Source organism: Anopheles merus, chromosome 3R, assembly GCF_017562075.2.
Source record: "Anopheles merus strain MAF chromosome 3R, AmerM5.1, whole genome shotgun sequence".
Taxonomy (NCBI): Eukaryota; Metazoa; Arthropoda; class Insecta; order Diptera; family Culicidae; genus Anopheles; species Anopheles merus.
In genome coordinates, this window is record NC_054084.1 from 49,578,221 (window position 1) to 49,700,116 (window position 121,896).

General features: G+C 37.5%; 10 protein-coding genes and 1 long non-coding RNA gene across 37 annotated transcripts; 8 read left to right on the forward strand and 3 right to left on the reverse strand.

The window, feature by feature from the left end:
• Positions 1–1,312: 1,312 nt before the first annotated feature.
• Positions 1,313–10,585, reverse strand: LOC121597385 (MAGUK p55 subfamily member 7-like). 8 transcript variants are annotated; one of them, XM_041923113.1, is made up of 12 exons: positions 10,530–10,585; positions 7,610–7,788; positions 6,839–7,020; positions 6,666–6,761; positions 5,818–5,949; positions 4,280–4,312; positions 3,606–3,773; positions 3,320–3,502; positions 3,094–3,229; positions 2,588–2,866; positions 2,156–2,499; positions 1,313–2,080 (listed from the first exon to the last, which is right to left on the reverse strand). In XM_041923113.1, the coding sequence occupies exons 2-12, from the start codon at positions 7,650–7,652 to the stop codon at positions 1,904–1,906; spliced, it is 1,773 nt and encodes a 590-aa protein (XP_041779047.1). In that variant the 5' UTR covers positions 7,653–7,788; positions 10,530–10,585; the 3' UTR covers positions 1,313–1,903. The 8 variants fall into 8 exon arrangements, with proteins under 8 accessions (XP_041779047.1, XP_041779048.1, XP_041779044.1 ...); XM_041923114.1 differs by lacking the exon at positions 10,530–10,585 and adding an exon at positions 10,487–10,506; XM_041923110.1 differs by lacking the exon at positions 10,530–10,585 and adding an exon at positions 10,390–10,480.
• Positions 10,586–12,021: 1,436 nt separating this feature from the next.
• On the forward strand, positions 12,022–13,364 carry LOC121596814. Of its 2 annotated transcripts, none has more exons than XM_041922085.1 (4): positions 12,022–12,401; positions 12,483–12,578; positions 12,648–12,991; positions 13,067–13,364. In XM_041922085.1, the coding sequence occupies exons 1-4, from the start codon at positions 12,294–12,296 to the stop codon at positions 13,245–13,247; spliced, it is 729 nt and encodes a 242-aa protein (XP_041778019.1). In that variant the 5' UTR covers positions 12,022–12,293; the 3' UTR covers positions 13,248–13,364. The 2 variants fall into 2 exon arrangements, with proteins under 2 accessions (XP_041778019.1, XP_041778021.1); XM_041922087.1 differs by having other exon boundaries at positions 12,483–12,560.
• Positions 13,365–14,553: 1,189 nt separating this feature from the next.
• LOC121597203 (estradiol 17-beta-dehydrogenase 11) lies at positions 14,554–24,943 on the forward strand. 6 transcript variants are annotated; one of them, XM_041922794.1, is made up of 9 exons: positions 14,554–14,767; positions 17,365–17,778; positions 19,733–19,886; positions 22,101–22,225; positions 22,644–22,754; positions 23,083–23,208; positions 23,302–23,423; positions 24,098–24,214; positions 24,277–24,943. In XM_041922794.1, exons 2-9 carry the CDS (start codon positions 17,644–17,646, stop codon positions 24,467–24,469), a joined length of 1,083 nt encoding a protein of 360 aa, XP_041778728.1. In that variant the 5' UTR covers positions 14,554–14,767; positions 17,365–17,643; the 3' UTR covers positions 24,470–24,943. The 6 variants fall into 6 exon arrangements, with proteins under 6 accessions (XP_041778728.1, XP_041778731.1, XP_041778727.1 ...); XM_041922797.1 differs by having other exon boundaries at positions 17,390–17,778; XM_041922793.1 differs by lacking the exon at positions 14,554–14,767 and adding an exon at positions 15,931–16,447.
• Positions 24,944–31,430: 6,487 nt separating this feature from the next.
• On the forward strand, positions 31,431–35,558 carry LOC121597199 (integrin beta-nu). The gene is made up of 8 exons (XM_041922789.1): positions 31,431–31,868; positions 31,997–32,091; positions 32,231–32,429; positions 32,503–33,458; positions 33,523–33,695; positions 34,062–34,259; positions 34,358–34,728; positions 34,808–35,558. The coding sequence occupies exons 1-8, from the start codon at positions 31,799–31,801 to the stop codon at positions 35,155–35,157; spliced, it is 2,412 nt and encodes an 803-aa protein (XP_041778723.1). The 5' UTR covers positions 31,431–31,798; the 3' UTR covers positions 35,158–35,558.
• Positions 35,559–39,502: 3,944 nt separating this feature from the next.
• LOC121597020 (microsomal triglyceride transfer protein large subunit) lies at positions 39,503–43,485 on the forward strand. The gene is made up of 5 exons (XM_041922480.1): positions 39,503–39,813; positions 40,337–40,357; positions 40,479–40,648; positions 40,743–42,820; positions 42,915–43,485. Exons 1-5 carry the CDS (start codon positions 39,759–39,761, stop codon positions 43,225–43,227), a joined length of 2,637 nt encoding a protein of 878 aa, XP_041778414.1. The 5' UTR covers positions 39,503–39,758; the 3' UTR covers positions 43,228–43,485.
• Positions 43,486–44,092: 607 nt separating this feature from the next.
• On the forward strand, positions 44,093–63,058 carry LOC121595944 (GTPase-activating protein skywalker). Of its 9 annotated transcripts, none has more exons than XM_041920431.1 (12): positions 44,093–44,269; positions 44,935–45,464; positions 47,958–48,994; positions 55,417–55,619; positions 55,725–55,929; positions 57,524–57,648; positions 57,710–58,041; positions 58,109–58,277; positions 59,317–59,403; positions 60,067–60,225; positions 60,297–60,517; positions 60,577–63,058. In XM_041920431.1, exons 3-12 carry the CDS (start codon positions 48,871–48,873, stop codon positions 60,716–60,718), a joined length of 1,767 nt encoding a protein of 588 aa, XP_041776365.1. In that variant the 5' UTR covers positions 44,093–44,269; positions 44,935–45,464; positions 47,958–48,870; the 3' UTR covers positions 60,719–63,058. The 9 variants fall into 9 exon arrangements, with proteins under 9 accessions (XP_041776365.1, XP_041776368.1, XP_041776366.1 ...); XM_041920432.1 differs by lacking the exon at positions 44,093–44,269 and adding an exon at positions 44,466–44,811; XM_041920433.1 differs by lacking the exon at positions 44,093–44,269 and adding an exon at positions 44,466–44,671.
• Positions 63,059–65,198: 2,140 nt separating this feature from the next.
• On the forward strand, positions 65,199–67,030 carry LOC121597685 (PITH domain-containing protein GA19395-like). 2 transcript variants are annotated; one of them, XM_041923660.1, is made up of 4 exons: positions 65,199–65,498; positions 65,571–65,797; positions 65,925–66,136; positions 66,195–67,030. In XM_041923660.1, the coding sequence occupies exons 1-3, from the start codon at positions 65,304–65,306 to the stop codon at positions 66,133–66,135; spliced, it is 633 nt and encodes a 210-aa protein (XP_041779594.1). In that variant the 5' UTR covers positions 65,199–65,303; the 3' UTR covers position 66,136; positions 66,195–67,030. The 2 variants fall into 2 exon arrangements, with proteins under 2 accessions (XP_041779594.1, XP_041779593.1); XM_041923659.1 differs by lacking the exon at positions 66,195–67,030 and having other exon boundaries at positions 65,925–66,188.
• A 53-nt stretch (positions 67,031–67,083) lies between these two features.
• Positions 67,084–68,386, forward strand: LOC121596826. The gene is made up of 2 exons (XR_006005327.1): positions 67,084–67,195; positions 67,287–68,386. It is a non-coding gene; the product is annotated as an uncharacterized LOC121596826 (long non-coding RNA).
• Positions 68,179–75,705, reverse strand: LOC121596825. 5 transcript variants are annotated; one of them, XM_041922102.1, is made up of 6 exons: positions 75,617–75,705; positions 72,120–72,499; positions 70,760–71,108; positions 70,300–70,694; positions 70,108–70,229; positions 68,179–69,943 (listed from the first exon to the last, which is right to left on the reverse strand). In XM_041922102.1, the coding sequence occupies exons 2-6, from the start codon at positions 72,403–72,405 to the stop codon at positions 69,170–69,172; spliced, it is 1,926 nt and encodes a 641-aa protein (XP_041778036.1). In that variant the 5' UTR covers positions 72,406–72,499; positions 75,617–75,705; the 3' UTR covers positions 68,179–69,169. The 5 variants fall into 5 exon arrangements, with proteins under 5 accessions (XP_041778036.1, XP_041778038.1, XP_041778039.1 ...); XM_041922104.1 differs by lacking the exon at positions 75,617–75,705 and adding an exon at positions 75,499–75,520; XM_041922105.1 differs by lacking the exon at positions 75,617–75,705 and adding an exon at positions 75,099–75,183.
• Positions 75,706–91,941: 16,236 nt separating this feature from the next.
• On the forward strand, positions 91,942–107,318 carry LOC121596764 (dnaJ protein homolog 1-like). The gene is made up of 6 exons (XM_041921977.1): positions 91,942–92,124; positions 92,687–92,910; positions 105,068–105,440; positions 105,513–105,735; positions 105,836–106,193; positions 106,428–107,318. The coding sequence occupies exons 3-6, from the start codon at positions 105,218–105,220 to the stop codon at positions 106,662–106,664; spliced, it is 1,041 nt and encodes a 346-aa protein (XP_041777911.1). The 5' UTR covers positions 91,942–92,124; positions 92,687–92,910; positions 105,068–105,217; the 3' UTR covers positions 106,665–107,318.
• Positions 107,319–109,870: 2,552 nt separating this feature from the next.
• LOC121597473 (brachyurin-like) lies at positions 109,871–110,931 on the reverse strand. Its single transcript, XM_041923252.1, has 2 exons — positions 110,821–110,931; positions 109,871–110,754 (listed from the first exon to the last, which is right to left on the reverse strand). Exons 1-2 carry the CDS (start codon positions 110,866–110,868, stop codon positions 109,996–109,998), a joined length of 807 nt encoding a protein of 268 aa, XP_041779186.1. The 5' UTR covers positions 110,869–110,931; the 3' UTR covers positions 109,871–109,995.
• Positions 110,932–121,896: the final 10,965 nt, after the last annotated feature.

Below are 121,896 nucleotides of genomic sequence, written 5' to 3' on the forward strand. Positions count from 1 at the left end.
CTGTGGTACGGTTCGCATGATTTCATTTGATTTGTTTTATTTCGTGTTTGCTGTACAATACTGGGTGGATAGGTATCCTTATGTGAATGATTACTTCGACACTAGGGAAAGACTGGTTTGGTTACTGGCTTGAAAATGGTTTGTTCCTTGCTTCCATGCCCCGCCGTAGTTGTTCAAAAGTAGTTTGAATTTGTTGAATAAGCTTCTTTTGTTTTGCTGGCAATAATAAGGGTTAGCCTATGAAGGTAAACTGCAATTTCTATCAATTACAATATTTTGTACAACTGTTAGTTATAAAATGTGTCGGAAAATACGGGCTTTTATATTGAAATTCGTTAAATGCTTCTTTAAATATATGGGCAACTGTAAACTTTAGAACGTTTAGCGGCTCAAATCGTCTGTTTTATCTGTTAAGAAGATGCATCTGCAAAGATGTTGGCTCGAATGTAGGCCATTTGGGGGATAATTTTTTTGCATAAGGTATTTAATTTTTGTATTGGGCTGAGTTTTAGCATTTTTGTAGGTACAAGAGTTGTTTTGGGGTACAAATATGTTTTAGTAAAAAAAGCTGAACCTACCGAGAGAACCTGCAGAAGGTAGTAAGTAACATAAATGATTAACTTTATGATGGGTATGTTGTGCTTTGGTTATTTTGTGGTATGTTTAATTCATTTAAGCATGCACTATGTCCGGAAGTATGTGCAATGAATCAAACAAACCCCTTTTAAACAACTGGTAGAACTAAAATTCATAATACACCAAAAATTACAATGACTAATAAAAAGATTCCATCATCTAGCTAATCTTTTTGCTTGCTGTTTTATATGATCATCTACTAATCGGTTGGCTACACAAATTACACAACGATTATAAAACACTTGGGACTTTATGCTACTGCTTGACGCATGCCTCGGCCTTTACATGTAGGCAGTGATTGGCTTCAATTAAATTACTACAACGTGCAAAAACGTATTATTAATCAAATAGATTAAATAAGCTCTTTCACGCCCTTTATCTATGGCGATTTCTATTGTGCTCGGGTCTACTTCTTTTTCGTTTCTGCCCACTTTCATGTTAGCTTACTTAAACAAACTAATTCAAATCGAACATAGAGAAACAAACAGCACCATCTGTGCCGCACCGCAAAACTTGTAGCAAACAATTCATATCCTCTAACACACTCACACACACACACACACACACACACACACACACACACACACACACACACACACACACACACACACACACACACACACACACACACACACACACACACACACACACACACACACACACACACACACACACACACACACACACACACACACACACACACACACACACACACACACACACACACAATACAACACAATTCCTGGCTTTTTATCATTACGTCTTGTTTTTTTTTTGTTAAATAGTATTACTTTTTAATAAGCCAATTTATAAACCTCCGTCAAGTAATAATAGGATAGTGCTGTTTCTTTCCCCCACACTTTGTTGTTTGGCGTTTGTACAACTATCCCATAGTAAAGCACCTCAGAATAACATTTTAACATCCTATTTCAAATTGTTCGCCCTTTCAACGTGCCGAAATCAAAGGTAAACAAAAAAAATCAAACTAATGTCTGCACAAAGTGTTCACAATCAATCGTTTATTATGTGTAAACAATATTATAACAAAAATCATAATGCTGATAACAAAATGGATATAATTTCAAACTTGATAAGGCAAAATTAATGATCAATCAATGCTGTTAAATGGACAATGAACTTTAGATACAAAACAAAATTTTGCGAGCAATGAACTTAACAAAACTAAATTAGATAAAACTGGTATGAACCAGGATGAACAATTTCCAACAATTTAAGTTTAATCATACCGATGTGAGCCAACGCTTTCCTACTGCACCCAACTGGCGGGTGCCCAGAGGGGCTCGGTTTCGCATTTGTTGGCAAAATTTACCAACTTTTCGAACGCCTCAGAAAGATCATCGTTCACGATCTCCTCGTCACAGAAGTGGCCGTAATGAAAATTGATGCGCTCATCCGATTTGATCATTTCCATAAATTCTTCGTCCTGTAAAAAACAACCACATTGCGCTAAATCGTTCATGTCCCCATTCGCTCAAGCGTTGTAATTATAGCTGCTTACCGTAAAACCTCGTGAATTGTTTTCATCGAACGTGGAGCGTGCCCGAGCTTTCGTACGAGATTTTTTCAACTCCTCAAACGCCGGTGGTCTAATATGTACAATGTATGGCTTTAGTTGAGCTGTCCGTAATGATTTCAGCGCTTGATAGTGCGGTCCAAGGACACAGACGCAGCTAGCATTTACGATGCTTTTCACACTATCGGCCGCCGTACCGTACAGATGTCCTTTGTACTCGCCATGTTCAATAAACTTGCTGGCCGCAATATCCGCTTCCATTTTTTCCCTTGTCACGAACAGATACTCCCTTCCGGCAACCTCTCCGGGGCGCATAGGCCGCGTGGTGTCTGCAAGAGAGTGGATTAAAACATTTACACCATAAATTAGTGCTAGTACCTACTTTGAAGCGTAGTTAACTGGTATAATAACACTCACATGGAACTGGACTTTTGTATTTTTCTGGATCTCGGGCCACCAGTCGACGCTTCAGCTCGTTTCGACCCACGCCGGGTGCACCGATTAAGACGATGGGTCGAAAGACACCGGGACACGGGTACAGCTTTGCTACCTCCTCGTAAGTGGCGATCATTTCTCGATCAAAATCATCGTTCTCAGCTGTATCATACATAATCTTTTTAGTCTTTGGTCCACCACAAGGATGGTTTGGATTTGGTGAACCGGGTGGAGTAGAGCAGATGGAGGCACATGAACCTTCTACGCGTAACACAGAGGCGTTGGAGCAGTTAGTTGTAGCAATGCGGGCGATGAAGGCACAAAGGAGCAAAAATGGATGATATGGCAACAACACGATGAGGGGTAAACAAGAGCGAAATGACATGTTTGAGTACATAATGGGTGTTATGGTCAAGTGTGATACACAGAATAGTGTCGTGCATGCACTTGGGTTACTTTTTCAAACGCTTATACTACTGTTTGCTCACTTTTTGCATCGCCGTTCGGTTCCTTTTGAGTTCGTTCATGCAGGATGCGACGCTCCTGCAGTGCTCGACTTGGTATCAATCCGGCGCGTGTTGTCTTTTCACCTTCCTTGCGCGCTTGCCACCAGTAGGAATCATCCTGCCACGTGAAAAGCATGTCACCGATACAAATCATGGTTTAACCCATTTTTCTTTATTTTTTTTCGAAATACTCGGTGCCAATACTCACCTGAGATACAATATGCAGGATATCACCGCGCTGGAATCCTAGGCCAGCTTCTTTGCAAGGGATGTAGGGATCGTTTTCAGGTTCGTAGTCAAAGTACGCCTTCACCCGCACTTTACTTTCACGTTGGTCCAGCTTACCATCCGATGGTACAAGCTTGAATGTGATCGTACCTTCCGAGTTTTGCTGTTCGAACATTTAAAGCACGGCCAGATACCGTTGGTATATAGATACATTAAAGTGTGACTAATCATCTGGATGTTCCCGATTACGTTTTCTTCCCACTTACCAGAATTGATAGAACATCGCTTGGTGTTTTACCCTCGACGTTAATGTTATTCACTTCAATCACCTCATCGCCAACGTGAATAAGGCCCGAACGATCTGCCGCTCCACCGTGCATGATCCTTGCGATAATGATTTTGCCCGTCTCCTCGTCTGTTTTAATAGTAGCGCCCTGAAATGTAGAGCAGAAACAGCATGTATTTAGTGACCCCGTTACTGAAGTGGTCAGCATAACTAAAATGTTTTGTTTGTTTTAATTTCATTTATTTAACTGGATTTAATGAATGTCCAGCTAGGTTGCTGAACGCGTTGATGATAGAAATATTATAGAATATAAGAAAACGAATGTAAAAAGCTAAACAATGTAAGTAAACTAGCTGATCAATTAGCGTACATAATTAAAGTGACCTCTGAGCAACGATATAGTGATAATCGAGATAGTACTTTATCGTTTACCTCCATCGCAAATTATCTGTAATAAACAGTCAAGTTTCGCTACTTAAGATGCATCGAGTACAAAAGTATCGAAACCGCTAAGAAACAATAACATTCATAAATAATAAAATGGCCGTTTAAAAAAAATCCATTCCCGCCGATGGATTCCCACTTGATAGGTTTCGTCAAAGCATGTTCATAATTGAGAAAACAAATTACTTAAATTTAACAACAAATACTTACAACGATTGGTTCCGCACTTTGTGCTCCAGCACACTGAATGCAGTAAAAAATGAGTGTCGAATATATTGTGTGTAAAAATTTTGTGTAATTCTTTTTTTTTTAAATTATTTTATCGCAATTTATCACTACTGTGTGAAATGCTGTTCTAATAGAATTGAAAATGTATAAGACGGCGTAAAGAATAAGTCTATAGAAATGATCATACAACCGCAACAGAGATGCGGACAACGACCTGATGCCGTATACGATTGTTGCTCGTATAATGGAAGCCGCAGGTCGCGATATTTAATCGATCGCGATGTTAATAAATTATCGAGTTTTGTTTTTTACTGATATTGTGCAAACGCAGGGTAGTGAAACATACCGATTACACAACAATAATGAAGTATGGTGTGCTACAAAGCAAACTGAATAGTTTAATTTATAATATCATTGAGAATAATGCAAAAATAAATTGAAAAACCCATGTACAGGCTCGATGGAGGTATGATAAATGTATGGACTTTTATATTGTGTTATAGTGAATGTGCTCCGATTTATTAAGGATCTATCATGCAACATGCATGTTTGATGCATGTAAACAAGGGTAACGTATAGCGGCATGCAGTAACTTAACATGGCAAAACATTGTTTTAAACAACATAAATTATGGGGTTGGATCTATTGATGGCTATAGCAGTACATTTAGTAGCTCTTAGGCACAGGGACACGTAAAATGTATGTACTCATAGTAAAATAGTGGTGAGGTATTTCTATTACAATCTCTTTTATGACTGTTTCTCGAGTTCCATTTATTTAACATATGTTGAAAACTCCGGAAACAAAAATACTTTAACAACTGATTGGAGTTGCTAGTACCAAGTTGTGTGCCATACTGCATACATTCATAAAGTGCACAACACTTCACTCAACACACAAAAGGGAACTGATTCTAAGTCTTTTGTTGCAACATGCAAATGTACATAATCGTGAGAAAACTCGAGTCAAGTAAAAGGGCAAACATCATTTGACTAAGTGTCAATGCGCTAAGACAGCTACTATTTAACGAATTGGAATAAGGATGGTACGGTAAAGAATGCTTATTTTACATGGCATGAATGTTGTCTCATTTAGTGCCCTAGCATAAGAGCAGACGATGATGGTATTTCTTGTTGTTGAATACAACTTGGAAAATAAAAATGACATGTCAATGGGAAAATCAAACAATATGAAATGTACTATGCCAAACCAGTGATAATTAGGAACAAACGTATAACGTCGCTTTGCTAAACAACTAAGTTACTTAAGTATGAAACCGACGAAACACTAGCACCATAACTGTATAAGTATAATAACCAACAAAGTATTAAATGTAAATGTTATGTCCAATCTAAAAAAAGCAGCTTGCAATTACAACAAAACCTTTACTTTGGAATACTCGTTATAAAACATTACTACAAATTGACTGCTAATTTTCTTGCTGAGTGTAGATAAATGCAACATTCTATATAATTTGTAATAAACGGGAAAACAAGGTACACTGTAATTAGAAAACTTACCAGAGGTTCATTACTTTTCACAAGTTGTACGATTTTGATAGTTTCTTCGTCTTCGTCAACTTCCACAGGGATATCCGGAAGATGTGGATAGAAATCTTTTTGCGCGATCGCATCATGAGCGAAAAGAATACTCTTTGGAAATAAATTAAAATAAGATAGAACATTAGAAAGCAATTGCTTTTATGCACATGGTAAGTGTAATTTGCAGTCTTCATTGTGTCAAAATTGGAATGTCATATCCCTTAAATCCATATTTAATGTCATATGCTCAATTTTACGATACTTTCAACTATATTGCTTTCGAAATAAGTTTTTTTTTTGCAAAGTGACAATTCATGTAGAAGTGTTGGGTCAATAATTGCGCGATATCCTTTTTCAACTGTTAGATCAAGTAAATTGAAGCAGAAGACTTTCTCCACAAATCTATCAATTGCTATTTATCATGGAGAGAGCTTTCGTAGTTTTGAGAATGTCAGAAATTCGCAATGATGGAAAAAATGACAAAATTTCTCTTTGTTCGAATGTTGAGCGTGGTAGATTTTCATCTCTGTTAAAAAGGTGTATTTTTTCAATTTTATAAGTAAATAAATAAACAAATAAATAAATGGATGTACAAGTAATTCAATGTAAATAATGTTTATCTCTGATGACGAATCATCAAAATTACAAACCTCTGATTAGTATTTTTGGCATAGATTTTAAAAGTTCAGGGTAAAACATGGTTACAGCTTTCAAACGCTATGTTACAGTTCCTCGTTTTCTGCATTATTATTATATGTCTTGCATGTGTATTTATGTACAGAACTAGGATTAAAAACAAGAAGCTTTTAATGCTGCAAATTACTTACCTGCAAATGCGGTGTTTGAAGTAGATGGAATACCTCTTTGCAAAGTGGAGAAATATGGCATCTCGGAGCCAGCAGCTCCAGTACTTCCATCAGAATCTATGGTTGATGATAGAATACATAATTCAGGTAATAGCAGTAACTCTAACATAAAATCCAACAGTTCGCCTACAAACCTGCACGGACGCAGAGAGCAACGGTGCTATTCTGTCATCCTTGTTAATTTTGGCCACCTTGCTATGTACGTTAACAAGTGCATTGAGTTCCTTCGACTGCAGCAAATTTTGCAAGAACCCAAGATCCTTCTCATCTGACAAGCTTTCTGCTTCTTTGAGCGATGTAATCAACTTAGAAATTACTGTAAAGTATATGAAAATACAATGAAAACTATGAATAAAATTCGTAGCTTTTATTATTATTTTTTTCTATAAGAACTTGTTTTTTATGTGTAAGGTAAATTAAAAGATGCTTGGAATCAGTACTTTGTATAGTTTTCAGTTTTAAAAAAATCAATAGTACATAAACATCTCATTTCTTGTAGCAAAGGGATCCGAAAGGAAGCAATGATAAGGACAAAACATTCAACAAGATTGTTCTTGCTGATTCCTGTCGAGCTGCTATGTGCATCGAACAGATCAAATGCTATGGTCATTGACGTCATTTATCAAATGACACACACATGAAGGCATCATAGGTGCGTGTATAAACTGCAAGCGGCCTATTTTATGTTTTTTTAAAGTTCCTAATTTACAAATATACAAATGTAGAACAATTTGACCAAGGGTGCGAAAGTATAAGCAAATTGCTTCACATAAAAAATCTATGTTATATCTATTGTAAGGAATAATCGGCGTACAATTCAATTGAACTGTAATCAGGTTTTATGAATCAATCTTTAATAATTGTTATTTTTATACAATGATTTTCTTATTGATCACAATTCTTACCTGGATCATAGCTTCCGTCCGACGCCATGACAACTGCGGTCATTATGTACAGAAACTACTCTATAGATGTTAAGTATGTACACGAAAACACGACACAATAAAATTAATCACTGTATTTACTGTTGATTATTTAATAACTCATACACTTTTTGCTCATGATGTTTGTTTATTTTACATATCTATATAAAAAAAGTAATATGTAGTTATTACGCTTATTAATTTAAACAAATTAGCATCACATTAGCACAAATTCGGTGCTTGTAAAAAATCCAAAATGTCTTGTTGTTTATCACTTTTTATGAAAACTATATAACTGCACCGAACGATGTGGCTTCGCCAATGGTTGAATTTTTTTGTTTGCTTAAGCTTTACCCATGAGAACAAATAAATAACATGTTACCAAAAATTAGTTTCAATAGTTATTAAAAATGCATTGGGATATTGTTCGAAATTAGGGATAAGTATCATTAAATTTCAAAGGTTGATAATATGTTGGCGAGTACATTGCGAAAGGAAATCACGTATGAAAGAACACCTTTTATTTTTATACTATAAACATGAAGCTACTCTAAATATAGCACCTCATCAGTGTCTTGACCACTGATCACTGTGTTTGCGCGTTCTGCGAAGGTAGGAAATGTTTTGCTAGACTGTTTGTTTCAAAAGAAAGAGTCAACTGAATTTGTCCATCTTGGTGACCTCGGGTCTGTAAGTGAGACGATGGACCGGGCGAGATTTAATAGACAGGGATTTATTTCATATGTATGCCTTTCTTGATCACCAATCAGAATATATTCAGTTTAAAAAATTTTCGATTTAAAAAAAAAGTTTAACTTGGTTTGAAAATAGCGTGGCGTTGAATAAATTATTGTTGTCAAATTTTGAAACAAACAAGTTCTTCACTAATCAAGAGAGAATCTTGTAGTACTTGTGGTTGTCTATAAAAAAACAAAAACCTGATAGAAGAATGGGTAAGATGTGTACGATAGTAACCGGCATCAAAATTTCATATAAAAAGCAGACATATCAAGGTATTATGAACAGCGACTATTCATAAGGTCATTCTACATACGTCGAAGAAAAATGTGATGTGAAATAAATTATTTCAGAAGGAGCCATAGAAATGAACTCACTGTGGTTTTGCTGGGAAGAGCTTTCCGCATTATAAATAGCTAAAATGTTGGAGCTCCCGTTCAAAAACTGTTCATTAACAGCTATCAGAATCTGGTGGCTAAAAATGATACAGCATCACGTAACATAATCGTGAAGAGATAGATCTTTCAACAAATAATTACTGCAAGTTAGTCAGTAATTAAAATATTGCAAAATTAATGAGATAATTTGGCGATTAGCTTCAATACAAAAAGCATTTTGTGCTTTTTTCCTTTAACATGGTAAAAAATAATCCATATAGAGGCAGACAATTGCTTTAGTTAAAAATAACAAATTAATGAAATTTTGACTGTTGCATAAGTTGGCCATTATTACTAAATCACAAATAAAACAAAAACTTCTCTTTCTCAAGCAAATATATATTTATAAAAAACACCCTCAATACTACATAAACATACATTTCGAGAAGAGTTAGGAACACCGTTAACTCGTTCTTTTACGCATATGCCCTTTTAACCGCATAAATCGAACCCTCGGACATTCTTTACGCAAATATATTGATATTTCTGCATCAGAACGCAGAACACAAATGTGTACGTGTCCCAACATTTCCTGTAATATGGGTGAAATGAGGACATGTAGAAAGCAGACACCCCCAAACACATAAGTCGATGGCGGCATTTAGGTTTGAAAATAAATCACCAACACACAGAAACTGTTGGAAAATATACCCTTGATCTGAAGTTTCCCTTTGTGTGTGTGTGTGTGTGTGTGTGTGTGTGTGTGTGTGTGTGTGTGTGTGTGTGTGTGTGTGTGTGTGTGTGTGTGAGTGCTGTGTTTTTCTTTTCAGTCTTCTCTACTGTCAGACAGTGCGATATTGATGAATTTTCTTCCACTTTTCGTTCGTCCGTCCCGTCTGCCATTAAACATGAACATGTTTCTTTTTTTCATTAATTCGTACTGCAAATTCATGGGGTTGGTTTCCGTTACCACTTGTGTAACAGGGACAGATGGAAGTGGTTTTTAAAGTTGGATCATTGACACATTAGCTTTATCTCACTAGAACACATTATAATACCATTTTCACTATAAACCACATAAAAAAAAATCTTATCATTTGATTCGTACACTTAATTATGATCATAGCTAATTTTGTTTTCTTTATCACAATCGAATGGTCTCTCAAAGCACAGCTACTCAATAGACCAGCACAAAGAACTAGAAACAAAAATCAATTCGGTGTCATCCGTTTTACGAATCGATATTCATGTGGCAAGTAGCTTGCACAATGACTTTGCCAGATGTGAAATACATTCTGGTACTTTTGATAACAATTCAGTTTCATGAATGCAAGAACGAACAGAGTAATACGATGCATCACTTATCACGACGGGGTTTCACAGAGTAATCACACCATTGCTCACAAATAATTGAAATATTTTGATTAATAAAATTTAAATTCCTGCGGTCGTCGATTTGCAAGTGTTGTATTTTGCCTTATTTAGTTTATTTTCTATTAATTGCAAATTGTCACGCTTCAAAATGCATCGCCAACCGCGTGGTTGAAGTGAACTTATTTACACACGTCGATAAAAAACACATTTTGCAAATTTCAATATTTATATATACACTTTATTTTACGCGTTTTCATAAGACTTCTGAGGTACCTAGATAAAAAGCCACCGTGTCACAGTCGTCACACATTCGCACCCCAACATTAATGAAACGCTTCTAATATGCTACGACACACATGTCACTATGTACCCCCGTCGCGAACGAAATTTTACAGAACCCTCTCGTGTCGTACGTTTTCGTTTTTGTTGAGAGATGGTGAGAATGCATCGAATTTGCTTAGTGGACTAAAAAAGGTGGACGGGAGGGGTATTCAAGAACGCCGCATCCATAATATGAAAACAACGCGTTGCCGCGATATCTGCGCCTGCGCGAGGGTGGCACGAAGAAGGAACAATGGTACAGGACTGCAGGAGTTAATATTTGAATTTTGACAAGGTTACTGAAATGGTCTAAAAATGGAAAAGTATTAATTTTACAGATAACAGTAATCTCCGTAAAACAATAATAAAGGTTCATTTGATTTCAAATATTAATTTACCTCCAACAGTTATTCTATCTTTTTCGAAATGGTCTGAAAAAGTAAAATTGCAAACGTTATTCTATAGACTATTGCAAACGTTATTACTAATTGCAAACGTTATTACTATTGTTGAATACTATCAATATTAAGACTTTTTAACTTCAAAAACGATTCTCCATAAAGTGCTTACTGAGCATTATTAAGTTTGTTTTAGCAATAATTTAAATATTTCAAAAGTAATCATTGAAAATCCTCCTGACCCTCCGAAAAGCTCCAGAGAAACCGATCTAAAATTTAATAGAAGAAAGAATTCATAAGATTGGAATCGTTTTTTAAAATATTATTTGTCTTTTTGTATCTTTTTGTTAATTACAATTCCGAGACAATTTCACTCTCCAATTTTGTTAATTTATTCAATAAGATTCTTTTCTACATATTACATTTTTGAAACAAGGGAACATTCAATTTGTTTTGAATAATTCAGCTGACTCAAGAAATGTATACACCAAAGATTTTTAATTTGATATATACATTCATTTTCAAGCATCAGGCCTTATAACCGATGTTTTGGTACAAAGACTCCGCTCAAAGTCTTAACTGCCTAAGATGTTGAATCAGCATTCCTGGTCAAACGGTGTTTCTGCATCCGGAATAACGCTCGTTCGTATATTCTCTGTTGCCAAGAGGTGTTTACATCTTTCCTTTTACAGCCCCACATTATGAAGGATTTTGAAGATCTACTTTGTAGCTTTTTTTAATTTCTCATACACTACATTCCGGGTCAGTTGCCTATGTTATTCCATGCTTGCCAAAAGTTTTAAAAACAGCACGCATATATAACAGCTGTTGACAAACCTTTCGTATGCGTTGAATAATGCTGTCAATATTGGAAATCGAAAACAGTATAAGAACGATTTGGCAGTATATTTTAATGTTCGGCAGGTCATGGTTGTACATTATTGACCTCTGATCAGAAGAATTGTTTGCAAAAATATAACAAAATTGTAAGTTTGCACTAGTCGATTCCAAAAATGTTGAAAATTCATTATTAACCGATTTATGAGATAGGCACTCACGAGTGCTTTTGTTTTGTAAGTGAAACTGTTACGATGGTTATTCATGAATGTAGCTACGCACGGGGCTACGCATCAAAGCAGGCGTGTCAAACTATAATTTGTTGGTTAAATAATTTTGATTTCTTTAACTAAGACACAAGTAACAACAATCAAGCAGAAAATCAAAATGATTATCATTTAATTCTCAATGGAAATATTATTTTATCCATGAGTTGCAAGCAAATTTTTCAAATTTTAATTTTTTTTTCGAAAAATATCCTGAATTCTAATTGATTTTTTTCCAAAAGTCTTTTTACAATTAAAATGCGAATATGCTTAGGCAAACATCCATTTGTGGGTTTAATGCAAGTAATAAACATTTGTCAATTAAATTAAGGAAAATGAAACATTGTCCACGAAAATGTTCAACAACATACCAAAATATACATTATTTTCCCTTTACCTAACCGTTTCACTTTTGCCAAAGTGCATTGTAATCTACTTCGAGGACAGAATCTTTAAAAGACAGGTAAAACCAGTTCTCTAATGACATTTCTACTGATCACTCTTCTTTTCAATATTTCCTACCTTTCTCTTTCACTTCTAACAGAAAAGGAAAATTAACAACCTTCGCCAACTTCAGTTGTGTTCTGATCGCGAAAGTATCAACAAGATAGTGGATATTTCAGTGAGCATTGTGAAGATGGTACTTATACGTGATTTTATTCCGAAACTATAAACAGAATATATTAATATCGAACCGTGTTTATTTTAGCATTATAACATGATTATTGGTGCTAGCGCTGTGTTGCTGCTATTAGGCATGCCTTGTGCCAACGGACTCCCATTGTGGGATTATTTAACCGGAATAAACACTAGCGAAGATAGTTCGGCAACGACAGGGCTGATCGAACCCCGGGAGGATAATGCAAAATCTTTGGTACGGTACGACACTATGGTTCCCGTTCTACAGGTCATACTGACACCTATCGGCCGGATGGTGTGGCCCCGCGTTGAGCAATGGTTCTCTGGACTGTTCGGGGCGTATCTGGATAGTGCAAATAGAGCCATCGACACACTCTCGCAGTACGCAACGGAAAATATATCCTTCCAGACAGGGTAAGCACATATTTTACTCCGATTAATTGTTGAACGGAATTATATGCTAACTGTGTAATCGTTTATCTTTACCAGCGATGTGTATTACACTAAGAATGATATGATTGATGGACACGGACACCAGTCTTTGATTATTACTCTACCATCAGGAAGAACCATAACTGTGCTGACTTTCAAATCCAAAAGTAAATTCAATATATTGGATGAGTTTCCACAGCTATCCGAGGCACAAAACGAGGTTAGAGAGTTGAACTGAAGCATATGGCAAAAGATGCGCATAGATAGTATCAAACAGTAAAAGCTATTTATTTCTATAGTAACCACATAATATTTATTCACTAATTTAAAAATAAAATGATATGATTTTGAGCTAGAGCTCACATATTTCTCGATTATTTTTGTATAACAAAGTATGTTTATAAATAAATTCGTATTTTAAATATATTATGAAGCAAAAAAGGACGAGCGATTTTCTATCGTTTGAAAATTTTTTCGGAGAATTTTTTCTTATTTGGTTCTGCATAAAGTAAGTAAACCAGTAATTAAAGCATAAAATTCACACAGGGAAATATTTGTGCCTCAGATTTACTTAGCAATATGTGCGATTAACAAAGTTTGTTTCAATACGTGTACCTCAGCGAGTCCGAAACATATGGTAAGAAAGAAGGTTACCGCATTTGGCAACTGCAATTATGATTCGTAATGATTAGTCGGGCAATTTAGATGTATCTTCACGTCGCTTGTTTCGGCCACTCCTCGTTTGAATACAGCCGTATCGTCGCCAGCGTGAGCATTTGAAGACGTCTCACGAACACAGTACCACGCATCCAATCGCACAAACCTGTTGGCATCGCACCGTAGTCATAATGAAATTGACCTCCTTTCCCTAATGGCGATTCTCGTGCAGGTGCGTTTCTGCATGTGCCTGTGCGGTCGGTGCCCGTCGGTGTGGTGGTAAGAAAGCCGTATGTGATCAGCGGCCGTTTGGCGTGTTTTGAAAGATTACTTGAGTAAAGAGTGGAATTTGAATGACGAGTGAGACCACAGCCCGAAGCCTCGGAGAAGGTTATGTACTCAGACCTTTGGTTGTAATGAAAGGCATCGTAGTCACAACCACGAACGAGTGATTGCAGTTTTCTACTGTTTTTTTTTATTATTATTACTGTCTGTTGGGTATAGGGTATAGGGTATAGGTATAGGTTGGGTAGCCACCTTAGAGTGCTTGTTGTTTGCGGTACGCATCGGTTCAGGGACTTTCAATGTCATATTTTACCGCAGATCAATGTCATTAGAATTTACTGTCCAAATATGGGTGGTTGATTTTTAGTGCTTTTTCGCTTTTATTTGAGAGCATAACAATTGTACTTGCTGCACTATCAACAAATAACGGTTACCTTCCGCTTCAAATTTGATCAGGGCTAACAACTTGACCATCAATGTGAGAAAGCAACACATAACAGCAAGCAACCTTCGTAAAACGCATCAATGCCATCAAGGTGTTTGACAGACAGAGCATCCTTTTTTGCCGGACAACACTGCAATCATGCGCAGTACGATTCGAACAGTCAAACCGAGAGTTTGTGTGTGTTTTGATATTCGTCTACTGCTAGTCATGGCACGCTAACGGTACCGTGCCGGCACCGTTCACACTGTCGCAAAACGGCTGTGACGAACGTTTCAGCCCGTAGATTGTGAGAAAGTGTTTGCTTTCGTTTTCATTTCATGGCATTTTTGTGCTACCTTTACCAACGGGATCATAGGTACCCGATGAGGCAGGTATGTAATGCGGTTCTACAGTTCGATCGTGATAAAAGGCAAAGCTCCGGCTTCACACAATGGTCGTACAATGACGGGCACAGCATTTTTCGACAAGAATTCAACAAACATTAGCATCAAACGATAGAAAATAAACCACGATTCGGGACTGAGTGGTGTGCAAATATTTGAAAGTTTTTTTTTCTTCTTCAGAATGTTGGCGTATTTTGCATACAGTGATGTTGTGTACAAATTGTTTATCGTGATAAATATTTGCCTCAGGTTAGCTTGATCGCATCCGGGACGGCACAGCAGCTTAACATAGTTTTGCTCAACAAGCATACAATCGAACATAGCATTGTGATGTTGCGTGAAACGCTATGACTACCACAGCGTAGTATGAAATAAAGGCAGAAAACGCAGCGCAATACGCCCCTTTCGCGTATATGACGAGAGGTATTAAATAACATCAAGAAATCAAAACACCTTAATTTGATAATCAAACGTGAAACACCCGTTGAAGCCATCCATCAATTCTTATCTGACGACTGCATATTGCACTACAACGTCTTATGCAATGCGAAAATGTATATCCGGCATAATGAAATTAGTACCATTGTATACAGAACTAGAGACGACTTGCATTAGATAACATAGAAGAACCATTTATATTCTTTCTTTTTTCAAGAATATTTGGAAAGAGATTGTTGTTGGAAATTAACATTCTCGATCTTATCGATATCTTAAAAAAGTGTTGAAAATGACCAACTACAGAGTTTTAATGATTAGATGAATGTGATAACATTTTGCAGAATGAAGGTATATTTTTACAAACTTGCATTGTGACATACAAAGGCTAAAAGCAACCAAAACAGAACGGTTAGATGCAAAGCATCTACGTCCTTGTACGCACTCTACTGGGTACGTAAACTATCGCGAATGCTCAATAACAGTCTCATGGCTCTCCAATACAGGGTTTCTCGAGGGTTTTCATAACTTAAGGATACTTTCTTGGCTCTTTCTTACGAGAAGTGATTATTAGGTGAATCCAATAGGAATTTCCGAAATGATAGTTCAAAAAAGGTGCCGTAAAGTCCAATTCTCATAAAGTTCACATAAAGTTCACTTCCCTCATGAAAGAGCCTAAAAAATGTTCCAAAATTATGAGAATCCCTCAAAACCCCTGCAAAGCAGCATAAAAAGAGAGATACAGCTCCGACATCAGCTGAGCATAACATACATTATAAAGATGGGAGTAAAGAAGCGAATGAAGAAGCACTTGCATGGAAAACCAACGAAACAGAAAGCAACAGCAAAGGAGCGACAGGGATATGCAGCACAAAGTGGGATAGCAGAGCTGTTTGTGCCGCGGCGAACGAAACAGGCTGGTTGAGTTGAAATGAACGCAACTATAATCCAAGCCTGGTGTATCGTTGTAGCCCAGACACGGAACAGTTCGCTCGACTGTGGCTCAGGGCAGGAGTATCACGAAAAGCTTGCACCTCAAGTACGCTAGGCACGGCAACGGTAACAGTTATTACAAACTTCAATTACCGCCGTCGTCCTCGGGGCCAGATGCTTGCCAGTCGGATGGGGCACGATAGATGCTTGCCAACCGTGGTGTAGAGTGGTGGTGTACGTTTGATCGTCCGTTGATCGCGACCCTAGCGAGCGCGCGTTTTGGCAAGGCGAATGTGATAGGTGAGCTTCGTTCACGTTGCGTTGTGTGGTTTATTCTGGATGCGTGAAAAGTGCGCAAGTTCGTTGCTTGTCGCCTTACAACTTTTTTGTTTCATGCGCCGTTCCATGCTGTAGAGTGTAGAGTGATCGTTATGAAGCGGGTGTCTAAAGTGATGAGTGTTTAAATAATTATTACGATGGCGTGTGTTTGACTGCGGGCTACATTTAAGTTGAAACGCGTGTATTTTTTTGTGTATCATGTTTTTTTAAATTATATAGCATATGTGAATTATACGATTAGGACACCGTAAGTAAAACATCAATAATCTTTGGATCGAGTAAATTTAAACGTTTTTGTAACATTACACATTGCTGCGAAGCAACAACAAATACATCAACCACACGAAAGCTATTGCAACCTCAAATTGTCTATGCATTTTTGGCCTGAATTTGAGAAGAAGAGTAACTGCTAGAAAGTGAATCGTATAAAGTGCCTTCATTTGAGTACGACCACGTTTGCTTGTTAGATTACATTATTATATCACACCAGCTGAGCAGCATGTCTCGGTAGATTCAGCGTACTTGGTAACTATGCACCTACGGTAACGCATAACATACAATGTAGGTGCTGTGTCAGGCATTGAATCATACTGTTAATTGGGGTACAAAGAAGACGAAAAAACGACTGCTATAAGACACCGGTGAAGCATATAATATCTTAAGTGAGGTATTTAATCTTTCTATCAAGATCCTTAGATTTTGCTTTTATTGATATTCGGTGCTGTGTTTACTGCTGTTTGCATGGTCTATGGTTAAGTGAATGATAAAAAGCAACTTAAAAACAATTGTGCTGCACTGTTACAAGACCGGTAATATAGTATCGTGCAAAAATTTATGTTATATATATACATATAGCTCACACTAATCTTCATCTACAGCTCACCCATGCGAATGTGATTTCAGTTATGCCTGTGTTGAAATAGTAGTCGTTTAGGCCCTGCAGTACTCGCCGAAAAGATTACACACGTGAGAAAACAGAAGGAAGTAAAAGTGATTGAGTGAAATTGTTCGTGTACCAGTGTAGTGTGAAACGAGTTTCCCCTCTTGGGCTGCGTTACGTTCCTTCCGTTTGTCTGGAGGAAGTTGAAAGTGAAAAATTGTGGCTTGCAGACCAGCAAGCATTTGAAGAACTTGACACGCATACGGTAAAATACAAAATGTTAGCATCCAAAGGAAAACCTTTCTCGTTCGACCAAACCGAGCTTAATCCATCTCGGAATAAGCCGTCTATTCGACGAACAATAATGGATGTGATAGTGTTTCTGCTAACATCGCTAGGATATATATTACAGGTGAGTAGTTGGAATTAATTCTTGTTTAAAGTGGTTTCGAAACAACATTTGAGTTGGAGTACAATGAACAAAATACAGTATTTTCAATTACTATACTGGATGGAATGATGAAAATTTTGATTTTTGTATTTAATGTATCATTTACACATTCTGATTGATTTTTTGTTGTAACAATCGTACATTCGAGAACCCAAAGATTCATTCAACCCGAAGACCGGTTACCTCAATCAAGCTGCATAGTGCAGCTAGTTCATGTACCTAGCATTGCACCGCCGCATTTCCTACAGTTACGTAACCCTTCACAGCTCAAAGCTAGCTACCCGATGGAGCGACTGCGGTGCAAAAGCTCTGCCAACATTTTTTTCCTCCCAGAGCCATTGCATTTTACAGACTATCTAAGGTATTGGGTATGGCAAAGGCGATATTGTGCAAACATGCTCTTGCTTATGCTTTGGGTGCACATACTGATATCATGGCAGCTCCGATCGAAATGCTGTGCGCGGTTATACCTATTGTAGCACAATATTGCATGGCTTGTAAATCAGTTAATTCTTCAAATTCAAATAGGTTCAGACAGAAATATAATTTTAGAATATATTTGTTAAAAAAAGGTCAGGGCCAGTAAAAATAGTCATAATAGTCGATCATACGATTGATCTTTTAAATGCAGATCTAGCCGTTTTGGTGAATTGGTTATCATAATATGGATCATTTGTATGTGACTTGTTTCCTGCATATTACAAGACGGACTCTCATATTTGAAAGACTAAGTTTAATACGTCAACAGAAGTATGTTAGAAGATGTTATTAAACACTACCAAAACCACCTAACGAGAAACGAATTAAAACGAACGAGAAACGAATTAATACTGAAGAAAAGCATTGGACTATTGTGATTAAATGCAATCAAATTTATTGACAAGCTTGAAGCCTGCATACAATGAAAATATATTCCGAGTACTGAATGCATAACACAGTTTTGAAAATATTGTAAATCTTTTTTCTGAGCTTCAGCAGATCGTAGCTTTTAGTGGATGCGACCACATGTAAATCAAATTAAATCAGCTTCACAAACAACAGGTGGTATTTTTTCCCACATCCTCCGAAGATTGCTAGTCACCGGCATAGCAAGGCAACATTCACGATAATGATATTATGCGAGATTCGTAGCAATTAACATGTGTATTGCGTTGCGGTGTGTGCGATGATGAAAAAACTTTTCGAGATGATTTTCAAGCAGTAATTATTAAAACGAACTTCTCTCTATAAATTGAGAGAAGTACCCGAGTATACTTACTCAACAACACGAACCTCAACACACCCCACCATCATGGGCGGGGGAACTAAATCGAGGTGCCGATATATGAATGGGTACCGACTCACATTTGCCTTTAATGTCTGCCATTTCCTCGCAAATGACGCTTGAAGTTCCTGTTGAATATATTGCCAGAAAGCTAAATCCCTAGCCAATGCGATTAGCCTTGGACAAAATTAACAAATTTGAAAATTGTGTAAGTTTGTTTTGTCTTGCACGAGCGTTTTGCTTGTTGTTCAATACACTCACAATCTCAAAAACGCAAACAGGCAGGTAAAATTAATACAGTGCCAAAGGGAGAAATGTTTGCAGTTTCAATCTGTGTTGAATGAAAACTGGGGAATTTGGAGGTTGTTGCTAGCACGTATGTCAATTCAAACAACGCAACCGCCTGTGCTGTAGGTAGGTAGTAATTGGAAAGCAAATAATGTCATGACCATGGTCACTGCTAACCAATAAAGTTATGCATCTTTACAATCATTTTACTTTCAGTCATTGTGTGCTTTTCTTAGCGGTAACAATTGACCGTGAATATCGAGGGAATGGTTTTTATTTGTTTTGATTTTTCTTTTTTCTTTCGTGTACCAGTAGCGTGTTTCAAGCTTACAATATATTAGGGTTTTCGTTCCTTTGTTTCAGGCATTTTACTATCAAATATTTGGCGTGCCAAAGAAAGACTTGAATGGAGAGATAGCATTAGTAACCGGCGGTGGAGGTGGCCTTGGAAGGTTGCTAGCCCTTCGACTCATTAAGCTTGGCGCCAAAGTTGTGCTGTGGGACATAAATCAAGAAGGTATGTATACGACAAAATCAATTTAAGAAGCAGAAGTGCATTTAAAAGCTATGCTTAGTTACGCTTGTCTGTTGCTGTGAGTATGATGCCATTCCAAAAGGACGGAATGTCATGTATGAGGTTTTTTTGCTTTTAAAAGAACGCGAAAAGTGCCTTAGCTTCATAATGAATCATTAAAAATGGAAGACTTGTTGTGCAAAACATGGCATTCTCGTAAATGGTTGTTTGGCACAAAAAAGGAAAAATCAAGATTTCAACATCGTGCTTGTTAGTTCATCTGGCAGACGTATTTTCCTAACACAGTGAGATGACACAATGCAGTATGTTTAAAATCAAGCAATCTTGCAATGACTGGTCTGCTTATCGTGCAAGTGTAATGTGTCGAAAATAAAAACCTTCGACAGTGTTTATGGCCATTGACACGAGAGACGTGAAGAGTCTGTGTATTAAACCGGTTACTTTTGACCATGACTGGTTCAACAGTACTCAATATCGTTGCAGCAAAAGGTGATTTTTTCATCGCAGATTTGTACAGAAGGAGTGAGCAGTACTTGTCCGTAGATTATATTGGATATATACCCAACGCCCTACGGAAAATAAAGATGTAATTTGGCATCGCGTTTCTAATGGTACACCTAACTTTATTGAAGGTCAAACGAACTTGCTTTGCAGTACAATGGATGACTAGCGGCTGAAAGCTCTCAATAATCCATTGATTCGATTACCTACGATGCGGCTTCACAATGAGTTACACACTTGACGATGTGTGCACATACGTCTACTCTTGATTGAAGGTTAAAAAGTCATTGTCTTGAGTCTTGAGTTGAATATGTTTAAGCTGTTTGAATATGATGAAACCGTGTGTATATAATTGTATTCCTTAAATTAGACAATTTTTGATATATACAACTTTACATAACACATACGGATGGGTCAGCATAAATTTTAATAATTAACTGCTAGCTGATTATTTGATGTCTTGAACAATTTAAAAAAGCTTATAAATAAATAAATACAAAATTGGCTTTTAATCTTTACTTTGTATTTCTTTGCAATTTTTGTTTCGATTTATAAATTATTAATTCATATTAAGGGTTTGTTTATCGCACCTAAAAGTACCAAGATCATTTCTGCAAAGCAACAATAAGCAAAAAGCTAAGATTAAAAGTAGAAGATTTTCTATGTATACGAGCTGAAGAAGATAATACGAATATCTTTACGCTTAATACGTTGACATTGACAAAACACGGAGAACATATGATGCTGTCTCAGCGATGTAAAAGCACAAGTGACTGCAAGATATTCAAGGTCGGCGATGTACAGACAGACATGCTACCTTATATGTTTACTCTTACTTTTTCCGTTTTCCACTTTTGTTTTAACACCAGTTGTTTTGCCAGCAGGTAATATATGTGGATGCTGCTACGATAAAACTGATGATTATGTCTTTTGGCAACTGTTGACCGAGGACGTTGAGCGAAGCAAATAAAATGATAAAGTGTATGGAACTGGTTTGAGCGCAGAAGACGCAAGCAAAGATGCAAAATACCGAAAGAAAATTTAAAAAAAACAGACCAAGGTCGTCGAGCCAGTGCACGCGGAGATGCTTGATCAGCATAAGAAGCGGGATATTATTATATTACTAGGTCAAGATCATCGGGATCAATAAAAATACAGCATAACCCATTGAAACCGAATTATATAGTCTGACATATTGTTTGACATACAAACCGATTCCCATTTTCACTTATTCTTCATCTCCAATATTAGCAAAAACCGATTTGATATCCAATTAAAAGTTTCTTTCTTTCTACCTTATTGCACGTTTCACACTGCGGCGATTAGATATGGTCACCTACAAGTTATGATAAGCAAAATTGCGCTAGAACACACATAGGAACACAACACACACCCCATTCTTATTATTTATTTCTCGTTTGCCTTGCATCCTTAACCTTGCTTTATGGCTACGCTTTGAGAATGTGAGGTTTGCCCTTTGACTCAAAGTTTTTATCTACTGGCCACGAAAGAGCAGTATTCAATGAAACAGGTAATTTATTCACTAAAGGCATGCTCTAGGTGTTCATTTAACAATGAACCCGGTCTATACTACAGCAATTAAAGACAATGCATTGAGTCATTACAGAAGTTTTTGTTTGTATTAAAACTAAATCTATTGTTTATATTAAAATGCTACATTCTACCTCGGTACAGGGCTGGATGACTCCGTAAAGCTGATCCAATCTCTAGGAGGCCTCTGCAAAGGTTACAAAGTGGACATCTCTAACAAGGAAGAGGTGTACAAATATGCGAAAATTATACAGGAAGAGATTGGCGATGTAAGTATGTTCGCATCGAAGTTGATTAACAAATTGTTGGCATTGTTTGTTACATATGAAGTAGAGCACACACTTGATTCAGTTAAGTAATGAGACTGTCGCAATCGCTTGTCTGAGTATTATACAGTTTTACGAACAGATTCATTTGATGATAACTCCTCGAAATTAAAAAAAAACACTAGATGCAAAAATGCAACCAAGAACTTGTTGTTGTATTAAGTTTGTTCTAAGGATTTAAACATGGTAGATTAACTATTAGGGGCGATCCTGTGGTACAGTCGTCAGCTCATACAACATGCCCGTCGAGGGTTCCCCTACGAGTAAAATGAGACTATTCCTCCATAGCAAGGACTGAGTATCTAGAAAAAGTCTATAAAGATTATAGTTGCTGTAATAACTATTGTACAATTTTTTATAGGTAACTTTGTTATTTAACAATGCCGGAGTCGTTTCTGGACGTGCCCTTTTAGATACACCCGATCATTTGATAGAGCGATCCTTTAGCGTCAATGTACTGGCACATTTCTGGGTAAGTAAATGGTTTATGAGTTTGAGCTTTGTTGGTTGGTCGATACTTTGAACGCAATATTTGGAAGAACAACCTTTACAATTCTGCTACTAACTAATGCGAACCGGCATTCAAGAAGTCATGACAAACTGTGCAGTGAATGACTTGAATTTCAATGATTCTTTGTATGGGACATCATTGTGTGGGTTTTAGCTTCTTAACTGAGTGACCAAAAAGCTTCCTTGGACAACAACCCAGGAACACAATATGCAAGAATGAAATTGAAATCGAAATAACTGTTTTATTCTCTACTTTATTCTACGTGTATTACTTCCGACACCCACTATAGACGACAAAAGCATTCCTACCAGCAATGCTGAAAAACGATCATGGACATATCATAACGATTGCCTCTCTTGCCGGCCATGTTGGAATATCAAAGTTGGTAGATTACTGTTCCAGTAAATTTGCAGCGGTAAGTATTAGCAGAGTAGCGCTCAGTATTATGTATTTTGTAATTGTGTACTTAAGCGGATTACTTTTTTCATTTTACGGTTGAATCGTACAGGTTGGTTTTGATGAAGCGTTACGATTGGAACTTGAGCATCTCCGAGCGCAGGGTGTGTTTACGACAGTCATTTGTCCGTATTTCATACAGTCTACTGGAATGTTTGACGATGTCAACTCAAGGTATGTTTTCTTTTATAGTTAAGAATACATTGTTTCGCGAAAGTATTTCGGTATTTCTAGAGAATTATAAAAAAAATTATGCTTATTTTCATATTCATATATGAGACATAATTAAATGAGGATTCTATTTGTTTTCATAGAATATGTTCTAGATTTGTTCAAATATTTCTCCAACATGTAAACGTGAGAAAACAGCTATAAGTTATAAAAAAGTATAAATATTGCTTTTAACGACCATTGCAAGCATTTACTACATTTTAGTTTAAACACGTGATGTTAGAATAACAGGTTGTAGTACTTTTGTCCGAAATGCAAGCACAACATCTATCCGGAGAACTAAATTTCAATAAAAATAAGGCTTTATGCTCCGAGAAAAAATTAAAATTTCATTATTTTCAACCTGTTACAAGAGGTTGTTAATAGTATAATGTCACTTTGAAATTCTTCATAAAAAGAACACAATCACTTGGTAAGTTGATTTGATCGATAATTCAATACTTTACAAGTGATGTATACTTTTCCAAAGAAATGAATAAGATAAAAGTCCTTGTAATAGGATCGAATTGATAATACATTACCATATTCTTACGTGAAAAAAGATTACCAAATAAGTTATTTAAAATGACCTTCAAATTATAACATTTTCATTCGTCGTCTGTTTTCAATTTCCATAGGTGGGTCCCTACACTAGATTCAAATGATGTGGCCGATAAAATCATCGAAGGTGTCCAGAAAAATGAAAAATATGTTATTATACCTGGTTATTTACGCTTAATGTTGGCCATCAAATGGTAAGCGAGTAATGCAATAATGCGCGGAAATGTAAACCTAATCGGTATTTTTTATTTTACAGGATGTTTCCTTGGGGATGTAATTCTGGATTCTTGCGACGGTTGGTGCCGGATGCTGCTCCGCAACATACTATAACACCGTTAAATAATTCAGAATGCGATAATACAAAAGATATTTCCAGTGATAACAATAATACCACTAAATCGACGCCTCTTTTGGTCCACCGGCAATGCACTGGTGAACGTGTGCTATAATCATGTAAAAACAACGCGAATGCGTTACGATAACATGTAGCTAGATTAAAAGAAAACAGTGTACTTTAACGCTCAAATCTAGAGCGAGATGTATGTATGTGTTAGCCATTATAGAATTGATTCAATTAATTAGTTAACGATACCAGGCCCTTCTGGACAACGTCCGTAGAAAAGAAAAGAAAAAGGATGTAAAACATTGGTTTGATTAGGAAAACAAATATGGTAATACTACTGTTTAATTGGTGACAAGTATACGCCGGATAAAGATACAAGATTTGTATAATTACAAATGGGCAAAAGGAATTTCAGTTAAGTACGGGTATGCATCGTTCTTGCCCTGTTGTTAATGTTAGAACTGTTTTAGCAGCGTCTAGCTTAGCCGGTCTTGTTCGATTTAGTAATACAGTTTACAGAATGGTTGCCTCGTACATTCAGTTCAGCTATTGCAATAAACATGGGTGAATTAAAACATGATCACATTAGATGATAATGCTCTGTCAATAAAGGAAGAACAAAAAAGTTATTGTATCCGTTGTGTTTATTTCATAAATCCTATGATTATGAATGCTAACTTCGTATAGAGATAAAAATTTATTCCATTAGAGAACTTTAATGTACAGTTCATCATCAAACTACCGTATTTTATTAGTGAGTCAGTTGCCGTACACTTACCTAGTCGTGAACGTTACTGATACTGCGGAACCGTCGTCTTCCATACAGCAAAAAGAGTATTTCAATAAGTGATTTACAAATATTCCTTAAGTATGGTATAAATTACTTAAGCATAATCAGGGAATTATAACACCAGAACCAACCGAATGATTATGTCGTGTTGAGAAATGTCATAGAATGTCATAATAATGTCAAAAATAAAGAGATGCTTGTTCATTGTGCGAATAGTTTGTGAAATGCAAACTAGAGTAGTGCAGAAATGCAGTGCAAAAATATAGTCAGGGTGTGTGACCCTATGGAGAAACTGAGAATGGTAGATATGGAGTAGAATGTTACATGTATCTTCTCCCTACCTCTTTTTCATTGAACTGCTCACAAGAAAGCTCGTTGCCAGTGCACGTCACCGTGATATGACCCGTTCAACAATTCACCCGATTCTCTCCCGTTCTCCCTGCCCTTCCTCCCGTTCATGTAAACACACGTTCTCGGACAAGTTTTGCTTCACCTCACCCAACCATCGAACTCGCTGTGTTCCCCTGTGCCTCGTGCCGAACTGTGGGTCGATATTGAACAACTTCTTGGTACGGCATGAGTCCGGCATCCAGTGGCGCGTTAAACGGTGGGCGGACTGGGCGGCCGCCAGGGGCCCCGGCGATCTAGGGGGCCCCGTCATTGTGGATGTTCGACTTCGTATCGATTTTACCCCCCCTCTGAATGGGACTTTTACCATCTATTTCAAAAAGACTAATTTTTCCCATCGCTTCACTCACTGTATTTTGTCGAGGGCCCCGAACCGGAATACCGGGGCCCCATACTACTCAAAGCAGCACATTAAATGTTCTAAGAAATCTGCCAATACTTGCATCAAAGTCGCAAGCGAAGAACGCTGCGACACGCGCGCACAGCTCAAATCAATACCTCATCATCGTTGTCGCAAAGTATTGGGCAGAGCGAGAAACCGTCAATTTTTACTGGTGTGGGTGGCCTGTGCACGAGACACCCAAACCCAAAACCACGCAGAGCAACTTGCTGCTAAAATGGAATGCACAGAACGCTGCGCTTAACTACCACCGAAAACCCGTTACACAACACAAGCATACAACACACCCAAACAAAATTTTAAAGGCCCCTACACAAAATTTCAATACACCGGCTCGTAGCCGGAGAAATTAGCAGGAAAAATTGACACCAAGCTCGCGTCGCTTTAAAAAGCCTACGAAGGTCGTTTGGTCTACAGTGCTTCAGTGGGTTGAGGTTTCTTTCGAGAAATGGTTAAATCGATGTCATTGTGTGCGCTCTTGGCTGGGATGAACTGCCCTGTTGTTGTATACGGGGCCCCTGCTACCGCTTTGCGATTGTGTGCCGAAAGCAGACAGCTGTTTCACACGAAAAATGGTATTCACATTCCTGGCCTGGGATAGTGGATTGTGTGTGTCTTTTAATGCAAAAACTAAAATTTTCATTCTTGATCCTAATCGAACACATCAAGTTTGTGGACCGAAGAGAAGCGGAAATGGGAAAGGTTTCAGTTAGAAAGAAGGGGGGAAGGGTATAAAAATACTCAAGGAACCTATGGACCATGTTCATTTATACAGGCGGTCCCCGAGATACACGGTACCTCTTATACGCGGATTCAGAGATACGCGATTTCCTAAATTTGACAGTTCTTTGAGCAAATTGTACTGATTTGACACATCTATTGTAAAATGCCAAATAATTTCTGTTTTGATCGGATGTTAAAAACTATTTCAAAAGGTTTGAAACTGTTATTTCATTCAGAATCATATCAAATAATTGATTAAGTGGCTAAAACCACCCCCTAGTTGCAAATTAACACGAAAATTGATATTTTGGCTAGAAATCACGAGATTCGACTTACGCGGAAATTCCAGATACGCGGTTTTTTGCGGCCGTTTTCGATCCCCATTAACCGTGTATCTCGGGGACCGCCTGTATATGGTTTTTATCGACTATTTCAATTTTTGCGAATACAACAAGACCAAAAACCGTTACAGCTGCATCTATATACAGCCATATACAGCCATAATATGAAGAACAATCTCCATTGCCTCGGCCATTTGGGGGCCCCGTTGATGATCCCGTCGATTGAGGGGCCCCTTCCATTTGGTGTTGTCAACCCAATATACCCCGATTTTCCCTCCGGATGTTATGTTTACAATCAGATTTACTATTACTACCAGACCTATCAGAAGCATATTTATTTTATTAATCAGAAGCATTTTACTATCAGAAGCAGAAAACATTTGCCTTTTTAACATGTGCAATGTTTTTACCTTAGTTAGAGCAGAACGTTGCGTACATGCCCACAGCTCAAAACAATATCATCATTTCATCATCGTTGGCCCAAAGCGTTGGATCGAATGCATTGAACGCTACGCACGAATTGGGTAAAGCGAAAATCCGTTACAACAGCTGCCTCACGCAAACTACATGCACATACGACATTAAAAGGCTCCGAAACCGATCTCAACACAACGGTTCGTAGCCGTAGAAATTAGCAAGAAAAATTGACACCAAGCACGCTCTTTTTATCTGTTGATGTTTCATTCATGAATCGATTCCGATGTCGATGTGTGCGCTTTTTAATTTGGCTTGTGTCTATGTTATCTCGCAAAAACTAAGAACTCGTGCCCCGGCTAACCTTTGGGGCCTTAGTCAAAATTGTGGACTGGACGAAGTGATGGTAGAAAGGCAAGCTGTTGAAGGGTTTGGGTCAAAATTGGAAGGGTCGACGGAAAGGAAATATCGATATGAATGATCGCGTAAAATTTGAACTAATTAAGCTGTCGGCAGCGGTCGGCAAAGTTCGGCCCGCCACAATATGCAGTCAGGTCCGGTCAGAAAATATTGGCGCGATTTTGAAAGATAGGAAGATCCTATTCATTAAAAATTAACTGAACATATTTTAATATGACAATTCATATCGTTGAACTCTTCCAAATTTGATCACCATAACATGGATTGTCGGACGAATCAATATGGTCAAATTTGAGGAGAAATTAGAAAATAGAAACGAATAATTCCATAAAAACCTGACTGTTGATTTTACGAGAACAATGATTACACACTATTGCTTTTTAAGGATGCAACGATTTTCTAGGAGTATTTTGTAAGGAAATGCGCTATCATTTTGTCTGACCTGGCTGAAGAATCTTTACAATCAATTTTAGTAATTGTAAGTTAATAAAACGAATTTGAAAATTGCTTGGATGATATAATAATTTAAGAAAAACAACAATATAACCAATCGCATTGTTTAATATCATAAACCAGTTATTTTGTGTATTAACTGTAATAATATAATAAAGTATGTGTAAAAAAATGCATTCTCCTGGCCCTCAACGCTCGATCATTTAGAAAGCAGCTTATCTAAAGCAGTGTCCTCCAACCTGAGGTCCGCGGATCAATTTAGACAAACATACTGCAATACAGGGTATTTCCAGTTACTTTCGAATGAAAATATTGTTTTCCCGCGTGCAAGAAGTTATCGCTCTGACCGATTGAAAATGAAGTGGCCGTAATTCGAAGCAAGACGGTACTTCAGTATTCATTGTAAAGGTAAACACCAACGTAAAAGCAAAATGTTGTTTTCATGTTATGCTCACGATCACCATTTTAAATCAAATCGTCTGTACTATGAAACACGAGCTGGAAACTGTAAAGTAGGAAAGAAAATATCGTTTAGAACCATCGTTCTTGTCAATAAAAGACAGACAGATAAAAGACGTTAGCGAAAACGATAACTTTCCGACCTTTAACTTCTTTTGAGTATAAATAAAACCAACTCCGATCATGGCAGGTCAGATTTGTTCGGATTGTCAGGATAGGACTAAGCCCATCCATCATCTATCGACTTCTCATTTAAGGAGTTTACTTATGTCCTCCTACCCAAGGTAAGCCCTCTAAACTCCAACGTCCTAAAGGTTTATATGATCGCCTAGACGATCAAGTGTCGAAAGTCCGCTTCGAAACAGTATCCACAGTACCCAAAATTTGAACATACCACAAAGCCTTTCTGATATTACTGATTGTTTAGTCATTGATATCGATTAAAAATTGGCGAAAAAAAGTATAGAAATTGGGGTTTTTATTGATGCGCAGGATGGCAGTCCATTCTGCTCATATTCATTTCTGTTTCATAAAGTTTTATACAGATGTGAACTGTATTTTGTCGAAACAAGTTTGTTGATTTGGTATGCACTCACGGTAATCATGAAATTTCAGCGAGAACAGCAAAGTGGTGTGAAGATTTTTCTCAACCAAAACGTTAATTCCGCAAGCCGAATATGCACCTAAAATTTTATCGGGGTGTCTGTAAGTAACCGCTTACCCAAATCAAATTTTTGTTCATCACGAGCAAGCGGGCATCGCATTATATTTTCTTTTGAGGCTCAAACTGACTTACATGTCGTTTTGACAGAATAAATAAATGCATTTTCAGTAATTTGTTTTACAAATATTCAGTGAAACGACAAAACCATGTATTACTCAATAACTTTCAGTAAAAAATGTTACTGCAGCAAACTTAGAAAATTTGCAGTGCATGATTCGTACACCATTTAACAACCCCCCCCCCCACCCCCCCTCGATGGATTTGGTAAAGGGGCCCGTCTACCATAACGCCTAGGGCCTCGGAGAGGCTAGACCCGCCACTGCCGGCATCCTCATAGTGTCCGGCATTCATCGTAGTGTCTTCACCGCCGTCAGGATGTCCGGTTTGCCGTACAGCTCAGCAAGCACCTCGTAGTTGATGCTTCTCTACCAAACTCCATGATCGAACACACCACCAAAGATAGGCTCATACACGCCCAGAGCGTTTTCTTCCTCCGTCCGTATGGTATACGACTCGTATTCATAGAGGACCACCGGCCAAATCAATATGCAATATATCTCACATTTCGTGCGGTCTCGAAGTCTTCTGGATCTCAGCAGTTGGTGAAGCCCATAGTATGCACGATTCCACAATGCGTTTCCGGATTTCGCTGCTGATGTCGTTTTTCGAAGTGACGACCGTCCCAAGATAGCAGAACTTCTCTACCACCTGGAGCTTATCGCTGTCAACTAATACACTCATTCCCAGTTGGTCTCTAGCATGGGCTGGTAATCGGATAAGCAGGTATTCCATCTTCGTCGACTTTAAGTCTATTTTAATTTACTATTTTGTAAATGAGTTGTGAAACGTACGTTTGAGTCAGATGTACGTTTCACACACCTTCGCAGTCATCTTACCAATGATATGCCGGCACACCAATGATATGCCGGCATATTCATTTATAAAATCTAGATCCATATTCGAGTGCATTCGGATTTGCAATCGGTTTTGAGCAAATACACCCCGGCCTTTGAGCAACGAAATGATACCTTCTGCATGAACAGTTAGTTTGATATAAGATATTAGAAAGTTCAAATGAAATCGAATGGCATGTTAACATAAATAAAAACCACCATGTTATTCATAGAAGCGAACCATTTTAACATATTCTCATCTTTGCAAGTACTTTTTTACTTTTTTTTTTCATTTATGTTGATATAAAGTATAGTAATTCGTGTAATAACATAAATTAATAGCAAACGTAGGCAAAAGAAACCTAAATTTGTTTGAAAAATGCACATTTGCAACAAATTTCTCTTCGTGAGATTCCGGATGTTTCATGTTTTGACGTTTAAGTGTTCGTTAACTGAGAATCACTCCAGTTAGCGAACCTCCAGTTAAAAAGCACTCCAGTTAAAACACATCCAGTTAGCGGTCACCTACTGTAATACTTGAATGTGCTACCGCTGACTCCAGCAAACATATTTCCACAGCATGAGTCATCCGATATCATTGCGAACCGCAGTGCCTATGCCAATTAAAATTACCTTTTTTACATTATTTGGATGGAACGGCATTACCATAAATGCTATAAATAAACCACATCTATAAACACTATGCAAACCGTTGTTTGAACACTGTACAAAATCCAGTAATATTGTGATATAATATAAAATCCATAGTACCGAAACAATATAAGTAGATGTATAGTATTACTTTAGTTCGTAACTAAATTGCAATATTATTTTTGGCTGATACTGTATACCATGGCTCTGTAACACTGGGATAGATTGTAAGATTGTACCACGCCTACACGTTACTCACGTGTTTGGCCAATGTTACCAATACACAGGTAAAATAGATGCCTTGCTGTTCATCCCACAGCTGTAGCTACATTCTCTGCGTCACTCTATCGCTTCACAGTAAATAAATTCACTGGTAATAGAATCCGCGCCTGTGCCATTTCTAAGCGGAAAGCGCTCGTTCAAACAAATGCTAACATAAGCATAAGAACGTTGCCTCTTTAAGCAACTAGCGGCTCTGCGACAGTTAAGAGAGCGCTCGATCCCCTCGCGTTTCTCTGTTTGTTTGGGATCCGGTTATCTTATCAGGGCTTTCAGTGTCGATAAATAAGGCATGTCGCCGGTGTGGTTACATATCGTGCAGTTTTACAATCGTTCTAAGAGGTTAACTGAGCGGCAGCGAGCGCTTAGCTGTCCGATATTAAATTCGTTCAATAATTTATTAAGAAGTATGCAGAGTTCTTGCAAACCATCGTTCGGGCACGTATAGTTTAAATCGCAATTGCAAAGTTCCTTGCTACCATGACCGCATTCAAGATATCTGTAACTCTATTGGTGACTACGTATCTGCTTAGTTTGGCATTTGGACAGTGTAAGATTAGTTTTGTTATGAAACAAACAACGATGCTTTGAAGCTTTGTACGATGTATAATGCTCGTTGGCAGTGATTTGATCACAGTTGATAAAATAATAAGATTTGTGGTTTTGTGGCCATTTCAGCGTCCCGTGTAGTTACTCAATCCAAGTGTTTCTTTCAAAAAAATTGCATCGAATGTCTCGACGCTGATAAAGACTGTGCATGGTGCACAGATGAGGTGAGTCATTCATCGCTATCTACATGGCTAATGGTCAACAAATTCTGTAGAATGTGTGCAACACGTATTGCCGCGATATTAAGAAATGATTTTATATGCATCACATGATTTCGATTAATTGTTCTGTTTATTGTTGCAGTTGTATGACATGCGAAAATCCCGATGCATGACTAAACATGAACTGTTAGAATCTAAATGCAGCGCGTTCAAAATCGAGACAAACGACGATTATTCATTTCTTCAAATCGAGAAAAATGAGCCGCATCGGGATTTCGATTCGCAGCAGTTGGAAGCTGTACAAATAATCCCACAAAAAATGAATTTACGTCTAGGAAAGTGTGAGTAGCGGTCATCGGATACAATCAAAAGGAATTGCTGTACGAATTTTTATGTCATATTTTCCAACTCCAGTGGGCTCCAGAACCATCTCGTTCAAGTACAAACCGGCGAAAAACTATCCTTTGGATATGTACTACCTGATGGATCTTACCTGGTCGATGCGTGACGACAAAGCAACGCTCGAGAGCATGGGTAGTCAGTTAGCACTAGCATTAGCTAACTTAACCGCCAACTATCAGTTGGGTTTTGGTAGTTTTGCTGACAAGCCCGCCTTTCCGTTCGTACAATCCGAACCACATCGACTCCAGAATCCATGCTATTCAGAAAACGACCAATGTGAACCGACCTACGGCTTTAGACACCGGTTGAAAATTACACGCGACATCGATAGCTTTATTGCGCAGGTCAAAGAAAGCAATGTCACTGGAAATGTGGACAATCTAGAAGCGGGACTAGATGCCCTAATGCAGGTGCTGGTATGCGAGAAACAGATCGGATGGGGCTCAAATACCCGTAAAATTGTGATCGTAGCCACAGATGGATGGCTGCATATGGCTGGCGATGGGCTGCTGGCGGGTATCGTGGAAGAAAACGATAAACAGTGTCATTTGGATAGTGACGGAAACTTTGTGGATGCTTTAAAGTACGATTATCCGTCTTTGGAACAAATTTGGCGCGTACTGTTGCGAAGCAAAACGGCTGTGATATTTGCGGTCACCGAGGCGCAGCAAGCATACTACCGGCGCTTAAGCGATCTGATGCCTGAGTTTACCAGTGTTGGCCGACTGCAGGATGATTCGTCCAACATTATCCAATTGGTAGATGAGGGATATAGAGAGTTTGTTAAGAGGGTGGAGTTTATAGACAATTCACCAGACTACATGCAACTACGCTACACCACTGATTGTGCAGGACTGTACCGTGAACTGCAACCGATCAACAGATGTGAAAATATTGAAATTGGAAAAGAGTATAAATTTAACGTTGAAATACATCTACTGGAATATCCTAAAGATCCGGCAATAAAGGTAAGGAAACAGTTAAAGCGTATATAACATTCCACAACCAGTTAATTTTATTCACTAATTACAGAATATTACTGTTCGAATAGAAGAGAAACTGATCAGTAATGAAGCCGTGGAACTGGACATAGATTTGCGCACTAGTTGTAACTGTGAAAAAAATAAGAAACCGATGGAGCTGAGCGAGCTGTGCAACTTCAACGGAGATTACGTGTGCGGGCAATGCCAATGCTATGTCGGATGGTATGACTTATTAGTTTAATTTAATTTATTCATTTATATTACCCTACGGATGCAACAAGATCCAAGATGACATTGCCCGCATTTCCTATAGCATTAAAATACATATGCAACCTAGTCCTAATTGAAACAAAAACTATTATTTAAAACTGTCCACACTATGATAAACATTGATGGACTAGTAATGTATATTAAAGCTTCTACTCATACTAGCAATTGGACCATGGTTGGCATAGTATGATCTGAATCGCGAAAGTCTAATGAATGTACCAGAGCGAACAGTACATAGGTTACATAGTTTACATATAGATAAGTTTTGCAGTCAACTTCGTTTGGAAAACTTGTTAAAGTATTATTTTCATTTCATAGGATTGGCAAAACGTGCGAATGCAATTTACAAAACTCTCAAAATCGACGCGAATTGTTCGAGCAGTGTGTGGCGCCCAGTGCAGGTGACGAGCTACGTACTGGTCCTATTTGTTCCGATCGAGGCGAATGCATATGCGGACAATGCTATTGTAATCCCGGATTTGAGGGAGAACATTGCGAATGCAATGAGTGTGCCACGTACGTACAAACCAATAATAATTGGGAGTAAGGAATGAAGCTATGAACATGATAATGTAGTTACTAACTATGTACATATATACCTTTAACTCCCATAGCATTGATGGAAGCATTTGTGGAGGTCCAGATCATGGCATTTGCACGTGTGGCACATGCAGCTGCTTTGACTCGTGGTCTGGTGACAATTGTGAATGTACTACAGACACAACTGGTTGTAAGGCACCATCCAATGATGCTGTTTGCTCTGGACACGGGCAATGCAACTGCGGACGATGTTCTTGTGGCGAATCTTTCTTCGGACCATTCTGCGAAACGAAGGATGGGGAACAACCGGCATTATGCTCGTCGTACGAGGATTGTATTCGATGTGCAGTACATGAGATAAACAATATACCATGCCAAGATTTAGATAACAAGTGTCGTGAAAAAATTGGACTGTATAAAGTGCAGCTCGTTGATGCCACTGATGGTAAGCTCACTAATATAGTTAATACGTGTTACCGTGACTTCATCAAAACTTAATACGAACATAAATCATTTATTTCCAGATTCGTTAAACTGCACTTTTCGATTCAGTGATGAGAAGAATGTATGTGACTACAAGTTTTCGTACGAACTTGCGAACAATAGAGAAACATTGCTAAAGGTACAGAATTTACAATGCAAAGAGATAAACTTGATTGCCGCTGGGTTCACTATCGCTGCTTCCATCATTATCGGTGGACTGCTGATGCTATTTTGCTACCGATGCAAAATTATGTATGACGATAGAAAAATGTTTGCAAAGTTCGAAAAGGAAAGGGAACAAGAGACGAAGTATCAAATGGAGAGTCCATTGTATAAATCACCCATATCTAACTTCAAAGTTCCTGCTGAGATGGAGACAAGTGTTTTGTAAATGATTTACGAACTGTATCCCCGAAGAAAACAAAAATAAAACTAACAATAGTGTGATTTTAGTTTACGTTAGTGTAATAGTTTATTTATTTTTACTATTTAAATTCTAAAGCACATCTTCACATCTCATCTTCAAACTGTTGTAATATTTCGCATTGAAGTTATACGTTGCTAGAAATTGTTCGGTACAATATATTTAAATAGTAAACTCTTATGCACGAATATCGATATAGAAGCAAGATTGAGACCCAAGTGCACTCGCGAGACTCAAAGCCTCGATACAAAACAACCAACCTGCTATAAAAGCAAGGCTTAAAATTTATATTGGCGCTCTAGTACTAATCGAACACGACATCGAACATGAAAAATGTATGGGATTTGACATGTTTGTCTTGTTTGTTTGTTTGTGTCTGACAGTGCACCTCCATATGATTATATGGGTTTGTTCGAGTCGGATGTCGTGTTCGATTGGTGGCAGAGCGCAGCCTTAGTGACATCTCGGGAATCCAATAAAAAATGGTCTACCCACGAGGTAGCCAAATACGTATTACCTACCCGTGTTGGTGGGTATAGAAGTAAGGGGTAAAAGTTGATTTTATTTTTTAAAGTACTTTTAAAAAAATGTTTTTTTTTAGGTTTTATCACTGTTTAAAGACATGTTTTTCTAGGCATTCTTTCAAGGCAATCTAAAATAAAAAGTTATTATAAAAAGAATGAGCGAAAAATAACCGGATCAGTGGTTATAGAAATAAAGGTTAACAACTTTGAAATTTGTGTTGGACAAAACATACACACTTTAAAATATTTCACGACCTCGGTTAAAAAAACTGCCGAATTCCGTCGGCTCTGATATGTTTTATTGATATGTCAGTTGAAAATTTGCCATTTCCGATAATCAATACCATTTAAAGCTGAAATATCAGTTAAACAAATATTTCAACCGAAACTCGGCAACACAACATGCCGATTACGTACGTTAACACTGCTGTCACCGAGGTCATCCGTCAAAATAACCGAAATTAGGCTATACTATTTGAGTTAGCCGAGGCTCGGTTTTCATTCTGTCATTCATCATTTTGTGGATACAGAAACCTTTCGGAGTGATTTTGTGTTATAAAATTAATAGTGTCAAAAGTAAATGAAAATATGACACCCAGCGTGAAGAAACCGATCATCAGTAGCGTACAATCGGGCACGGGTGGGCTAGGAACCCAAATAGCCAGCTCGTACTTTATAGCTGATTTAGGGCTGATTAACGAAAAATCGTTCCGATGTCGTACTTTGGGGCTGATTAAGAGATGAAGCGGTACTTTGCCGAACTATGGAGCTTTTTAACAGGCACATGGTACTCTTTGCAACTTTGCGGCTGATTAGCACTATGTGTAGGGTTCATGGTGGAACTTGAAGGCTTGTTAAGAAAGGGTACCGAACTTGGTGGAACTTTATAGCTTTTTAATGCATGACATCGGTACAAGGTGGCTCTTGTCAAAGTGTCAAAGACGTACGCCGCCAATAATCTCATTGCTGCTGCACAAGTTAGATACGTTAATTGAAGAATGAATATTGAGTGAAGTGATTGTGAATTATCAGTATATTGTGTAAAATTTTGTGTAATTCATCAATACAAAGGATTTAAAAATATACATATGTGTTTAAACGAAACAAATCTTGTTGTTTATTTCATCGATGACGCTTGCTTGAAAATAAAACACAAAGAAAAATAATACCTGGCATCGTGGCATAAGGAAGCTGCTTAGGCGCTGTTTGAAAGACCCACATAGAACTTTGATGCTGTTTATCTACTGCAAAAGGCGAATTAGAGCAGCGATCTTTAGCGTGCCAAAATGAGCTGCTTAAGCAATTCTGGCTATTTGGGAAGCTCTGTCAACGCACGTAGCCAGTGCACATAAGATCGTCGCTCGAAGCAGTCCTTATCCAAGGATTACCGGATGCTATTCCGATTGGACCAACCTTTGCCGGCCCGTTCGGACTTCGGGTTTCATTTCCAGTCACCTTCACGAGGCAAGTATCCAAATACTCGACCATGTGACTTCTAATCAGGGTTCACTCAGGTTTGTTTCACTCTGCCCGCTTTACAGAACCGTGTCTGTACCGGTGCCCGCTCCATGCCCGGCCCATCTTCCTGCACCTTTACTACATCCAGACGCTGTACACCATCTGGTGTTGTACCGGCGCTCGTCTCTGCGCTTCCCAATACACCGCAACTCTCATTATGGGGGGGGGGGGGGGGGGGGTGACTTCCCAAATAGCCAGCTCGTACTTTATAGCTGTTTTGGCGCTGTTTAACGAAAAATCGTTCCGATGTCGTACTTTGTGGCTGATTAAGAAATAGACGGTACTTTGCGAAACTATGGAGCTTTTTAACAGGCACATGGTACTACCCAAATAGCCAGAATTGCTTAAGCAGCTCATTTTGGAACGCTAAAGATCGCTGCTCTAATTCGCCTTTTGCAGTAGATAAACAGCATCAAAGTTCTATGTCGGTCTTTCAAACAGCGCCTAAGCAGCTTCCTTATGCCACGATGCCAGGGATTATTTTTCTTTGTGTTTTATTTTCAAGCAAGCGTCATCGATGAAATAAACAACAAGATTTGTTTCGTTTAAACACATGTGTATATTTTTAAATCCTTTGTATTGATGAATTTCACAAAATTTTACACAATTTACTGATAATTCACAATCACTTCACTCAATATTCATTCTTCAATTAACGAATCTAACTTGTGCAGCAGCAATGAGATTATTGCTGGTGTCCGTCTTTGACACTTTGACAAGAGCCACCTTGAACCAAGGATAATGTATTTAGAAGGTTGATTTTTATCGCTTTTGCTGGGCGACATTGTGGGGGACATCTGTCACTCTCTGCATATAAATTTCATTACCCCGCACCAGCCCTCCCCGATTTTAATACCGGAGCCCCCGGAAGAGATATGTCAAGTCGAGAAATGTCATTTTGCTCTGAACAACTTCACCTTGTCATTTATAACACCTTGCCTTGAACCGATGTCATGCATTAAAAAGCTATAAAGTTCCTCCAAGCTCGGTGCGCTTTCTTAACAAGCCTTCAAGTTCCATCATGAACCCTACACATAGTGCTAATCAGCCGCAAAGTTTCAAAGAGTACCATGTGCCTGTTAAAAAGCTCCATAGTTCCGCAAAGTACCGTCTATCTCTTAATCAGCCACAAAGTACGACATCGGAACGATTTTTCGTTAAACAGCCCTAAATCAGCTATAAAGTACGAGCTGGCTATTTGGGTATTTGGAACTTTGCGGCTGATTAGCACTATGTGTAGGGTTCATGATGGAACTTGAAGGCTTGTTAAGAAAGGGTACTGAACTTGGTGGAACTTTATAGCGTTTTAATGCATGACATCGGTACAAGGTTGCTCTTGTCAAAGTGTCAAAGACGGACGCCGGCAATAATCTCATTGCTGCTGCACAAGTTAGATTCGTTAATTGAAGAATGAATATTGAGTGAAGTGATTGTGAATTATCAGTAAATTGTGTAAAATTTTGTGAAATTCATCAATACAAAGGATTTAAAAATATACACATGTGTTTAAACGAAACAAATCTTGTTGTTTATTTCATCGATGACGCTTGCTTGAAAATAAAACACAAAGAAAAATAATCCCTGGCATCGTGGCATAAGGAAGCTGCTTAGGCGCTGTTTGAAAGACCCACATAGAACTTTGATGCTGTTTATCTACTGCAAAAGGCGAATTAGAGCAGCGATCTTTAGCGTCCCAAAATGAGCTGCTTAAGCAATTCTGGCTATTTGGGTTCCTGCCGTCCAACTACAGATACGATGGTGGCATCATGCTGCAGAAAATGTACATCGGCAATCAGCATGGGCTTAGGCTGCTATGGCTATGGCTCAATAAATAATTGTGTTTGTTTTTATAACTCAAACTAACTTTTTAGCAAATAAAACCACGAAAATTAAAAAAAAAGATTGTTTTTATAATTAGCTAAAATCTCGGATTGCACTAACCGAAAATCTCGGTTAAACGTAAACGACAAAACAAAATGTCAATTGCATTTTTAATCGAGATATCGGTAACAGAAATTTTACCGAGATCTTTGTCGAGATCTCAGTTGTGCAGATCTTGGTAAAAATTAACCGAGATACGGCAAAAATTTTGAAGTGTGTACATCAACCCTTTACTCGTGTTATTTATAAATACTTTAAACGTATTTTATAAACGCGTTTTCGTTGATAAACGACATTTCACTGTTCTTTGATTTTGCTATTTGGGAATGCTGCTAATGAGTGAAGCAACTGTCAAAATGCGACAACATTGGCCTGTCAAAAAAAAAGTGGCACATGTGTCAACCTTGTTCTGGTGTAGGATGAGAAGATTTACGCTGGGAGCAACGGTTTAAACTAATCGTCGATCATTCACACACGAAATCACCGAAACAGAGAGTGGAACATGATCGTGAGGTCACAAATTTAAGCGCTGTAAGTGGCACAGTGAATACATTGCTAGTGTAAGTGGTTCTTATAAATTCTTCGAGTGATCGCGATTGCGTGCGTGCGGTGTTGTTGTGTTCTGATCCGCTTCGAAAGAGTTGAATGACCAGAACGATGAAGTTGTATTTGCATCTAACAATCCTGTTATCTTTATTCGGTAAGCATTAGATGCAGTTGTTACGGCGTTGCCAGGCAACTACCATACTATTGTGTGATAGGTGTAAGAGAAGCGGACTGATAAGATAACCTTTCCCCTTGAACTTGATGCATGTATGAAAACAGATAGGAAAGAGACATTGCAGGATCGAGACAGAGACAGAGTACACAAAATAAAACAACGGCGTATCCACCTCTATGTGATTTAGCATCGTAATTCGGCATGATGAGCATGATGAATATTAACCAACTATTATTTCTAAAATCTAGTCATGCAAGAAATTGAAACTCGAATCGAGAAGAATCGTCTGAAATGTGTTAGAATCAAAAGAATTCAGAGAAAGCTATTAAATCGAAATAATATGAGTGCACAAGTAAAATGTAGGACGAATACCAACTCATCATGACGTGTCCTGCGATCAGCTGATTGTGCTGGCGTTGTCGTGTACCGCTGGTTAATGTTGTGTAAATAAATCAGATTACTGTACTTATCAGCTCATCTTTTCACATCTCTTTCATTCCAGAGTTCGGATACGTGGCTCCAGGTAATTATGACGTGGATTATTCTGTAACATGAAAATATACCGGGAGACGATATTAACGATGCACAGCAACTAATTGTATATTATTTGTGGTAACGATAATCGAATGTTGCTGTATTTGTAGCCTTCGGAGATGCCTTTCGCGTTGGAACGGAGGAAACGTTTGATTTTTCCAACGTAGTTCATGTGGGCAACGGTAAAAATGTAACTGTTCCATTTGGATATCAAACACATGCAACGGTTATTGTGGGATCGGTGTGGGGCGATGATGAATCAAAGTTATTGAAAATACAGGTAATTTTGTCTAGAATGTGTTTCTACACAGTCCAAAATCAAATGAGCGGTTAATTTATGTATTACAAGTTCTATAACATGAGTTTTATTGTAGGTGCAAAATCCCTCGCTTGTTAGCATTCCAGATGGAATAGTTGGAACGTTGATTGGAGCAGAATCTCCGTTTTACGCGTGGTGGAGTTTAGGGCAAATCAAAGAGGTTTATTTTGTAGCTTCAGACTCACTACCGATGAGAAACTTTAAGAAAGGAATATGTGCCCTGTTCCAGTATCAGCTGCTGGATGGTACGTACAGTGAGGTGGATCCTTCTGGGGAGTGTGAAACTAAGTACATATCGCACTCTTCCACCCGTTATCACAAGTCCAAGGGAAACTGTCATTATGATGCAAAGCGGATGCAAAGATCGGAATATGGTTTACGAAGCAATCTTAAAACGTCGCGCAGTACGGATTTCACCGTGTCTACGGACGGCGCGCTACAAAAAATCAAAAGCCAGGACTACGTGAAATACTTGCTTAACGCACAGGATCGGTTTGGACCGTACTATGAGTCAATCATGCAAATGAACGCGCAAGGAAGCACCCAAAAAACGTCAACACTGGAAGGATCAGACATTGAAGAGATCGTCAAAAAGTTGGCCCTGGAGAAGGAAACGCTCCTGACAGAGGAGTATAAATCACCGTGCAAAGATAATAATTGCGATAACATTATCAGTGTATTTAAGCAGCTTAAAAATTCTCTAACGAATGATAATGTCGGCAAAGAGGCATCTGCTACGGCAATGGTCGACTTGGTGCAGGCAGCACGAAAAGCAAAGAAAGAAGATTTAGTGCGTATTTTGAAAGCAAAATCATCGAATGATATGAAAGGTCAAATAGTTGATATTCTGGGAGCAGCACAGACGATGGATTCTCACCAGGCTGCCAAATCAGAATTGCTAAGTAGCTCGGATGATGAAAATATGTTCCTTGCAGAACGTTATTTGCAAGCGCTTGCTATCGGCACGCGTCCAAAAAAGGAAATTGTTGCCGATTTGTTAGAAATGGCACTAAAAGAGCACATGAATGTAAAGTTTTACGATAGCCTTATTCAATGTATGGCAGCAGTAACTCGTCGATATGCTCAACTCGAAGGAAACTCTTATGAGACAGAAGTGGTGAAGAAGGTGGTAAATTTTCTAGAAGAAAAGATCGACGAATGCTCAAGGGACGATTGTAAGCTTAAATTCATACGCGGATTGCAAAACCTCAAGTGCCCTAGAACAGTGGATAGATTGATAAAACTTGCTCAAGAATCCACCAAAGCCGTCAGTGTAGCAGCAATGAAAGCTCTGCGCTCGTTTTCTGTCTATTTATGGAACGATGAGTTCAGGGCCAAATTCGAAGATATTTTCTTCCAGGCGTCGAAACGTTACGATTCTAGTGCACGAACGCTGGCACTGGATATATTGTTGGATCTGAAGCCGGATCAAGATGAGCTATCGCATCTAGTACAATTTTTGAAATCAAAGGACAAAGCGTACGAAGTGAAGCAGTATTTGCTGCAGAAACTGCGGATGGCTGCCGCACAATGCTCAGAATTTGGTGCAATGCTGAAGAATATTATCGAAAAAGATGGCCATCTAAACAACTACAACACACTCGCTCCCAAGGGACTATCCACGGCATTAAGTCGCAAATTTTCGACCGCTCCGTCATTTAATGCCTCGCTTACCAGCTTGCAAGAGATGAGTGGAGGTGTGTTGAAACGTGGCATCGTTGATTTGACCCTGGATGTAAGCGACGAAAAGATGAGCTTGTTCACGCTAGGGTTGTACGCAGGAGGAATGTCGTCGTTTGTTAGTAGCAACGACGAGGAACAGGTAACAGATAATAACGAAGAGGAAGATACAACAGCCGGTATGGAGCTGTCGGTGCAGGGCGTGGTAATGAGGCCTTTGGAATTTTTCAATGGTAAGGGGGAATTGATGGGACATGTTTGGAGCGGTACAGCATCGGAGCCTACACCAGCCTACCAGGCCATCACACTGTTGCAAGACAACGAAGAACGGTTTGCTTCGCACAATGGTGTAACGCTGGCGCTCAGTTCTACCGGAGCAATATCGATTGATCTGAATGGTCAGGTGACTATGAGCTTATGGGGTCGAAACGCGCAATCCAAGGTAGAACAGAAGTAAGTATGAAAAGATATTCTATTTTGATAGTAATTTTCACCTTTGGTGTTAGGAGTATTGTAATAGTAATGTCAATATTTTCAATACTTTTAGTACTGGCATCAGCATGACTAGCAGGTTATCTTTTGATACATCTTTTGCATCAGTTGATGTTCGGTTCAGCTCCGTGCAGGCCCCACAGCTGCATTTGTCTTCTGCTCTAGACTTCTCCGGTGATCCAGCTTTGTGCATGCAACTAGTTCAACCCAAGAGTACACTCAAACATCGATTTGTTGGCACAATAGATTTAATAGGATCAAAGCACCAAGCATCACGCAAAACTACGAAAACATTTAAGCTGAATGGATTAACGCATTTACTGAATAGAAAAAATAACGATATGTGTAATTTGATTTCAAAAAGCTGATACCGAGTCTCAAGTAAGCCATGACGCGCAGATAGATTGCAAAAATAATTAACAAGAAAGTTAAGAAAGTTAAGAAATTATTCAAGCCGGGTAAAATTAAATATGCAACTATTATAATGGACCATTCCTATGAAATCTCGTTTTCATCACTGCACTTACTGAATCTGACAATGAATAACAATTGTGCAATTCTAATGACAAATATAGTGATAATATAACACCGATAATGGGGTCCCTTTTTGTGTTGGGTTTGACTGATTTGTAATAAATTGTTATGTTCTGAAAGAAATATCTGTACAGTAGAGGATTGTTATTAAACATTATATTTCCTCAACGGGCTATTTCAACGGCCGAGGAATTATGCAAATAATATCGAACACCACTTACGGAAAGAAGAAGATTAAATAAAATGATGACTTTAAAAGATGTATTGTATTTTACACCCTAGAACGTAACGAACAAAAAAGAAATGTGAATACGAATATTTTTAAATTACCAGAAAAAGTAACGTAGCGTTTTTAGCAATTGTGTGTGAAACTAAATTCCCTGGTTGCTTCTTAGCAGCTGCAAATAGCATCCTAAGCAGCTACTTTTCACGTTTATTTGAATGACATTTGGCCAAGGAATTTTCGGTTTCACGTGAATAGTACTAAAAAACATGAAATAAACGAAATAAAGAAATATTGATGAAATGAAATAATTACTTTTTGTTGAAGTGAGTATTTTAGATCATGTTAGCTAGTCGTGGGAGCTAAAAGTAAAATCCTGTTACAAATGCGAAAAAAAAATCCAAAATAGCATAGAGTGAGACCACAGTGCATTTTGTCAACAAGCAGTTTGACACATGTGTTTGACAGCAGCTTTTTGCAGCTGTGTGTGTGTGCAAAGTAGAAACGAAAGAAAACGTCCGAGTGCGCAAGATTTATGTACAAACTTCTTCGTTTTCATCTGAAACATTGATAAAACTTGGCGCTGTGACTCGCAATAGGCAGTTTTATGATTATTCTTCTGTCCATCGAGCGGAGAAAGTGAATAATAATTGGTACAGTGAAATAAGTTAGCCTATTTTTTCGTTAGCCCATCGTTGAGAATAACGTCGTCTACCGCAGTAGCACAGTTCTAAGCAAATCAGGCCACACTGTTGGATTGCTCACCTCCCCCCCCCCGCCCCAGTCAACCAAAAAGGAATCAGAATTGCTTGTTGAAGTGACGAGCCTGTTGTGATTTATTTTTCGCAGTGTTTCAATTGCTTGCATGAAGTGTGTTTTTTTAGGGAAAAGTGAAAATACTTCAGGGATGTCAGACGTCGAAGAGGCATTGCTATAAAAAAGGTCTCGTAAACAAAATGCAGTTGCCGAGAATGAAAATAAAAAATGTTGAGATGCGAATCCGTCCCTTTGAAGTGCAGTGTTCCTAGTCGTCTGGCTGTTTGTTGTTGATCCTGGTTAGTGTAGGAATTGGCTTCACCGCAAACGTTATCGTTTTGTACCGTACGGACCGAATTATTGCTCTATTATGTGGGCGTTTATACAACGGCAATATGTGTGAAAAAAAGATGCTGTGAAACGCAAATGTCCACTATAGGTATCCGGCTCGGAATTGTGCAACTCGTGTTTATCATCAATTGTTTTGTTTGTGTTCTAGTTGAAAGTGTCTTGTTATGTGATAACGGGCTGTGCGAAATTGAAACCTTCTTTTCCTTTGCAGATAATGAGGCATGAAAATCTCCTCTGCTCGACGAAGCAATAATCTACAGTTCGAAAGTATGGTTTGAGTGTTCACAATAGCAAATCACCAGTTAAGCGGCTGACCAAATTTGGTTCGAAACCAAAACACAGGAGATCCGTATCCACAGTGTGTGTACTGCCACAAAATTGCCACCGTACAATTGTTTAAAAGCATTTTGACTTGCTTGATAAAGTGATTCATTCATTATTGATTTGCGGGAATTTGTGGCAAGCAAATTGTTACGCCAATTCATCATTTTCAAACACCCGACTCTTCCTTCTTGAAAGCGATTGAATTCGTTCCCACAAAGGAAAAGCTAAATCGAAAGAATCGTTGTTCAAAGCACACGGGACTCTCATGTAGAGCCACTCTACAAGTATTCGTCATAGGTGCTGTCTACAGTTAGGATCTGAACATAAAACACACTGTTCCTCACTATTGTTCTCGTACTCGACAGTTGTTGTATTGAACAGAGTTAATTCAAAGAAGTTAAACAATTAAAGTGGAAGGTAAGCAATAGGGCAATCGGGCAACAAATTAAATGTTTCATGAAATGAAGAATATTTATTAAACAAAAATTGCAGACTTAACTGTTTATGATTCCGTCTTAAATCATGTCGGTGCAATCACTCATGAGTGTATTGAAAGGAATCACGGTAACGATGTTGCCTCGTTCTTATTTTCTCTTTTTTCCCTTAATTGATTCCATTATAATGCGTCAGAACAAGCTATTAAGATGATGAACATTTGCGAAACTGCGTCCGCTGTTCGTGCTTAGCCACTTGCTGTTTCGGTATTATGCAGGCGATGGGGTCTTACGGCGTTGAACAAGCAAAATCGATACACCGTGGTAGTAGAGTAACGTTTGTCGTCGTATCCATGATCCGGTTTCTTCATGTGGCTTGGTATCGTTCAGGCACCGATTGTCTACGATGGCGTCACCAAATGTCGTCAGTGGCTCGGTTCTGCACGCAGCCGCTACTGGGCAGAGCATGGATAACAACCCCCGTGTGACCAGTTGTATGGTGTGTGTTTTTATCGATTAGCCGTGTCGTACTCACAAAGCAGAGCAAAAATGTTGAGAGTAGGTAACGTTTTTACCTTTTCTTTATTGCCTGCTCTAATGTCTCGGGGGAGTCATTGACCGGTTACGCTAAAGTTGTGTTTTAGGTAGCCAATCATTATGTGTTCAATCAAATGGGGGGCTGTCTGTTTTAAGGACTACTAAACTCACCTTTCTTATAAGTTAACGTGTAAGCAACTATTTCCTTAACTAATTTCAACAATAATATTTCCTTATTGAATTACCTAAAAAAAAGTTTATTAAGCTTGCTTTGTCGATCCCGCGATCGCTGGTTGAATCTATTATGAGTAGAAAAAGCCTTTTATAAGATGCGATAGATATAAGTAAATCGGCATTTAGGGGCTAGCAGACGAAACGAGTGCCGTAATGTAGACGGACATAACTAATTAACGACTTTAAATGCAATTGTTTACCGCAATTGGATTGTTTTCCGTTGTGTTTTGAAACAATATAGAAAAATCTCTCTACTGCTCTTGAGAAAGGCGTGTCAACGCAATTGTGGCTGTATTAGTACGGCATTTGTTGTTTTTTTCTTTTGTCGCTTTCATTTCTCCTTACGACAGTAATGCGTTTAATGTTTTATTTATATCCGTTGGTTTTGTCTCGTTGCATACCCTGCAGCAGGGCAAGTTTGCGAAAAAAGCCTTTGGCTGAAAGTGTAGCTAACACATACGATTAAATGTACCATCATTCACTGTATCATATGAATGGCCGCAATGATTGAAGCTCGTATGTGTTCTATAATGTATAAAAAGATATACAATAGTGTTTATCTATTAGCTTCAAAAGGACCCAAACCTTCAGGCTTTGGAAAAGATGAAAAGCAAATTGTATAAGAGCATGAAAAATAAGATAAATGTTAATATTTGTATTGACTTTCGCTCTTTTATCTCATTCAAGAATCAAGCGTATTGCATAGATTGAATGCAAACACTTGTTTGGTTTGAAGTCATATTCAAGTGTATAGTGCTGCGTTGAAGGCAGACTAGTTACTGGCAATCGGTTTACTATCGTAGCGGAATTGTATGGCTGAACCATAAGTTGTTTAAAGGTTGCATCTCTCGAAATGGTATTAACAGCAATGACAACTGTAATTAGCCTGGATTTTTCAATTCACACGCATACTGATCGTGTTGAGCGCCACAATTTTTTGTCGCAAATGGTATTAGCTAAAATATGATGTCGTCAAATCGTGGTTCGCTGAGTCGATCCTTTTGTAGCTGGCATGTATTGGTGTGATATTGATTTGTGATTGAATTTTTATTACTGAATCAAAGACAGATTTTCTTAAGCAATCGGAAGGACGTCGGACGTCGAAGCGCCAGTGTCTGTCAATTGAAACTGGTACCACAACTGGACGAGGTTTTGTGAGTGAGGTAATTCATGTAGGCAAACGTTCTACACCGTATAGGATCATTGAAGGGACAACAGTAACGAAGGAATGACAGCAATGTTAACCATGATAATGATAGCACCATTTCAGGTGCATCCATCAGATTTCATGCAGTCGTCTCTGTACGCCACGGTAACAGTGAAGTTACATTGCCAAATGACTCATTCAGGGATTGTTAGCGCCTGTACGCAGGTATGAGTAATATTGGGATTTCCCTTGCAACTGTAGATGAGGGCCGCATTTTTACTGATGAATAAGTGAGAACAAATTTGATTTCATATAGTTGTACTATTTACAAATAATTAGATTTTAAAATTTTACTCAACATTGGCCAGTAGAAAAGTTATGTAAGATATTATGTGTCATCGTGTGATTTCATACGGAATTGGCGTAGTAATGATGTAATGGAAATAAGATTAAAAGCTTTACACGTACAAGTAAGCTAAAAGATTTTAAAAATAATTTTAAAACAATAATTAAACTGCACGCTAATCAATTTGAATTTCAAAACTCTTATCTTGACAGGTTTCATAATGCTCTTTGAAGATCTCACATAAACTGTCGGACAAACTATCAACGAGATGCATGCATTTCGCGCCCGGCCAGGGGCACTAGTGTCCCCATGAAGAGATTCGGCACAGTGACGGAATCGGCCTCCGATAAATGTTGTGTGGTAAAGTGAAGTGATCGATTGAAAACTGCAAAGAAAGCTTAATAAACTAAGTGTTGCTTGCAGACGCTTAAAAAGGCAAAGTGAATTCTAGTCATTTGTGAACAATTCGTAAGCAATAAAAACATCCAAGTGACCACGTGAACGGAATGTCGATGACGTTGTACTGCAAAAAAAATATCGTCATCATCTAGTAGAAAAATAATAATCTGTAACTGTAAACAGTTTATCAATTATTGAACAGTGTAAAAGTTTTAAAAAATTGATGTTACCATTTGTAGGAGAACTTAAAAGTCAGTCAGGCAGCAGAGGTGTGTTGGTGCGTTAGAAGAAAATCAAACGTTATCGTGGGCGCGTAGAGCCGTGCTTTATTATCATTTGAGCTGGAACAACATCGGACCGATACGGTATAGATAGACGACAGATAGGCAGATTGGCAGCAAGAGGCACACACCATTACTACGCAATCGGACCTTGTAAGCGATCCACCTTAGACACTGGAAATGCAGTAGCTGTTATGAAGTGTGTCTATGCTGTTGATGAACGAATGTTTTGCTGCTCGAATGACACGTTTTAAAATTCACCATTCTGCGCCGGTGTGTTAGAAGCTTGGTTTGTGTGTGATTAAATGTGTTGAGCGAATACATACAATTTGTCGCACATAATTAGTGATTTCTCGGTTCGGCTGTTGTTACAAAGAAAAACTCAACGGAAATAAGTAAACTGGCCAGCACAATTGAAGCAGTTACTTAAGATTAACACTCCATCATGCCAGTGAATGCTATCGGAGCGGATCAGCTGAGTGGAATCGAGGAAGAGTCTGACATCTACGAAGCCTTTGCGCCCCATGTCGATACGTCCAACATTTCGGTGCTAACGGATACACCGCCCGGTGAGTAAGCTTAAAGTTATATCAGCGAATAGAAAATGTATTTTACTTCCCGAATCTCATGGAATTCAGTCTGTGGTGCTAGGAGATGTCGTTAGTCATTATTCTAGTAACAGATGTTTGTCGTATGCACTGTAACCGATCACGTAACTAGCTATTTGTTTTTGGTTCTCAAATGGAAGCAGTATTCGATGAATCAAAATATGAGGAATGTTATAACAAGTTAAAACAGTATGTTCCATAAAACAGATCTCATTTGATTAGTGATCGATAATCAGAATCTGGTGTCAAGTGTCGATTTGACCGAAGCTTTTGAAAGTTTAGAGCATGTGTGTTGCAAGAAGTTTCTAATAGATGGCTCTAGAGAAGCGGAAAGATCGATGACTGCAAACAAATGATGGCACGGGGTTTATGAATTTGTTAGTGAATGTGTGCACGCATTATGTTCAAACCCCTTATTCTATGTGTTGGATAGGCTGCAGTTATAATATTTCCATTCGAAGTGTAAAAGATATGAAATATCAAAAGAAGTAACGCACGACATGATAGGTTACATGGGGTAAACAATATGCAGAGTATTTGTTACGATGAAGAGCTTACACATAATATTGAATAAATCAGTTATGGTCTCTTCCATTCATTCATTCACTAATGTTGCAACAGAATAGAATCCGGCACAGCAAATGAAAGATGTCGTGCTTTTCAGTTTGTATACGCTACACTAGTGAGAATGAGACAGGGAATTTAAATACTAAGCAAGATCTATTGGGTGTGTTGTTGATGGTATCAGCTGATTATAGCCACGTGACTGATACACATGCTCGTGGGCGTAGAATTGTAGTATTGGTGAGCGCAACTCTCAGCCGCAGCTATATGGCACTTGAGCATTCATCAAAGTGTTGTTTTGTGTAACGATACGTTGCCGATACGGCGCCTATGGTGGTGATCCGTTGGTACACATACTGCTAAAGGCATAAGAGTTTAAAAAACACAGCGTAGATTTGATGCCTGAAAGCCGGTAAACATGTATTACTACCAGACATTAGAGCAGATAAATGGAAGAGACGTTGTATTAGTAGGCGAAAGATAAAGGACGGGGTGCGTGATAAGGGTGTGCGATACGTAAAAATGGGTACGATAACTCAATTAGAGTAGTAAAAAAACACACACACAAACAAAAAACAGGGCAATTCATAGGCAACTTCCCGAGGCATAGACGCCGCTGTGAATGTGTGAGAGAGCAAATCTAAGATGATGAGAGAAGTTATTAGAACCGATATAAAGCTGTGACCGCAAAGCTTCAGCCAATCCAGTGTATTATAGTTATGATTGAATTTTATTACGTAACACGGTAAGCTATTTTTATTCATACGCCAGAGGTTGTTTGATACCTGCTTTGCATATATTTTTAACAAGAATCTAACAATTATTACAGTCTGTATCTCAATGAGACGTTACTTAAACTGTATTTTGAACCAGTTTCTAAAGTGAACGGCATTATTCAACAGCCGCACTAGGTGTATTGAACGAACTAGCTGTCACAAATAATGACAGCTGTTGGAAAACATCTTGCAAGTTTTGAATAATGCTGTTCACATGCAAAACTGAGTCAGGAAACAGTGTATTTAAAAATTTAGTTTTGAGTACAAAAAGAAAAGCAATTTAAAAACAGTATGGGAATGTAAATGGAAACTAAATTTGCAGCAAAGATATTACGTTTTGATACATTTTTTTTGCAGCATTTACATATTTAGTGCATTTTCTGTGACAGTTTTACCGCATGTTAAGTAATTTATATAAACAAATTCCGCATGTTACAAATATTCCGCACATAAAGTGGCATAATAATCCATAGTTTATACATCGTAATTTCTAAATTATATAGTAAGTCAGGTAAGTCAGTAAAAATTTATTCATGTTTCAGCAATTTTTTTTAGCATGAATATGGCATAGCAAATAGGGCAACTGGGTGGGCATAGCCACACTGGCTCCTACAATGCCGGGCAGGATCGATTTCAATCCGGATAGGCGCAATATCCGCATAGATGTTATCATGAAATATACGCTCCAAAAGAAGAGTAGTATAGTAAATAGTACAATGGGTGGACTTATTAGAATAGAAGTACTTACTACGAATTAGAAGATCAATGTGTAAGAGACATGTAAACCTCCTCTCCCCCTCTCCCTCCACTCCCGTATCAACGTATTTGTATGCTTTTATATGGTATACAAAGGTATTAGAAAAAAGAGCTAGTTAGAAAGGAAGTAAGTGTAGACGTCTCAGCAAAAATGTGCAATAGTAGCAAAACAAACTGTTTGTACAAGATAAGTATAGCTAGCGCTTGATTTAGTACATGAGAGTCGTCATATTTGAGGTAAGTTAATTGCCATCTTGGTTTGATACATAACACAAAGATAGTCAAAGAACAAGAAGCCATTCGTACGGTTTACAGCATATGCATATACGCACCAAGCTTTAGAGGCTGTCTAGTGTTAGTAGAAGAATGTCAGACAGACGGCACAACGATCCGGTACAAGTGAGAGTGCTGTTCGTTAGTGATCGATGATCTTTCGACGTTGTACTATCCGAACCGTGTGTGTTTACATGTTTGAGCTGAAAAGGGACAGTGTACGTACAGCTAAATTTACAGTGTCATAGCTAGACGAAGTCTCAGTCGGTTCTGATTCTAAATACACTAAAAAGCATAAAAAGTGGTATATATGGGTCGTTTCTTTTGAATAGCCAAACTAAAAATCTGCAATTCAGAACATAACATAGAGAATAGAATCCCAACGTACCGTGAAGTATGTAATGATAGTGTAGAAAACAGAACAATTTTCATGTAATATTACAGTTCTGCTAAGCTAATGCATAATGTTTTAGTTCCCTTGAACGGTTGTGTATTTTTGAGGTGGCGCTTTTGTTCAAAACCGATTGAATCAGGTTATTTATAGCACTGATTCGTATGTTCGATCGTTCTGTATATCCTACGATCTTCCGCACTCGGTCGCCTTGTTTCTTTTTTATTATCACTTAGAGATTGTTTTTAGCGTAGTTGATGCCGTTAGTGGTCGCAATAGTAGTAGTGGTGATGAAAAAGATCATCTTGCTAGTTTATTTCTGTATTTGCATCGATGGTACTAAGAACCGTTCTTACATATTTGCCTCAAGCCGCGCGTAGTCACGAATGAAATACAGTAGTGTTTGTGAGGTGCGAAGAAGTGGTTAGCATGTTTTGGCCGATCGTGAACGTAAAGAAATTGATGAGCGTGTACTGTTTTAATTAAAATGTTTTATTTTGAACCATGAGTAATTCAAGCGCTCAACCGCTATTGATGCAAAATTGATCGGTCGATTGAAGTGGAATACTGAGTTCAATCACGGTCCAACTGAATGGTCTCTCATAGTACGTCATTAACTTGTTAGCCCTGCAAGTTTGTTAGGTTATTAATAAAATTTTAAAGGTAGAATAATGAAACATCGAGTATAATTAAACGTGCCAATATTGATGGATTCTTTACTAAACAAATTCCTTTACGTGCATAACAACTCGTCAGCCTAAGCGTTCTTTATCCATAGGAATGATAGATGGACATGGTTATGCTTATTTGTTAAATTTATCAGATTACATTTGAGTCATCAATGAACGCGCTATGGTAAGCGCCACACGTTTGATGATGATGAGAACGTGAGACCTCTCTATACGTTTTTGTTTTTCTTGTTAAGTAGTTGCAAAAGCATGTTAGAACATGTGACTAATAATGTTCGTGCTGCGAACGAGAAGGTAGAAAAGGTAGAAAAGATTCGAAAATAAAATCGATCTACTAATTATTCTGGCGTTTGTAGAATTACTTTTTATGATATAAAATGGTAAGTGAATGATGATGTAACATCATGCCATTCAATAATAATTTGAATTGAAACATAAATTATACCAAATAAATACAATCGAAGCAAAGTAGGTAAATAGAAGAATATCACGTATGTAAATATTTGTTACACTTATGCAACTGTTTTGAAAATTGTACGGTTACAATCGTGTGCCCAGATTAGTGAATTTTGAATATTTGAATTTTCATGACTCACGGAAAGCGCAGAGGAGAATAATAGCGGTTTTTTAAAAATTGTTTTGACATATTTTGATTGACAGGATTTTTGATAATCTTGAGCCTATGCTCTCGACTTTAACCTTGGTAGTGATGGTATACCACTTAATGCTAATAAAAGTGTTCTTATTGAAATTGTCTTTTGATTTGGAGATGATAAATTTTGAATCAGTGGTTTTGAATATTAACTTAAGAATGATGCAAAAATGCCCTTGAAATAATGAGACCTTTTGTTATTGTAGATTATACGTCAACTTATTTGCTAACCTCATAATAAATAAATAATTTTAAAGCCATTTCATGTGAGCGAGTCGGACTATAGGCAGTCTTAATTATAGTGCAATTCGCTTATTATAATGCCATTATTACATGGGTGAACTCCACGAACAAATGGATGACTGAAACACCAGATGTAGGTGTTTAAAATGAACATCTTTATCAGTTGAATATGTGGTTGGCCTTATTCATGAAATCACGATGATATATGATTGTTGCGTTTTATATTTTGAAATTTAGTTGAAAAAAGTACGGAAAGATGACTCGGAGTCGGTGGGTGCTTATAAAATAGATTGTAAATGTGTGTGACTATGTCAACGCCACATTCGAATCTATTGAGTGCACAAATCTCACTACTATTAACACAAGCTTGAAAACGTGAACAGAAAGAAACGCGTCGTTCACTGTTGTACCGCTCACGACCATCAATAGACCTTATCAATCAGAACACAAGCAGCTATACCGACACATGCAGTATGTAAACATTAAAAACAGTCAACACCAACACTGTTTGGATTCGATCGTTTCCATACGACATACGGGATCTTTGGTTCGGTCTAACAGTCTATTCGTGCCGGGCAATCCAATTGCTACAGTGAGAAAACGATTGGCAGTACGCACAGATCGTTTATTACGTCGGAAGAATTGTGTTTTTCAACGCTAAAACAGATATGGTGATTCGTTAACAATGGAAACAAAAATGCAAATTGCATAAATGTGGTGTGCTGTTATTGCAAAACTGATCAATGCGTAACTTATTCCGCTTGTGCTATATTTATTGTGTAGCTTAAGTTTGTAAATGAACAAACCGTAATAAACAGTGGCTATCCGTATTAGTTGAAATTTGCCACCCAAAACCAAAAACAATATACAATTGAAAAGATTTAAGTTTGAAGCGCTAACCTTTTAGTGAAGTGGTAATTCCATCGTGAAGTGGGAAAGTCATGCTGTATGTCCCCCAATAGTGCGAGTTAGTTTTCCAATGTGAAGTGTCATGCTTTTGCTCTTATACATCACCGCTGATCCGTGTGCAATAAATTCATCGGTAACATTGCGTTACTACTCAACTATCGGTTATGTGACCATCAGATGGTAATAATGTATTGAATCATGTATGCGGTGCTTCGTTAGTACGCACATATGTATGTAGCATTTTACTGCACAGGCTTTCCTATTACTGAATCTGCTATAAAAATAGGCAGTTGAAAGGACACATAATGGTTGCAAAAACGCAGGAAGGCATATCTTTGGAAAATCTTAGCAAACGAGCATCGGTTTATATTGATCCTGATTGTGATTTGTACCTAGAGCTGCAATATTTGCAATCTTCAAGGCTTACAAAATGTGCCTGTTTCGACATCCACCTATTGACATCGAAAGGTAGGATACTGTGTAATATCCATTATAGTACTGTGAATAGTGTGTACATTACTAAATTCGTATGAACGTGATGAGGCAGGCATGTGTAGCGTATTCAAGAATCAAATTCAAATGAATAAGTAAATAAAGTGTGTATGTTTTTTTTTATATTGATCAGTATAGCTGATACAAGTTCGTTGGTGATTATGTAATATGGCGTTGATTGAACGCGGTATTTGCATACATATTAGATTAGATGACTGAGACGAGCATATTTAGTATGAATCCTTGCGTTCTGTATTATTATTTACGTATCTCTTGGTTGAAATAGCTTCGTTGGATTGCTATGTGAAATTCAGACTCTAATAATTGTTTTTAGATTAGTCAAATACACGAATAACAAATCCAAACAAAACAACATTTTGTATTTTTATTCCATCGAACATGGATGGCAGGATAATGTTCAAGACGGTTACAAATCGGAATTGTTTGATACAGTTAATAAATATCACTAGTAATTTTTTTCGCAAAACATCTGACCAGAAAGCTGTATGTATGATCGAAAGTGTAATGCTAATGTTTGATACAGTGTGCAACCATGCAAATTATACTTCCCAATTAAAATATATTTTAAATCACTTTTAAAGGTATCATTACTAATTATCTCTTTTGCTCATTTGTAGGAAAAAAACCAAACTTGAAATCGTTTCAAGACGTGCAATCACTCATTCAACAAGGAAAAAAACGAGAAGCAAAGATAGTGTTAAGAGAAAACTCATGGCCCACCAATTCACCGATTCGTTCACAGCTATGGCCAGCTTTATGCGCCCAACATCACGTTGGAAAAACGATGCTGGACGGATTCTATTGGGATATGGTGAATCAGGTACGTAACAACATTGCATCGTAAACATGTGTTGGATGCAACAACCAATACAATAGAAGTGCATTTCCTTATCTTAAACTAATAAACAAATGCTTTGTTCGACAGGTTTTCGGTACGACAGAATTGCCCGAGAAACCTATAATGCTGCCACCGTTCGTCGATTCAACACATTGTCTGCCCTATCATTTGACACGGAAAGGTCGAGCGGTGGCTGATCGAGTAGTAAGTGTGCTCGGTTACGCATGTCCAGACATTACTTACAGCCCTACGCTCTACCCTATTACTTCCATTTTGTTACACTTTATGTCTGGTAAGTACACGTCAAAAGAAAAAAATATAGAAATTATGCTGTAATGAATATTGTACAGTAGATGTAATAATGTAAATTATCCGCTACATCCAACTGATCAAAACTTGTTATATTATCTTGTTCGTATCTTGACTTGTTAACTTATTATCCAACTGGTATAATAATGAATCCGATATACTGTTTTAAATATTTGTAATAATTAACGTTAGAAAATGAATTAACTATCTGTTCTTGTTTTGTGCAGAAGTTAAACAAATTTTAAAAATTGGCTTATTTAGCTCACGTGGTATATTTAAAAAAAGTTTCTTATAAAAGATGTCCAATGACGTATAGCACATGCAAATATGATCAGCACATGTAAATGTGGCCGTCGTGAGTATCCAATTATCTCATGGCACGAATGACAATATGCCAAAATGATTGGTACATAACTACCAATCATTTTGTTTGACACAAGTGTATATCTTATGAATATTCAGAAGGGAATGAACGGGTTTTGTGGAGATTCATCTCCCTTCCGCACGAAATGTGAAACTGTAACCGATATCATATGATTCAAAGGATTGTCATTGATTCATTTTTACTGTTTTACTAGCATGTCTCCATGTATTTAACCTTGGGTGTTGCAAATCAATGAGATAAAAATCAAATATTTTGAGGCACGTTGAGTTTATTTCATTGAATGCAATAGATTTGTCCGAATACTTTGATACTCTTGCTTCCTTGACGATAAGAAACCTTGATTGTCGATAACTCAGATTTATTTTATTGCATGTTAAAATGTATGTTGGTGTTTCATACTAACCTCTCTCGCCATTTGAGATAAAGACGCAATTAATCGTACAATATTGTACTATCGGAATATATTGCACGAGTTATTATCATACCGTTAGAAATGTTCGATCAATTGATAAAACCAATCGATTTTTAAACTTTATTACAAAGTACAAGTAGCGGTTCATTCTGTTCAAAACGAATGTTGGGACGAAATTACTTGGCTTATTAGTTGTTTTTATTTTTATTAATATAGACATATCTGTCAGCAAATGCCTGCGTGTGCTCTACACACGATAGTTGTGTTTTGTAACACAAGTGGAATTACGAAGAATGATAATATGGAACGATAAAAAAGGAATACAATCTCCTTATATATGACAAATACTATGTCTGACTTCGTTGATCCAAATGTTGCCAATTCTAGTTAAAAACCATACAAACGTTTACTTGCAATGTAATTAACCCTTTTTTCATACTAGACAATACGATTGATAGTTACTAAGTCCGGGGGCAGTACAGTCCGAATCTGCTCAACGTTGGTAGTTTAACGTGGGTCACCTTTCATCATAGACTCTCGTTTAATATGTCTCAGTGTTATTGGTTAACATTCATTCGAAGCATGAAGAAAGCAGAAACGATTACTAGGCTAAGAACAGACAAGATCAAAACCATGAAGATAGCGAATGGCTTCAAAAGTCGATACACTTTCATGTATTTTATAAAGTAGGCAGTCTCTATAAACATATAAAATGTAATGGAATCGTAAAAATGTCAATACCTAATAACGTGTTTTTTTCTGTATTATCGTTTATTTTAGAGGAAGAATGCTACCACTGTATGGCCAGCCTTGTCGCCCCGAAGGAGAAAGTTTTTATTACTCAAACAAAGTTACTTTATGAGGTCACGTGGAAGACTGTGATGCAAATTGCCAAAAAACATGCGGTTAGCACTACTATTTTAGTTTCAGTAGTTCTCAAATAATCATAATGTATTTTTAATACAGAAATCTGCTGTTAATTACCTATCGACAATGTGCAACGGACAAAAGCCTGAATCGATCTTCATGGATTGGTGCTGGTGGATATTAGGTGGATTACCTTTTCCGCATCTTGTACGAGTAATGGATTGCTTTTTCCACGAGGGAATTAAGGTTTTCTATCGCGTATCGTTGGCTATATTGATACTTTTTCACAAACACGTTACCAGCAGTAATTCCGAGTGGGACGCAGATGCGATAAAAAATGATATCGATAATGCCCTTCCAAAGTTCTGTAAAAATATACCAGTCTCACCAGCAAAGCTGCTCCGGACAGCTTTTAGTATTAGAGCTCTTAGGTGAGACGAATCGATTTGATGTTTTGAAATGTTTGCACTAACTAACTGTTTAAATGTTTGTTTTCAGTTCTACGTACATATCTAGAGTTTTTTTGAAGACTGAAATGTTACTAAAGAGTAAGTCAGTACTAAGTGGGCCGAAGCAAATGGTAAGATCACGTTCTAGCGATAATTTACCAACGAGTCAATCCCAGATCAACGTACAAATGATGTCTCACACCTTAACAATTCGGGAGGTAAGTGTAATGTGCTGCATAAAAAAAAGAAGTACAGTAATAAAAAAAATGCGTTTCTCTTTAAAATAACTATACGGTAGAAACCCCCTTGATGCCAATTAGTACTTAAACGTATCATAAATTTGGAATTATTCCGTTGAATTAGAATGTAATGAATTGGCAAATTTAACAAAAATACCTTGGTAACTATCAACCATGAATGATTATATCTAACTAACAAACGTAACGGCGTGAATAATTTCACTTTCCTCTAATTTAGGTGTACTATGCACTGTAAACATTGAAATATACCTTTTTCTTTGTTTCCAATCTTTTTACCTGCCGATATACTTTTGGGATGGGACAATATGCGTTAAACGTTTGTGTCTCGTATCAACTTTGACTTGGCAATAATCGAAAAGCACAGAAATATCGAGAAGGTTTAGATACCTGCCGAGCAATGGTATGGAAATTATTTTTTTAAAATATTGTTGTTAATGTCTGGCTGACTGTTGTACAATATATGGATGGATGCAATATTTCATCTTGTTTCGTTGTCGTCCTAAAAAGTAATACCCATTTTTAACATATTGCGGCTAGCAAAATTGTTCATAATATCGATATCTATTCTAACTGATCATTTCCATTTATTTAATCAACATTGCATTACTAAATCCAGGGCATTATTGTTTGTCTAAAGATCTTTTTACCTATAACAACATATTAGAGTCGTGTGTTTCGGTAATGATTGTCAAACAGATTTATTATGTTTACAATATTAATATAAAAGGATCATTGTTAGGAAACAAAATCTAAAGCACATTATTCCATACTCCTCTTTTCCATCATATGATTGAAGCAAAGTGTATTTATTTTTATTCACGCTGCATTTTGGATACAATGGAAACATCAATTTCTACAAATCTGGGAACGTGCATCAACACTTATTCTAACCCACACAATGTTATCAACATAACATTCATCGTGTACGGGCATCAATTGACAAAAAAATAAATATATTTGATTCAAAAAACATATATGCGGGGCATTTTTTAAAAAGGGGGCTCATTCTCCTGACGTACGAGTCTTGTCCATGGGAGTTTTTCCAATTCAAGCAATAAAGAGTAAAATATGTGATCAGGACACAGTAAGTTGCAGACGTATTGTCTAAGTGTGTCCTAATAAGATACAGTTTGTGTAGTTTTATTTTATAACTTATCGTAGATATGTGGAAATTATTGCAACATATTTCTTATAATTTGAGCATCTTACATGCTTTTAAAGTTTATTTGGCTTTTATTAAAATTTAGCTCTAATTTATGTTATGAAAGAGCCGAAGAGTGTTAGCTTTTTAGTAACTGTCTGTGAATAGTTTGGATATAATTTAAAAACATAATTTTGTGAATGGCGTTTTGATAGTTATATTGTTTCATTAAGATGTTGTTAACGCTAGTTTTTTTTATTTATTTAATTTAATTAAGCATTGTACACTTTTTATATCATCTTAAGACGTTGGGATCCTTTCTGATGGAGTGTGATGTAATAGAACAAAAGTCATGGCGTGACAGTAATCGCGGCATAAAAATTGGAGAAAGGGAATCATCATCTTAAGATATTTGTTATAGGTTCAAACAATTTGTTCCACTATGAACTGCATGTTTGGTCTTTACATTCTTCTCATATTTTTGTACACCTGATATGTTCGATGTATAAATTAATGTTGGACTGCTCTAACGATTAAAATGATTTATAATTCGTTAAATGAAAACATATCAAAATTTAAACCTAATGTGAATTATATTTTCAACAGCTGTTTACGCTCTGGTCTTGGCTACCAGTAAGAATCACAATGTATCAACCCATTCTACTGTATACAACAGAAGAACATGGATGCTCTTTGACAACGTTTTACGTTAGAGTAGAACAACATGAACCAACACTGTTAATGATTAAAACGTGTAATAACGAAGTAAGTGTTTGAATGGTAGGGCGAATGAATGTTGATAACTTTAAACAAATTGCTACTTCTCTCGTATCCAGGTGTTTGGTGCTTACTGTTCGTCGCGATGGTTTGAACGCAATTTAAAAGACGATCGTGGACAGCGTCAAGCTTACTTTGGCACGGGAGAAACGTTTCTGTTTTCACTTTATCCCGAACGTGCCAAATATCCGTGGGTCGGAATAGAGGGTGATACAGGCTTGGGCCATGCATCTGAGCTATTTATGGCTGCTGACTCCAAGATGATTACTATCGGCGGCGGGTAAGTGTTTTGAGGAGACTAATAAATTGAATAAATCATAAACATTATGTATTTTACAGAGAGGGGCAAGCTATCTGGATGGATGAAAATATTCGTTTTGGCAAAACCGACAGGTGCCAAACTTTTAATAACCCACCGCTTTGTGCTTCTGGCGATTTTGAGATACGTGTATTGGAGGTGTACGGTTTTGTTGGAGCGTGAGTAACCTCCTGAATTATGTATCGGTAAAGCTTGCGTTTAATTCACATTGAAATCCGTATTAATGTTTAGTCTATGTTGAAGCTGAAACCAAAACAAAACTCGATATGCTGGTAGATCTCGTTGATTTCATCATTGTGTTCTTTGACTCTCATGAAATGAGAGCAAAAAATAGAAGTAAACTTTTGACAAAAATGAAAATTTCAGCAAATTCATCAAGCCTCAGCCATTCAAGAAAAGATCGCATTGTTGTATGTATAATTTTGCCATGTTCATTAAATACTCTGAATATTTGCAAATCGTGCGGATTGCATAAGATCACTACAAGTGATTATATACATATTACGTATTTCAGCCCAATCGTTCAGCCCAAAGCTTATTTGGACAAAAGCAATTTCGAACAAATATATGAATTATACATGATAAATGTTTGTTTAAATTGTCATTGTGGTTTAATCGGACTGTAGAAGAATTCCACGAAGGAAATTAGTTTTAAGCTTTAGGTAGTATTGCACTAGATATAGTTTACAAAATTTGTTATGCATATTTGATTTAATTATATTGTGCAGGGATTATCGGAGATTGTTTTTCATGTTTGTTTTATTTTCCGATGATTTACGGGCATGATGATGTTGTTTATTTTCTTCAAATGTGGTTAAAATGTTTATTTTATTGGATTTATGACATTAGCGCAATCAAAGTTATACCAACAAAGCATTTCATGATACAACGAAAAAAACATTTTAACATATCGTTGTATTACAACATCACAAAATTGTTCAAGGATGTATATGTTCTATTGTAGTGTGTCTCTATGTGATTTGTTTCGCATACTCGTGGAATGTCATCAAAATACAACAATCGTTAAATGGTTTTCAAAGGGTTATAATTGTACTATTGAACTATAACTTCTTGTAAACTACTAATAACAGTTGTAATTCCTATTTACAGTTTTTACGCGATTTATATGGTGTTTGTTGCGATTCAAGCACATGATTGACGTGGCATAAGTAGTGTTTAGCTCTGTGAAACTAAGATATGCTTATTCCTTTTTCGTTGTTGGAAACTAAGTTCTCGTCGCATAGTGTGAGCTGATTTGACAGTAGTCTCTAATTTCTCATCTCTCAATGAAGCGAACATGGAAACAAGTTGAAAGTTTTGCTTGGTAAAAAGAAGGAATTACATTCCAAGAGAAAGGATTAACATGCCTGGCTAATATTGGTCTATGTCTTCATATGTCCTGCTAATCAATTGTGTGTTGATTTTTTTTTCTTGCATTGTGTTTTTATAAATTTTGGCACGTTTTGGAATAATATCGATACATCGAATGATCATGAATTTTGTTGTTGTAGCGACATGGATACAAAATCCATGTACAAACGAAAACTTCTGGACATAATTTCTATCTGCTTGTTTTTATATTATTCACAAAATAAGAAATATAGGAAAGTAGTAGAGAATGTAGGACGAATTAATTTATTATACTTTATACTGTATAAATATTGCGTTAATTTAAGATGTGTGATCAAAACTGATGAAAGCATATAAGTAATATATGACAAACGAACAAAAATAAGATATGAAAAAAGAACAATGAATTAGAGATATCCAGATAAACGCCAAAACTGCAAAATAACCGAAATATTGTAAGTTAGAGAGATCAATATAGCGGGCCATCTACCAGTGCGTTCAATGAAAGAATATTGCGATTTCATACACATTAAAATGCATATACTAAAACATCGCTAAAAGAATAGAAATATCAATGAAATCAAACGTAGCTAAAAGCTTAATGTCTAGCATTATAAGTACACATAAATGCGTGTTTTGCCTAACTTCTCATCTATTTTATGTGATTCAAAATGTATTGTTATTCAATGTTCATGCTTCGATAGTTGTGTGTTTAGCGTCTGCAGAGATACAGCAGATGAACTAAGATAAGTAGATGGGTGCGTATGCATACTCTTATTTGTTACATTATTTCATTCTTGCTTAGAATATTGATAATGACCGCTTACAAAAAAAAAAAAAACTACTGCAACCAATAGATTGCAACAACATTTTTTCACACGATAAAGATCGGTTCAGTTAAAACTTTGGTTAAAAATCCACTCTGCAAAAGTTATGAAGCAAGCAAAATGAAAAAAATATATACCAGAAATGACGATATGAACATGTTATTGCATACCGATAAGGATGGATTTATAATAATGTGTGGAATGCATAATTTATTTGTTTTCAGATATATATTCAGAGAACAGTTATCGTATCTATGCAATCAATGTATAAGACTTATTTGGACGTGCTAACAGTAGTAGTAAAACAAAAAAGCATTGTGATGATACTACTATGGTTTTTTTTGTAAGCGTATTCGACTCTAATTTTCAGATTGTAATTATTTTAAATGTTTTATAATTTGTATATTGTTATGCATATTGGAGGGTGTTATTTATATCAAAATGCTAGCTTAACGAATGCAAAAACAGCAATGAGTTAGGACAACAACTTACGTTCGCTGTAAAACATAATTATAATTGCGTTTTATTTTCAATAACAAGTCCAGGTAGTTCCCGAAATATGCGCGGTGGTACCTCTTATAGGAGGAATCGCAGATACGCAGCATTCTAATCTTGCCTACTAATTTATTGATTTGACTACTAATTTACTGATTTGATACATTATTTGTCAAGTGCAAAGTAAATTTCCTTTTGATCGAATTTAAAAAAAATCAGTAAAAATGTTGAAAATTGTATTCTTCCTTCAGAATTATATAACATATTTAACAACTAATGTTAACTTACATGAAAACTTGCTAATTCTTAGCTGAATTTTCTTCTCGGTGTAAATTAATAGCGTATCTCGGGGACAACCTGTAATCTTATATCCGAAATAATAAGTAAAATGATGCGCCCTTTCAAATTAAACTAATGGGATTGCGTGGAACCGGATACTATTGGGAAGTAAATATACCTTGATAATTGATATTTGGGGACTATCGGAAAATTGACATTAGTACCCAAATAGCCAGAATTACTTAAGCAGCTCATTTTGGCACGCTAAAGATCGCTGCTCTAATTCGCCTTTTGCAGTAGATAAACAGCATCAAAGTTCTATGTGGGTCTTTCAAACAGCGCCTAAGCAGCTTCCTTATGCCACGATGTCAGGGATTATTTTTCTGTGTGTTTTATTTTTAAGCAAGCGTCATCGATGAAATAACCCAAATAGCCAGAATTGCTTAAGCAGCTCATTTTGGCACGCTAAAGATCGCTGCTCTAATTCGCCTTTTGCAGTAGATAAACAGCATCAAAGTTCTATGTGGGTCTTTCAAACAGCGCCTAAGCAGCTTCCTTATGCCACGATGTCAGGGATTATTTTTCTGTGTGTTTTATTTTTAAGCAAGCGTCATCGATGAAATAAACAACAAGATTTGTTTCGTTTAAACACATATGTATATTTTTTAAACTTTTGTATTGATGAATTACACAAAATTTTACACAATTTACTGATAATTCACAATCACTTCACTCAATATTCATTCTTTAATTAACTTATCTAACTTGTACAGCAGCAATGAGATGATTGACGGCGTCTCTCTTTGACACTTTGACAAGATCCACCTTGTACCGATGCCATGCATTAAAAAGCTATAAAGTTCCACCAAGTTCGATACACACTCTTAACAAGCCTTCAAGTTCCACCATGAACCCTACACATAGTGATAATCAGCCGCAAAGTTCCAAAAAGTACCATGTGCCTGTCAAAAAGCTCCATAGTTCCGCAAAGTACCGTCTATCTGTTAATCAGCCACACAGTACGACATCGGAACAATTTTTCGTTAAACAGCCCTAAATCAGCTATAAAGTACGAGCTGGCTATTTGGGTACTATTGGCTATCGAGCTGCGTGAAGACTTAACGATACTAAATCTTTTTTTTTTATTCTGCAAAAACTTTTAAAACGTCCCTGAACAATGCATGCACCTTTATGTTTAATGAATTTCTCATCTGTATGAAAATATCTGGAATTTATAGTGAATTTTAAAAGTTTGAATTATGATATGAATTGCGTCTGATCGTCTGCTAACAGGTTTTCCAGCCTTTTTATATTACAAAAATGTTTTTGTGCATTTAAATTTTGTTTATACAATGAAAATATTTTACATTTGTCATGAATTTTAGTGTTTTTTGTTGAGTTATTACGGTCTACTACCGGTTTTTCTAATCTCCTCCCAACATTTTCAGCAGTCCCTCGTACCTCTTTTGTATTTCACTAGCATTTCTCAACGGCTCTAATGTACGGACAAAGTCAAATCAAACGTACTGGTATGAACGGCATTCCATTATGTTTTTAAAAAGATACTATTTTTGTAAGTCGTCAAAGTTAGTTTTTATCAGACCGACTTTCGTACAGAAACGAAAGATTCCAACTTGAACTCAACCTTAAGTATAAACAGATATCTGTTGTGACAGTTGCACAAAAAAAATCGAAAGTTGAACTGTCATCTTCTATTCTTCAAGCGATTGTTTACGTTGTGGTGCGGATTGTGCTTGCGATATTGGTGGTAAAATATAATATAGAAATATCTAACAATGCCCCATGGACACTCACACGGTGGTGGCTGCGAACATGAAGCATTGGGAATTGAAAACGAATTGGAAATAGGTATACATTACAGTCTGTATGAGAAGATTGATATGAACAATGTAGAATGTCTGAACGAAGAGCTGGAAGGATCTGGGAAAACTGTGTTTAAACCATATAATGAGCGTCTAAATCACGATAAGGTAAGTGCGGTACGAGTTTAGATTAGTTTCCATAATTAGATTTCAATTAATTGTCGTAAAACATACTTCCAGTACGTGAAAAGTGATGCTGACGAGGAACTGCTATTTAACATACCCTTCACCGGAAACGTGAAGCTGAAAGGTATCATCATCATCGGAGCAGACGATGAAACGCACCCAAAAAAAATGCGTCTGTTTAAGAATCGCCCAAAAATGACGTTCGACGATACATCTGCATCGGCGGATCAGGAATTTTCCCTAGAGAAAGATGCAAACGGTGTATTCGAATATTCTACAAAGTAAGTTTATTCACAAAAAAAAAAACAGCATATTAAGCAACAGCATATTGGTGATTTACAATCACGACAAATTTAAACTATCGTCGGATATATCATATTGATTGTCATCTTTTTTTTTACATCCTAGAGTTGTTACATTTGCAAACGTGCATCATCTTTCACTGCATATTCCTGCCAATTATGGAGGCGAAAGTACGACCGTTTATTATATTGGACTGAAGGGAGAATTTAGTGAAGCACACCATCACGGCGTGACAATTTGTACGTACGAAGCACGTCCTAACGTTTCGGATCATAAAAATAATTTGTTCGATTCTGTGAACCACCAAATTCAATGATGTAAAAAGTAAGCGATAATCACGATTGGGAAATATATTAATTTGCAATATGACTTCAGCTGTTTATTTTTAGCTTGCACGATTGTTGTTCTAAAAAATTAAACAAGAAAAACTCGGATTCGAACCATTAAGACGCGATCTTTTTCAAAGGTGTTCAAAATTATCAAGGCAAAACAAAGGATATTTAAAACCAACCAAGAAAACCAACATAAAGAAGGAGAATTTTCTATCTCGTTAGAGTTCCGCGCCACGAGTCAAATTCCATGAAAATAGGACGATAAAAGGGCCATCTTATATATAGTAAAGTGCCGTATGTGGTTCATGAGCCGTAGTATGCCGACTACTTTCCCAGTTCTAGTCCTAGTGTATATTTTTGATCAGGCCAACAAAAAAAAAAAGATAATAGTAACACAGTTAAATTATGTAAATAGCTTGTAATCCTATTGCATGTATACATTTTATGATTTACATTGATTTGTTTTGCAAAAAGCATATTTTACTTTTTATATCTATACAATTTGATCTACTTGGGGGGTTGGTAGATCGAGAAATCTATGGTTTTTAATAGTATTTATGATTTTTAATGAAATTTAAGTTGTTTGTTTTTCAAAAACATGAAAAAATTAGCATGCTCGAATTTTTGAAACAAGAATAATATCTTCTATTTGCCAACATGCAATGCACCTGTCAAGAGAGGGCTCATTTTCAGCAAATGTAAACCACAAATATTTCCAAATTCCTCATTTTCAGTAGTTCCTCATTCTCAGTTACTTCATAAAATTTATAAATTTTGCCGCAATAGTCCTCCCAACGGGCGGTCCCGTAGTACAGTCGTCAGCTCGAATGACTTAACAACATGTCCGTCATGGGTTCAAGCCCCGTATGTACCGTGCCCCCATACAAAGGACTGCTATGGTAACAACAATAAGTCACTGAAAGCCAAGCTCACTTCACTTATGGGTACAGGCAGGCCTTGACCGACAGCGGTTGTTGTGCCAAAGAACAAAGAATAAGAAGAAGAAAGTCCTCTGATCCTCTCTTGCCCCGTTATTTTCTTAGGGTAGGGATAGATATTTCTATTTGTTAAAATCGTACTTGTCTTGTATAATTTAATCACTACTCATTTCTTTCCGGTGATATCTTGGCTTTAGAGCTTGAAAAATGTAAAGTCATTTCGTTCATCGGTTCCTGCAATCTTGATGGTTAGTGGTGATATTGATGCATCAAATGTACTTGGTGCTATAAAATTCTTTGCTCCGTTTAGGTCTATCAGGCAAAATCAAATAATACGTGCGTCACATTATCGTACCAGATTCGATTGGAGTAGCCGGAATCATATTTATTTCGAAATCGGATTCGGATTCAGTAAAGCGGAGTTGGGGTGGATTCACGAATCAAATCCAGAGCTGCGATCACTTGACATTTGCATGGAGAAGATGGTTCCTTGCTTATAACCATAACATGATGTAACATGATGAGTATATTATTGAGGAGCAAAAGTCTGTTAATTTACTCGACTTACATTCATCATGGTTTTCGTTGTAAACGAAATTAATTTGATATGGCTAATAGCTAAAATTAACCAATTTATTCATGTCACAGCCATAGACACTAAATTCCTACAATAACCAACTACAATGGAAATAATACGCATAATTAAAAATGTATTACATGTATTACATAACCGAAGGAATTTGCTACCATTAACATATTTCAGATAAAAAGTGTTGCAGTGCTGCGACACTCAGATACGCTAAGATCTAAAAAAAAAAAAATTTAAACTGAATGTTCAAAGCTTTTAAAAAGAAGAAAAAAAGGGAGAATTATTATTGTTGTTATTATTATAAGTATTATTATTATTATTCTTATTATTATTCTACGCAGATTTTAAAAAAAGGTATTCAAGCACCGTTTCTTATACTCCTCCTTTATGCTTCTGGTTAGCTTAATTGTCCGATCGTTACCCGATTGATGGATTTAAATAAAAAATAAAACACACATTTCCAGTTTCTTTGCTGAGTGCTGAGCGATTAAAAGATAGGATTAATGTTTTAAAAGTTTATTAACACATTTTTTTCAATGTTTTATACACGTATAAAATAACAAAAATTGTTGAGCGAGTTAAATCAGTTGTTTGAGACAGATAAAATTGGCATGATACGCCTTAATTAAAATTGATATTCCGTAACATAGAGTTTGATATGTTTTCAATGTGTAACGCAGAACAGCTATTTCGCATATATTTATGAAATTTCGAAACAAAATGAGACAAAATGGAAAACCAAGAAATAAAGAAATAGCAGTAAGCGAAGCTACTTCCAAATCATATGCAAAATTAAACAACTTCTTTACACTTAGCTTAATGAGATGCCTGTACTTAGTACCTACCTGAATGTGAAGTCCTCGGAATGTCTATGCTACCGTATCCAAGATGATGCAGTTGGTTATTCTATGTTTACCAGTAGAAATCTTGAAAGCAGTAACCAGTTATAGAGTAGCAATACTTGTTAGAGAGTGGTATACTTTGTCTCCGCTGATGCACAATTTTGCCTAGATAGCACATTATTGTTCTGTGTTTTGCTTCACATTATCATATTCATTGTCGTACCTCATTTATGATGAGTTTTTTGATAGGCCTTTTCATTTTTTTCCTTTGAATATTAACACAACTATCTAAATAAAAAAAAAAGTTTTTACTGGTCTTTTAACCTATATTGCTCTTTAAACGTATTGGTAATGGCATTTATAGACAGCAATCGAATTAATGCTGCTTTATTGAAAAAAATCTACAATGAACATCTCTAATAGGCTCCTATGCACTTTTCAATTGGTGTATGGCAAATAAATGGAATCTAAAATGAATTATACCAACTGTCCGGCTGTGAGGCAGCGACTCCTTCTTGGTGGATATGCCACATAGTATTACAGTTACAGCATATTCTACAATTCGTGAGGATAAATATAGTTTCGCTCAAGGCTCATTACAATCGTGTTCTGAGTGCACAAATTGATATGTAATGCACATCGAAGCACGTTACTTCTTGGGGTTGTAAAAATATCTTACGGGAAGCGCTTTGGGCGTAATGATTTCATCGTCCTGAAACTGAGCACTATCTTCGTCACTGTTGCGTTTGCTGGATTCAGTAACTTCCAATGGCACCAACTCCACATCGGCATTGGTCGTTAGCAATCCGTAGAGCGTTCGGAAGGTGGTGGTTGTGGATCGATCGATCATTGGAGGGGTTTGTTCCGTTGTGTACGCATCACTAGCACCAATACCATCTGGCACATTTCGGTCCACATTTTTTAAATCTGTGATCGCTTTAACTTCATCCTTTAGAAGATCCGGATAGAGCACATCATCGATGTAAAACATCGTTCCCAGATTGTAGACAAATACTTCTGACTCTACAATACGGGCCGAATTGACACGCACCGTGTTTTCGAACGTGCGTTGTATCTTGACAGGCATTCCTCCAATTGTGTCAATCACCTCTCCATCCTTTAGATCGCGATCGTATAACCGGCCGCGAATAAAATGGTTCAGCAGCATCTTGATGCCCTTTTCTGAGGCTAGAACGCTGTCCGGAAGTAGATCAAAGCTGTAGCGTTCGAACGCTTCATCAGTTGGGACGAAGAAGGTATAATTTGAGCCAGAAATGAACTGTGCAATTTCGGCAGTGTTGAGAAACCGGGTGATTTGAGTGAACCGTGTGTCGCGTTCCAGTGCCAGGAAGGAATGTGATAAAAACTGAGCTCCAAACCAAGGGAAAGCCAACAGTGGTGGTGTTTCTTTGTCTTTGTGCATCTGAAAGGAACATTTTTTTTGCGAAGAATGAAGTTTTTATCAGATGTTACACTGCAATATCTATATATTGCATAGTAACTATATAATATCTATATAGTATCTTGAGAGACGATACGTATCATGCAATATTATGCGTTGAGTCGCATTTCAATATAAGTAAATACCTGATGTAATCGTGATACCACAGCTTCCGAAACGAAGAGAACTTCGGATATTACAAAAATTTCGATGCCATTCGAAAGAGTGTAGTCCGATATTACGGAAACATTATTCACATTTGGTGATGCTAAAAACGACGGTGTAATAAAATTTTAACAATAAGCTACATATGTATGTGTGTAGTTATAGCTACTTACGTTTATTCTTAAGTACAATGTACTCTCCGCCAAGAGTTTTGATCCTCTGTTCTCCCTGGATTGTCCGTAGATCCGCCATGCGCAGGGGTTGTTTTGTACGTACAAAGTGATTTCGCAAAACAGTTTCAGTAAACTCTTGAACGCTGAAGGGATAAAAGCCCCAGTCTATCGGGTGCCATCGTTGGAAGGCCGTATCGGATGGGATGAAAACCATATAGGAGCTGTCGTCCATAAGATGGCTAAGGTTGGAGCTAGAGAGAAAGTGCTGAAAGACTTTGGTTCCCGATTTCATGCCGGCTAGGAAGTTCATCAAATGTTGTCCAATTCGATTCTCTTTGCCTGACGCAAGCTCCTTGGTAAAATTTTTCATTTCCAATCGTTGCGGTTCGTTATAGCTATGTGATGGACAAATCGTTATTGGTAGGTTTTATGTTCAGGCTAGAGGTGACATCAAGCTTACCGGTTTGTTTCCTGGATGTTTCGTTTATTAAACTTATTTATGGACGAGCTTTGAACATCCGACTCTGTCAAATTACCGACAATAAACACCAGACTAAGATTCTCGGTAATATTGCGCTTGGTGAGTACTTTAGCGCTTTGGTTTATCTCGTACGCCATGAGCATGTCAAAGCAGGACAGATTCACATGAACAGGATGCTGGTTTAAATTAAGGTAAGTATTTTGATCTTTCACCTCCACCAGCGCCCCGGGAACTACGTGCTCGAGCAAGAATTCTCGTATTTTGGGTTCATTGCCGTCGAATAGGCTTTCGTTAATTTTGTCCGGTACTATGAGCGTAAAAGGTATGTCTGCAGGAAAAGGTAAATACAATGAAATAAATTAGTATTACAATGTGTGAACTGCATAATATGTATTTAAGTAACGTCAAGTAAATCGGAACTAAGTCAACATATTTTGTTATATTTATCGTGTAAACACACAAGATATTTAATTCAATAAAAGGCTAGCAATACTCAGAGAATCGTTACATTTCACTGTGAAAAAAAAAAGATTCTTTAATATAAACGGCTTGTCTCTAATATAAATGAACAAATGCACCTGCTATCCAATGCATTCTAAACAGTATTTGCATCGTGCGACCCACACATGCAAAAGTCGTTGTCCTTTCTAAGACTTGCTTTCCTTGATGAATGAATTATTGCTTGAAGGGTCTATATATTGTAATGGAGTAGCGCTGATTCGAGCTACATCAAGAGATTTCATGCTTCAATAAATGAAGTACTAAATAACATTGTTTCTGCGAACACATGTTATTCGCATAATTATATGGAACAGGGACAAATTCATTGCATTTTTTTGGTGTGAAAAAATAAAATGAATAAACAAATGAAATAATTAGTTACTGTACGTGAACATCACGTAGTTTAAATTAACTATCACACTTTATTATTTGCTTATTAATTTGAAACACAAAACAAATATTCTATATTATTTATTCAAGGGAATGTAACTACTGGCCTACATTGCGGTCCGATCACGTTATCTAGTCTTAAAGGTGACCCAAGCTCCATAGCACGTACATCATGGTGCCTCCCTTAAGCGGGTGTGTATCATGGGTTATGGAAAAAAATAACGAGTGAATTCGTGAAGGGAATAATTAATCATGAATAGTGGTAAAAGAATTTGTTGTGTTTCAGTTTAGCTGGCCGCGATACGTAACAGGAAGGTAGAGAACAAAAAATATGGATTTATTTTTAGCCATGATGATGAATAGTTTGAGCGTTTATGCTTTAACGTAAAAAGAATCAAACAAATTTAACTCTCATTGCATATCATTGATTGTATCGCAAAATGCTCACCTTTAACCGTATCGTATCCTTTGATTCCGGTCACGTGTTCCTTCCACAGTTGTGCGAATCTGTTTGCCGCCGCGCGATACTGTTCGGGAACACTGTCGCCTAGTTGAACCGATGCAAAGTCAGGTAAAATTTTCTTTCCCGCTGCCTCACGATTGATGTAACTGATGATCGGCTGCTCATCTTCACTTCCTTTCACACTTTCTCCAAGCAAAGTTCCAAGGAAAAGAATGACAACCACGCTAACCTGTAACTTAGCCTTGACTTTCCGTCTAGCACTGCTGGCCATGTTGTTTAGTTTCTTCGTCGATGTTTTACTTGTATTGAAATGTCACTTTATACGTATCCGTCTGGTATTATTTTATCAACACACTACAACAGCACTATTAAATAAAATTAAAACTTGTAACTTCTAATTTATGTGTTTGAAACGTAAAGGTAGAAGAGTAACCAGCAGCAACCTCTGTGTTATTTCAATATGTATCATGAAAAGGAGCTATAGTTAGCTGTTAAGATCGGGTTGATACTGTTTCAGTATAACTTTACTATATGACACCAAAAATTGCCAGAACAGAAACTACTGTAAACCGGCAAACGTAAGCAACATCAGATCAAACAGGTTACGCTTTTTCGCCACGAGTTTTTCTTTTAGGCCGACCTCAACCACATTAACTATTAGCATAACCGAGCCGTGTTACTGGTGATCATGATATGTTGGTGATGCAACTTTTTTTTTGTAGCTCCCCACTCAAGACGCGACGAAGTGCGTAGTGTGAATTCCATTCCACGTTCTTATGTTAAAGCCATTGCGGTGTGCTTCACAAGACACTGTCGAGTCTGGTGCGATGATCAGCGATCCTCGATGGGCAGTGCTCTGGTGGCAGTACAGGGGCCTGATTATGAACGTCAATTGAATAATAGCGAATGATGAACGCCCGGTTTAAGCAGAATGTACGATCCCTACCGTCCCTGCATCGCAATGATTGTCGCCTAGCCAATATGCCCTGGAGCGCCGGTGAAGTTGTGAAAGTAGTCTGGGATTTTTATCTCTACACTGTTTGCAAAAAGAAAATAATTGACGAAGGAGTTCGCCATACCGTTGATCTTATGCAGTGTGCACTAACTAAATATGATCATAGATTTTCAAGTATATATTCCACTGCATTGGTTTCTCGTTTATCTTCATTACTAGTCCACAGAGTACATTTTCACAGAAATAGATCAGTTAGGAACAGTCATCACTATAAAACCTCAAGGAAACAGCACCTATGCAAGTTAACTTAAACATACAAATTAACACCAGACACGTGCTACACGTCCTTCTTGTGTAGTGACAAGTAATAAATGTGGGTATGAAAAAAGACCACTTTTATCGTAGGGATTGATATTTCACACTAATAACAGTGACATTTTAAGCAATGGGTTGAAATTATGAGTACCTCCTACTTCAAACCATCCTGTCTATACTAAACTCTACACTCCGAAGAAAGATACGTGTGTCTACTCGCGATCACGTAGGAAATTAGACTGAAAAGTTGTTACAAGTGAACGCTTGATTTTATACGCGTTGTATGGATTCTCGTGTGGACGACTAGCTCACGGTGGTATGTGTCGATGTGGGTCGTCACCGACCGCATCATGACTGTGGTACATTGGCTGAAATAATGTGATGTAGTGGTCAAAATGGTTTACTTTTTTTCACAAACATTTGCACGAAGGCGTTATTTGTTAACTACATTACTGCACAATCTAAAGCATGAATGTAGAGATGTTTATGGTTCCCAACATTCACAGCAAACTTAGAAAGTTTATACAAGTTCTTCCTAGAGTTCACTGTCGGCATTACACGGCTTACAACAGCAAAAGGCATGCTGCTATAATCGATCTGCACTTTCCATTTCATTTCAATCCACCGTCTTTTGCATTGGATTGATTTTATCATTGATAGCTTGGAAATTGAATTTGAGATTGAACATGCATACCCATTGTTATGGGTTGTACTAACCCGTTGTTAATTAGTATTGATCATACAAACGCTCACACCATACAATGTTAAGTGGTTGTGATAGGAAGTTTTGGAATGTTTCTTTATAAATTAGAAATGAAACGCTTTGAATGTGTGTACAGGAGGAACTAAAAATGCAAGTGAATGTAATATTCTCGTGCGTGATTATCGTTCACATGTTGCCAATTTCAAAATTTAATCCGTCTTGTATTTCCAACACATGATTGTGAGTGATACTAGGAACGGACTGAACGATCGACCATTTCGAACATATTAGTCACAATACGCGAACGTCATACCAGCAGCATCATAATGGGCTGCTAAACTGAAGTAGATGAAATGAATGGTGACGATGATCTAACTATACAGATTCGAGAGACAAACCGGATCTATCAAAACCGGATCTTAGCTGATAATTTGAGAATTTCTGAGGAAGTCTTCGTTTTCTTTGTAGTAACTCATAACATTGCATAAAATAAACAGCTTAGCACAGCACGAATAAAAACGCACAAAGAATAAGAAATTATTTGCTGCGAATTTGTTGTTTGGAATACAATTCTAGTTTGTAACTGGAGTTTGTTAACTAAACTATCAAACGTTTATTAAAGTTATCTGAAATGTGAGAATTGTTTGTTAATTTGTTTGACTTATTTTCTTGTAACACTGAATGGTACATTGGTTAGATGCAATTGTGAAGACGCTGTGTTTTGATTGCTATTAGAGTGCACCTCGGGAGACACTTACGACTGTTAAGAGAAGTGTCTCTCTTCGCAGTTTTTGATATAATGCTGGTTGAGAGAGAGAGAGAAAGAGAGAGAGAGAGAGAGAGAGAAAGAGAGAGAGAGAGAGAGAGAGAGCGAGAGAGAACCTTCGCTCTGCTAACTGCATCAGAGTGAACTGTCGGGTGAAGTTTCATTCATTGTATCTGCTCATCCGCCGGTTCCCCTGTGCACCCAACGCTTTTGTTTGCACCTTACCGGCGAATAATGTATGCGGTAGTCCCCCAATTGAGCCAATAGCAGCATCGTAACTGCATATCGTAAGTTATTTGTTGAAGCTAATAACTTTCCCGTAAGCTTTCTCGTTAAATAAAGCGTTTTTGGTTCATTTTTTGACAAATAATTAATTGTTTGTTTTGATTAACTTATAAAAAAAGACTAAGCATTAATGGTTTCACTTGTAATATTGTGAACAGTTGCCTATTTTCTTGTACGAATTCCTGTTTCACTTGCTTACATCACAGCTAGGTCACCTAATATTATGTTATTAAACATCTGTTAACTCTAGGAACATAGGTTTTCAGTTTAGCACAATACATTCATGCAATGATACACATAACACACAACACGCTACTGTACACGCTTTTTTGATGCGTACAAAATCATCTGCAAAACCGTACACTGGCACTATTTTTAACTTAGAATAATGATGTAAGATGCATTAGAATCACCAACGATTTAGCAATGTTTCAATGTAACATTAAGCAATCAATTACCATCCACGAGGTACGTTGGGAACTATGCAAGTAGGCACTACTCATAGCTATCATCTTTACGGATACCCGGTAGAGATTCTGAGCGTTGTCAAACGTGCGCATGATCTAAAGTTGTCTAGTGGATGGAAACTGAAAACAAAGTCCTTAGGTGTGCAACTTTGCAGCTTTCATGGTGAGCGTAAAACTGTGAGAGAACTCGTTTTTTTGTGAATGGTTTGCACACTTTTTTACCTGCATTCAAGAATAAAAGTATATCAACGAAAGGTTCAGTCCTACTAATTGTGTGTTAATGTCAACTATGCAGTGTATAACAATATGACTTAATAAGCTTCTTCTTCTTCTTTGGCTCAACAACCGATGCCGGTCAAGGCCTACCAACCCACTTGTGGGGTTGGCTTTCAGTGACTTATTGATTTCCCCCCATAGCAGGATAGTCAGTCCTACGTATGGCGGCACGGTCTATTTGGGGCTTGAACCCATGACGGGCATGTTATTAAGTCGTACGAGTTGACGACTGTACCATGAGACCGGCTCCAGAATACTATAACTATAGAAGCATCTATAGTTAAAAACAAGCACGTTAAATTATTTATACCTGTTATTAAATTGTTTTAATTTAAATTAATTATCATTCGACCTGCATCGTTCCTGTGATTCAGTAGTCATCTCATACAATTTCATAACATGACCGTCTTAGGTTAGGTGAATAATTACTAATAAGTCTAGAAAGTTTTCATATGCCAGCATTACTGAGTTGGTCTGCAGTACAAGTACAAGAAGAAAAAACCCATTGGTGAATATTGAATTAAAATAATAACAAAATTTTAATTGAATAACCATTAACAAAGGTTATCATCCGTTTTTTGAATGGGGCACTATTATATTAGAATATAAGTATAGATTCATGTGTTTAGAGTCACCTTATTGCATGTTTACTTAGTTGCATGTCTCCTTAGTGCACACAAGATATCACAATAGAGGTAGTCAATATTATTTTACCTGGATTTTTAACCGAATGAAAAACTATTCCCACTATTTCCACTTTTGTTTTTATTCATGTGTTTTTGAAAGGCAATTGAAAAAAGTAATAAAATTTTCTGCACGATTTTACAGCCATCGTCAAATAGAGCAGCAGTCGGCAAACTATTGAGGTAAAGGGCCAAATTGTGTAAATAATCAAGAGCCGCGGGGCAGTTAATTTAGCATTCAAATTATTACATTGTAAAAGATTTCAAACCAAATAATTCAATAATGATATGAAGTAATACGATTGGTGATATTGTCGTTTGAATGTAATAATGTCATCAGAGCAAAATTAAACATTGGTAACTCCTATTATTTAAACTAATTGTAAAAGTAACAGTAGTCAGATCTCAGTTGCTGCTTAAAGCGCATGCTGGTCACAACATAATTATTTTTGGATAAAATTGATTGCTATGGTGGTAGTTTTGCACAAGCAAAATGATCGTATTTATGGAGCATGTCTTGATATACCAACATTTAACGGCTTCATGATATACAAGCAGTGAAACGATATTAAAATTCATCACCTGAGTTGATTTGGGGAGCTATATGGAACAAAGAGGAATTGCCATTGTTTTTCATTATCAAAAGCCATTTAAAGCATTGCGCTAAAATACTATTGGGAAAAGACAGTTTTGGCTTCCAACAGGACTCAGCTACAAACCCATAAGGCTTCAACGAAGCTATGCGTGCGGCTTGCAATGACTTTGAAAAAGCGTTTACGTGTGATTATAAAATACAAGGAAACAAGAGTTTAACTCAACTAGGATACATTTAATTTTACTAATTAAAGATACATTCTATACAAGATTCTACAGCCTGAAAAAGCAGTTCACCTCAAAGAACCTGTCGCGACGGACGAAGCTGGGACTATATAGTACCTATATAGTACCAGTACTCACATACGCCTCTGAGACATGGACACTGTCCAAATCTGACGAAACCCTCTTAGCCGCGTTCGAGAGGAAGATGCTCAGAAGGATTCTTGGCCCCGTATGTGTGGAAGGACAATGGAGGAGCCGCTATAATGACGAGCTATACGAGATGTACGGCGACCTCACTGTCGTACAGCGTATCAAGCTCGCCAGGCTCCGGTGGGCTGGCCATGTTGTACGCATGGAAACGGACGACCCAGCCCGTAAAGTCTTTTTAGGCCGTCCACAAGGACAGAGGAGGCGTGGTAGGCCCAAATTGAGGTGGCAAGATGGCGTGGAGGCGTCCGTCATTAAGGCCGGGATAACGGACTGGAAGACGAAGGCGCGAGACCGTGAGCGGTTTCGGACACTCCTGAGACAGGCCAAGACCGCAAAGCGGTTGTAGCGCCGGATAAGTAAGTAAGTAAGTAATTAAAGATAATACAGACATCGATTTCGCAGATAAAAAGAATCTGGTTTGAATTGTACTCACAAGAGTGTATCAGTTTTACATTGTCACTGTATACATTGACCCACAAAATTTTGCTGAGGAAAGACGCATGTAAAGTTATTATAAATTCTTAATCATGCATTCTTAATGATCTTAATCATTGAATCAAGGTTTTACTGTATTTAGCAAAGTGGGTATAGGGACTAGGTGGGCTTATAGGTTATGCGGGAAGGCCATATTGGACGAACGAATGACAGAAGGGGATTCGATTGTGATACGTAGTTTTTCACCCACACTACGACACATCAACCGAAACAGCCATTGAAATTCACACGCATACATCAACAAATGATCGAATCCCCTCCTGTCATTTCGTTTTCATTTTTCTACAGCACGGCTGTCAAATTGTTCGGGATAAGCCCACCTGTATAATAAACCCACTTTGGTATTTAGAATGAGCCTGTCCAAAAAGTGTGCCGTATAGTCCACATCTCGATACATAAAGTTTAGTACATCAATTCATATTACGATAATCAAGGGAGGACAAGTACGACGGAATAAAATTTCATGCTAAAAGTTGTCCAGTAACTTGTTATAAGAATAGTTTCTTCTAATCTTTAAAAATCAGGCAAATCCTTTTGCGGGCCAGATCCGCATTTGGCCCGCGGGCCGGACTTTGCCGACTGCTGAAATAGAGGAAATACATGAGAAAAATCAACTTTTGAATGTGACATTTTTTCGACCTTTGTACATCAAAAAGAAAAAAAAAAACAAACTTACTAGTGAGCAAACATTTTTTTAGTAACACTATTTTTCACTTAGCCAGCAACAAATGTTACATGTGCCTACTCTTTTGCTTTTGCACATTAACAATTATATATTCCAAATTGAGAAAGAAACACAAAAATAAAATAACAAGTTGATAAGGATGTTATATTATCACCGACAAACCGACATGACACTTCGAACAAAATGAGCTTCAAAAGTTGTCTCCTTATTTCAAATGATAATAAATTAAACACTAGCGCCATCTCTATAATGATTCGCTTACTACACTGACACAGAGAAGAAACTGCTAAACCTTTGTTTTTCTTCGCAAATTCCAATGCGTATTTTTTTATTGTTATTGTACTTCTCACATCTTTTGCATTGATTTGGAAACTTATAAAATGATTTTCCTGGGTGTTTTGTCCAATAATTCTCACAAAATCTTGCCTCACACTTCCTTCGCCATTTGTATTTAGAAAAGTTGTATACATCGAAGCAGCAGTGAACATAGCTTACTTTGACAGAAGTGTTCGCCTCACTGGTAAATGACAGTACTTTCGTGTGGGACACTTTTGTAACGCCAGTGTCACGTCGGTTTGTCGGTGTATTGACCTTGAGTTAGAACATACTGAACGGTCCGTTATTCCATAGTAATTTAATTAAAGTTCAAAAAGTACGATGGTATAATATGGTACAGCAATTATCCGCAGTACGCGATACTCGATATACGCGAATTCGCAGTATGCGATTCCTCTCAATTCGACGCTCTTTTTGAATTTGCTTAATGTTCTTAATGCATTTTAATTTCATTAAATTTGTGCAAAAGATACCTGTTTTATAACAAATAACTTTAATGCAAATCTCTGTGGCGATATATTTCAACCCTCGAACCGGTAGTGTAAACTATTTTTCCATAGGAATCCGCTATACGCGAAAACTCGAGTTACGCTATTGCGCTCGGTCCCGTACGATAGCGTATATCGGATAATGACTGTATACCAAGGACCGTAAAGATATCAGGTCAAGTTATAAGCCCGTTTTGACAGCTAGGTGGAAGAAGAATCGACGAAGAAAACTGACAGTTAGTTTTCCGAGTTTGGCGAGCGCTTCTTGTTCTCGAAGGAAAATTTCCATTTTAAATCACGGGCTGTGTTCTAATAAACTAAAATATTCACCCAAATTGATCTCCACCAAATATTGACCATGCAAAACGTAAACAATCCATCAATACATATGCAAGCAGAAACCATCTGTCAAAATCGGAGCCCAGGGGGAGGGGGATCGCCAAAACGGCTATAACTACACCTCATTATATATTCCACCTTGCTGTATACTAAAAGATCTTCAGTAATTTGTGTAAGAATCGTTTCTTCCCATCTTTCAAAATAAGTCAAATCCTTTCGCGGGCCAGATTGAGAGTTGCGGTGGACCGTATTTGGCCCACGGCCCGCACTTTGCCGCCGCTGCATTAGGCTGGAAATAGACGAACCGAGATCGTCGCGGTACTGCGAAATTCGCGCCTTGTTTATAACAGTTGTAGAACAGTTGAGCTGTCAAATCTTCCGCGCCTCCAATCACGCCTGCTGTTTCGCAGAGATACCCAACTTCGGTATTGCTGAGATTTTCGCGGTAGCGCGAACAGATTATTTTTACTTTTTCTGGTGGATTTGTGTGAATACTCGTGTCGAGAAACGAATTTTGTTCTTTATTTTGCATGAATTATGTAAAATAAATAATTTGATTCGCAAATTGATAAATAATATCGCTTCTTGGTACATTCAATCGTCACCAGACCTCGGATGGTTCCATACACGAACCGCGATTATCTCGCCTATCTGTCACATTTTATAACAGAATTGACAGCTCAAGCTCAAGTCATGACAGCTCAAGTCGATTTTCGCGGTACCGCGACGATCTCGGTTCGTCTATTTCCAGAGCGTTTCTACATACACCGAGAATGCAGTTGAGAAAATAACTGACAGCATGCTTTGACAGCGACTGACAGCATTTTCGCTGAGAGAATTCTCCTCGGCATGCAAAGAACGATGCAGCTGAGAAAAAATTAAATTGGCAGTTTATAGCGATCGATCAATTACAGTTTGCATTTTTGCCATCTAATAATCGTAGAAATATTATCAAAAAGTAAAAGAAACTTTTTTGACTTCATTTTAGCGATTAAAATGGATTTTTTCAACATCATTTAAAAAGTCTCATCTCGGCGCTTTTCAGAGCTTCTACACACACCGGCGTGAGAAACCGATTGTCAATTCTCTCACAGCCATCTCTCAGCTGCAGTCTCGGTGTATGTAGAAACGCTCCCAGCCTTAGAATGTTCTATGAACACCATGTAAGTTTCATAACCCTCACGTAACAAATAACCAAGAAAAATGTAAAACTAGGTTTAGTAGCATATTGATGTAATTTTTGCCGCTTCGAAAATAAGCTTAAACCAGTGTCACAGGGATGCGTTGAAGTTTTACATAATATAACATAACATAACCTTCCCGTGATCGTTCTCTCGAGTATATTTGTGTGCGCGTCACCTGCAATAACGCACATCTGTACATCATGGTAGTATACATTCCACCGCAGCTTAGCTCCGAGATATCGACTCTTCGCTCTCTACATGATTGTATCAGCGGCTTCACTCTCACACTGAAGCCTTCGGATCTGCTGTTTGTTATTGGCGATTTCAATCAGCCTAGCATAAGCTGGTCCACAGCTGATCCTTCGTCCTCGCCAGCATACTCATCAATCACGCACTATGAACCAACTGCGCGCTCACTGGCCAACAACACCTTTGTGGATGGATTTAAATTTAACGGATTAGTGCAACTTAATCACATCAATAATTCGCACGGACGCATGCTTGACCTGCTCTACGCTAACAATGCTGCAGCTAAATTGTGTTCGCCTGTCTTTCCAAGTGTTGTTCCGCTTGTACCTCTTGACTCCTATCACCCGGCGTTTGACTTCAATATACGTATTAACTCGTCGACCCGACGCAATTCGACGACTCGACAAAACTCGACGACAACCGCATTTTATCGTTATAACTTTGCTAAAGCTGACTATGTGAAACTGAACGACATGATTTCAATGTTTAACAATAGCTTTCATTGTTCCAATTTTATTTCACTTGACGAAGCAGTATGTTCATTCTCGTCCTTCATGCTGCAAGCCTTTGTTGTATGCGTCCCAGTTCAGCGTCCTAAACCTAACCCCCCCTGGGCGGACCGCACACTCAAACGACTCAAACGTGTAAAAAGAGCTGCTTATCGTCACTACCAAACGCGCCGCTGCCAAAGATCTCGCTCGATCTACTTTGACACGCACTCTTTATACTGCAGCTATAACAGGTTTCGATATCGCAGATATTTGAGTAAAATCCAACGTAACCTCTGCAGGTGGCCTGACTCGTTTTGGCGCTTCTACCACAGCAAAACAAAATCTACGCATACACCGAAATCCATTACGTATAAAGGAGCAACAAGTGCCAACACTAATGAAATGTGCAATCTCTTCGCGGATCGCTTCGCAGATTGCTTTTCACCGGCCATGAATGATACCGATACCATTGATGCTGCTCTCGTCAACACTCCGGCTGGCGCAATTAACATGAGCACTCCTTTCATCGACAGTGAGATCGTTTTATCTGCCCTAGCGCAACTAAAGCCTTCCTTCGCTCCTGGACCCGACGGAATTCCTTCTACCGTGCTGAAACGCTGTCAAACGACAGTAGCACCTATCCTTGCAAAATTGTTCAATGCATCGCTAGCCAATGGCTACTTTCCCAAAACATGGAGGAAATCTTGGATGGTTCCTATTTACAAAAAGGGCGACAGGACAGATGCCATCAACTACCGGGGTATTACATCTTTGTGTGCCATTGCCAAGGTGTTCGAACTAGTGATATACAAACATCTGCTACATGCATGCCGCAGCTACCTAAGCCCGTATCAACATGGATTCGTGCCAAAAAAGTCGACTACCACGAACCTGGTTGAATTTGTAACCTATTGCACTAATCAAATTGATGCCGGAGCTCAAGTCGATGCAATTTATACAGATCTGAAAGCAGCATTCGACTCTCTTCCGCACGCAATTCTTCTCGCTATACTCGACAAGCTAGGAGTTCCCAGCTCGCTCGTACAGTGGCTTAAGTCTTACCTAACTAATCGCACATACACCGTGAAAATTGATAAGCACATGTCCAAAGAAATAGTCAGCAGCTCGGGTGTGCCACAAGGAAGCAATATTGGCCCGCTTCTCTTCATATTGTTTATCAACGATGTTACCCTGGCTTTACCTCCCGACAGTATCAGTCTGTTTGCCGACGACGCAAAAATTTTCTCGCCTATTCACAACACAGGCGATTGTACATTCCTGCAAGACTGCATCGAAATTTTCTGTTCGTGGTGCAAGCGTAATGGACTGACTATCTGCATCGAGAAATGCTACTGTGTGTCTTTTAGTCGATGCAGGAGCCCAGTGACTGGGACCTACTTCATGGACGGCACTGCAGTTAATCGACAGAATCATGCCAAAGACCTGGGCGTTCTGCTTGACTCTAGTTTGAACTTTAAACAGCATATCGATGACGTTGTAGCCAGAGGAAATCAATTACTTGGCGTGGTTATCCGGACAACTAATGAATTCCGTAACCCCATGTGCATTAAAGCTGTGTACAACTGCATCGTTCGTTCGGTTCTGGAATATTCGTGCGTAGTCTGGAGCCCAACTACCGCTTCTTCAATTGCTCGACTTGAGGCGATTCAACGTAAGCTCACGAGATATGCCCTACGCCTACTTCCCTGGCAGGATCGCAATAATCTTCCTCCGTATGCTGCGCGGTGCCGTCTTCTAGGCCTTGAACCTCTTTCGGTTAGAAGACGCAATGCACAGTGCTCTTTCATCGCTGGATTGCTAAATGGCTCTATCGACTCATCGCCTTTGTTGCATCGAGTCGATATCTATGCACCATCCCGAACACTTAGGTCTAGAGAAACTCTACGGCTCGCTCAACCCCGTTCCAGTGCTGGTCGGTCTGACCCTATGTTCCGCATGTCGGCTGTCTTCAACACTGTCTCGGATTGCTTCGACTTCGATATCTCAACTCAGTGCTTCAAGGAACGTCTCCGGCTTTTGCCGTGGCCGCAGTGAATTGCGATGTAAATCTTATTTTTGCTATGTATTTTTTTTTTCTCAATTGAACTGTTACATCTTAATTAGGCCATACGGCCCGTTGAAGATTAAATAAATAATAATAATAATATATTTTTAAAGATATGATATTTCTATACAATTTGCCTTAAGAAAGCAAGGCGATTGAATGCGTATTTTTACTAATTAACAAAAATACAAAAATGCTTCACGTGAGGCAAAATGGGCAGATGCTTTTGACATACGGCGGTTGGTGAGGCTATGGTGTTGTATTTGTCGCCTCAATAATGATAACAGGCGCAGCATCAAAAGATTCGATCTTGTAGATTTAAACGTGTTAAAACTGTTATAATTTTGATAACATATTTTTGGAAGAATTTGAAGGGCTTTCCTGACCAGCAAAACAAAAGATAGAACGAAAATACATTTCACGAAAAGTGCGCCAAATCATTGACCATTACCTAAGCGCAGTTGTTATGGCCCATATTGCCCCAATGTTTTGAAGTTTAACAGTTTATTTACATAAGCTCATTTTGTCCCAGGGCTATGCCCATTTTACCCCGCGTGCCAAAATAGCTTCTCGTAAAACATCAACTTTTATTTTACACTGTTTTCATGTTTTAAGTTGTTTTCATTCTATTTGGCAATTTTAATCCATAGATAAAGGGTGGAGGCATACAATAATAAAATAAAAATTGTGTTTTGTGGCATATTCAAAGGAATATTCAGTAAACTGCTTAACATGCCCATTTTGCCCCGCTTTCCCCTACGTCTCGTGAGCCGCATGCAGCATGGGTACGTAGATGGTGGCTCTTTTCCCTTTATATATTTCGTAGAACTTTTACAAGGGGCGTGGTACAGTCGTCAACTTGAACGGCTCAATAACATGAACGTCATGGGTTCAAGTCCGGAATGGACCGGCCCTCCGTAGCAAGGACTGACTATTCGGCTACACGGTATTGAATAAACTCTTGAAAGCCTATAAAGGCCGCCCGGATGTCCGCGTAGAACGTTTACACCAAATAGAAGAAGAAGAAGAACTTTCACATTTAAATTATCATTGTAGTTTTCACGAGAAACATTGCCATCTTTATTGTAGTATTTGGCACTGTTGGCTGTACAGTTTGCTGACCACTGTTCCAGACTATCGCCTTCTTATTATGCCGCTAACAATTATGGAAAACCTGGTTTTAAAACACATGGCAATCCTTTGTGTCATCCGGAAGCCGTTTTGATCAGATACTGGTGTGGCACGATGCGCAGAGGAGTGCAGATGGGAGATGGGAAGTATGAATGAAAATTGCACAGTTTGATCAGTTCCTTTAAGTACGAATTTCGTTCACCATTTTGCAATTCATTCGTTCTACTATAACTAGTGAAAGTCATACACAATCTACTTACTACCTACTCGTCGGTTCAATGAATGAATGAACAGACGAACGACCACATGAACGTGTGAATGTATGAACGTAAGAACGTACGGATGAATGAAATACCACGCAAGGATTTTGCGACTTACATGTCGGTTGGATAGACGAAAAAGCTGCTATTCCAGTTCAGTTTTTTTTTTTTTCAAACGAACGAACTTGGTGGTTGAATTCTTAAAACATGCAAGATTTTCCCACATCTAACTTTTCTATTGGATCGCCCATTTGGATCGCCCCTCCCCCCATATGTTGGATTGACTATCCTGTTGTGGGTAACCAAACAAATCACTGCTAAGCTAGCCCAGTAGTCTTCAAACTACGGCCCGCGATGACTTAAGATAAGAAAATATTTTATTATTTTGACTCACTAAATCATGTTTTATTTTTTAAAGACGAAACTATGCTTCAATAATAAATATCTGTAAAAAAATTTACACACTCAGTTTGAATTTTCTTTTAAAACAAGATATAAACGTTCACTCATTAGCTAAAGGTAATAGTCTGTATTGCCAAACTCGATCGCTCTGCAAAGGTCGCCGCAGAGAAGGTACTCATTTTGTAGCACTGCTTTATGCCAGTGTTGAACATGCTTGTTGTTGAGGAAAAGTATGCAACCTTCTTTTCACAAATTGTCCAAGCTAAACTCCGATGGATGGCGCTGCTATATTTCGTCATAATGTTATTGTAGTAAATGGCATTCATTTTTCATTCATTTCATTTCATTTCTTTCATTTTCATTTTTTAAATCTTCTCTATGTATGTAAACAACATTGTATATTAACAACACGCCCGTCATGGGTTCAAGCCCCGAGTAGACCGTGCCCCCGTACGTAGGACTGACTATCCTGCTATGGTAACAATAAGTCACTGAAAGCCAAGCTCACTTCACAAGTGGGTTCAAGCTGGCCTTGACCGACAGCGGTTGTTGTGCCAAACAAGAAGAAGAAGATGTATGTAAACATCTCCTATGTATGTAATATAGTATATAATATATTGCACAATAATATCTGATATTATTATGCGGATAATCTTAGTAATTGTAGTAAAGTTCTATGATGGTAATTAACTTGCAGGTACAAACATTCTAGAAAAGTAGTGAGATAGTCATTTGGTATAACTGTGCAAAATGTTTGGTGACAGAAGCGAGCATCCTATATATAAGTTACTGGAATCGCACCCATGGCAAGAAACCGCTTCCGATTACAACTCCAATTTAGCTCCAATTCTGGACGGCCGAGGCTTTTTTTTATAATTGAGTGGCAATTGAGTTACTATGAATGAAAAATGAGTATTTCGCGGCGACCTTTGCGGAACCATCGACCCAAATAGCCAGAATTGGTTAAGCAGCTCATTTTGGCACGCTAAAGATCGCTGCTCTAATTCGCCTTTTGCAGTAGATAAACAGCATCAAAGTTCTATGTGGGTCTTTCAAACAGCGCCTAAGCAGGTTACTTATGCCACGATGCCAGGGATTATTTTTCTTTGTGTTTTATTTTCAAGCAAGCGTCATCGATGAAATAAACAACAAGATTTTTTTCGTTTAAACACATATGTATATTTTTTAATCTTTTGTATTGATAAATTACACAACATTTTACACAATTTACTGATAATTCACAATCACTTCACTCAATATTCATTCTTCAATTAACGAATCTAACTAGTGCAGCAGGAATGAGATTATTGGCGGCGTCCGTCTTTGACACTTTGACAAGAGCCACCTTGTACCGATGTCATGCATTAAAAAGCTATAAAGTTCCACCAAGTTCAGCACCCTTTCTTAACAAGCCTTCAAGTTCCATCATGAACCCTACACATAGTGCTAATCAGCCGCAAAGTTCCAAAGAGTACCATGTGCCTGTCAAAAAGCTCCATAGTTTCGCAAAGTACCGTCTATCTCTTAATCAGCCACAAAGTACGACATCGGAACGATTTTTCGTTAAACAGCCCTAAATCAGCTATAAAGTACGAGTTGGCTATTTGGGGAGTTTCGCAATACAGGGTAATGTTAAAATGGCTCTCAACAACGATATTTTCTAAGCAAGGGGACCCGCGATGTTAAAAGTTCAGAGACCCCTGGCCTAGGCCTAGTGTTAAAGGCAGACCAAGACCGACAATGGATTGTTGTACCAAACACGCCCAAACCAAACACCAGAAGTTTATATATTCCGCGACATGTTTTTTAAATCAAAAAATTTTTTACTCATGTTTTCCATTTATTTATTAGAACCCCTATTAGGCCAAAAATACACGACACGTCAATCCAAATAACAATCCAACAATATAAATGAAATGTCGTTCGAACGCGCTACCGCAGAATCGCAGAGATGCTCACGCTGGATATCTCTGAGGAACTGTTATACACAAACTAGAAAATTTGCCGTATTAAGTTCTATTTACTGTAGCTTTGAAACGAACATCACTGACAGAATCAAAGTGACATGTTCGACGCGATGTTTGTTTTGTTTGTTCGACAGTGTCTGACAGTAAACATCCATATGGTTATATATTATACGCTCGGTAATCTGCACCTTTTTAATCTGCATGCACGATAATCCGCACCTCGATAATCTGCACTTTTGACAACCAAATTCTATTTTGTTTTAATATAAGTTTGCTTTGTAAAACATGAAAATGCATGTTGTATTCTGATTAACTCATGGAAATAGACAAAAATAAGATGTTTGAATAATATATCAAAACGTCATTCGATAATCTGCACTCAATCAAGTGTAGATTACCGAGTGTAAACTGTATAGGTTAGATCGAGTCGGATGTCGTGTTCGATTGGTGCCAGAGCGCCGCCTTAGTGGCATTACGAAAAATAACTGGGCAATTGCTCAAGTGTAATTGTTCAACGGGTTGCGACGAGCCCGTCAATTTTGTCGACTGAATTAATATTGGTATAGCGCCCTCTGTTGTGCAAATTGTTTGTGAGGAAATTGAGTTTAATTTAATCCAATAGATGTCGCTAAAAGAGAATATCTCGAGATATTGCTTCAAGTTTGGTATAAATTGCATTTTTGCTAACAAATTGAAACCGCTTAAAAGCCAGAAATATTTGAATTTTCTGCACTAATCATATGAAATAAATGATAAAGTGTATAAAAGTACTAGATTAAATAAAAAACTGCGAGTAATAAATAGTAGTTTAGTAAAAAAACGTGAAATTCGACTTACGCGGATATTCGAGTTACGCGATTTCGTCGGGAACGCAGAAACCGCGTAACTCAGGAACAGACTGTATACACTATTACAGGGTTTGAATCCAAAAAAACAATTTACCACATGTCCAAAACAATGCCTGTTTTGAAAAATCTAATTGTCTACCTCATGTAGATACAGTATACGCTCGGTAATCCGCACCTTTTTAATCCACACGCTCGATAATCCGCACCTCGATAGTCCGCACTTTTGACAATCAAATTCATGAAGTGACCAGTGTTCGATCAAAAGTAGTGAACTATGATAAAAAAAATATATTAATGACGTCAAAACGTCATTCGATAATGCGCACTCAATCAAGTGCGGACTACTGAGCGTATACCACCGACAAACCGACGTGACACTGGTGTTACAAAAGTGTCCCACACGAAAGTACTGTCATTTACTAGTAAGGGGAACACTTCTGTCAAAGTAAGCTCTGTTCACTGCTGCTTCGATGTAAACATTTTTTCTAAATACAAATTACGAAGCAAGTGTGAGGCAAGATTTTGTAAGAATTATTGAAAAAAAAAACACCCAGGAAAATCATTTTATAAGTTTCTAAATCAATGCAAAAGATGTGAGAAGTACATAAAACAATACGCATTGGAATTTGCAAAGATAAACAAAAAGGGGGTTTAGCAGTTTCTTCTCTGTGTCAGTGTAGTAAGCGAATATTAGAGATGGCCATTAGAGAGCGCCATTATAGAGATGGCGGTAGTGTTTAACGTATTTTCATTTGAAATAAGAAGACAACTTTTGAAGCTCATTTTGTTCGAAGTGTCACGTCGGTTTGTCGGTGCGTATACTGTATGTCATTGCGCATTTTTTACACTGACAACTTTATTTAAAAAATTTTCAACTTCGATTGAATGAAGTCAGCTGTGGCACCGTTTGGTTTGGTTGATAAAATGCTGTCATAAAATAAGAATAAATCTATAGACTTTTGTGGTTGGCAAAGTTTAATGAATCAAAATAAACCTTACCAGATCTGACACCTATTCAATCAAATTTGGCAATTATTTAAATCGTGTGGACAGTGTTCAAAATGCAGGTTGACGTATATAAAGTGCTGGACAATTATGTTTTTCAAATCAGGCATTGTTTTTAGCATGTTGACTATGTTTTATTGAACTGTGAATCTTAATTGATTCGACCGGAGATAATAGCGTATCTCGAATATTAGCGTAAGTCACGTTTCGAGATTTTTATCCAAATTATAGCTAATTTTCATATAATTTTGCTTGAAGTGGTAGGTTTTAGTCGCTAACTTAGTTATGATCTGATTTCAACTGAAGATTATAATGTTGATCAAATAAAATTGGGTTTTAAAATTTGACCAACTGAAAACTTTTTTTGCATTTGACAATCGATGTGTCAAATTAATACACTTTGCTCAAAGAACAGTCAAGTTTAGAATATGGCGTATAGCGATATCGCGTATTTGGCGTATTGCATATATCGGCAAATACCTGTACATTACATTAGATTATGACGCAATTATGTTTGACTAGATGCAAGCAGATCAAAATATTTTTTTTAACGAATGTAGGAGACTTAAGATTAATTGAATGTACTTATGTCTGAAATTTACTGGCATGTATCGCCGAGTACACAAATATTTGCTGTGGGTTTCCTGGCAATAAAAACCCAGGTATCATTTTAAAATTATTGAAAGAAAAGATAATGTGGCTCCTATGGTTCCTATGGTGTAAAGCTATGGTTGCTATTACTACATTATGTACACATTCGAAAAAAATATTAGGCCGCAAATACACGACGCGCGTTTCCGCGGGCGCGTTTAAACGCGTATAACAGTTCCGCAGAGATATCCAGCTGAGCATCTCTGCGTTTCCGCGGTAGCGCGTTCGAATGACATTTCATTTCTATGGCTGGATTGTTATACGCGTTTCCGCGGGCGCGGAAACGCGCGTCGTGTATTTGCGGCCTTAGACTGCTGTTTGAAGTTGTCTCGAACACAATATTGTATGATAATTATTCGTTAATTTCGTAAAATAATGTTTAATGTTTAATGTTTAATGTTTAATGTTTAATGTTTAATGTTTAATGTTTAATGTTTAATGTTTAATGTTTAATGTTTAATGTTTAATGTTTAATGTTTAATGTTTAATGTTTAATGTTTAATGTTTAATGTTTAATGTTTAATGTTTAATGTTTAATGTTTAATATTTAATGTTTAATGTTTAATGTTTAATGTTTAATGTTTAATGTTTAATGTTTAATGTTTAATGTTTAATGTTTAATGTTTAATGTTTAATGTTTAATGTTTAATGTTTAATGTTTAATGTTTAATGTTTAATGTTTAATGTTTAATGTTTAATGTTTAATGTTTAATGTTTAATGTTTAATGTTTAATGTTTAATGTTTAATGTTTAATGTTTAATGTTTAATGTTTAATGTTTAATGTTTAATGTTTAATATTTAATGTTTAATGTTTAATGTTTAATGTTTAATGTTTAATGTTTAATGTTTAATGTTTAATGTTTAATGTTTAATGTTTAATGTTTAATGTTTAATGTTTAATGTTTAATGTTTAATGTTTAATGTTTAATGTTTAATGTTTAATGTTTAATGTTTAATGTTGGGACTAGAAACTGTAACTGAAATTAAAATTTTTAATTTTGTTACAATTGAAATCCGAACGATTTGGATTTATATAAAAATAAGCAACCCTGTAATATTCTCGACTACTACCTCTTGATACGCTCAACTTCAAGGGATGACTAATGTTTACGCTGTGCAATGGAATCGCTCTCTTTTTCTGACTGGTTTGGTACTTTTTCGAAACACTCTCCCAATGCACGCTCACACAAGTTGTTGTTGAATGACGGCATTCACGCTGATTAGCTAACTAGAGATGATATAGCTTTAAAAATATTCATTCGAGTGTTCATTTGATTCGATTTCAAGAATACAGGGTTTGTGCATTAATAATGCCATTTTTTGAGATGGATCTGGCAACCATTTTAATGAATGTTTTCAACAATACAATTACATGCGTATACATTTCCCGTTTTGCAATCACAAAAAATGAATAAATAAAGTTAGTATGGAAACTGTAAAGTCAAGTATGTAAAAAATATATACACAAAACCTTCTCGTTTCTTCAAAATGAAAAAAATTAACATGAAAATCAAATGTAACAGATGTACGTTTTTTGCATAGGTATTTCTCTGACTGATTATATACAAAATACAAAACACGATGTGTGTTGCTGTGGATCGGTAATGAACACTGTACAGCACACCAACAACATTCGTAACGAACGATTCCGACTACGATCGATGCGGTTTTATGCGATGCCCGCATCTGTTCACCACATTGGCTACGTTCGAGTAAAGGTTGAAGTCTGATGCTCAAAAACTGGCTTAGTCGAAGTGCGTGTTTCACGTTTAGTGTTTCACTCACTCTCTTCGTGTGCGGGTGCGGTGTGCGACATTACGAATGCTTCATCCTCCAGCGTCCATCAGTGGCGATCATCATCCTCAGTGTCAAGAGTGCCTTCTACCGCAACACGGAGAGAGTTATCGGTTGACGGTGGGTTTGTTTTGGTTATGTTTAGCATGTAAACGATTTTTCAAAAACAGTGTTGTGATTTTCTAACGCAAGTAATACTCAGTATTTTGCAATTGTGTAACAAAATAATCAGTTATCGCATTCTCCGTACGCTCACAAACACAGTGACCGTCGCAGTTTTTGTGCGACGCAGGCGAACGTGATCACGTACGAAACGACGAAGATTGTAGCATCTCCAGAGAATATGAAAAAGGCCGCGAGTGCGTAACGCGCGGGGTTTCGCTCTTGCGCTGTTGTAAACATATAGCTGGGTTTTGGGACCTTGGTCGCAAAAACAATCAGCTACTGTACCAGTGTAACGGATAGTGAGATACAGTGAGGCCGGGTAGAGGTGTTTTAAGTGTTGTTATTGGGAATAGTCCAGTGTCAGTTAGAGGCGATGGACAGGTGTGCGATGTGTATGTCAGTTTTAGCCGCTAGTTTTAAGTGATTCTAAACGGTGGCGCCAAAGATATTTTACGTTTTGCCTCGCTAATAGAAATTATTGCAACAAAAATAATTAACTGGGACTCTTTCCCTGTAGAGCTCATCCGAATAAGCAGTTTGCTCCTAACTCAACCACACAACTCGACAACTGAAAGAGCATACGCGCCAAGGCACAATCGATCTGGTCGGCTGGTTCGCAGTGTGACGTGATCGTTTGGCCTTGCCAAAACCTGCTTCGACTTTGCTGCAGAGGGGCAAGCAGCGGTACGCTCTTCCGTGACGCGAGTCAAAAAGCCTACGTCACTTTCGGCTTCAAAAAAGGTAACATACTACGACCAGACAGATCGTTTCACCATAGTCAAGTTTGTCACAGTGAGGGTTTTTTCGTCCCAAGGATGTGCTATGTTTTACATTACCATCCAGAGTTTCAATTTTGTCGGTTACTTTATATTGGTTGGTTAATAGGGCGTGAAGCAGCAATCATCGGTTTGTTATAGGCCAGTAGTCGGTAGGTACACTTTGAATAGAAGGATTTACAGAACAAAGTGAAATTTGAAGCGATGATGTCATGGTGCAAACTTGTTTGTTGGTGAAAACTTGTAGTTATTAAGCATTTGTGTTCGGGACTACCTATCTAAATTGCTTACGTTATCAAAACAATTTTATTGTATAAGAATGGTACCAAAAATACTGCTAATATGTTGCAAATAAACTAGACAGTTCTGGTACATCGAGAGTTTTTTTGCTCAGTTATCGTTAGGTTACTATTAATTTTGACAGAAATTTTCAGGGGCGTTCTCAGGTCACGGCGGGTTGACCCTAATCGATGTGATTCACGCTAAAGTTAGGCATAGTTTTATTTTTAGGTATAGTGAAACGAAGAGATGACTCTAATTTTAGAATCATTCCCATCTTTATCCCATGAACTCTAGGGAACGTGGTTGTTTATATGGATCTTTAGTCTAGTCGTTGAATTTGATAACATGTGTGTAGTGTTGAGGTTCGCGACGAAGATTATTTCTTTAAGCTAAATAGCCAGGTGGTTTGAATCCAGTAATAAAAGCGTTACTGTACGCTTCACGATTAATGGTCGGTCTGATTCTGGGTGTAGTGCACGCGTTTCTTGTTTTCTACCAATTTTGGGATGATGGTTATTGATTTGCGACCATGGGAGCAAATTTGAAAGCGATTCAGCATGTGTGGAAAGCCAACCACGCACGCTGGCTGGCATGGGATGTGTGTTTTGCGGCTTATTGGCTGCTTAGCATTCTAGCCATCGTACTGACCGCCAAACAAGCTGGTGATTTCAACCTTCTTTGTCATTTGGCGGGTGTGCGCGGCATGAGCATACACCCACTCGCACTCCCAACTGAAGCACACAGCTTCCTAAAGATACGGCGAAATGCTGTTTCCAAGCAAATTTTGAAAATTGAAAGAAACAACATGGGAGAAAATATGAACAAAAAAAAAAGTTTAAAAATTATGACCAGACCAAAGGTAACCTTACAATTCAGGGCGAGTTTTATTTTTGGAAATCGTACATTTTCTCTCACACAAATCTACAAGAGGCACAAATGCCGGTGATGGTATTTGTGGAACAAGCATCTGTAACGCTAGCAATATTACTTGGTTGGTTGTGTCGGTCATAGTAATAGTAACGGCATATGCGTAAGCCGAGGAAAGAATCAAAGATTGCTATACTGTGAAATTGTTGTTCTCAGTGTGTGTTAGCGCATGATTCCAGTTTTATTTGCATGCAAATTTCGATGTAATTTGTTAAAAGCCTGTTGGATCAAACGTAATCTACCCTTATAATATTTGTGGTTGTACGATGGATGTAATTATACTATTTTAAAAACTTATAGAAAAAATAATGCAGATGCTTATTTGAGAATATACTCTTAAAATTAAACATTTACATACACTTTTACATACACGTTTTGAGATGGGAATGCACGTGAATGTAGGGAAATAGCACACAGTTTTCATGATAAACATGCAAATACATTAAAAATAATAAATTTGGTAATCGTATAGGTATTTTTTATGAGTTTTGAGATAATGCACAATTTTGAGAAAAAAGTAGATATTTGTATATATTCTCTTTAGTAATGTCTGCTGTTTGCAATTGGTACACGCTCCTCGTGCGCGGAGGGACGGCATTGTGTATGTAGGACATTGTGAGAGAATATGCATTCTTGATAACCTTGACCCGAATGTGGTTTGCTTCTTGTCACCCCAGCCTCAATTATCCATGCGTTGCCCAACTCAACATATGCGGTTGGAATGTATAAGATCTCTTTTATCTTATACTTTTTTACAAACAAACCTCATACAATTGAATCCATATTTTAATTATAAAATGTATGTCCTTTAAAATTTAAACTTTTGTGTGTGTCTCAGCTATTTATATTCAAATGTAAAAAAAAGATGGCAAAATCGAGTTGCAGTATGTATAGCATTGTATAGTGAGTGCTTTAGTAGTTACGTTGCTATATTTTGAAAAGAGAAGTTTGTAGAACCATTTTGTACGTAGCCTTTTAAACATATTTATGTAAACATTATTTAACTGTTCTGATATGTTTACGAGTCTTTTTCGATATTTACTTATTTACTATTTACCCTGCTAGTTGACATCATTATATCAGCTGAATATTGTGAACTGCTTGACTTGACAGTCTTTATTTTGAAAACTGAATTTTTAAACCGACGGTGTGACAAATAACAAATTTACAGAATACAAATTACATAGCCAGTCCTAGTTATCGCTTGCAGTCATTTATTATAATAGTTTTTCATAAATTAAATCATTCATAAAAATGTCATGTGTGAACAGGAACGCTAATAGCACGGATTATTGATTTTGCTACCCGTTGCATTTTCAATAACCATCGGATATCCATCTATGAATGCTTAAGCTCTTGTGTGATACATACTGGACGATGGATAGCGAATAGCTACAGTTTCATTCAACATGGAATTTAGTATGACTGAGTTGTGAAGCTCGTTTTGACGACAAAATTGCATTGCATTCGATATAGCAATGCAACAGAGCTAATATCGTCCGTAAAATTTACTGAGAGTACGACCGATTCTCCTCGTAATGGAAGACACTTGAGCGTGCAAGAATGGACAAAAGGCATGAATAAAAAAAGGATAATGCACAGACCGCTGGTAATCTGGTGGAGCTTAAAGGAACAGTATTGCAATCGTGCCATGGTTTTTGTACCGTAACGTTACGGATGGATTAACCTTAGGTAGTGAGAACGGATAAGTGGTCCAGTACACTTTGTACGATTATTTGCAGTAGATTTTCATACAAGTGATAAAAAAAACAATCTCACTTTTACATGCACGTTTTGAGATGGGAATGCTCGTGAATGTAAGGAAATAGCAAACTGTTATTTAGCGTTCTAGTCTTTATCACTAAGGGTGTCACTTCCTATTTATCCAACTAAATGAGGTACTGAAGTGTTTAATGTATAATCAAATTGTGTATTTTTTTATTGTTCTACATGCATCGTTGTTTTTGATTGAAGGGGATAACAAAGATATTTTTGAACAACTACAAGAGTCTATAAATGTGCTCCATTTGCAGTGGTTGATGATTTAACACTAGGTTTACGGAACCCGTAAATTTGGCGAAATTTAAACTTTGAAGTGAAGTACTAACAAATACCTTTTGTTTAATCTTGATTTTTACTTTTTGTAAAACTATCATAACGTACTATGAGTTTGTAGCATATGTATTATATTCATAACTTCCATAGATTTTCAGATGCACTTGTGGTATACCTATCTCTACGGAATCCGTCAAATTGATGGGTTGATTACATCACAGTATCACAGTAGGGTAACTGTACCAGTTTTCGGCAGTGTACCTATTTTCGGCAGAGTAGCTAAAAACGTGAAATTCTGCACAAATGCGGTAAAAATTTTCACAAAATACAATTTTGTAGTGAAAGTGTACTTATTTGATATTCACATACGAAGTTTCACACCATTTCATTACGTATTTTCCAAAATATTAAATAAATTGTGCTTTTTTTCGGCAGCTTTGCTGTCAGCCAATCGTTCGGCAGGTTTTGTGATTAAGAGAATCAGAACAGTAAAACAATGAGAAAGTGGTGTATATTAAAGATTGTATGCTTATTTAATTTATTCTAACTTGTTCGGAATTTTAAAATCACGATAAACAGGTTAATTTTCACTTTAAATGCTGCCGAAAATAGGTACACAGTAAATGTTCATTTTTGACAGCTCAATGTTGTGGGCTCCTGCCGAAACTCGGAACAATAACACACATTGAATTTGGCTGAATATTCCTTTTAAAATTGATCAGAACACTACAATGCGTATGTCGACACATAATATGACCTTTCTTGTACCAAATATCACCAATTTTACGACAAACAATGCACTAACTTAAGAGAAAAATAAATATTTGTAAGCCAGTTCGCACCGTACGCTATAACCATCAAACTGTCTATGGCTGCTCTGTTTAAACGTCGCATCAAAGTGGCTGTCAAAACGGACCAAAATAAGCAACATAAAATTATTAATTAAAGTGCTTTTTAACATCAGTATTAGGAAAGTAAGAGTGTTAAATTGCTTTAAAATTTTTTTTGTACACATTTACATAGATAAAAACATTTTCTGACCCGTATTCGCGCTGCCGAAAATAGGAACACAACCTGCCGAAAATAGGAACAAACTGCCGAAAATAGGAGCAAAAGCAATGTTTGCATTTTTACGAATATTTATGAAAAAGGGCTTTGAACCGGCAAATAAAAAATAGTGTAACATATTATGATAGTTTATCAACCAGAATAACATCACTTTCATGAAAAATAATAAAAAATGTTTATTTGTGAGCAGTTTTTGTGAAACTGCTGCACTAGCGTGCCGAAAACTGGTACAGTTACCCTATCACAGATCACTGTATAGGTTGATTACATTTAGTTTATTTGATTAAGCTGTTACATTTTTCAACAAAAGTAAATGTAGGATTGGAAGAGAACTATAAACCACTTATTACTTACTTACTTATTCGGCGCTACAACCGCTTTGCGGTCCTGGACTGCCTCAGGAGTGTCCGAAACCGCTAACGGTCTCGCGCCTTCGTCTGCCAGTCCGTTATCCCGGATTTAATGGCGGACGCCTCCACGCCATCTTGCCACCTCAGTTTGGGCCTACCACTCTGTCCTTGTGGACGGCCTAAAAAGACTTTACGAGCTCGGTCGTCCGTTTCCATGCGGTTAACATGGCCAGCCTACCGGAGCCTGGCGAGCTTTATACGCTGTACGACAGTGAGGTCGCCGTACATCTCGTATAGCTCGTCATTATAGCGGCTCCTCCATTGTCCTTCCACACATACGGGGCCAAGTATCCTTCTGAGCATCTTCCTCTCGAACGCGGCTAAGAGGGTTTCGTCAGATTTGGACAGTGTCCATGTCTCAGAGGCGTATGTGAGTACCGGAACTGTATAGATACTAGATAGTCCGAGCTTCGTCCGTCGCGACAGGTTCTTTGAGGTGAACTGATTTTTCAGGCTGTAGAATGACCGGTTCGCAGCCAGTATCCTTGCGCGCAACTCAGTTTCCATGCTATTGTCGTTGCTGACCTTTAACCCAAGATAGGTGAATTGTGGGAAGACTTCAAAAGTGCGTTCACCTATCTGCACGTCACGCCTACGTAGATTCTGATTATTTGTTGGTAGGCCCGCTGATGTTGCCACCATCAGTTTGGTCTTTGCCTCGTTTATCTGCAATCCGAGACTCTCTGCCGCCTGCTCGATCCCTTGGTAGGCTTCTGCTACATAGGAGAGCCGTAAACCAATGATGTCTATATCATCAGCGTATGCCAGGATCAGGGTTGACTTATAGAAGATGGTTCCCGTAGTCTCCACCCTCGAGTCACGGATGGCCCTCTCTAGCGCCAGGTTGAATAAGAGACAAGCAAGCCCGTCCACTTGGCGCAGGCCTTTGGTGGTAGCAAAAGGTCCTGGGAGTTTTCCATCCACCCTTTCCTGGCATGTGACGTTGGTCATAGTCATTCTAACTAGCCTTATCAGATTGGCCGGGATTCGAAATAGCTCATAGCGTCATACAGTTTTACCCTGGCTATGCTATTATATGCGGCTTTGAAGTCAATGAAGAGATGGTATGTGTCGTGTTTGTATTCAGCCATCTTCTCCAACCACTTATTATCATTTAAAAAAATCAGGCATGGTTATACCACTTGTTTGAAAATCTTAAAAGTAATCATACAAAGTGTACTGGGCGACTTGTAGTGCAGTGTTAAATGAACACTAATAATCAACATGTTGATCACATAAAAACGCGTATAATGTAACGGCAATAGATTAAATACCGTTAAATTGAAAATAAGTTTCATTCAGCACAAAAAAACAAAAAGGTTAGTTTCCTTTGAAACGAAAAACAATAGAATAGCATCAGCTTGCCGTTGATCGTGTTCAAATGTATTGATCGTATTATTGATTATTTTTGACATTGCATCTAGTTGTATGTCACTGTAAATTAATAATTCTGTCTATATAGAAAATTGTTTCTCGGGCTACATAAACGGGTCTTATACCTGTATTAGACATTTTCTGCTTCTTATTCTTTTTGGCGTAAAAAGTTATTAATTTATGCCGTGCTATACATGCTTTCGTAATTTATAAAATTCCACATAGCAGGATAGTCAGTCCCTGCAACGAGGAACGGTCTATTCGAGATTTGCCAAGATTAGTCAAACTTAGTAATTTTTTTCCGATTATAAATTATGTCTATATGTAAACTAATCTCTAAACATAACGAGAAAGAATTAAATAAGAAATAATAATCAATTTCACAATAACATTCCCCCCCCCCCCTCCCACACATTGTACAGAATTCCAATATAAAATTGGAATTGAATTAAGTTTTCTTACTCTGTAAGAAATGCAATTGATAGATAATGTACATGTTTACAATCATCATAAAGACTAGAAAATATAATAAAGTACTCCATAATAGTGGTGGTGTTTCAAATCAAATCCAATTATGATTGTTTCATAAATGTTTCTTGTTAGCTCTTCAAAATAACATGTATGATAAAATAAAGTAATGAAAAAATGTATGAATTATAATAACTTCCTAAGGTGGAAAATGAATATCAAACTGTATCACATTTCTCTCACTGGCTCTAGTGATACACCAGTTCACGAGAAAGGCTTGAAGTATTCGGACTTGATTTTCCAAATTAACTAGTAACCTGTCAATAGCGGTCTTTTTATTCGAAAGCCAAGACCGGTCAAGTGTACTGATTTGAAATTGGTGGGGTGCAGGCTAGGGGCTACAAGACTTTGTAACAAATTGTCCACAGAACAGATTTGTTTGCACAGCCGATGAATTGGAAGAGGCGGTGGCGAGTTGCAGAGAGATATGCTTGTTTGCTGCGATATATCATTGATCGTTAATGGAAGCTTTGTAAACCTAGTAGAGCAAAAGTGCAACGGGTCATGTGCCTTATGTGCGTCCTTAGACGATGAATCAAAAAGGTGCGATGGTATGCGGCGACCTAAACCCTTCTGCTAATTGATATGTATTCTCACTTGTAGTAGAGTAGCGATAGCGATCAAACCATGTTCATATGGTTCGTTTGGTTATTCGCATCTGGTTTGGATATAGTGATATGCTGTATTTGCGATGTGAAGCTTGTCACTTAGCAAGGGTATCACAGGACTGAAGTGCTGCGCAGAGTAAGGGTGGTGAACGAGTTTTGGTGTGTGCAAGCGTTACGACCATGGCCGCATGGGTAGGAGCCAGAAGAGGCCAGGGTGACACGATGCAATACTAAAAATTCCGTTACCATTTATGGTCAACATCTTCACAATCGATTTTGTGTCAAACAGCACAATTCGCATACAGACATGCACAAACACATGATAATTGCATGTAGATATGTTCCATACCTATGCGTGCGCCATCAGTTCATGCGCGGCAACCAGCATCGAATCGAGTCCATCGGTTGGACGGTGGTTGAAATATCATCTTTTTTACCAAACGTGTTGGGAGTCATAGACGAAAGGGAATAAAAACGAGTCTCTTCTAAATGGTGAGACATGAAGTAATGCTCCTCGATCGTCCGATCTGATCAGAGCTGTGCTCCGTTCCGTTGTGTTCAAGTTGTTGTATGGCAAGCATATGACGATCATGAAGGTAGCGTGGGGAACATTTGATACTTGGAGTAAGCTTCTTTTTGGGGAGGTGTGATTGGTTTCCTTTTTGGGGAAAAGCGAATCGAAAGAAGTTTAGTTTTTCAACCAGGCGGCTTTGGAACGGCCTGTGTGCTTTGCTCGAAACGATCATGACTAACTCTGATTCCAGCATCAACGAAATGGCAGCCTGTTTGCCTTAGGTTGGCGATGTTGCGTTTTTAAAGGTAGATGATCTTCAATTATTGCCTTTTCAATGATTCGATATGCACTTTTAAGTTATTATCATGCCTGACGATGAAATAATGATACTAAATGAAGGGTTTGTAGTTCTTCATATGTTGTAGTTCTTGTTTAACAGCTCAGGCGTATAGTTTATGAAAATAGGATAAAAATATGCATAATATGCTCTCCATAATTGTAAGATTTATGCGGTAGATTTACTTGTTTTTTTTAGAATATATAAGTTTGAAGCAATGCTATATGGATCAAGCCATATTAAATATATCTGATATATTTGATTTAATATAGAATATCAGTTTGCTTTGCAACTTTTGGTTTTCTTTCAATTGAGAAGGAGATAATTATTTTATAAGTTATTTATACTTTAAAGTGTTTCTTAAGTATAAAGTGTTTATATTATTTAAGAATGTATGCTGAATTAAATGTTGATCAGATGTTGGTGAAATGAGATATCTGTCAAAAGGGCAAAAAATAACTTAGCTTACTCATAAAAGTCGATCAGATCAATAAAAGTAGACCATAAAAGTGTTTGAGGCAGTCCCTCGGTATAGTTGTTAACAACATGCCTGTGGTGGGTTCAAGCCTTGTATCGGCCGTCCCCTGTAGCAAGGGTTGACTACCCGGTATGAGGTACATTAATAAGTCTCGATAGTCTTTAATAAGCCAGCATTATCGCGAAGGTCGTTACCTAAATGAAGAAAGAAAGTGTTGCTTTGGTTGAATGTTTGCAATGTAGTACTATAAAATTTAGAACGAATCAAAATAGTATAGACAACAGATTTAAATTTGGGGATTTAGTTCAATCTTTAAAAAAAGCGTGAGATTCAGGTTATGTAGCAATATAATAAGACCACTTTATACGAATAGTATCATTTGTAAACTTGTAAGACATGTTGGATGCCTTGGTTTAACGAGTCTCAAAGTATAGCCACATATTGTTGCTTATGGATTGTCCTCGCTTGTACTGGTAATCAAAATTTTCTCGCGAATCCTTTCATGGATGCTGATATCGTCGAGACGTGAAACTTGTTTCTCAAAATTTATCTCGATGGCTGACACGTTCGCTGAACGTTATAGAGTGTGGCAAAAAAAAAAACAATAAAAAACGGACCAGCTTCTCAACTGACCGTCTTTGGACACCGTACTAATATGGAAAAATGTGTTGGATTATCATTCATATCTATTGACTGATATGGTAAAAGCCACTCGTCACCCAATGGTGCAGCAGTGCCATATGGCAATCACTTATGACATATTGCCAACTAAACAATAAAGGACAGTGGGAGATTGAGCGTTGTAAGACAGATGCCTTTGCCCGGCTATAACTACAACATCTTGTTATGGTTTGATGGGAACCATGAATGGTGTAAAATCAAATTTACACTTTTCGCAACACTTTTCGATGATCGTGGACTAATTCATTGAAATTTAGTTTAACAGTAATACGAGGCTACAATATTAAAATGTAGGTATAGTTTATTATTCTTCTTTTTTGCGTAGGGACATATGTAGTCATGGTGGCCCATACAGACTTCCAAGGCTTAATAATAGCATGCAGAGGAATATTCAGATATTAGAGGAAAATGGGATCTATGAAGTGGCATACATTCATGATCGTAGATCGTGTAATAATAAAGCAACGTAATAAGTATTATCTTATCCATTTAAATCAGCGGTTTTCAACTGGTGAGGAATTTCTCCCAAGAAATGTTGGAGAATTTTAACTTGTAGGGGGGGGGGGGGGAGGGGTAAATTTATTTATCAAAATTTCGCTAAATACCATGTGTGGCGACGCTCTCCCCTCGCTCATGAACTTGTGAGTGGGGAATTAAATCCTACATGCACTCTACATGGGGGAAAACTACAAAAAGGTTGAAAACCACTGATTAGATGTACCAATTCCCTACTCTGTAGGTTGCGAATGTGTATTTACTTATTTATAAATAATATTAGTTTAACGTTTTTACAGCTTATCACAGCATAAGTTGAATTCTTTCTTATTTGTTCTTGGGCATAACGGCCTACGTGTTAAGGCGTCTAAAACTTTTCACGTCGCGGGCCACATTGTTTCGCAAATAAAGTTGTTGAGGGACGCCTTGAGCATACTGTGTGAATGTTTAAATCTTGTTTGATAAGAAAATGCGAAGTAAAAATTCAAATTTGTACAGGTATAAAGCTGCACCAAAACCTGACTTATTTAATTATATAATTAATTTACTTTTTTGGACATGGAGGGGCGATCAAACCCAAAAATAGTAACTAATCTTTTTAACCTTTGGCTTTCGCATGCGAATTACATGCCGTAGTTTGGAGACCCATGGAATCTATCATGCAGATGTCCCTATTGTTATAAAGAATCTGTATACGTTGCTTCTGAGGTGGAAGGTGGAATTCTTCCGTCTAAAAGAAAATATATTGCCATTTTTGTAAACTGTATTCATTAGATAGAACATTTAACATTCTTTTTACACAAAAAACTATTTTTGAGTGTCGAATAGTTAAAATGTAGTATGATTAAGAAATATGATATGATAATTATAAATAACAATATAATTAACATTATATTGTTACTAATTAACAATACCAATACTACGTACGGCAAATATTTTAATTCAGTCATTCCTTTTTTTATGGCTTGTAAGAAAGCCGAAATAGGAGCAGTTCAAAATATATTGGCAACTGAAAGGCAAACAAACTTAAATTATACATTGAAAGCGACTAAACTCATACGGCTAAAACCATGAATCACAAGTCTCGTCTCTGTTTTTCGGTGAATGGTATTGTGTTTACAACATTCAAATTGAATGGACAAATGCGGTTGAAGTTAAGGTGAGACTTTCGAACAAGGGGTTCTAAAAAAATAAATACAAACAAGTACAATTATTGTCAGAGATGAGCACGTTGTTTTGATCTTGAACCTGATGAACTGTCTGAGACTGTGACCATTTTAGCAAGGAAGTAGAATGAAATTGCTTTTCTCTTCAATACGGCACAAAGTCATGGACAGATCAGACTCTGATCAAGTAGCCCTGAATCACCAAGCGATAGGTGTAAATGAAATAACTGTGAGTTGGACGAACACTTTCGAGGACTGCGACACTCAATCCGTTGACCATGCCCGGCAGAGAATGGTTTCAGAATTCAACTCATCTTTCAGACGCTGCCGACTGAGATATTGTTATTTCACACACTTTACGGTGGATTGGTTTTACATGGGATAGAATGCGAGATACGTTGCAATAACGCGAAACCTTTACGGCGTGCGCAGACGTACACGCTGCGCGAAAACCTGACTTCGAAGCGTTTTGGTGTTAGTACTTTAGTATTTCGGATGCGCGCGTCAAATGTATTGAGAGCTTAGTTTGTGGTAGTTCAATCGAATGCGAAGAAGGTAGTGGTAAATATATTCTGTTTATAGGTTGATGGGTACTGTATGTATATACAACCAGGCATTGCCCATATCAAGGATACATCAAGTACATTTACATTTCCAGTATATATTTCACTGGACCTGTTTCCTGAAGCCTAGCAATGTGCAGTGTTTTTAAATTGTCTTCAATTGAAAATGTATCGTTAAACAGCATTTGGCTGTTGGTGGAAGCGTGTACCTGTTTTCTGTCGCAGTTTCTTGTGATCAGTGGAAGTTATTTTAGAGTGTAAATACGGGACTCGTCATGTTTAATAGTATTTATAAAATTTAAAACAATTGTTTTCGATAATAAGGGTGCTCAAATGTGGTTATTCATCGTGAGGTAGAACAATATAAACTTGAAGAGAATCTTTTTGGAATTTGACAATCGGATTTGTGATTTACACGAATACTTAAATATTTGTCCGAAAATGGTATATATTTCACATATATATTTTTAAATGGAATAGACATTCCTGAAATTTATTCTGATAGTTTCTATTGTTTTGCTTTATTTGGGCATTCTCCAATGAATTGATTGAAGTTGATGAATTGTAGCATTTTACTTTATGTGACATTTGCAGGTTGTGTTGAAGTAATTACAATTTTTTTATTTTTTTTTATAGGATCACTCTTGTTTGTGCAACGTCGTGCTAACACATATTCAAACAACATTTAAAAGTTAATTTCATTCTGTGAAAGTAAAACATTGTAGTGAACAAACTGAAGTGTTATTCTAATTGTTGGTAAAGGCTCGTCGGTTCAAAATAGGTGCCATGGGGAAAGATTATTACAAAACTCTCGGTATTCCAAGAGGGTCGACGGATGAAGACATCAAAAAAGCTTACCGAAAATTAGCACTAAAATATCACCCAGACAAAAACAAATCACCTGGGGCAGAGGAGAAGTTTAAAGAAGTTGCTGAAGCATACGAAGTGTTGTCCGATAAGAAGAAACGTGAAATGTATGATAAATTTGGTGAAGATGGATTAAAAGGACGTAAGTTATTCTTAATTTGTGATGTTGAAGTCTTAAATTACAACAACTATTGATTTATCCGTTTTTGTACAGGAGCTTCCAATGGCACATCAAACTCTTCACAAAACTTTACTTATGAATTCCATGGAGATCCTAGAGCAACGTTTGCACAGTTTTTTGGATCGAACAACCCGTTTGGATCATTTTTCGATATGCACAACGATAGCTTATTCAATAGCAGTATTTTCAATGATGACGATTTCTTCACACCATTCAGTGGTTTGGGAAACCGGCACGGTCTAGGAGGTGCTTTTAGGTATGATTTGTTTGATTAAATTGTGTTTTGTTTGTTTGTTTCAAGAGTAATATTGCATATAAAACATACTGCTAATTAATCATGTTAATTTGTCGCTCAGGTCACACTCCTTCAACGTTCACTCACCTCTCAAAAAGGAGAAAGTACAGGATCCACCAATCGAGCACGATCTGTACGTTACGTTAGAAGAGATTTATCATGGCTGTGTGAAGAAGATGAAAATTTCACGTCGCGTCCTTCAACCGGACGGTACTTCGAAAAAGGAGGACAAATGCGTGAGCATATCCATTAAGCCTGGGTGGAAGTCAGGTACAAAGGTCACCTTTCAGAAGGAGGGCGATCAAACGAAAGGCAAAATACCTGCTGACATTGTTTTCATCATACGCGACAAACCTCACGTCTGGTTCCGGCGCGAAGGAAGTGATCTGCGGTACACCGCTCGCTTGACACTGAAACAGGTATGTATATGGCAATTTTCTACAATTACAACTCTACCTCGTAATTTTCTGTTTTTCTGACAAATAACTGTTTTCGTTAAATATAAAAAAATTGTGAATTGCTTAAAATATGTATACTTGAAGTGTTATTTACATAAGACTTATCAAATGACACGTTCTAGTTGCTGTTGCCATAATCATTGTTAGAAAATATGTCAAAATTTCCTTTGTGACATTTGTTTGTTTTTATTTCAGGCTCTCTGTGGAGTAATATTTGAAGTGCCCACTATGACAGGAGAAAAGCTACGAATTAGTACAAAGCAAGAAATCATCAAACCTAACACGGTTAAGCGTATACAAGGTTATGGACTACCATTTCCGAAGGAACCATCGCGGAAGGGGGATCTGCTCGTAGCATTCGATATTAAATTTCCTGATAAGCTCAGTACTTCGGAAAAAGAAATGCTTAACGATATGCTTCCCAACTCGTAGTGTTAACACCGTTCCAACACGTTTGATTCATTTGATTTGCCTTCTCTCACACATGTAGACTAAATACATCATCAAGAATGTGATGTATGTACTAGAGCATGTGTATCATACCATCGACACAACAGACCATGCGAAACATTTGTATATAGTGCCATTCTAATGCAAGCTACTACTACTATTCGAATCGTACATGTGTACGAAACTAAGCAAAATTTGACTGGAATGCGAACTAGTACTAGCAATGATTGTTATGGGAGAAATAATAACTTTTGCATGCGGTTGCTCATTTGGTGAGTTACAAGCTTATGAAGCGGGATAGAGTTTTTCACTAAATTTGAAATATTGTACAGCAATTCGAGACAAAAAAATAAATTCAACAAACTCAACAAACAATCATAGTGGAGATTGTACAGCTTCTGTGCATCGGCTAGAATTGTGTTGAATGAAAGTGTCTCAATGATAGTTAAAGAATCATGTTGATACTTTAATATACCATTGGGTACCTGGGAAAAACGTGAATGTGAAGACGAAAACTTCATTTGCAACAAGTACTGTAACAATTGTTGTAAGCTCTGAGTTATATAGAAAAAAAAACACACTAATTTATGACAATGAACTCGCGCTATCAGAATAAAACAATAAATAAATGATTCATTTTTTGTTAGCAGTCTATGTTTAATCTCCTCTTTGCATAGTCCTCTTTGGTCAGTCACCTCAAACCCAATCGAATTTGTTAGCGTTCAACCACAGGATCATCGATGCCATGACATCAAGGCTGCCTTTGCAAGCGTCCTTCACTCCTTGCTGCTTTCCAAGCTCCAGGCGTTTGGTTTACCCGTGCAACAGGCTTTGCTTCACGATGTTTCATTTCATTTTGGTGCGGTCGGTTTTGCCATATGCTTCTATTGAGCTATGTCTTTCAGCTGCTCGCCTCCTGATTCGCACACAGTCCATCCTGCACAAACTTACGTGGTTTGCCGAACGCTACTGGAGGGACTATGAGAAACGCTGTGCGCTGCTAGGCCTCGAGTCGTTGAAGCAATGAAATTGCAATTCTAAGAGGCTGTAAGAGTGCGGGACTCTTCGACATTCAGATCGACCCGTCGGTGCTACTCTCTGGTCTTAACGCACACGTTCCACCGCGATCGCTCCTAGGTCTGCTAAGTCGTTGTTATGGTTTAGTTGTAATCCATTGTTGTACGTATGTGCCTTGAATTTAACGCCGTTTGTAATTTCAAGAGGGCTTGCTAACTTTAAAATAAAGATCAAACATCAAATATCAAGTAGTAAACAATAACTATCAACTCATAATAAACTACAGTGAACCCTCTCTTATTTGAGAGGCGATGGGACTGTCGAATAAGAGGGGTTTTCAAATTACAGAGGTTTAAAGTGAATGAAAGGTCCATACAAACAAGAAAGAGACAGAACATTTAGTATGCAGCCTTAACTGTTGCTATAGGAAACTGCGAACAGAATCGCTATTTTGAGCATACATCTTTCATTAACCATGGCAACACCATACTCAAATAAGAGGGACACAGATTTCAGAGGTTTTCCAAATTAGAGAAACAAAAATGTACTGGAAATCAAGGGACTGTGCAAAATGTTCAAATAAGAGAGGTTTTTCAAATTGGAGAGGTGTCAAATAAGAGAGGGTTCACTGTATTCCCCTGCTCATCATCCTAATCACAGTAGGTGACCGCTTACTGGATGTGTTTTAACTGGAGTGAACCATCCGGAAATTCATCGTGCATTTTTCTCACAAATTTTGAGTTTTTAAGTACGTTTTCTATTTATTTACGTCATCGCGAGAATTACTATACTTTATATCAAAACAAAATAATAAAAAAAAGTTTGATATGTTCGTTCAAGTCAACGCATCTAAGAATAATCGTGTCATGGAAACGCAAAACTGTTCGCGAATCTTGTTTTGACAGTGGAAGGGAAACGATTCGCCATCAAACAAACGTTCCGTGGAGAACTACCGACTCGGCATTTTGCACTTCTTTTCTATTACCAATAAGAGCAATTAGAATGTTTTGTGACAGGATTCAATCCAAAGATCTCATTTATCATTCGCACCCTGGTTATAAGCATTGAACGGTATGCGTATTCTACGTTTTTGAGAATAAAATCTAATCGGCACAATGCTTAGTAAAAAATTAAAAAGAACTTTTCAGATCCAGGAACATATTCTGAGCTGTTTCATGACTAATAAGCATTTGGTTTCTCTGGTAGAACTGTAGCAAACGGTAGTGATTAGTGGTTATGGAATGACAAACAATGAAAACGTTTATGAATGTTCTTTGTTTATAGTGTCCTTTGGTCTCCATGAGTGATTGAGTGCAAGAAATTGTAGGATTACACGTATATTTGTAAACACTTTTTCATGAAACTGTTAAAAGCGAACCGAAAATGACTATCTAGCAATGGGATCTGCATCGACGTGTTCTCTTTCAAAAACCATGGCAAGTTTCGCGATCGGTCGTTACATGCCAGGATGCTGTATGCGTATGCGCCAAAATCTACTATACCTAACTAAGTTAAGCGACAAAATTTCTTTTCATTGTCCATTGTTGCACTTTTGTTTGTTGCAATAACAGGTTGGTGCGTTGGTGCATCATCGGCATTGGCTGGATATATTTTTTGGCCTACGTAAGTAAGTTAGCAAAGAGTAAAGTGCTGTTCAAAGTTATGCTAATGAGTAAATTTTCAATTATTAAACTGCATGCTCTAAAATTAGCGACATGATTCTATTTGCAAGTAAGTACTATACTCATGTTACAAAAGAAAGGTCCAATCTATCACATTTCTTGTCAATTCGGTGGATAATGATTTATTTACCGAATTGTTATAACTCGCCATAAATAATGACATAGGAGATGTGTGCTTTCACAAAAATAGACATTAAAAGGCAAACATTGCCCATGTTTTATTTTCAGTAAAATTTTGTTTGTAAATGTATGTAAAAGTAATTTTATTTTTTTTTTCGCAAATTTTTAAATTGTATATAGAATTCTCTAATAGTCATTGTGAATAAATTGTACACTTGAGAGCAGCCAAGATTTCACAAGATAAAATTTCTGCGGATGATCGCGAGCTACGTAAAATTGAACTAACAACTCGAACGCGTGAGAGAGAACTTTCGATCAAATTGTAATTCTTAGAAAAATAACAACTAACTTTAAATTAAACAAACTTTGTTTAAAGATGTAAAAACAGTTTTATTAAACAATTGGAATGGGGAGTATTCATATGACACATTTAGCGGAAACCACTAAGTGTGCATAACTAATGAGCTTTTGGTAGAGTTCCTTGCGTTCTAAGCTTAGATGCCAGATTGCTCCCGAATCCAGTTACGGAAATGGGTGGTGCGTACATAACCGGAAGGAAAACCAAGTTCACACCCAGCGGCAGCAACGAAGGACACCACACCAATCTGGACGGATTGGCCGTTTTCATTGACAGTCAATGGGCCACCAGAGTCTCCGTTACATGTGCCCTGGTTTGGAGCGTCGCGACCGACCGCACAGACAGTGGAGTCGATGATGGTTGCCGAACCATACGTTCCCATGCACTGGATGTTCGAGATAATGTTCAAGTGAACAAAGTTGAGGTTAGGGGAGATGGCGCCACTTGCGTCACTGGTACGTCCGAATCCGGAAACGGTAGCTTCACGGTTAAGGAATGTCTCTGATAGATTTGCTTCGGGAAGAGCAACGACCTGAATGTTGCCGCCTAGTGGCATGGGTTCGTTCAAGCGGATCAGACCAATGTCGTTGTTTAGATTGCTAGGGTTGTAGTTTGGATGGATGATGATCAAATTGGAGGTACGCACGGTACCTCCTGAGTTATTTTGGATCGATCCAGCGCGGACTGTGAACTGGGAGATTCCCACTTGACAATGAGCAGCTGTTAGGACCCATTCAGCCGAGATGAGGGATCCGCCGCATGCCAGACGGCCATCGCCGACTAGAAATACTTGGTACGGGAACTGACCGAGCGACGCTGGGAAACCGTTCACGATACGCGAACTACGAGTAGCTTCACGAAATGGAACGATCGATTGGTAGCTGATCTCGCGAGCCTAACGATAGTGGAGGTGTGCAAAATTAGTTGGTCATATCTTAACGTTTTGGGTTGGAAGTCTTACCTGGACCGCGGCCAAGCACGCCAAAACGACGACGATGAACAGTTTCATTATAAGTACCGACCCCTCCAGGAAGTTGAGTTATTCTGTTACTGTTTCTTCTCTTATATATACGTACCGTGCGTCATCCACTCAATGGGTGTTTGTATTACGTGATGAAAGGGAACTTTGCGATATTGATTTGATATCAGTAGTGACGTTTTCGTTTGTTAGATAAGATATTAAACCAGTGTAAACAACCTTTGCAGGATGACCAAGCAGAGGCTGAGTTTAAATCTACAGATATTTTCAATATTATTGCATTGAAGATTTTGTGTTTTGTTGTTGTTGTTTTTTTGTGTGTCGTATGGAACGAACACGGTTTATTGATCTGAAGAGGACTTTGAAATCTTATCACATTTTTTAAGGAAATCAGAAAATTGAGGACCATTCCACCCGACGGTCATGTTTATTGCTGGATTATAATGAATGACAAGTTAAATTACATCGTTCATAAGTAGTCCCAATCACAACCTTTGCCGATGGGAGTGGAAGGGCGTGTGGTATGTAGACTGTTGTAAAATTTATGGCATGAATACTCGGTACCATTATCATTGACCAACACAAGCTGATACATTTCTTTCGACACACCAGGTTGAACGGATAACTCAAAACCCCAATCAGTAAGTTACATTATTTGATAGCAGTTAAAATCCTCTGGTACTGAATGAAATGTAGAATATCGCGGAATTCATAATACTCGTAGCAAGAAATGACTGCATGAAATGATTAATGATATAAATTAGCTCATACCGTCACGTACATCCGGGTTTTCGAGAACAATTGTACAGTGTGTGTTTTAAAGCAACAACTTACTTCTATTGATTTTTATCTTAAATTGACTTCAAGAAAATGCGATTCTTTGTCGGACAATTATTGATTTTTGCATCGTTGCTACCTTTCACCCTCGAAAAACAAAAGCATTTACGATATGCTGCTGAATCGTCGCTCTTCATCCAAGTCATCTTACGTTCAATGTACCCAGGAACTAGAACATTGAAAAATGTATAATTTATGCCAATTTTATGCTTTTTTTTCTGCTGAACCAATCTCTTCTCAGTTTCAGGACAAAGTACTAGAAGTGGGGGAGAATCGACGATATTGAAGGAATATAAAGATCTAACGCCCTTATTCGCTCTGTTGGGCGGTATGTGCAGGCTCGAGATTGCAGAAATAAAGGAGAAATGGAGAAAACGCTGGATCAGGCGCCCTGTACAAGATAGGAAAGGGAGCAAACGAATTCTTGTCGAAGTCGTAGCTCTCATGTATTATGCATTAATTTGTAAAAGTGGAAGAAAGAATGAGACAGAACATTGCGTTGGTGACGGGATTTTTATTGAATTTCGGTGTTGATCCGCGACCAAAGAGCGACCGCCAGTGTATGTCTGATGGATGCATCCGTATGCTTGAGCATTGCTTTTGAGAGGCTTTTCTGGATTTCACATTAGTCCTAGGTGAAGCTGCACAATGATGGTAACATAGAGCATTTCAAACGTGTTTAACCGTAATGTTATTACAACTTCGGTGGGTTGGGTATTTTTGTAAATACAGTCTGTTTTTTAAAATGTTGTTTATAAACTTTTCACGAGGAATGTTACAAATTTTGTTATTATGTAGCATTATTTCCTGTCTCTGACTATACGTAAAAATATACTAAATTGCTCTTCCTTATAATCGAACAAGAGAACGTTGTATTCAAGCTTATTCAATTATATTCGGTCCGTTTCTGGCATCTTATCTTCAATGGCACGACCGTGCTACGGTTTGCTTACTTTTGATTTGATAAGTGGCTTGTGATATATATTCATTACACATTAATTTGAATGACAATTTAGACGTCCCATCGCAGTGGGGTTCCTTTTTATTGCAATAGAGGAAGGGCAGAAAATTGCGATGAATAAAATTGAAGGGGACGCACAATTCCATTTCACCTTCTCAATAATAGAGAAACGCATGCAAGAAAGAGCGAATCGCTTGGACAGTATTTGGTGGCTTATTGCAATCATAGAATGACATACAGCAAGCATTAATGTGCATTCCGGTCATAGTGATAATTAATGTCATATTAAGAAGATGCCACACGAAACAATGTGTAGTGATTATTACGCGATTGAATTAAGGCGCTTGCAGTGAAGTGTACTATTTCATGCTCAAAGGAACAGTTTATACACACTTATAAATAATATATTGAAAAAATAAGAATAAAATCAAGTTTTAGCTGATGATATCACAATCGTAACATTGATGCGAATGAGGCACCCAAACAAGGCATAAATCTTTAAAAATATGTATATGTTCAAACGCTTTCCGAGGGCCTTGTTTCCCGCTGCGTTCCCTGGCGAATAGGTAGTGATTTGATACAGGTTTCGACAGATTCGCCCATTTTAGAAATCTAGAGAAAACCAGAGCCGATCCCTCATCATACACATTGGTACAATACGACTTTGGCGGAAAGGGATCATCGATATCGCATCCGTTGTAAAAGTACATTCGAATTTGATTTCGAGCCACATCTTGCACGATACTTAAAATTCACCAAGTGCTGTCTGTGCTGCGTCTTGTTAGGATCTTGTTTCTTCCAGTTTGGGCGCAAAAGTATATGCTAACACGTTGCTATCCCACCGCTAACAGCATAATAAAAATGGCTGTAGGTTAGGGCGGTTAGGGTGGTCGTAGGATGCTATCAGAAAAATATGGATTCGATCAGACGCTAAGCGGTGGAGTAACGTTTGGCCTTTTCCCAGCTGCTGATTTGAGAGACAGGAAGGAAAGTGGAATTCCTTTGCACCCTCGGTCCCCAGCGCAAGATTCAGCTTGGTTGGGTAAAAAAGGTACTGAGGGCACCACTGATGACAACGGTAATAATATCTTCGCAAGAGGTTTGGAAAAAAAGGGCAAGAAGGACACATCGACAGAACGATAAAACTTATGGCTGAAACGTGGATGAATGCAAATGACTGCAGATTTTTGGAGAACTTGGGATCAACCTTTCGTTAGCATTTTCTTAAAGATGGGTGTACTATCGTTCGCATTCAGCCACAACGGGTGTTAAAATATGACGACACACTTACACTGTTGATGCTACTTCGTGATGGCCTATGCTAGATAATAGAGGGTAATTTAGAAACTTGTTGTCTCTAGAATTCGTAAATGTTCATATATTTATAAACATACAATTATATTAAAATATCTTAGTACATGTATGTTGATATATATGAGTATGAACTTTATATATATTAAAAAAGGGAATGATGATGAGTCTCCTCTTTCACTTGAACACTCTCATCTTTATTTTTTTATCTTTATACCATGTTGATCTTTATAGTTTATTTCAAATGCTGGATTATTTTTGTTACTCAAAAACAAGCTATATACAACAAAGACGAGAGTATATAAATGCTAGTTGAAACACGGGGGACATGTTTCAATCAACTGCAACAATGCATCTAGGGAAAATACTTGAGAAAATGTTTTCAATTTAATTGTGCAGTGGTCGTAAATATTTTATGTCGTATTGAGATCCTATAATGCTACCCGTAATAGTTTTGCCTTGGATAAAAAAAGGCTATTATTTTCATTATTTAAAAAAAATAATTTCAAAAACATAATATGAAGCTATAGAAATTTGATATATTAACTTAATATGTTCTTATAAAACGAAATTTAAACGTTCTTGTTAGCTAAAGGTATCGTTAAAATGGTGCTCCTGGTCATCACATTACACCCTTCATACATCATCGTTTGTTGGAGCTCGTTTTGCTGTGTTCGAACATAAATGCACCATTGTCACTAATAAAAAAGTAACAAAAAATTTCATTCCAATTCAGGTTTTCCTGGATGCTGTGAAACGACACATTGTTCATTGATTTTCCTGATTTTCAGTCATACTAGTATAACTGAAATGCATTCAGTAATTTAAAAAACAAAAATTTAAAAAGAAAAATTGTGCTAGTAATCGATACTACCCATTCATTAACTGTTCTTATTGAAACGACAAATTTGTATGAGTTGTTAAACAAAACATTTCTTGTGTGTAATTATCCTCAAACATTTAAATCAAGTAGGCATTCAGGACACGCTCGTGCAAAATAAAAATTTATTTGAATTTTATTTAAATTTTATTGTGTTTTTAAACGATACTCTCCCCCTAAACATGCACACAACCGGTGTCAGTAATTAGGCTTCGGTTTTTAATGACGCCAATTCTGTGCCCATGTTAGTGATGTTACCTATGGAAGAGGCTTTCACGGTAACAATCTGAAAGAAGCAATGGAACATTCGGAGATTGTGGGATTTTTTGTACAAAACATTGTAAAAAATAAGCCTCATACACAGATTAACATTTGATAGCAGCTACAAATCAGGTAAAATTTTCAGGGAAGTTATTTAGTTTGTTTTCTATGGAGCTTTTTATCTAATATTTACATTTTTCTATATCATTTTAGTTTTTGTATATGTATGAGTTATATGCATTTTTTCTTTCTATTGATTTTTTGTACTAAAAATGAAGTATTACTATGACGTAACAAAAACCTGTTACGAGATTGATTGCTACAAAAATGAGTACAACGAAAAATGAAATGAGAAAAGCATAACGAAATTTTCCCAAGAAAGCAAAATAATTGTTCACAACAGTTTTATAACAATATTGTTGTTTTTTGTTGAATTGATGTTTTTTTTTCAACATTAAGTATATAAATATCGAGAGATTGTGAACACTATTTGTATTTGATGAGTATGGTGGACAATGTGTTTAAAATGAGAAATTGAATATTGATGTTGTTCTATAATTTTTCTACAGATTAACTTTGGACATGATGTTATTGTGTAATGTTTGTTACTCGAATGATATGTTATTGATACAAAAAAACGCAAAAGCATCCTTTAAGTCTCCCATGAGCTATCCATATGCTTAAGATGCTTTAAATCCAGATGTACTGTGAATTGGTAAAATGACTAATAAAATAATTTATTCATGTTTCATGAAACATAGAATCAATAAAGATCTAATCAGCACAGAATTTGGGCGTATGTTTTTTACGATTATTTTGATTGCGGAAAACTCCTCCCAATCGTTCTGCCCGCACAGTTGTGTGCAAGTTGAAGCTAACTAAATGGGCAGTTGTATTTAAATTCCTTTTCATCCATTCGCCTTACCATATGGTTTTATCGTTTGCATTACTTATTTTGAGCCAGTTATCCAGCTGGCTAACCCAACGTCCCCTAAAGTATTCGGCATGACTGCTGAATTCAGCACGCCTCACTCATCCGTACTGTTATGGTAGAGATAGGTAAAATATGCAGATGAGCCTCCCTTACCAAGTTGATGCGTAAACAACAAAGAGGGGCTTGCAGCATCGCTGTAGCGTAAATGCTGGCAACAGGAGATTGTTTTGTTTGAAACGGGTGTTCCTGATCCCACAAACATAAAGGATTTTGGGACGTTGTTGTTAATCGTGCTGTTTTTGTACTAGTGACGGTTTTTTGAGGTTATAGTCTCAACTTCAATCATTCAGGTTCATTTTGTGAAACAGTGAACGGCAGTGAATTATTTAGTTTTCCTAAGTACTAAATCACATATTTTTATCAAACTGTACCATTTTGCATACCGACAGAAAGAAAAAAAAACTGCAATCTAAACTATTTATTCGAAATTGAAATAGAATATTCATTTTTACTAACATTTATTTCGCTTAGCAAACACTCTCACGGTGATTGTCAGCTTGAATTATAATAACTATCAACTCTAAATGTGCCTAGGAATGAATCTGAATATTTACTGCTCCAATGCTGCTTCAAACATGTTTGCTTATTTTATTGACTTAACTTGTCGTCTATCTAAGCTCCATAAAACAATAGCAAGAGGTATAAATAGTGATTTGTTAAAATATGATTAATTGTATAACTTTTTAACCAATTGCGTATAAATAGTTTCACTCTGAAATTGGTTTCACAATTATGCACAATTCTAGGGTTATAAGTAAAAGGATGATTCATACAAGGGAAGTTTTAAATCATGTTATAATAAGATAACAGGAGGTAAACAATCATTACTTCAAGACACTGTTGCTAACTTCACCACATCAAACGTTTTTAAGCAGTCTCAGCAGTTAGTGCTTTGACATTACAAAATTAATCGTTTGACATGGGTTTCCGCGAAAAAGTGGGTCTTGGCTATCGGGAATATTTAGCTCTATTATTGCAGGATGCTTCACATACACTTTTTTTCTGATCACTTTCGGCAATCTCGGGCGATAACGCCGGTAGATCGAATCTATTATCCACAACAGTTGAGCCTTAATTAAATGATAATTAATTTATTATCCAATACAAAGAAACTATGTGTGTACCAGAAATGACCATAATCAATGCAAAATCAATAGAGACTATTCATAAAATTCAATTCGATTGAGGGATTCGTCTCTTGTTCGCGTAGTAAATGTTTGGTAAAGCTGAATTTGTTTACTTTTCAAACCATAGATCGATAAATCGATAATATTAGTGGATAAAATATCATACAAATGTTCAAGGAAGGAAGCATGAAACAATATTGGAATTGGCCGACAAAAAAAAAACGTTTCTGCTTTAGTTAGGTCGTTTGGCAGTGGCTTCAGTATCGAGAGGCTCTGATTACACTATCGTGTTTTTGTGCTAGCAAAGTTGTATTTAGGCAGCTTTAAATGGTTTTTGTTCACTTGTGCCCAAACCATTTGTGAAATATATTGAATGAAATAAAACATCAACTGTGATGGAGCAAGACACGCTTGGTTGGTGTCACAATTGTCGAAGGGACGGCGCAAAGTCGATTAGCCGAAAAAGAGCATTGCTAAAGTCAACAACAATAACCGAAAACTTGGCAAGCAGCTGTGGCAGTGGAAAGAATTTCGTACACCACAACGATAAAGATTGCCAAGCAAATGAATCTGGTCGAAACATCGTCGTCGCATACAAACTGTCTGAGAATCAAATGAGCCTCATAGTACACGCAAACGAAATGATTTGATGTGAAGCATGAAATTAAAAATGGTTTCAGCCCGCACAAGTCTGGATGCTGGAAGTCGAAGGAATTTGCGGTGTATGAATAGAGAATAGAAACTTTTTGGTTGTGGTTGCTTTTAATGAGATTTTGTTAATAAGTTAATTTTCATGTTATGGTGGTTTTCTCCTTGCTTGCCATGTAAAAGGAGGTAGTTAGTAGATTCAGGCATTTGTTCCTGGGATCGATATTTTCACAGACCCAACCTGTATTGAGAATAGTTTAAAAAAAACGGAGAAATTTGTATTACAAAAATTATCATTGAAACCAGTGGTCGTATAACCTTTCATTGAACAATGCCCATTAGTTCAAAATATTGTTGTCGAAAATCATTATGATGTGCCCTGCAGTAATTTCGTAAATAGTAATACTATAAATTCGTTTTGAAACAGTTCTGCACCTTATTTTTTTAAATTTTAACTAATAGAGTTTTGATAAAGAAATGGCAACCTAATCTGCAAAAAATACTTGGAGTAAGTGAACCTCATTTGTTGGGTACATTTGCCTCATTCTAAAAAACGCCAAATGGTAGTCCCGTTCCCGTGTTGACCGTGTATGTTGAATTATCCGTTTCCCACAAAACATCAATGTACATCACCACCCAACATGAAGACAATGCAGGATCAAGTGCAGCCCAGTGTTAGAGCTAATACGAAGCCCAATCAACAACGGACAACTGTGATGGACTCATAGTGCACCGTTCGTTAGGTTTCGGCGAGTTTCAACACCATCATCAATTTTACGTAGGGCTTACGAAATGAAAACGGGAACAAAATAAACTTAACAATACGAACGTACTTGCCAATGTTGGCACATGTGGGAGTACGGTGCCCTCTTGAATTCAACCATCTCTCGATGGGATGTTGGAAGCCATTAATCAATTTTTCCTTCTAATTCTCTTGCACCTATTTTTGATATGATGCCATGCACGAACAATTTATTGACACCCAGTGGACCGTTCTTGTTCTATCTCGCCAAGCAAACCATCGCTGGCGTTGAAGGATTTAACACCAATTGTATGTCAAAACCACAGCTAGTAGGAATAGACTCCATGGTAGTGTGAGCCGGAGAGTGGCTGATTTCATTTCAAACGCATGTTATACCATGTTCAGCCCTTTCTGTATAGGACTATGGGAAAGCAAACACCCACCATTAGACTAACAATAAACAAAGTCAGCTTTAATTAGTGAACCTATTGTGTAGATCTCCGCTGGTGTAAAGGATGACTGAAATGTGCGTGTGGCAGTGGTTTTCTGTACTCGATGAACATTACGTGTCGGAATATACAAGACATAGATTATCTCGAACGGAAGCATACTGAATGTAGAACTCTTGTGTAAGTATGGGTAGAAGCAGAACATTCCTGCAGCAGTATGTGAAGAGTAGGGCAGCTATGGAAGGATTTCGTAACGCCTGTAGAGCTGAAAGTATACCGCATAAACCACACCGCGGGGAATGTTAGCTTGTTTCATACTTACTTAGGGCATGCTTCTAGTTGAACGACATAAACATTACTAGTAGAAGTAGTGTAGTAAAAGTAGATTATAACTAGAGTTTGTAAACAAAACAAGGGGTGTATGATAAGATTTTGTTTACAAAACTTGTCATAATACTGAAGGAACTGAGCATATTTTATTCACACATTTATCACATTTACTAGTTTACTTTGTTAAAGTCTTATTTCGGAAATGCACTGTGCATGTCTGCAATAATTATACTCAAAATTGTTCGAGGTGGAGCTGAAATAACACACGACCATCCTTCCTGTTACCACAATTTGCCTTGCTCTCACAGTCAGAAGGAAAAGTTTTTCTGCGTTTCAACAGATCTACAGCAATTCTTAATTTATTGTGGTACTACGATTAAAGACATGTGATGGTATCTCTTCATTCTTCCTTACGGTTGCACGGGATTGTACGTAGAATGAAACGTTTTTATGTGATAAAAGTTGTTCAACTGACTACATAAGACAACCAACCCCACGCTCAGAGACTTGCGCTACGTACGTTGGCCGTGCCATCCTGCTAAGCGTTAATGTCATAATAGTTTCGTGATTGTAGGAAATTATTAAATTTTCCACTCGGTTTTACGTGGTGGAAAATTTTAATTAAATCATTTTCACTTGACTCTTGTAGTTTGAATGTACTACCTACTTCTTCGTCGATGTAGCACAAGAAGAACAGCTTCATTGACGTAATCTTCGAGGATTATCATGTCGTCGGAATCATACTTCCAATGGTTTTCATCTTTCTTTTGCTATTATTTGCGACTTATAGATTCATTTATCATAGGAAGAATCATGTTAGTTTGCTTGAAACATTCAAAAAAGGTCGCGGTGAAAGCGTGAAGACTAAGGCTGCAGTTATGTTACTGAAGTTTGGCTTTATATGCACTGGCGGAAAATTGTGTTATAATAAATAATTGTGTCTTCCCCAAATAAAGTGCTGTAGATAACGTCTACATCCGAAGAAGCAATTGAAGACATATATTTGGTCAACATTAAGAAGAGAAATCCCTATAGATACGTATACGAACAAGAACAAGAGTAAATGAGAAATTATATAGCCCTGACGATTGGGTACGTAGTCAAGAATGGAAGCAGCCATGTGACGGTCATTGTAATTTCTGGCGAATTTTTCCACCACATGCCTGCGTCGTTGGAAAATTGCTCCTCTAGCTGCACCGGAGCATATTCTTCTTTTGCCAGTACTATCTGATAAGAGCATCCTGTTCCCTTGTAAATTGCAGAGAATCTGGTAGAGTGCGCGGGGTAAGAAGGTCTGGCTAGACAAATCCCTTTCTGCTGTACCCATTTCAGACAAACCGTTGTTAAGAACACTTCATCTCGTTTTCTCAGCGGAAAATTTTAAAATAATAAAGAGCAGATGTTTTAAATGTTTTTCTTGATTCGTTCCTGTTAAAGCACTCCTTCTCAGCGCATTATAACCTTCAATGTGTTGGTTTCGGCAGATAACATGGAAGTATTTTCAGATAAGTGGAGGACAAAAGAATGGCGGTAGCAGGAAACTGTCTGTTGGAGCAAGTTTTATATGGCGACTCCATGGGACCATTCCCCTTTTTGTGGAGCGTCTTAGTTATGTTTGCTGCCTTTTTGTAAGTCTTTTGAGCGTTAGTATTTGTAAAGGGATGGGATTTTATAAAAAGGGCCATTTACGATGATACCAAATGGCGCATTCATCGCTTACGCTTTGGCAAGCGAATGGATGCTTGAAATTGGAACATTTCATTTAATCTTCTTTACACCAAGATGACCTTTTTGATCAACCAATCATAGAACAACTTCTTAACTTGTCGAGCAACTACGTTATATCTAACTAAATGTTGTACCACATAGGCTAGCAAACATGGTCGAAGCCGCTTGAAGGATTTGTTTACTATGACGACAATACTCTTATTTTTTGTAAATTCTTGGCTTACATTCAAAGCTGACGGTACTTACTACATTACTTGAAGCTTATTTGAGTACAAAATTACTAAATATGATGAAGAGTAACCAGTTCAATAATCCTTTTTGTGGAATGTTGGTAGAACACAATCAAATTAGTTTTTGTTCATTCGCAATCCTACAAGAAAACAAAAATCTTTCAACCAGTATGTTGTGTAGCTTCTTTTTTCAAGCCACGTGATGTATTTCGAAGGATGTTCCGTGTACTCGGAAAACTATGGTCGCGTTGAAATGTTGAAGAGACGATCAAGGAGTAATTCATGTTGATAGTACATACGCTACTATTACAGTTCCTACTGTCCGCCAGTTTGCACCTGGTGTTTCTCTGTTTGCTCTACCCTTCGGTTCCCACTGGAACCACTACACTATCATCGTCCAACGCAACAATTACTAGTGCTACTTATGATCCAAGGTGTTTGCCCGTGCTTTTGTTACAGTTTCGCGTTGCATGACGTTCACTGCAGGAGTAAGGTATGTTAGACATTTTCACCAAACCCATAGAACGTACTGCTCGCCAGAAAACGATTCAACAGTATTT

Coding starts and splice junctions, on each gene's coding strand:
- LOC121597385 (XM_041923113.1), bottom strand. CDS start 7,652: ATGACCGCAGTTGTCATGGCGTCGGACGGAAGCTATGATCCAG. Junction 3,230..3,319: donor TCCTGCATATTGTATCTCAG/GTGAGTATTGGC, acceptor TTCACGTGGCAG/GATGATTCCTACTGGTGGCA. Junction 2,500..2,587: donor ATACAAAAGTCCAGTTCCAT/GTGAGTGTTATT, acceptor ACTCTCTTGCAG/ACACCACGCGGCCTATGCGC.
- LOC121596814 (XM_041922085.1), top strand. CDS start 12,294: ATGTTCAACAACATACCAAAATATACATTATTTTCCCTTTACCTAACC. Junction 12,402..12,482: donor ACAGAATCTTTAAAAGACAG/GTAAAACCAGTT, acceptor CACTTCTAACAG/AAAAGGAAAATTAACAACCT. Junction 12,992..13,066: donor AATATATCCTTCCAGACAGG/GTAAGCACATAT, acceptor TATCTTTACCAG/CGATGTGTATTACACTAAGA.
- LOC121597203 (XM_041922794.1), top strand. CDS start 17,644: ATGTTAGCATCCAAAGGAAAACCTTTCTCGTTCGACCAAACCGAGCTT. Junction 19,887..22,100: donor GTGGGACATAAATCAAGAAG/GTATGTATACGA, acceptor ACCTCGGTACAG/GGCTGGATGACTCCGTAAAG. Junction 24,215..24,276: donor TTAATGTTGGCCATCAAATG/GTAAGCGAGTAA, acceptor TTTATTTTACAG/GATGTTTCCTTGGGGATGTA.
- LOC121597199 (XM_041922789.1), top strand. CDS start 31,799: ATGACCGCATTCAAGATATCTGTAACTCTATTGGTGACTACGTATCTG. Junction 32,092..32,230: donor GTGCATGGTGCACAGATGAG/GTGAGTCATTCA, acceptor TTATTGTTGCAG/TTGTATGACATGCGAAAATC. Junction 34,729..34,807: donor GCTCGTTGATGCCACTGATG/GTAAGCTCACTA, acceptor ATTTATTTCCAG/ATTCGTTAAACTGCACTTTT.
- LOC121597020 (XM_041922480.1), top strand. CDS start 39,759: ATGACCAGAACGATGAAGTTGTATTTGCATCTAACAATCCTGTTATCT. Junction 39,814..40,336: donor AATCCTGTTATCTTTATTCG/GTAAGCATTAGA, acceptor CTTTCATTCCAG/AGTTCGGATACGTGGCTCCA. Junction 40,649..40,742: donor CAAAGTTATTGAAAATACAG/GTAATTTTGTCT, acceptor GTTTTATTGTAG/GTGCAAAATCCCTCGCTTGT.
- LOC121595944 (XM_041920430.1), top strand. CDS start 54,592: ATGGTTGCAAAAACGCAGGAAGGCATATCTTTGGAAAATCTTAGCAAA. Junction 55,620..55,724: donor ATTGGGATATGGTGAATCAG/GTACGTAACAAC, acceptor TTTGTTCGACAG/GTTTTCGGTACGACAGAATT. Junction 60,226..60,296: donor TTAAAACGTGTAATAACGAA/GTAAGTGTTTGA, acceptor TCTCGTATCCAG/GTGTTTGGTGCTTACTGTTC.
- LOC121597685 (XM_041923660.1), top strand. CDS start 65,304: ATGCCCCATGGACACTCACACGGTGGTGGCTGCGAACATGAAGCATTG. Junction 65,499..65,570: donor AGCGTCTAAATCACGATAAG/GTAAGTGCGGTA, acceptor ACATACTTCCAG/TACGTGAAAAGTGATGCTGA. Junction 65,798..65,924: donor GTATTCGAATATTCTACAAA/GTAAGTTTATTC, acceptor TTTACATCCTAG/AGTTGTTACATTTGCAAACG.
- LOC121596825 (XM_041922102.1), bottom strand. CDS start 72,405: ATGGCCAGCAGTGCTAGACGGAAAGTCAAGGCTAAGTTACAGGTTAGC. Junction 71,109..72,119: donor AGGATACGATACGGTTAAAG/GTGAGCATTTTG, acceptor CTTTTCCTGCAG/ACATACCTTTTACGCTCATA. Junction 69,944..70,107: donor TGGTATCACGATTACATCAG/GTATTTACTTAT, acceptor TGTTCCTTTCAG/ATGCACAAAGACAAAGAAAC.
- LOC121596764 (XM_041921977.1), top strand. CDS start 105,218: ATGGGGAAAGATTATTACAAAACTCTCGGTATTCCAAGAGGGTCGACG. Junction 105,441..105,512: donor TGAAGATGGATTAAAAGGAC/GTAAGTTATTCT, acceptor GTTTTTGTACAG/GAGCTTCCAATGGCACATCA. Junction 106,194..106,427: donor CTCGCTTGACACTGAAACAG/GTATGTATATGG, acceptor TTTTTATTTCAG/GCTCTCTGTGGAGTAATATT.
- LOC121597473 (XM_041923252.1), bottom strand. CDS start 110,868: ATGAAACTGTTCATCGTCGTCGTTTTGGCGTGCTTGGCCGCGGTCCAG. Junction 110,755..110,820: donor CGTGCTTGGCCGCGGTCCAG/GTAAGACTTCCA, acceptor CACTATCGTTAG/GCTCGCGAGATCAGCTACCA.